At 38.6% G+C, this 144179-nt stretch overlaps 2 protein-coding genes and 1 long non-coding RNA gene across 4 annotated transcripts; 2 read left to right on the top strand and 1 right to left on the bottom strand.

The window, feature by feature from the left end:
• The first annotated feature begins 675 nt into the window (after positions 1-675).
• LOC124501644 (histone H4) lies at positions 676-3266 on the top strand. Its single transcript, XM_047066011.1, has 2 exons — positions 676-1846; positions 2402-3266. Exon 1 carries the CDS (start codon positions 755-757, stop codon positions 1064-1066), a length of 312 nt encoding a protein of 103 aa, XP_046921967.1. The 5' UTR covers positions 676-754; the 3' UTR covers positions 1067-1846; positions 2402-3266.
• Positions 3267-60761: 57495 nt separating this feature from the next.
• Positions 60762-143157, top strand: GUCY2C (guanylate cyclase 2C). Of its 2 annotated transcripts, none has more exons than XM_047065800.1 (27): positions 60762-60870; positions 80281-80393; positions 81755-81819; positions 84310-84525; positions 85614-85735; positions 87425-87521; positions 89573-89690; positions 92124-92259; positions 98937-99022; positions 101459-101570; positions 108169-108250; positions 111352-111457; positions 114301-114363; positions 114935-115006; positions 115473-115577; positions 120415-120501; positions 121578-121710; positions 123752-123889; positions 124663-124751; positions 126442-126533; positions 129314-129472; positions 133396-133588; positions 135807-135981; positions 138436-138534; positions 140180-140274; positions 141714-141790; positions 142890-143157. In XM_047065800.1, exons 1-27 carry the CDS (start codon positions 60837-60839, stop codon positions 143062-143064), a joined length of 3039 nt encoding a protein of 1012 aa, XP_046921756.1. In that variant the 5' UTR covers positions 60762-60836; the 3' UTR covers positions 143065-143157. The 2 variants fall into 2 exon arrangements, with proteins under 2 accessions (XP_046921756.1, XP_046921754.1); XM_047065798.1 differs by lacking the exon at positions 60762-60870 and adding an exon at positions 74186-74417.
• LOC124501539 (uncharacterized) lies at positions 120214-128156 on the bottom strand. Its single transcript, XR_006959783.1, has 4 exons — positions 128059-128156; positions 125663-125927; positions 121590-121971; positions 120214-120510 (listed from the first exon to the last, which is right to left on the bottom strand). It is a non-coding gene; the product is annotated as an uncharacterized LOC124501539 (long non-coding RNA).
• Positions 143158-144179: the final 1022 nt, after the last annotated feature.

Genomic DNA, 144179 nt, shown 5'->3' with positions numbered 1-144179 from the left:
GTACTTTATTTCAACTAAATAATCATAGAAATCGTTATTTGTTGAAAAGCAAAAGTGCGCGGGGTTGGGGAAGAGGGCAGAGGAGGCAGAATAATCTGTAAAGGGCGCACAAGCAGTGATAAGGCAAAGTCTGGGAGGAGTGAGGAGGGAATAAGATCTTTTTTGAAACAATTTTAATTCTTTCTTTGCGGGGGTCACAAAAGAGAAAAAAGTATTAAAAAATCTCCTCTGCCTCCCACTAGTGACTTGAAAAGATCCACAGATGAAAAGGTGTAAAGCTAATTGCTTTGAAATCTAACAAGATAGAATGCATTCCCGGCTACTATTTATTTTTCATATTAGTCTGGGAATGCTGTTAATAAAGTAAGCATTCCTAGAAAGCGCGCGAGAATGGGTATAGAGGGGACACGGGAGGGAGGAGGTGGGGAGAGGAAGCCAGCGCGCATAAATCTGGCCTATTTTTATTGAAGCGTTGAGAAAACGAAATACCAATGAGTCTTTCCTCAATTTTACAGTAAAAGTACCAAAAAGCTTTCCCAAGAAAGCAAACAACGAAAGTCAACTCCTTCTGCTCACAGCTCCCTCCCTCATTTTGGGAGGGTGGAAAAAAAAAAGTCCCTTCCCGCCTAGAGCTCCGCCCACTTGCTTGAGGTTTTCAAACAGGTCCGCCGCCAGGCAATATAAGGCTTGGTCTCCAGTCTCGTAACCCTTAGCTTCTTGCTCTTCGGCTTTCAGGTTTTTGCGTACTGGAAGGATGTCTGGTCGCGGGAAAGGCGGCAAAGGGCTGGGAAAAGGAGGCGCCAAGCGCCACCGGAAGGTCTTACGGGACAACATCCAGGGTATTACGAAGCCCGCCATCCGCCGGCTGGCCCGCCGAGGGGGTGTCAAGCGCATTTCGGGACTCATCTATGAGGAGACCCGGGGAGTGCTTAAAGTATTTCTGGAGAACGTGATCCGCGATGCAGTGACTTACACGGAGCACGCCAAGCGCAAGACCGTCACGGCAATGGACGTGGTGTACGCGTTGAAACGCCAGGGCCGCACGTTGTATGGCTTCGGTGGCTGAGCAGTCCCGGCGGCTTATCTCCACGTTTCTAAAGGCCCTTTTAAGGGCCCCCAGGACGTCAAGAAAAGAGCGAACACTTTGCATTTACTGTGTGAATGTGGAATCCAGACGCAGATCGGTGCGTTGGGTGAAATGCACCAGCCCGGTGTCCTGAAAGTACCTGTCCCGGAGGGTAGCTGCAGGTTGCAGGCGGCGGGCTTTGGGCTTCCGGGGGGAGGTGTGGGCGGTTAGTGCTTGCAGTAGGGGCCCAGCGCCGCTCGCATAGGATGTAGTCTGGGGAGTGCGGTACCGGGTGGAGACCTCGTTCTATGGTACACATACACACTGGGCTCCTGAGGTGACTTCGGGTTCCATTTGAGGGAAGGAGGCATCTCCACTGCAGAAAAACCACGTTTTAGATGTGGCGGTTGGCTTGTAAGCGGCCGAGGCCTCTGTCCCTGAGCCTATATACAGGATTCTATGCAAATTAGGACTAGTTGGTGCTGCCTCCGATTGGGTCTGGGGACCACGCGTCAGAGGGGACGGGTTCTCGTCAGTGCGGCACGGTTGCCTGGCCCCCGTGAACGCGGAAGTGCAGATAGCGCGGAAAGTGCTAAGTGCGGTTCTAGTGTGGCACGCAGTAGTGCCGCCTTCTGTGAGTATTTTCTTTGCTGACGTTTGAGTAGGAGGTGACCCAATGCCGACGCTGAATAAAGGCGGCCAAGCGCGGGCGAAGTCGAAGGCGGGGCCAAGGCTCGCGGCCTCGGCCAGTGGCCAGCTGCAGTTAGCGGCATGGAGCGGGTGAGCATCCCGGCCCGAATGCCTGGCGGTGGTGCTCTGACCCCTGGCCGTGGAGATTCAGGAGTTAGCCGGCAGTGCGGCCAGGGGTGCGGGGCGGCATCGTGCTGCTGTTCAGGAGGAGATAAGCCCTAGCTGTAGAGTAAAAGCCCTTTTCTGAGCCGTCGGCGGGGCTGTGGGTGGGAGATGGACGGAGGCCCGCGTTCTGATAAATTCGGTAGAAATGGTGGGGGCGAGGTAGCTGTGTAATCGCGAGTCCTGCCCACTGATTCCGCGGTGTGGCCTGGAAACCCGGAGCAAGGGGCGGCCTGTTTGAGGGCGCTTTCCCCAGGCGACTGTAGGATCAGGACCCTGGGGACCGGTCTTTGTGCTGGCCGGCAGGGGCCGCCAGTGGGGCGAGGCGGGAACGGAGCTCACTTGGAAACATTTCTAGTATTCTCCAAGCGGAATCTGGCATTATACCAATTATTGGGGATAAGGCGCTTTGGAACACTTTGTGTCCCATTACTGCGTTTGATTCCCCAGCAAACTTATGAAGTATTTATTGCTATTTTACAGATGAGGAAACTGATAATGGGGGAGTAAGAATTGGAGGCAAGAATTGAACCCAACCCTGTTAGATCCTGCACCCTTCGGCCTTACCTTTATATGACACTGCTTCTGCCATGGAGGCCTCTTGGCCCTATTTGCTGATATTTCACTTCTAAGTATTTTCCCCTACTCCATAAAGATTGAAGTGTGTTCGTGATTCTGGTATTAATTAAATTTCTAGGGTACTGAGACAGTCCCAGAAGCTCAACTTTCTGTAATGCAAATGAAAAAACCGAGTTACTTAAAAGAAACAGCAAAGTCTGGCACACTTTGGTGCCTCTGTATTTGTTGACCGTGGAAGGGTGAATGTAAGTAGGTGGTAGATAGATAATGTACCTATTAGATCTCCAATTTAACATGAATCAAATATTAGGGTGAAGATTAGGACCCCAGTGGGTCATGGATATAAGTATTTGTATGGCAGTTCAATATATCTATTCCTTAAGTATTTAGCTTACTAGGAATTGCTTAATTTTTTTTTTTTTGGCTTGTATTTTTGGTGATGGCCTTATTTCTTCCTAACTGCCTAATAGAATTCACGTTCTGCCTTGGAACATAGCTATTTTTGCTCATGTCTTATGCTCTTTATAAAATATAACCAAATTATTGGAGCACAGGAAATCTTTATATTTGTCTGTATGAGTCCTATGGTAGTACTAGCGGTCCTAAAGTAATCATGTTTTCCAAACCCAAACTGGGTCACATGATTTGAGAATACAACAAAGTATCTGAAATTGGAACTGAGATTTTTCTGAAGTTGACTAATAAAATGCCTTACTGCAGGGGCCTCTGGGTGGCTCGGTTAAGCCGCCAACTTCCGCTCAGGTCATGATCTCACAGTTCATGAGTTTGAGCCCCGCATCGGGCTCTGTGCTGACAGCTCAGAGCCTGGAGCCTGCTTCGGATTCTGTGTCTCCCTCTCTCTGTCTCTCTCTCCCTCTTCCCTGGCTCACACACTCTCTCTCCCTCTCAAAAGTAAATAAAACATTAAAAAATTAAAATGCCTACTACAAATGTTTGTTAAAGAACTTAAAACTTCTCTGTAATGCCTCCCTTAAATGTGAACGGGATGCTGTTGAAATTAGCAAAGTGATCTCTTCTGATCTTTGAACATTTAATGCCTCCTTTGTTCCAAGTACTGTTAAGTTTTGAAGATTCAGAGATAAATAAGCACGTGTCTGCTATCAAGAAGCTTCTATTTTCTTAGTAGACATCGGGAGGGTGGTACACGTGTGGTTTACTCTAATAGAGGGGCATGAATGAGGTGCTGTTGGTGCACAGAACAAATTTTGTCAGGTGTAGGGCTGTCTTCAAAGGTCAGATGGTATTAGAAGGGGAATGCCACACCAAGCTTAGGGAACAAATGTCATGAACAAAGGTCACAGTAGTTCCCAGGCCTGGTGTATTGGGGACCTCCTACTGTTGGATATTTCATTGGTCCTGTGTACTAATCTCTGTGTATTTGTTTAACTGTATTGATAATATTAATTAGAATGTACACTTAAATAGCACTTTATACATTTCAGAAAGCTTTCATATAGGGAGGCAACCTGATAAGTACGAAAAACCCTGGACAGGAAATTGGGTCTTAGATGGTAATTGTGATCTTGTTGCCAAATATCAGTGTGACATTTGATTATTTGGCTTCTCAAGGCTTTGTCTCCTCTTATGCAGGAGTAATACTCAGCCCAGACACACGAGTGTGGAGACAAGCTGACTGTTGTGCCTGGTTTCCCTTCTGATCAGCCAGTGACTATTACCCGTAACCATTTGTTAAATACTTTAAATATCACTCAATTTCTAAGCTCTCTTTTTTGTTCTGGAAACCTTTCATTTTTCATGCATCTAATGTTATCATAGCTATTATTGCTAGTATTCTACATTCAGAAACACTTATTTCCAAGTCTTTTATTTGTAAGCACAAATAAGTAAGCACAAATATGTGTATAAGTAAGAATTTAAAAGTGGGATATAAAACTACATAGAGCACAATATTGATATAGTAAAACACTACAATTAATCTTTTCCTTTACCAACATGTTAACAGTAGTTATTAATGAGTAGAGGTTTATGATTATTTTAATTTTCATCTTTAGATATTGCTGTAGTTTCTGAGTTTTCTACAAGTATAAATTAATAATGAAATCAATATTTTTAAGTATTTTACTTTGAAATGAATTTTCACAAGCATGATATGACCAGAGGATTAATGGGAAGGTTATATAGTGCATATGGAAAGGATACATATACACATGCACGTGTGTATGTGTATATTACAAGTGGGAAGAATGCATCATTGACACTACTCTACTATATATGATATTATCTATAGGTTATATATACCTTCCCAAAATAGCTTTGTCTGTATCTCTTACATTTCACATGTAAGGGGTAAGGGTGTAAAGGGATTTCATTTCCTCAATTAGACCTGCCAACTGTTTCTTTGAAAGAAGAGTCCCTGATTTATAGTGGGAGACCCAGAAGGGAGATAAGGATTCTATAGGTAACCATTAACATTTAAATTCTTCCAGGGAATAGTCTTGCTTAAATATTTGATGAAATACGATTTTTGCCGTGGTTTCTAAATTCAGTGATCAGAGAAAGAAAGTAATTTGGTTACATTCCAGGTTGTGGCCCAAAGGTAATAACTGCTGCCATCCCTTCTCTCAGCTTTACCATCTGTGTCCATTCTCTTTTCTCTTGCTTAGGTGGCTGCAGGCAAAACAGTCTAGTGCCTGTGGATATGTCTGTCCAGAATAGGAGATTAATTCTCTTCATTCAGTCTCCCCTAAGGAAGGAGGAGAAAAGAGCTGTCAAGTGCCTCTCTGGACTGATAACTCATAGCTGTGATTATCCTTATCTTCCCACGGAAGCAGCGGCTCATGGTGGTGGAACTGATTCTGCCTCCTTTTAGTAAGCCTGGAAAGGCAATGTCTGATTGCAATTCTGTCTTTAGAATTTGAGGTACATGATGCCTCTTTATCCGCAGCTTGGACCCTAGTTATGAATTCTGGGACAACGAAAGAAGATTCACCCAACATCTGACATCCTCATAAATACTATAATCCACAGATAATTTCCGTTCATAATATGTGTATCTTTAAATATTTTCCATTGTCTATTCTTATGTCTATATTGGCGGTATCTCTCCCATCCCAGTTTGTGTTTGGAATTGTTTGATGAACCCCGTATACATATTTATGTCTATGTGGAGGTTCTTGAAGGATCCTGGGTAACTGCTCCATTTCCCACCCTCAAATGTAACTGGTTTATTGAATATTCTCAACTCAGGAGACAAATGTGAAAACTTCATCCATTCTCTATCAGATCTCTCCTTTAACCTCATGATATCTTGAAAAGATTCCATTACGTTTTGGTCACTGTCTCAGTTATTAAAAGTCAAATCTACTTAAAGTTTCAATCTCTTATTCAGTATAAAAAACTTTTCCTTCCTCCATGGCTGACTAGCTCTAAGCTCAATAGATGTGGAGTGGGGAGACGATGGTTTGTACTTTCACTTCCCACTATAAAACCTGGAATCCAGAGGGGCCCCTTGTCATGAGCCTAGAGCAACGGGAAAATTTCAGGAAGCATCATGCCACATGTAGTAGCTTTGGGTAAGTCCCTTAACAAATCTGAGTTTCATTTTCCACATCTATAACATGGCAATAACAGCTCTCAGGATTTTATGATGGTTAAAAGGGATAATATAGGCAATATATGGCAGGTTGCCTGACACTTATTATACGTTTACTAAATGTTGGATGTTACCATTATGATGATAAACATCTACTCATTCCCCATCCCTTAACCAATGACTTGTGTCCTTTTAGGCCTGACCTTGTTTGGAAGTTCTGATTAGCTTATGAGGGACTGAAAGTAAAATTTGTTCCTCTCTGACACCTTTTTGATTCCTCTTTAATTTTCCCTAATCCACTGTAGAAGTATTTATTTCATTTTGGACCTCTTTATATTTTCAAAGCAAAATCTATTATTTCAACTATTCCTTAAAACACCTCTTTAAGGCTAGTGTGCAAGTGTCACTCTTGTTTTTTGTAGTTTGGCAGACTCATGTCCCTTGAATAATTATTCAAATTGCTATAGCCAGTTAGTGGTAACATTATGCCTAAAACCCAGGTTGCATGACCTCTGCTTCCCAAAAGATATAATTGCCACATATTTATACTGGTGTCCCATATACTTCTATGTTTGTAATTAGATGTTTCCACTCTGTAAATGTTGATGGGACATACTCAAATTAGGTCAGGAATGTAATTGTATACTGGTGTTTGATAAGAATTCTAGGAGTCAGTGATAATGTATAGATAGTATAATGACCTCATAATTGTTAATGTGGTTGAAGATTAGGCATTATAAAAGTTGAAGCCCTTCTGAGTTTTGAACAGCATGAGTTCATTGTTAATAAATTATGCCTAACCTTTACTGTAACAAATTTAAAGACAGTATTAAGAAAAACTAGCAATCTTGCTCCTGGCCGAACTATTTTCATTTTTCATCAGTACCTTTGTGATGATAATTTTAAGTGTCAACTTGATAGGGTCAAGAAATTTGACCAAATGTTATTTTGGATGTTTCTGTGAGGATGATTTTTTTGTGGATGAGATTAGCATTTAAATCAGTAGACTTTGCCCATAATGTGGGCAATCAGTTGAAGGTCTTAATGGAACAAAGACTGCCTGAATTCTGCCAGCAGACAGGTCTTTGAGCTTGAACTGCAACATCAGACCTTCTTGAGTCTCCAGTCTGCTGGCCGACCCTTAAGATTTTGAACTTGCCAGCCTGCATAATCATGTAAGTCAGTTTCTTTCTTTTTTTTTTTTTTTTATTTTATTTTTTTTATATATGAGGTTTATTGACAAATTGGTTTCCATACAACACCCAGTGCTCATCCCAAAAGGTGCCCTCCTCAATACCCATCACCCACCCGCCCCTCCCTCCCACCCCCCATCAACCCTCAGTTTGTTCTCAGTTTTTAACAGTCTCTTATGCTTTGGCTCTCTCCCACTCTAACGTCCTTTTTTTTTTTTTTTTTTTTCCTTCCCCTCCCCCATGGGTTCCTGTTAAGTTTCTCAGGATCCACATAAGAGTGAAACCATATGGTATCTGTCTTTCTCTGTATGGCTTATTTCACTTAGCATCACACTCTCCAGTTCCATCCACGTTGCTACAAAAGGCCATATTTCATTTTTTCTCATTGCCACGTAGTATTCCATTGTGTATATAAACCACAATTTCTTTATCCATTCATCAGTTGATGGACATTTAGGCTCTTTCCATAATTTGGCTATTGTTGAGAGTGCTGCTATGAACATTGGGGTACAAGTGCCCCTATGCATCAGTACTCCTGTATCCCTTGGGTAAATTCCTAGCAGTGCTATTGCTGGGTCATAGGGTAGGTCTATTTTTAATTTTCTGAGGAACCTCCACACTGCTTTCCAGAGCGGCTGCACGAATTTGCATTCCCACCAACAGTGCAAGAGGGTTCCCGTTTCTCCACATCCTCTCCAGCATCTATAGTCTCCTGATTTGTTCATTTTGGCCACTCTGACTGGCGTGAGGTGATACCTGAGTGTGGTTTTGATTTGTATTTCCCTGATAAGGAGCGACGCTGAACATCTTTTCATGTGCCTGTTGGCCATCTGGATGTCTTCTTTAGAGAAGTGTCTATTCATGTTTTCTGCCCATTTCTTCACTGGGTTATTTGTTTTTCGGGTGTGGAGTTTGGTGAGCTCTTTATAGATTTTGGATACTAGCCCTTTGTCCGATATGTCATTTGCAAATATCTTTTCCCATTCCGTTGGTTGCCTTTTAGTTTTGTTGGTTGTTTCCTTTGCTGTGCAGAAGCTTTTTATCTTCATAAGGTCCCAGTAATTCACTTTTGCTTCTAATTCCCTTGCCTTTGGGGATGTGTCGAGTAAGAGATTGCTACGGCTGAGGTCAGAGAGGTCTTTTCCTGCTTTCTCCTCTAAGGTTTTGATGGTTTCCTGTCTCACATTTAGGTCCTTTATCCATTTTGAGTTTATTTTTGTAAATGGTGTGAGAAAGTGGTCTAGTTTCAACCTTCTGCATGTTGCTGTCCAGTTCTCCCAGCACCATTTGTTAAAGAGGCTGTCTTTTTTCCATTGGATGTTCTTTCCTGCTTTGTCAAAGATGAGTTGGCCATACGTTTGTGGGTCTAGTTCTGGGGTTTCTATTCTATTCCATTGGTCTGTGTGTCTGTTTTTGTGCCAATACCATGCTGTCTTGATGATGACAGCTTTGTAGTAGAGGCTAAAGTCTGGGATTGTGATGCCTCCTGCTTTGGTCTTCTTCTTCAAAATTCCTTTGGCTATTCGGGGCCTTTTGTGGTTCCATATGAATTTTAGGATTGCTTGTTCTAGTTTCGAGAAGAATGCTGGTGCAATTTTGATTGGGATTGCATTGAATGTGTAGATAGCTTTGGGTAGTATTGACATTTTGACAATATTTATTTTTCCAATCCATGAGCAGGGAATGTCTTTCCATTTCTTTAAATCTTCTTCAATTACCTTCATAAGCTTTCTATAGTTTTCAGCATACAGATCCTTTACATCTTTGGTTAGATTTATTCCTAGGTATTTTATGCTTCTTGGTGCAATTGTGAATGGAATCAGTTTCTTTATTTGTCTTTCTGTTGCTTCATTGTTAGTGTATAAGAATGCAACTGATTTCTGTACATTGATTTTGTATCCTGCAACTTTGCTGAATTCATGTATCAGTTCTAGCAGACTTTTGGTGGAATCTATCGGATTTTCCATGTATAATATCATGTCATCTGCAAAAAGCGAAAGCTTGACTTCATCTTTGCCAATTTTGATGCCTTTGATTTCCTTTTGTTGTCGGATTGCTGATGCTAGAACTTCCAGCACTATGTTAAACAACAACGGTGAGAGTGGGCATCCCTGTCGTGTTCCTGATCTCAGGGAAAAAGCTCTCAGTTTTTCCCCGTTGAGGATGATGTTAGCTGTGGGCTTTTCATAAATGGCTTTTATGATCTTTAAGTATGTTCCTTCTATCCCGACTTTCTCAAGGGTTTTTATTAAGAAAGGGTGCTGGATTTTGTCAAAGGCCTTTTCTGCATCGATTGACAGGATCATATGGTTCTTCTCTTTTTTTTTGTTAATGTGATGTATCACGTTGATTGATTTGCGAATGTTGAACCAGCCCTGCATCCCAGGAATGAATCCCACTTGATCATGGTGAATAATTCTTTTTATATGCTGTTGAATTCGATTTGCTAGTATCTTATTGAGAATTTTTGCATCCATATTCATCAGGGATATTGGCCTGTAGTTCTCTTTTTTTACTGCGTCTCTGTCTGGTTTAGGAATCAAAGTAATACTGGCTTCATAGAATGAGTCTGGAAGTTTTCCTTCCCTTTCTATTTCTTGGAATAGCTTGAGAAGGATAGGTATTATCTCTGCTTTAAACGTCTGGTAGAACTCCCCTGGGAAGCCATCTGGTCCTGGACTCTTATTTGTTGGGAGATTTTTGATAACTGATTCAATTTCTTCGCTGGTTATGGGTCTGTTCAAGCTTTCTATTTCCTCCTGATTGAGTTTTGGAAGCGTGTGGGTGTTCAGGAATTTGTCCATTTCTTCCAGGTTGTCCAATTTGTTGGCATATAATTTTTCATAGTATTCCCTGATAATTGTTTGTATCTCTGAGGGATTGGTTTTAATAATTCCATTTTCATTCATGATTTTATCTATTTGGGTCATCTCCCTTTTCTTTTTGAGAAGCCTGGCTAGAGGTTTGTCAATTTTGTTTATTTTTTCAAAAAACCAACTCTTGGTTTCGTTGATCTGCTCTACAGTTTTTTTAGATTCTATATTGTTTATTTCTGCTCTGATCTTTATTATTTCTCTTCTTCTGCTGGGTTTAGGCTGCTTTTGCTGTTCTGCTTCTATTTCCTTTAGGTGTGCTGTTAGATTTTGTATTTGGGATTTTTCTTGTTTCTTGAGATGGGCCTGGATTGCAATGTATTTTCCTCTCAGGACTGCCTTCGCTGCGTCCCAAAGCGTTTGGATTGTTGTATTTTCATTTTCGTTTGTTTCCATATATTTTTTGATTTCTTCTCTAATTGCCTGGTTGACCCACTCATTCGTTAGTAGGGTGTTCTTTAACCTCCATGCTTTTGGAGGTTTTCCAGACTTTTTCCTGTGGTTGATTTCAAGCTTCATAGCATTGTGGTCTGAAAGTATGCATGGTATAATTTCAATTCTTGTAAACTTATGAAGGGCTGTTTTGTGACCCAGTATATGATCTATCTTGGAGAATGTTCCATGTGCACTCGAGAAGAAAGTATATTCTGTTGCTTTGGGATGCAGAGTTCTAAATATATCTGTCAAGTCCATCTGATCCAGTGTCTCATTCAGGGCCCTTGTTTCTTTATTGACCGTGTGTCTAGATGATCTATCCATTTCTGTAAGTGGGGTGTTAAAGTCCCCAGCAATTACCACATTCTTATCAATAAGGTTGCTTCTGTTTATGAGTAATTGTTTTATATATTTGGGGGCTCCGGTATTCGGCGCATAGACATTTATAATTGTTAGCTCTTCCTGATGGATAGACCCTGTAACTATTATATAATGTCCTTCTTCATCTCTTGTTACAGCCTTTAATTTAAAGTCTAGTTTGTCTGATATAAGTATGGCTACTCCAGCTTTCTTCTGGCTTCCAGTAGCATGATAAATAGTTCTCCATCCCCTCACTCTGAATCTAAAGGTGTCCTCAGGTCTAAAATGAGTCTCTTGTAGACAGCAAATAGATGGGTCTTGTTTTTTTATCCATTCTGATACCCTATGTCTTTTGGTTGGCGCATTTAATCCATTTACATTCAGTGTTATTATAGAAAGATACGGGTTTAGAGTCATTGTGATGTCTGTATGTTTTATGCTTGTAGTGATGTCTCTGGTACTTTGTCTCACAGGGTCCCCCTTAGGATCTCTTGTAGGGCTGGTTTAGTGGTGACAAATTCCTTCAGTTTTTGTTTGTTTGGGAAGACCTTTATCTCTCCTTCTATTCTAAATGACAGACTTGCTGGATAAAGGATTCTCGGCTGCATATTTTTGCTGTCTAGCACCCTGAAAATCTCGTGCCAATTCTTTCTGGCCTGCCAAGTTTCAAAAGAGAGATCAGTCACGAGTCTTATAGGTCTCCCTTTATATGTGAGGGCACGTTTACCCCTTGCTGCTTTCAGAATTTTCTCTTTATCCTTGTATTTTGCCAGTTTCACTATGATATGTCGTGCAGAAGATCGATTCAAGTTACGTCTGAAGGGAGTTCTCTGTGCCTCTTGGATTTCAATGCCTTTTTCCTTCCCCAGTTCAGGGAAGTTCTCAGCTATTATTTCTTCAAGTACCCCTTCAGCACCTTTCCCTCTCTCTTCCTCCTCTGGGATACCAATTATGCGTATATTATTTCTTTTTAGTGTATCACTTAGTTCTCTAATTTTCCCCTCATACTCCTGGATTTTTTTATCTCTCTTTTTCTCAGCTTCCTCTTTTTCCATAACTTTATCTTCTAGTTCACCTATTCTCTCCTCTGCCTCTTCCATCCGAGCCGTGGTGGTTTGCATTTTGTTTTCCATTTCCTTTAAAGCGTTCTTCAGCTCCTCGTGACTGTTCCTTAGTCCCTTGATCTCTCTGCTGTCCTGTATGCTGTTTTCCAGCCCAGCGATTAATTTTATGACTATTATTCTAAATTCACTTTCTGTTATGTTATTTAAATCCTTTTTGATCAGCTCATTAGCTGTTGTTATTTCCTGGAGATTCTTCTGAGGGGAATTCTTCCGCTTGGTCATTTTGGATAGTCCCTGGTGTGGTGAGGACTTGCAGGGCACTTCCCCTGTGCTGTGGTGTATAACTGGAGTTGGTGGGCGGGGCCGCAGTCAGTCCTGATGTCTGCCCCCAGCCCACCGCTGGGGCCACAGTCAGACTGGTGTGTGCCTTCTCTTCCCCTCTCCTAGGGGCGGGATTCACTGTGGGGTGGCGTGGCCCGTCTGGGCTACTTGCACACTGCCAGGCTTGTGATGCTGGGGATCTGGCGTATTAGCTGGGGTGGGAAGGCAAGGTGCACGGCGGCAGGGGGGGCAGACTTAGCTCGCTTCTCCTTAGGTGATCCACTTCAGGAGGGGCCCTGTGGCAGCCGGAGGGAGTCAGATCCGCTGCCGGAGGTTTGGCTCCGCAGAAGCACAGAGTTGGGTGTTCGCGCGGAGCGAGCAATTTCCCTGGCCGGAACCGGTTCCCTTTGGGATTTTGGCTGGGGGATGGGCGGGGGAGATGGCGCTGGCGAGCGCCTTTGTTCCCCGCCAAACTGAGCTCTGTCGTCCGGGGGCTCCGCTGCTCACCCTCCCTTTGTCCTCCAGCCTTCCCGCTTTCCGAGCAGAGCTGTTAACTTATGACCTCCCAGACGCTAAGTCGCGCTTGCTGTCGGAACACAGTCCGTCAGGCCCCTCCGCTTTTGCAAGCCGGACTCGGGGGCTCTGCTTGGCTGACGAGCCGCCCCTCCGCCCCGGCTCCCTCCCGCCAGTCCGTGGAGCGCGCACCGCCTCGCCGCCCTTCCTACCCTCTTCCGTGGGCCTCTCGTCTGCACTTGGGTCTGGTGACTCCGTTCTGCTAATCCTCTGGCGGTTTTCTGGGTTATTTAGGCAGGTGTAGGTGGAATCTAAGTGATCAGCAGGACGCGCGGTGAGCCCAGCGTCCTCCTACGCCGCCATCTTCCGTAAGTCAGTTTCTTAAAATAAATTTCTCTCTCTCTAATTTATAATATATAATATAATATAATATAATATAATATAATATAATATAAATTTATGATATATATTACATTATAAGTTATTATAATGTAATATATATTTATAATATATAAATTTCATAATATATGTAATTTTTACATATAACCTCTCTCTCTCTCTCTCTCTATATATATATATATATGGATAGACAAAACTTGTCTTTGTATATGCGTGTGTGTGTGTGTGTGTGTGTATACATATATATTCTATGGGTTCTGTTCCTCTGGAGAATCTTGACTAATACAACCTAATATGTTGTCATATTTACACATGTTTTACTATGAGTTAGCATACTATTTTGCATTTTTCTTCTAATCTTAACTTATACCTATATGTAAAGTTACATGGGTAAATAACGATATCTGTAAATTACCTTAATCTATGTACAAATGTTTTTCTCCACTGTCTTTTTCTCTTTACCCTAAATATGTATTATTATATATATGATATATATGATAAATATATATATTATATATAAATATATATTATATATAATATATATATATTATATATAAATATATATTATATATAATATATATATATTATATATATATTTCTCCATCTCCTTTGTCCTCAACCTGACTTCCCTCTAAACCTAACCTTGGATCTTTTCCTGCACTTAAATGCCAAGTGTTCTGAGGTACAGTCTATATTGATTGCCTCTACTTCTTCAAATCACTAGTTAACCAAATTTAAAAACCTTCACCCTCACACTATACTGAAACTACTCTTAGGTTATCAATCAGCTAATTATAAAAATCCAATTTTGCAACTTTTTTTCTTATTATAAAAGCAGTGCTTATTTAATAGGGAAACAATAGGATATAGAGAAAAAGCAAAGGAAACACATTTATTTTTTAAAGGAAACACATTTTTAAAAACTCTCCTGAGTCCTGCCTTCAGAGGTCATCACTGTCAACGTTTTAGTTTATATTATAGTATTATGTGCAAATATTATATTCACATGTTACTGTATTATATTTGGGGGTACATTTAAACATTTATAAACAATCAGAAAATCAGGATGATAGCATATATATTAGTTTAATATTTGCTTTTTAAACTTGTCAACATATCAAGAATATTTTCCATTAACTGTTTTTCCACATGACTTTTATTAGATGTTGTACAAACACACCATGATTTATTTAACCAATTTCTCACCATTTGACATTTTGTTTGTTTCCTTTGGGAGCTATTATAAATAATGCTGCAAAAAATATTGTTGCACATAAATCCTATGAACATATCTGATTATTTACTTAAATATATTCCTAGAGGTAGAATTTCTAGGTGAAGGAAAATGCACGACTTTTGAAATATGTGGCTCCCTGCCATGGAGAAATACTACACCCCTTTGAAACTCTCCCATATCTAAATGGGAGATTTAGAAGTGCCCATTTCTCCACACTCTTATCAACCCTGAATAGTATCATATTTTTAGAACTACCATTGTTTCATATGAAAAATGGTATTCTGCTTTTTCATCTGAAAAAGATGCAAAATATGTCTTGGTAAGTATTTGTTGGATTAATAAATGAAGTATTATGGAAAGATTGACTACTTGTTCAGATATCAATAGGTCATTTGGATTTTCTTTTTTGTGAATTTTCGGTGTTTGTTATCTACCCTTTCATTTCCAATATGAATGTTAGTGTTTTTGAAATCGCTTTAAAGAATCATTTTGCATATTAGAAATATGATCACTGGTATACCAATTTTTTCATCTATATTTTTCCAATTTCTCCTTTTCCTTTTTATTTTAATTTTTTAAATGTTTATTTATTTTGAGAGAGAGAGAGTGAGAGCACAAACAGGGGAGGGACAGAGACAGAGACAGAGAATCCCAAGCAGGCTCCAAAATGTCAGTGCAGAGCTCAATCTCATGAATTGTGAGGTCATGACCTGAGCTGAAATCAAGAGTCGGACACAACTGACTGAGCCACCTAAGCACCCCTTTATTTTAGTTTTGAAGAAAACCAAAATTTGAACATACTTATAGATTTTAAAAATTACACAGTTTTAACTAAAAAGCCATAAGACCTGAAACATGATATTGAGTTATGTGAATATAATAAAATAAATATTGGTTAGTGTTTTGACCTCAGAATTCAATAAAATATTTGCCCCTCCAAATAGCAAATTATGTGTTTGATTTGAGTAGGTGTGGGGGTCTTAGAACATTTAATCTTGCAAAAGGGATAAAGGGAAAGGTGGAACATTTCAGGGAGTCACATCAAAAATCTTATTTTTCCATGTGGCTATGTAATCGTGACGAAAGGAAGAGTAGGTGTGCCTGAGAAGCAGGGGAATGGAATGCTTTGGTTTGCTTTGCCTGTAGCATTTTGCACAGTTAACAATTTGTCTTTTTCTGGAAACATGAGTCTTTTGTCTTTCACAACCATGGTAGTATTCTCCACTTTTGTGCAATCTCTTTTATTATCTTTATTTCCTTGCTCATCTTTTCAAATGCTAGTGTTTTTCAACATTCCATCCATCTTGTCTTCTTTTATCTGGTTTAAATGGGTAATATTATTCACAAGTGCACTTTCCAAATTAGCACATTATTTTCTTCCTCCAAACTGCCCCTTATGATAAATTATAACTGTGAATAACATTTTCTATTACAAATGTTGATACTGACCAAATCCAAAACATTTAGAGGCTTATTAATGCAATACAAAATAATTCCTTACTATTACGATAGTCCAATGAGGACGGGTATCCTTGATCAGAAGAAAGCATTCTTTCCTGACTAGATTCAGGTGTGTATGTATGTATGCTTCATTTTTAGTCGAGTGAAGCTGTAGGAAAATCAAAAATGTTCTTTAACACTGATCTGTCTTCTCACCTAAGTAAAACAGAACTTAATGGGACGTGGCTAAATAATGAAGAATAATACTTGTGCATATTGACTCAAGAAATTTCTTCTAGGGGCACCTGAATGGTGCAGTTGGTTGAGAGACCAACTCTTGGTTTCATCTCAGGTCATGATCTCCTGGTTCCTGAGATCAAGCCCTGCCCCAGACTCTGTGCTGATGGCACCGAGCCTGCTCTCTCTCTCTCTCTGCCCTTCCCCTGCTCGTGTTCTCTCTCTCTCTCTTTGAGATAAATAAACTTTAAATAAATAAATATTTAAAAAATAAGAAATTTCCTCTAAAACAAAGAGGTGTTTGTTCATGGGCAGATTGTTTATGGGAAATCTTAAAAGAGGACTTGTGGCTTATCAGTGGAGTCAATGGAGGTACTACAGCCATACAATTTTGGGGGGTAATGCCATGAAATCTGCAGAGGTCTAGGATGAGGCTGTTCAATATAGTACGATTAAAGCTTTGTTTTTTATGAGAGGCTTACTGAAAAATCAAAAAGCAAACTTGAAGGCATGATGATACAGGTTATATGACCACTCTATAATTTACCAAATTTATATTCCACTAGGGAATTCATCCCTGCCGTTCCCAACACGGCTAAGTACTTAATCCTTTGGAATATTTAAAGACAGAACTGATAGAATATCAAAAAAGAAACCTTTAATGTATATCTATCTAAAAATAAATTATTTAGAAAACTGTGGGGAGACTTATGATTATTGTTGGGAAAATAGTTCCTGATAATGAAATAATGCCATTGTTATGATGTTTCATTGCCATATACCACTGCCGGAAACTGCACTGCAGTGTTCAGGTCTGGGAAAATCCCAGGTACTGACTCAGAGGAAGAGAAGAAGGGGTGGGGCTATCATTCTTGCAATGCATTATAATTTACACGCTGTGATTGTGCATTTCATGTGTGGCAAGCATGATCTTAGACTCCAGGGAAACAAAGTCACGGGTCTCAGTGTCTGTAACATTATATATTATAAAAATGAGTACTTACTAAACTGTTTTATAAATATGACTCCAGAAATATGAAAAAAGTACAGCTATTCAGAAGCACAAAGAATAATAAATTTTGCTGGGAAGAGTGAGGAAAAGTATTCTAGAGGATATGTACTCTGTCTCCAATCTAGTCTCCAATGGTGGGACCTGAGCGACTGGACTAGTACAGGAAAAGACTATATCATGACGGTTAAGAAATTTGGGTTTTCAGCTGAAATAATTTGCAAGTTATTTAGGAATAATCAGAGAGGGTCCTCTACTCAAATGTGTATTTTAAAAAGATCCTTTGGGAAGCAATCACAAGTGAATTTGAGAGTGTCAAGATGGAAGGTTACTGCAGTAAATATGATGTCATCACCCAAGAGAAAGGTAAGAACCAGGGAAGGAAGGGTGGAAAATGGATGCAAAAGGGTAAATTAATGCCACATTAACAAGCTAGATTTGACTGGACCTGGTGATAGTCAGGTAAAGGTGGTGAAGAGATGGTAGAGGGATTCTCACACTTGACAGGGCACCCCTGGTGGTACCATTCACAGGGTGAAGTGGGTGGGGCAAAGGCAGGAGAGCAGATTAGACAAGGGCTGAGGGCCTCGAGGATGAGTTCACTTGATAGCACGACAGTCCCCAGACTCCTGATGCACAGTCATCAACGAGGGGCTGAAAAGGGAAGACAGGGACTACGACATACGGATGTATTTGAGGACATTCATTTTCTGCCTTGTGATGCTTCTCTCATGAATAATTTTTTTTTATTTTTTAATATATGAAATTTATTGTCAAATTGGTTTCCATACAGCACCCAGTGCTCATCCCAAAAGATGCCCTCTTCAGTACCCATCACCTCCCCTCCCCTCCCCTCCCTCCCACCCCCCATCAACCCTCAGTTTGTTCTCAGTTTTTAAGAGTCTCTTATGCTTTGGCTCTCTCTCATGAATAATTTTAAACTGAAATGGCCTGATAACTATCCACATTTTATTTTATTTTTTTTAATTTTTTTTCAACGTTTATTTATTTTTGGGACAGAGAGAGAGCATGAACGGGGGAGGGGCAGAGAGAGAGGGAGACACAGAATCGGAAACAGGCTCCAGGCTCTGAGCTATCAGCCCAGAGCCTGACGCGGGGCTCGAACTCACGGACCGCGAGATCGTGACCTGGCTGAAGTTGGACGCTCAACCGACTGCGCCACCCAGGCGCCCCACTATCCACATTTTAAATATCATCTAAGGAGACTTATCAAAGAACAGTTGTAACTTTTGTATGTATTTGGACGTGTTTCAATGTATTTGCCAAACAATTTTACTGCTTCTAGTATATACCACATGAGCCAGGTTTTTGGTCAGTTGTCTGTAAGTTTTTAGTAAAATAAAATATATATTGATTGATTGTATGAAATCTTGGAAAAAAATATAAAATATGTCAATAACTTTAAGTGATCATGGTAATAACATACAGTTTTTCACATTTTACTAAAAATAAAAATTACTTTATTCAAAAGTTAAAACATCATCACTTAAATTGTATCTTTCATGTATTTTTTTTTGTTCCTTAGTACTTTGTTCATTGAATAGAATATGGCAAACTTCTTTTCTATTTTCTTTTCTTCCTCTGTTATTTTTAATATTTCAATGATAGTTTTTACACAGTCTATCATCTTTTTCCAGTTCTTTCAGAGATTTTGATCCAAGTTTTAAGTATTCTCTCTGTGTCAAGGCCTTTTGCTACTTAATAAACTCCTTTAATATGTATGAGCCATCAACACTTGACCTTTAAATAAATCCTCAAAAGTATCATTTATAGACAAGGCAGAAGTACAAAAGTTAGAGATCATTTCATGGTGTGAAATAATCACATTATATTGCATATCTTAGCTTATGGCTACCTTTATATATCTTGTAATATCTGGAAGAAAAGTCTCCAAGCCTGAGAAAGCTGTCAGTGGTCCTTTCTTGACTGACTATGACAAGGGCTTGACTGAACACAGCAGGAAGTGGATCTGTGGAGGATGGTGGACTTGCATGTGGCCTCCACTGTGGACTCTATGGCCATCACCAACCAACAGTTTGGTGCTCTGACTAGAAAGAAGGATAAGAAGGATCTATGGTTCTGGTTGGTGCCTCATCTGATGATGGTGGCAAGTGGAATCCCAGACAATGATAGCAGAATCTAATCTTTCAGAAAAAAAAATCCATTTTTATCTCTATTATATATGTGATCTCTACTATGTTATCTCTATTATAACAGATTTAGATAACTTGAACAGTCTTCAATAATTTAAGAAAAAGTATGTATTTAATCTCATTAGTATTCACCTGCCTTGTTATAGTGTTGATATTCTATGCAATTAATGTTACTATTATTACTCCATTAATTTCAGTCTGTTTGCTAGCTATTTTCTAGAAGTCCTCATGCAAGTTACAATTTAGTTGGAAAGACAGAAAAAAAACCACGTTACCAAACATAAATATATACAATTGTGATAAATGTTATGAAGGAGATAAGGGATGTGATAAAGACTATTTCCTGGTGGACTTAGGGAGCTAACTTAGAGTGGTTAGGGACTTCTCATGGATATAGCAGTTAAGCCTAGTGCTAAAGAACAGAAATGAGACATAAAGGGAAAGAATGTGGCACATCTAAGAAAGAGTGGAAGCTGGTGTGGCTAAGCCGCCACGAAGGAGGGAGAGAGTGGGACAGGATGAGGCTGGAGAGGGTGGCACACCAGCTCCAAAAAGATTGGGGGTTTTCTTGTAAGTGTAATTGAAAATCAATAAAAGATTTTAATCTAGAAAGCGCATGTTCCATTTTACCCTTTATAAAGATAGTTGTACCGTATAGAGAACAAAGCATAGCTGAAATGCATCCAAAGTACTACTTAGAGGAAAATTTATAGGCTGAAATATTTATACATAAGTTTCTTCATGAGAAAAAAGAGTGACAATTAATGAGCTAAGTATTCAACTTAAAATATTAGGAAAAATGGAGTTAATCCAAAGAAAGTATAATAAAAGATTTTTTAATTTTAACTTCAATGTAGTTAACATAAAGTGCAAAATTAGTTTCAGGTGTACAATATAGTGATTCAACACTTCCATACAACACATGATGCTCATCACAAGTGCCTTTCTTAACCCCCATTACCTATTTCACCTCCCCTCCCCATCTCCCTTCTAGTAACCATCAGTTCTCTATAGTTAACAGTTTGTTTTTTGGTTTGTCTCTTTTTTTTTCTTTGTTTCTATTGTTTCTTTTTTTAAAAAAATTTTAATGTTTATTTATTTTTTTAAATATAATTTGTTGTCAAATTGGCTAACATACAGTCTGTAAAGTGTGCTCTTGGTTTTGGGGGTGGATTCCTGTGGTTCATCACTTACATACAACACCCGGTGCTCATCCCAGCAAGTGCTCTCCTCAATGCCCATCACCCATTTTCCCCTCTCCACACCCCCCTCCCCATCAGCCCTCAGTTTGTTCTCTGTATTTAAGAGTCTCTTATGGTTTGCCTCCCTCCCTCTCTGTTTGTAACTATTTTACCCTTACCTTCCCCCATGGTCTTCTGGTAAGTTTCTTAAGATCCACATAGGAGTGAAAACATGTGATATCTGTCTTTCTCTGACTGACTTATTTAGTTAGCATAATACCTTCCAGTCCATCCACATTGCTGCAAATGGCATGATTTCATTCTTTCTCATTGCCAAGTAGTATTCCATTGTATATATAAACCACATCTTTATCCATTCATCAGTTGATGGACATTTAGCCTTTTTCCATAATTTGGCTATTGTTGAAAGCACTGCTATAAACATTGGGGTACATATGCTCCTATGAATCAGCACTCCTGTATCCTTTGGATAAATTCCTAGTAGTGCTATTACTGGGTCATAGGGTAGTTCTAGTTTTAATTTTTTGAGGAACCTCACACTGTTTTCCAGAACTGCTGCAAAAGTTTGAATTCCTACCAACAGTGCTAGAGGGTTCCGTTTCTCCACATCCTCATCAGCATCTGTTTTCCTGAGTTGTTAATTTTAGCCACTCTGACCTGTGTGAGGTGGTATCTCAGTGTGGTTTTGATTTGTATTTCCCTGATGATGAGTAATGTTGAGCATCTTTTCATGTGTCTGTTGGCCATCTGGATGTCTTCTTTGGAAAAGTTTCTATTCATGTCTTCTGCCCCTTTCTTCACTGGATTATTTGTTTTTCAGGTGTTGATTCTTTATAGATTTTGGATACTAACCCTTTATCCAATATGTCACTTGCAAATATCTTTTCCCATTCCATGTTGCTTTTTAGTTTTGTTGATTGTTTCCTTTGCAGTGCAGAAGCTTTTTATCTTGATGAGGTCCCAGTAGTTCACTTTTGCTTTTAATTCCCTTGCCTTGGGAGATGTGTCAAGCAAGAAATTGCTGCAGCTGAGGTCAAAGAGGTTGTTGCCTGCTTCCTGCTCTAGGGTTTTGATAGTTTCCTGTCTCACATTTAGGTCTTTCATCTATTTTGAGTTTATTTTTGTGAATGGTGTAAGAAAGTGGTCTAGTTTCATTCTTCTGCATGTTGCTGTCCAGTTCTCCCACCACTATTTGCTAAAGAGACTTTTTTTCCATTGGATACTCTTTCCTGCTTTGTCAAAGATTAGTTGGCCATACATTTATGGGTCCAATGCTGGGTTCTCTATTCTGTTCTATTGGTCTATGTGTCATTTTTGTGCCAATACCATACTGTCTTGATGATTACAGCTTTGTAGTAGAGACTACAGTCTGGGATTGTGATGCCTCCCACTTTGGTTTTCTTATGTTTATTTTATTTTTGAGAGAGACAGAGCATGAGCAGGGGAGGAGCAGAGAGAGAGGAAGACACGGAATCCAAAGCAGGCTCCAGGCTCTGAGCTGTCAGCACAGAACCTGACACAGGGCTTGAACCCATGAACCGTGAGATCATGTCCTAAGCCAACTTAACAGACTGAGCCACACAGGCGCCCCTGTTTGTATTGTTTCTTAAACTCCACATATGAGTGAAATCACATGGTATTTGTCTTTCTCTGACTGACTTTTTTCACATAGCATTATACCCTCTAGATTTATTCATATTATTACAAATGGCAAGATTTCATTCCTTTTTATGACTAAGTAATATTCCATTACACACACACACACACACACCATGTCTTCTTTATCCATTCATCTATTGATGGATACTTGGCTGCTCCATAATTTGGCTATAATGCTGCAATAAACATGGGGTGCACATATCTTTTCAAATTAGTGTTTTTGCAATCTTTGGGTAAATATCCAGTACTGGAATAACTGGATCATACGGTAATATTTTTTTAATAAAATTTATTTATTTATTTTTGAAAGAGAAGGAGAGAGAGAGGATCCTAAGCAGGCTCTGCACTGTCAACACAGAGCCTGATGTGGGGCTCGAACCCACAAACTGCGAGATCGTGGCTGGAGCCGAAATCAGGTGTTGGACACTCATCCATCTGAGCCACCCAGGCGACCCTGTATCATGTGGTAAGTCTACTTTTAGTTTTTTGAGGAACTTCTATACTGTTTTCCAGAGTGGCTGTATCAGTTTGCAGTCCTACCAGTAGCACACGAGTGTTCCTTTTTCCCCACATCCTCGCCAGCACTTCTTTCTTGTCTTTTTGATTTTAGCCATTCTAACATGTGTCTGGTGATATCACATTGTGGTTTAGACTTGTATTTCCCTGATGATGAGTGACATCGAGCATCTTTTCATGTGTCTGTTGGTCACCTATATGCCTTCTTTAGAGAAATGTCTGTTCACATCTTTGGCCCATTTAATTGGATTATTTGTTTTTTTCTGGTGTTGAGCTGATAAGTTCTTTATATATTTTGGATACTAAACTTTTACCAGATATGTCATTTGACTGCCTACTCTTTTCTAAGGATGGTTTACAAAAATCCTATGAAGTAGATGCTATTTTTATTTAGAAAACTAAGCAAACTGAGACTTGGGCAGGTAGCAAAACTGGCCCAAAGTCACATAGTCAGTAAAGGGTAGACTCAAGATTTGAATCATGGCAATGGAGCTGTGGAGCTTGCGTTATTTACCCCTAACAAAGTGTCTCAGTCAGTCCCTCATGGCCCAAAGCTACTTGATTCAGCATCTTCTTATCTCCCTGGCATTCTGGGTCAGTGATTCAATACACTGTTTAATTTTACCATATCTCTGATAATTTTAAGGTTATATACACATCACTGACTGGGCTTCTCAGTTCAGTCCCAGGTCCTGAATTGGTAGCCTATGTTTAATGCTCTGTAGAGATATTGCACATCTTACACATGGGCACCTAGCTGGCTTAGCTGATAAACCATATGACTCTTGATCTTGGGGTTGTGAGTTCAAACCCCACTCTGAGTGTGTAGAGCTTACTTGAAAAAAGAAAAGAAAAAAATTTTTGAGCCTCCTAGGTAGCTCAGTCAGTTAAGCGTCTGACTCTTGATCTCAGCTCAGTTCTTCATTTCAGGGTCATGAGTTCGAGCCCTGAGTCCGGCTCCCCATTGGAGTGAAGCCTACTAAAACAAACAAACAAAAATGGCCAATGTGCCCTGGTCCAGTATGGAGGCTGACACTTTCTCTCTTCCCTCTCTGAGCAAGACTTGACACAGGCCACTTTCCCCAGCAGATGCCATGATTCTTTTCAGGCATTCTTTCGAAAGTGAGAAGGTCCCCTCTTGGTGACCCTTTTCATGGTTCTAGTTTCTCACCAGATGCGAAGCACTAGGGACTTCGCATCTCCCCTTTCATGCCACCCCTAGCCTAGTATTTGAGTTTTTGGATCTTTTTTTTAAATTTTTTTTTTTCAACGTTTTTTATTTATTTTTGGGACAGAGAGAGACAGAGCATGAACGGGGGAGGGGCAGAGAGAGAGGGAGACACAGAATCGGAAACAGGCTCCAGGCTCCGAGCCATCAGCCCAGAGCCTGACGCGGGGCTCGAACTCACGGACCGCGAGATCGTGACCTGGCTGAAGTCGGACGCTTAACTGACTGCGCCACCCAGGCGCCCCTGAGTTTTTGGATCTTGAGTCTGTTTCTAGCAGAAAGGCTCATTTTCCTCTCATTCATTATTCAGCCTAAAATGAGTTTGTTCAACTTAGTGGATTAAATTACCACTTATATAAAGCTGACTCTCAAATTTATCTCTCTAGGTCCTAGAACCGTATTTGCAATTACCAGCTTTTTATGATTGTCATTTGTTCTTTAGCTCTTTTTAAAACTGTTGTTTAATTTTTCTTTTCTTTTTAAAAATTTTTAAAAATATTTATTTATTTTTGAGAGAGAGATCGAGTGTGAGCGGGGCAGGGGCAGAGAGAGAGGGAGACACAGAATCTGAAGCAGGCTCCAGACTCTGAACTGTCAGCACAGCACCTGATGCGGGGCTCGAAGGCTTGAACTGTGAGATCGTGGCCTGAGCTAAAGTTGGATGCTTAACTTACTGAGCCACCCAGGCGCCCCTAATTTTTATTTTCTATACTTTCTTGGAATCTGGAAGATTGCTGGGAATATGCAAACTTATTTCAGCAGAAATTCTCCATTTACTGTTAGTCAATGTTTCTTTTTGTAAGTTAATTTTAACTGTTTAATCAAAATAAAACATTTATATAGTTTTAAAATCTAATTGTTCCATAAAATGTATATTGAAAAGCAGAAATCCCCTGCTGTTCCTCTCTTCCCCCAATTTCTGCTTTCCAGAAATCAGCTTTTTCTTCTGGTGACATCTCTGTATTTCTAAATAACATGCTAATACTGCTGTATCTAAACTTTTAAGTTTAGGAAGTTACCTATTCACTTCCTACCATGGAGGAGGAGAATTCACATATCCCTCCCTCCTACCTACTCATAAACTTTTCTGACCCCCATCCATCAAGTATAATTATTTAAAATTCTTTGGTTGTTAGTATTTAAGTAGTTACATTATTATACATACATTAACATTATTCCTAACTGAGCCATATACTCTATGATTACATTTCTTGGACAAATTTTTTCTTTCCTTGTAGTTAAAAATTACCTGTCATGGTTGATCCCCACATTTCCCCACAGAAATCAAACTCTGTCTCGGGGCACCTGGGTGGCTCAGTTGGTTAAGCATCTGACTTCCACACAGGTCATGATCTCACAGTTCTTGTGTTCAAGCCCCGCATTGGGCTCTGCGCTGATAGCTCAGAACCTGGAGCCTGCTTCGGATTCTGTGTCTCCCTCTCTCTGCCCCTCCCCTGCTCACACTCTGTCTGTCTCTCTCTCTCTCAAAAGTAAATAAACATTAAAAACAAAAAAGAAATCAAAGTGTGTCCCAACGTATTTAAACATATCATAGGATCTAAAGGTGTAATTTTTTTCGAAAACACTTGTTAGAGGAAGTCACCAAGAGGACATGACTGCCCACTGACTTCAGGCAACTGAAGTCTCCCTACTCCTTCCCCTGTCCTTGGAATGTACATTCTACCTATTATCCCTATCCTAGCAGCCATTTCAAGGACACAGCCTTGAGAGAGTAATGTATTGTTGAGACCATGTGGACTGGTTATGTGACTGAACACATTAAGGCCTTTGTATAAACTTTCAAGATTCTGGTAGGCACACGTAAAGAGCTACTTGTCTTGCAGCCACCAGGACAAGTCTCATATGTAAGTTCTCTTGCTTGCTTTTTTTATTGGAGTATAATTGTCACATAATATTATATTACTTTCAGGTGTACAACATAATGATTCAGTATTTGTATATATTATGAAATGATTACCAGAATAAGTCTAGTTAACATAGTTATAAATTTTTTTTTCTTGTGATGAGAACTTTTAAGGTCTACTCTCTTAACAACTTTCAAATATTCACTACAGTGTTACTAGCTATGGCCACCATGCTGTACGTTATATCCCCACAATTATTTGTTTTATAGGTGGAAGTTTGTATCTTTTGACCTTCCCAATGTTGTTGATTTGTCTGGTCAGCTGTGTTCTCCTTATTGTTTTTCTGTGGAGGTTTGTACCCTTTTTTTTTTTTTCAAGAGTATGAAGAAGGAAGAGAGATAAGCATATCGACTTAACTCAATGCATTAACTAGTAGTTTATAGGTTTTTTATAAATGTTTATTCATTTTCGAGAGAGAGTGTGTGAATGGGGGAAGGGGCAGAGGGAGAAAAAGGGGGACAGAGGACCTGAAGCGGGCTCTGTGCTGACAACAGTAAACCCGATACAGGGCTGGAATTCACAAACCATTAGATCATGACCTGAGCTGAAGTTGGACATTCAACAGACTGAGCCACCAAGGCGCTCCTAATAGTTTATATTTAATTTTCAACCTACTTTAGTAAGATTTCTATTTAATACTTCATTGAATTTTTCCATTCTATGGTCATCAATGACCTCTTTGCTTTTCATTTCTTTTTTTCTTCTTATATCTATAATTTTCTCTTAAGGTTTCCTATCCTCTTTATTTAGCTTCCCTAGGCAGAGTTAGATTTTGTTTCTTATCCTTCCTTCCCCCTTCCATTGTGCTGTATATAAATCCCCTAGTATGGCCTTGATTATGTACTGATGTAGTACCAGTATTTAGGTAGATGGCTCTGTCCTGTTTCTCTGGGCAGAGAATTTAGCTATACCTAGAGTCTAACATAATGCCTGTCACTGATTAATGTTCCTTAATCATTGATGAGTGAGAAAACGTCTCAGGAAATACAATGTGGAGTACAATGCGAAGACCTGAATGCCTGCAGACTGGTAAAGCTTTGTTCAAAATCAGAATTGAGAAGTTTCAGAGATCATATATACCAATTTATGTTACAAATGAGGGAACTAAAGCCCAGAAGTTAAGCAATTTCTTCAAGGTCATATATAAATCACAGGGACTTCAATTCAGGTTTTCCAAATGTCCATACTATATTTCTTTATTTTAAGAAATGACATTATGATAACTGGAATTCAGCAAATTAGCAGCCATATTATAAATGATACATTTTGCTTTGATTATTTAATCTAATTACATTTTTGAAAAGTGATACAGGTAGCTGTGTACAAATGAAGCTGACGTTAGAGGACGTTAGCAAACCAATTCAAAAGCTGCTGTTTGTAACCACATGAGGTGATAAAGGTTTGAACTAAGATGGCATTTGGAGAAAAAATATTGATGGAACACATCAAAAAGCAAAAGACAGAGATGTGTTAAAGAATCAGAGGAATAGACTTCTGGGGAAGATGGCAGAGTAGGAGTGAATCAGCCAGAGAAAGACACATACCATATGATTTCACTCAAATGTGGAATTTGGGCAACAAATGAACAAAGAAAAGAAAAACAGAGACAAACCAAAACACAGACTCTTTTTTTTTTTTTTTTTTTTTTTTTTTAGTTTATTTGTTTATTTTGAAAGAACGAGAGGGTGAGAGTGAGCATGAGCAGGGAGGGGAGAGAGAGGGAAAGAGAGAGCTCCCAAGCAGACTCTATGCTGTCAGTGCAGAGCCTGACCCAGGGCTCGATCCCACCCACTGAGAAATCATGACCTGAGCTGAAACAAAGAGTCAAAACGCTTAACCAACTGAGCCACCCAGGTGCCCCATTAAACTAGTTTTGAGCTATTTATTTTATGGAATCTACATACAGAGCAAGTAAACGGAAAAGTTAGCATCCTGGCTGAGGTGGGCTGTAAATGTAAAATACACAAGAGATTTCAAGCACTAGGTGTTTGTGTTTGATGTGAATGTGAAACATCTTGGTAATTTTTGTACTGGATAAGTGTTGAAATGATAAAACGGTGACACGTTGGGTTAAATAAGATACGTTCTTATAATTACTGTCACCTGTTTCTTTTTCACTTCTTAACATGGCTAGGAGAAAGTTTGAAATCACATACGTGGTTCCCACGATAGCATTAATAGTTCTCCGGAGCAGCTCCGCTCTCCATTAGTTTATGGCTGGCTCCACACAACACATAAACTATATTGAAGACAATCAGTCAACTGAATCTAGCAACTGGTTACTTTGAAAGCCACTTTTTCTTCCTTTACAAAAAAGAGCTAATGGAAGTGAGAAATAACACTCATTTGGATTCAAATGGAGGTTCCTCAACCTACTAGCTTTATGTCCTTTGTCAAGTTTATTAACATCTTGTGAATAATACGTCTATTTTGTAGGGTTGTTGTGAGGGTCAAAGTAGACCAGATAATGTGCTCAACACATTTATTTAATTTAATTTAGCTACCCCTAAATTTAATCCAATGATTAAAATTGGAAATCATAAGAGGAGGCGATGTATTCTTAGAAAGTTCAACATGGATGCTAGACATCCCAGGTGGAGAAAAGAGGGAGGAATGAGGATGGGATAAGTCTCAAATTTCTGCCCTGCAGGAAACAAGGAGGAAGATTAAATCTGTGGTGAAAATTATGAGTTCAGTTTTAAACATTGAGGATTGGGTGACTGTGGAAATTTAAGAGGAGACGATGGTTAGGTAAGAAATTTAGTTTTGTTGCTACGATAGGTCTGAATCCTCAATAGAGACAGAATCCATGGTGAGGGGTGGTGGGCGGAGCCATGAAAAGGTATGAAATTGCCCAGGGAAATTGTTGAGTGGGAACACAATGAGAAGACAAGCTAGCTGTGCAAGGAAATTTGGAATCTTGACATCTAAAAGGAGGGCAGATGAAGAGGAGCCTGGAGAATAGACTGAATAGGAATAGAAGGACAAATAGAAAAAAGATACACAATAAAAACCGAGGAGGGATGAATTCCCCTGCATGCCCCCAAATTTGTGGAAGAAAAGAAAATATAAAATATACTCACCAAGTTGTCCCTGTCCAAATCCAGAGGGAGAGGGGTCAAGGAGTGTCTAACAATGCACCACCTGGTGACTAAATTCTACAGAGTTAAAAAATTCTGGGCCAGTGGGCATGGTGATGGTCACCTGTTTCTTTCATTCTTGACCTGGGAAGGTCTGTGTTCTTCTGGACTTTAGGGTAGAGACTGTAACACATCTGAAAGAAACAAATTATTCATTAGGAAAATAAATGAGGTGATCACAAAGAGTCCACATGAGGAATTAGGGTTTACACTTTTTTTTAAGGTTGTTTCTTCTAGAGAAACATTTTAACCAAGTGCTGAAGTTTCATTATTGTCCACTGTTTTATTTCTATAAGAAAATAAGCTAATAAGCAGTATATGTGGTTCTATGGGAAAACACATTCAGTTACTTTGCAATAATATTATTACAAATCCTCTCCTCATTGTTGAAAATGGTACAAATGCACTCCTTATCCCTCTTATTCTTTTTTCTTTAATTCCAGTATAGTTAACATAGTGTTCTGTTAGTTTCAGGTGTACAGTGTAATGATTCAACAATTCCATACATCACCCTGTGCTCATCATAACAAGTGTACTATTAACCCCATCACCTATTTCACCCACCACCCCATCCACCCCCCCTCTGGTAACCATCAATTTGTTCTCTGTAGTTAAGAGTCTGTGTTTTGGGGTGCCTGAGTGGCTCAGTTGGTTGGGCAACCAACTCTTGATTTTGGCTCAAATATAAATAAATCAATAAATCAATAAATCAATAAAATTAGAAATAAATAAATAAAAATAAGAAGGTTGAATTTAACAACCAAAGAAAAACATAGTTTCACATATCCAAGTTCCAAACTTAACAATTCTCCAATAACTGAATCCAGTGCCAAGAATTGTTCGTTTATCATGTGCTTTTATGTTGAAAAAACTTGTTCATCTTTTAAAAAAATTGATAACTTTTTTAATGCTTATTTATTTTAATTTTTTTAATGTTTATTTATTTTTGAGAGAGAGAGACAGAGACAGACAGAGCATGAGCAGGGGAAGGGCAGAGAGAGGGAGACACAGAATCCAAAACAGGCTCCAGGCTCTGAGCTGTCCTCACAGAGCCCTATGCAGGACTGAAACTCATGAACCATGAGATCATGACCTAAGCCGAAGTCAGAATCTTAACTGACTGAGCCACCTGGGTGCCCCCAAAATTGATATAACTTTAAAGAAAAACATACCGGTTTAAAAACTACTTGCATCCAAAAGAAGTAAATTCACTATCTCTTCTGTTAACCCACTATTACTAACATTGAATTGAAAGAAATACTGAATAAATTGAAAATCAACTCTTAATTTACAAATATCCACAAGGTATCCTTCAAATATTTCTTGTAATTTTTATAGTCAATTTTCATGGTGTTCTGAATCATAGTTTAAAGCTTCTTCATATTGATTTATGTTAGATAGTGTATAAAATCATTATTATTGATTTACATTATGCAAAGACTCAATTTCAACATACGTTCTTGTACTTGTCTAGCTAGTTCACAGACAAACTTTTTCTTTCTTATAACTTCAAATCTAACTCATTCATAGGCAATGTGATGTAGCAGTAAAAAAAAAACATAGATCAGACTTCCAAGTTTTGTGTTTGGATTTTGAATATTTGCCAAGTATTCCTTTTCTTTCAAGAAAAACATTGAATTGGAATTAACAGTGCAGTTAATCCTTGTACAACTCTTCCACAATTTAACCAACAAACACTGGTGAAGAACACAAGATGATTAAATTCATTGTCTTCTATTTCTTTCAGTAATTCCAAAACAATTTGATGGCTCATAGCATTTGCACATATTCCCTGAATGATGTTAAATGCATCTATGGCAATTTTCATAGTTTGCTTCAGAAAACTGGGGCATATATGTTTTCAGTATGCATCACAGGTAGAAACAAAGCAGGAAAGGAAACATGTTTCTTGTCTTAAAATTTCAATAAATCAAGACTTTTGGCTTAAGAGTTGGAGCATCCTCTGTTGTGATAGAAACTAATATTTCATATCAAAAATTCTTTGGCAGACATATTAAATTAAAAATATCTTGGGGCTGCCGGGTGGCTCAGTCAGTTAAGCATCCAAATCTTGGTTTTGGCTCAGGTCATGATCTTACGGTTCCTGAGATCAAGTCCCGCGTTGGGCTCCACTTTGACAGCATGGAACCTACTTGGGCTTTTCTCTCTCTCCCTGTCTCTCTGCCTCCCCCCCAGTTGCTCTCCCTCTCTCTCTCTCTCTCTCTCTCAAAATAAATCAATAAGCTTAAAAAAAAATCTCTGCTATGAGTTCCATTTAAGCCATAAATTGACCACCTTTCTTCATAAATATGGATGTCCTTTGAGAAATACACATCGAATGTTAATTTTGCATTGCTTTTTACATCACATGACTCACCTACAGATAAGAAGCTAAAGACAAGTTCCTGCAGCTTTTCAAAGTTTGAATCAGTCGATCTTTGGTGTTATAGAGGTCTTGCATTCCATGGGCAATTGTTTGGTTTAATTGAAATCTTCAGCTTTTTGTCAAATATATTTTTTAAAGTCTTTTTCTCATAATTTTCTAACAAAGTTTTCATAATTGAAATAACATATTTTCCAATTTCTTCATCTAAAAATTATTTTCTGTGTGCGTAAGAACCAAGCTATTTTAGGGACGCCTGGGTGGCTCAGTCCATTAAATGTCTGACTTTGGCTCAGGTCATGATTTCCTGATTCATAGGTTCGAGTTGCAGTGCGCTCTGCGCTGACAGCTTGGAGCCTGGAACCTGCTTCGGATTCTGTGTCTCCCTCTCTCTTTGCCCCTCCCTCGCTCACACTCTGTCTCTCTCAGAAATAAATAAATAAATAAACTTAAAAAAAAAGAGCTATTTTATAGTTGGCTAAAGTTAAAAGCTTGGATTCTTTGAAAATTATTTTTTAAAACCTTTTCACATATTTAATTCTAGTTCTAGCAGACAAATTTTTATCAATTCTTTTTAACTTTGGAGAGGAAGTAACTTGTCAGCTTCACTATGTATTTGCTGAAAATGTGTCTTAGTATTATAAACTTTATTTTTCTTAACACAAAAGATAGATTTTTGGTTTTGCTTTGTCACAGCAAAATATAACTTCCATTTATTTTTATTTGAAACTTGCAAAATTGTTTCAAGTATATTTTATTCTATTCTCTACTGTTCTAGTTGTTTAGGCTACTGCATCTCCATTCTATCCTGTATCAATATTATGCCTTCATTTCTTTTTTTTATTTAAAAAAATTTTTTTAATGTTTATTTATTTTTTGAGAGAGAGATAGAGTGTGAGCAGGGGAGGGGCAGAGAGAGACGGAGCAGGCTCCAGGCTCTGAGCTGTTGGCACAGAGTCTGACGAGGAGCTCGAACTCACGAACCGTGAGATCATGACCCGAGCTGAAGTCGGACACTTAACTGACTGAGCCACCCCTATGGCATCCCTATGCCTTCATTTTTAATGTAAAAATTTGTACATACTTATTGTTTGGCAGGAAAAATAATTTAATTATATCATTATTTAAAATAATAAATATTGTGGCACCTGGGTGGCTCAGTCGGTTAAGCATCCAACCTAAGCTCAGACTGAGGTCTCGTGGTTCCGGAGTTCAAGCCCCACGTTGGCCTTTGTGCTGACAGTTTAGAACCTGGAGCCTGTTTCAGATTATTCTGGTCTCCCACTCTCTCTCTGCCTCTCCCCTGCTTGCACTCTATCTCTTTCTCTCAAAAATAAATAAACATTAAAAGAGTTGTATACTCTTAAAAAATAAAAATAAAATAATAAAATAGTAAATATTTACTAAATAAGGTTTAAATAGCTATAGATATAACTCCTGCTCTCTGCATAAAATATTCATAGAAATACAAGGAACATAGAAGAATAATCACTAGAAATTATCAATCTCTTGACAATGACTAGATTAGCAATATGTTCATGTTTAATACTAGAATCAATGCACATTTTTTTTTTTTTTTTAACTAGGCTCCACACCCAACATGGGGCTTGAACTCAAAACCCTGAGATCAAAGTCATATGCTCTACTGGCTGAACCAGCCAGGCACCCCAATGCGTATACTTGATAAGAGAATTACACTGTAATGACGGTATGACTATAATTTATATTAGGGATTGACAAACTTTTGGGAAGGTCCAGATAGTACCTATTTCAGGATATGAAGGGTGAATAAGAATAAAAATCAAGGATATTGTGTAAATATTCATATAAAAAGAAAAAATAAATTTCCACAATTTTTTATTAATGAAACTCAAAAGATAATATAACAATGGATTAAAATATTTTGATAGCGTATGCTACTTAGGAGAAGAATGGAATTCTGGAGCAAGGGAGATAACCTTTTGCTTATTTGGGGTTCAAAGTCAATATTCTCATCAAAATTAATTGTGAATGTTCATCTGTTAAGGCTAGTGTGTTTTAAAATTTTATATATTTCAATTTTGAGAATTTACTTTTCACATAGATACACCAAATACTGGTATTAAGTCACAAGCATATGATTTTAGTTGAGCACACTCATCATTTGGATGGCATCTTTTGCCTTTCAGCATATCACTGCATTGCCCATTAATCACTTCCAGTTGAAGTAAAGGTGGACACTCCTCAATTGCATGATTAAATGGAGTTTGAAATATGGAAATTTCCTTCGCATTTACATCGAGATCAGGGAAAAAAAACGCTATTTAGAACCGTAATTTTAGTTCGAAAACATGTATCTGTTGCAATCTTCTTGTGTTTACCTTTGACAACATGTAAAGTTTATAGAGCAGCTTGACATTACTTGTGATTCAAATGTTAGCTGTTGTCAAAAAGACTTTACCACAGTATGTTTCACATAGAAGTGTTGTTTTCACTTGCAATTTTAGGAATTCGTTAAGGAACATTTTCAAGTCAGCGGCAAAATTCATTTCCAAAGGATGGAGTTTGAATCTTATCCTCTTGGATAGGGGGCTGGCAAAGAATCTTCTTCCTTATACCACTTCTATATTCTTTCTCCCTCTACCACTTGCTTTCTTCCTCTACTAATGGAATTATTACTCTTCATTTTCTTTTCTTTTTTCAAAAATGCCACTTTATACAAATATATTTGACATATTGTGTAAATTTAAGGCACATGTTAATGCAGTTAGCACCTCAATCATGTTGCATATTATCCTTTTTTTAGTGGTTGGAGTACTTAAGTACCAGTCTCTTAGCAAGTTTGATGATTATAATACAATATTGTTGTCCACATTCACTATACTGTGCCTTAGACCTCTAGGGCTTGTAAATACTCATTCCAAGTTTGTACCCTTACACAACATCTGTACTTCTCATTTTTAAAATGAATCATGTTTCATAAATATTTTAATTCCCTCCTCAATTTGTTGAATTCTTAAGGAATTTGTTTTTCCCTTTACCTTTTTTTAAACTTCTAGTCAGAAGTTTTGATTTCTGCTCCAAACAGATTGTAGGTTTGACCACGTTAGAGATGTCCACACTTCTGCTAATTTAAATAGAAACTAATGAAAATCGTTAAGTAGTTGTCTCACCAGTAGATTTCACATCAAGTTCTTACTCTTCTTTCAGAGGAAGGATCTGTAATGAGAATGAAGCACATTTCTAAAGCTTTTATTGGTCACTTAGCAATGGATGGTGACAGCTGTCACCATCTCATCAGCGAATCCTCTTATTTCACACTGATTTAACAGAAGCCAGATTGTTGCATTTTTATGATCAAAATTTATTACTCTTCTCATTTCCCATTTTTTTTGAATATGAAATCTTCCATAAATACCATTTAAGGTCCAAAGTACATGCAATCATGCATATAATTATTCATATAATCAGAGCCCAAGCTGGTTACTGCAGTTAAGAGAGCACAGTGCTCTTTTAGGAAATGCTTTGTTGATTATGAATGTCAGGGTAAAGATGATGCTGTTTATCCTCCTCGTTATCTTTATTATTATTGACTTCCTTATCAGTATCATAATCTATCCAAATATATTTAAATGAAGACATTGGGAGCCCAAATCATCCATTCCACTTTCTCTCTTCATATCCTGCCATGATTTAGTCTTCCTCTTTTAGGTTTCTTTGGATAATTAATAGAAATTTGTGGAAATATTAAATCTGATTCCTCTAAATAATTTAATAACAGATATTAAGTCTGATTAGACTTGTGAACATATCTCCTTCCAACCTGAGAAGCTGATTCCTTAAGTATAAAGAAGACAGAATTCACATGTCAAAGCAGAAATCACGTAATAAAAACTATTAGCTGTATTTTAAGGTTCTAATTATTAGTTAGATCACATGAAATATTAATCATATGACAGGAAATCTATTTAACTGAGTCACAACTAAAATTTGTAATGAACATCACAAGCCTTAAATACTCTAGTTTTGGGGATCGGCTGTAGGGAAAGGATCCAAAATACAGGTAGAAGCTTTTCTCCACATGTTATAATTTTTCTGCAGCAGTATTTTAAAAAGAAAAAAAAAAAAAAGACCATCTAAATACTACATTAAGGAAAATGATAAATAAATTATAGTGCTTCATAGAATAAACTGCAATAGTTTAATAGTTATGAAATTTTTATCATTATTATTAATAACCAGATAATTATAGTTTCAGATTAAAAAGGCCATATGGAAAATTGGGCACATAGTATGATTTCAAGTGAAATCATAAAAATAAGCATAGGAAAAAAGTTACATAAAAATCCACTGAATGTTAAAGTTTATTTTTTCTGAGGAGTAGCATTAGGTCGAAATTTTTACTTCTTCTTTATACTTTTCCTATATTTTTCAATTTTCTACAATAAGCATAAATAATGAGTCATAAACCACCTTTAAAAATTATAGTTAAAATATTTTAAAATGCGTTGCTATTGATTATGACATTAAGTATATTTTCTTCCAACAGTTTGTCTCTACTAGATAGATGCTAACTGCAGTTTTAAGAGGAAAGAATTTATTTTTGGCCCAGTGAATGGTAAAGTGTGGAGATTCTAATTAATTTGAGGAGTTTTAATAATTTCTGTGACTCAGTCTTTAAAAACCTAATCCATATAATTTTCTGTAAAGAAATAACATAATTGGGGCGCCTGGGTGGCGCAGTCGGTTAAGCGTCCGACTTCAGCCAGGTCACGATCTCGCGGTCCTTGAGTTCGAGCCCTGCGTCAGGCTCTGGGCTGATGGCTCGGAGCCTGGAGCCTGTTTCCGATTCTGTGTCTCCCTCTCTCTCTGCCCCTCCCCTGTTCATGCTCTGTCTCTCTCTGTCCCAAAAATAAATAAAAAAACGTTGAAAAAAATTAAAAAAAAAAAAAAGAAATAACATAATTATTTTGGGGACCATACAGATTGCTTGATAGAATTAACCCTTTGATTCAGGTAGAAACATCTATGCATCTTGCTCATCCAGTTGGTAGCTGCCTTTCACTCAGATCCCCTATTTAACTGTTCTTAATTAATAGAGTGAAATAAAGATAGTGTGAAATATGATCTAAATGAACCCAAAAATTGCTCTGACCCCATTTCCATTAAAAATTTCTGCTGACAAGTTTTCCATTAGTATCAAACAGGAAGTTTTATTTTTTAATTGTATTTTTTTTAAAGATTTATTTTTGAGAGAGAGAGCACAAGTGGGGACGAAGCAGAGAGAGACGCAGAAAATCTGAAGTAGGCTCTGTGCTGACAGCATCGAGCCCCATGCGAGGCTCAAATTCACAAGCCTTGAGATCATGACCTGAGCCAAAGTCAGATGCTCAACCAACTGAGCCACCCAGGCGCTCCTAATTGTATTTCAAAAAAAAAAAAAAAAAGCAAAACTATTTAATATGATATTTATTATGTGCAAGACACTGTTCTTAGTACTTTACAAATCTTAATTTATTTAATCCCCACTAAAGTCTTATGTAGTACAGCCAAGAATTGAACTAGGCAGTTGGATTTCAAGATTAAAAACCATAACCTTGTACATGGAATATGTAATTGTCTCAATATCTAACCAGTTCACAGGCCTACTGATGAGTTCTCAACTTTAGTCTTTACTGATTATAGGCTTATATTCTGTTAAATAGTGAAGAGGCAGATCTGTGTTCACACCAAAGGTTTACAATGAATCTGATATTGTTTGGTAGATACCAAGCTTTGAAAATATATCTCATCAAAGAATTCTCTAATTTTTTTTTTTTGTTAAATGATTTGAAGATTTATTAATCCACTTTTTTTTTTAAGTTTTTATTTTTATTTGAGAGAGAGATAGAGAGCAAACGGGTGAGGGGCAGAGAGAGAAGGAGACAGAATCCCAGGCAGACTCCACACTGTCAGCACAGGGCTCGATGCAGGGGCCTGAACTCACGAACCATGAGATCATGACCTGAGCCGAAGTCAAGAGTCGGTTGCTTAACCGACTGAGCCACCCAGGTGCCCTATTAATGCACTTTTAAATAGCAAGATAGTGTCTATGAATCTCAAGGTTTTCAAAACTTCATTTACGAAGGATTTTTTTGTATTTTAAAAAAATTACATATTAAAAAACATAGTCAATTCACATGAAAAATCAATCAACACAATGATTTCATAGTTATAATAAGACTGACCTTGCAAGAAACTGACACCAATTTAAAATTTAAAGATTGAAATAAAAAATAAAATTGAATTTGCAAGAATCTTCAAATTTTAAAGTTATATGGATACTTACAGTTTTTCTAGTTTAGCAGATTTTGTAATGTAGTGATATTTTCTCCCTATCTCCAAGAAATAGCCACTAGCTTCTATTTGAATATTTATAGATAAGGTAAATATGCAATGTTTTGAGGCATAACATGTCTTTATGGGCTAGAGCTCATGATTAAAAATATAAGTTTTTCTCTGTGGTGACCTAAAAATTTTCACATTTGTATGTTGAAAACATTTCTTCTAATTCTAATTCTGTCACACTGACTTTCAATGAAAGAAATACCCTAAACCTATTTGGATAGAGCTATCAGTTTATCTCTCAGTCTTTCCCCTGCAAACAAAAATATCTCTCACTCTTCAACTCTTGACACAGTTTCCAGAGTATCAAATTTGGTGTCATAACTGTATGTAGTGACCAGAGTCATTCATTGATTACATTTCGTGTATAGACATGAAGTCTGCATTTTAACTGAAATGTGTTTGCATCATCTTTTATATGCTTACGTCCAATTCCATCAAAGTCAAACCAGTTACCAGTCTAGGACTGAGAATCTCTTGGGGTCCCCTGAGAAGTCAATGGATAGGTCTCCAGAAAATTACTTTGACAAAGGTTCTTGTACTCAAATATGGTGAGAGATTGACACTGGGAGATGGGAGATCTGGGATCCACAAAGACAATGCAAATGATGGTGATTTTCAAATGAAGAAATTGCTCTCATGAGGAGATCAAGGGAAGCTGTGAATCTGATTGGAGAGCACCTACCAAAGGGAAGGAAAATCTTAGCAATAGATAAGATTTTATTCTTGAAATTCATCTTAAATTAAAACAGGGCACTTAAACATTTATGGGCTTTGCAAAAATAAAAACAAATACAAATTTTAGAGTATTCATAGAAATCAATTTCATCAAGTTACATTTAAAATCAGTTCCTATATGTTTTATTTTACTAATATAGGTACTTTCTCTAAAATGTTATTGAACTCTTCTATTTAAGAGACTGTCCTAGTAACAGAGGCTATAAAGCTGAATAAAGCATTCTTTTCTCTAGATTTCAGTTAATGACAAAAAGCTAATGTGTAAAAAATTAAAGAATATAAAAAACATGAGAACTGTCATAGTGGTATACAGCAGAAAGATTTGGCAACAACTGTGTCTGATAATATCAGTTACTGACTTTTGGAGAAGTTAAAAAATGTGTGCTTGGCTTGAAAGCAGATTAAACTTTCAAGGACTAAATGAGTAATGGTTATGCAGTCTGGAAACTCGTAAACAAGATTAAAAGTGCAGAAAGTTTCTAAGTAATTATTTGACTATGAATTGGTTCTTTTGCAGTGAAGTCTTTATAAATCTATAAATAAGGGAAAAAAAAGGATTAGGGATGAATAGAATTTTCTTCAAAATACTTGACAGCCCATGAACTTGCTGGAAAAATACAACCAATAACTATTTTAAAAGAGTGTTCTGGGGGCGCCTGGGTGGCTCAATTGGTTGAGTGACTGACTCCTTATTTCAACTCAGATCGTGATCCCAGGGTTGTGGGATTAAGTCCCTCGTCAGGATCCACACTGAGCATGGAACCTTGCTTGGGATTCCTCTCTTTCTCCTTCTGCCCCTAGCCCCCTCTCAAAATAAATAAACACTTTAAAAAAGAAAAAAATTAAAAATTTAAAAAAGAGTGTTCTGAATTGAACCATATTTTTGACAGATGGTCTGGGAATATTTCTGTGTGCCTAATGAGTAAATTGAAATAAAATAAAAAAATAATACTTGAAATGGCAGAGGAAACACAATTATTAATTAACATTGTCAAAGAGCATAAACAAATAATCCAGGCCAAAATAATCATTTAAGAATTATCCATGGTGACAATGCAGTTTTACGTTCAGGTGTCAACCATTTCTTTCTTTCCTGAGCCCTGGGGAAACAGAGGCTTTCAACTGTGGAGGAAAGAAAGGAGGATATGTGAATGTGATCATTAATGGGAGAACAGGGCTTCTGTTGTTTTGTGAAGTGCAAAACAACCAATGGGTCACAGGACGGCAGAATATGCTGGAAGCCCTTTGGAACTCAATTCTGAGAATGCCATTTCTTTCCTCTCAGGGAGCCCTGAAGAACAAGGAAATTACTTTGGTCAGTATGCCTCTGTGTGTGTCTGTAAATATTTTCGGCTTATTCCAGTCGCTGAAGCAATTGAGGTTTACCACAATGCTATTTAGGAGGTTTAATTTGAATTTGATATTGTAGGGAATTATTTTATGTAGGCTTCTATTTCGAGAGTATGCGTTTGACCTTCGCTCAGCTGTGCTTTTTTTGTTACACAAGAACATGGGGCATAAGTGTCCAGAACAGGAATATCCAGTTTTCCCAGCACCATTTATTGAAGAGACTAATCTTTCTCCATCAAGTATTCTTGATTCCCTTTTCAAATATTGGTTGATCATACATGCATCAAATCTGTGCTCTCAGTTCTGTTTGTTTGGCCAATGCATTGGTTTTTATTCCAGTACCATACTGTTTGGATTACTATAGCTTTGTAATATAGTTTGAAATCAGGAAGTGTGATACCTCCTGCTTTTGCTATTTGAGGTCTTTTGTTGTTCTATACAAATTTTGGGATATATATATATTTTTTTCTATTTCTGTGAAAAAGTGCCATTGGAATTTTGATTGCATTGAATCTATAGAAGATTTGGGGTAGAATGCATATTTTAACAATATTCTTTTGATCCAACAAAACGATATCTTTCCATTTGCATCATTTTTTAATTTCTTTCATCAGTGTTTTATAGTGTTAAGGGTATAGATCTTTTGCTTCCTTGATTAAATTTATTCCTAAGTATTTTATTGTTTTTGATGCCACTATAAATAGGATTATACTCTTTATATCCTTTTGTTCTTATTCTTTATATCCTTTGCAGATAGATTGTTGTTAGTGCACGGACACGCAACTGGTTTTTGTATGTTGATTTTGTGTCCTGCAACTTTCCTGAATTTGTTTATTAGTTCTAACAGTTTTTTGGTGGAGCCTTTAGGAGTTTCTTTATATAAGATCATATCATCTGCAAACTGAAAGAATATTACTTTGTTTCCTTTCCAGTTTGGATGGCTTTTATTCCTGTTTCTTACCTAATTGCTCTAGCTAGAAATTCCAGTACTATGTTGAATAAAATTGGTGAAAGTGGGCACCCTTGTCTTGTTCCTGATCTTAGAAGAAGAGCTTTCAGCTTTCACCATGGTATGATGTTAGCCTTAAGCTTGTCGTATATGGCCTTTATCATGTTGGGGTCTGTTTATACCAAATTTGTTGAGAGTTTTAACCATGAAAAGATGTTCAATTTTGTCAAATGCTTTTTCTGCATCTGTTGAGATGATCCTAAGGTGACTTTTTATTTTTCATTCTATTAATGTGGTATATTATATTTATTGATTTGCATGTATTGAACTATACTTGCATGCGAGGGATAAAAATCTCACTTGATCGTGGTGTATGATTCATTTAATGTACTGTTGGTTTGTTAGTATTTTGTTGAAAATTTTTGCCTCTGGATTCACCAGGAATATTAGCCTTCAGTTTTCTTTTCTTGTAGTGCCCTTATCTGGCTTTGGTGTCAGGGTAATGTTGGCTTTGTGAGTCTGGGAGTGTTCCCTCCTCTTCGATTTTCTGGAAGAGTGTGACGATTGGTATTAGTACTTCACGTGTTTCATAGAATTCACCACTGAAATCATCTGATCGGGGCTTTTCTTTCTTGGGAGGTTTATGGCTACTGATTTAATCTCCTTACTTGTTCTTGGTCTGTTCAGATTTTCTATTTCTTCCTGATTCAGTCTTGCTAGGTTGTATGTTTCCAGTAATTTATCCTTTTCTTCAAGGTTATCCAATCTGTTGGTGTATAATGTTCATAATGGTCTCTTACAATCTTTTGTATTTCTGCAGTATCAGTTGTAATACCTCCTCTCTCTAATTTTACTTCATTTTTTTCTTTTCTTATTTAGCTTAGCTAAAATTGTCAATTCTATTTTTCTTTTCAAAAACCAACTCTTACTTTCAATGATCTTTTCTATTTTTTAATTTTTTGTTATTCCCTTCCTTCTGCTAAATTTGGGTTTAGTTTCTTTTTCTTTTCCTAGTTTCTAGAGGTGCAAAGTTAGTTTGTTGATTTGGGATCTTTCTTTTTTAAAAATAGGCATTTATTGCTATAAACTTCACCCTTCGATCAGCTTTTGCTGTATCTATAAGTTTTGGTATTTCCACTTTCATTTGTGTTTCCACTTTCATTTGATTCAAGATATTTATGATTTTCCTTTTGATTTCTTCTTTGGCCCATAGGTTGCTGAGGAATGAGCAACTTACACATATTTATGAGTTTTCCAGTTTTCTTTCTGTTATTTATTTCTAGTTCCATACTATTGTGGTTGGAGAAGATACTTGGAATGACTTGAATCTTTAAATTTGCTAAGACCTGTTTTCTGACATAACATCATCTATCCTGGAGAATGCTGTTGGATGGAATCTTCTATATTTATCCGTTAGATTCATTTGGTCTAAAGTATAGTTCAAGTCCAATGTCTCCTTATTGATTTTCTTCCTGGATGATCTGTTCATTATTGAAGGTGGGGTATTGAAGTCCCCTACTATTACTGTATTGTTGGCTACTTCTCCCTTCAAATCTGCTGTTGGCATTTGCCAATCTGTTGGCATTTGCTTAATATATTTAGGCGTTCCAATGTTGTATGCATATGTGTTTACAGTTGTCAAGTCCCCTTGTGAATTGACCCCTTTATCATTATACAGTGACCTTTTTCTCTTGTTTGAGTTTTTGACCTAAAGTCTATTTTGTCTAATAGAAGTATAGCTATCTCTTTTCTCCTTTATTTGGAATATTTATATGGACTATTTTTTCCATCCCTTCACGTTGAGTCTGTGTGTTTTTAAAGCTGAAGTGAGTCTCTTATAGGCAGAATATAGTTGGCCTTTTTTTTTTGTCATTGTAATCTTTTTAGCCACTCTTTGGATTAGAGAAACCAATTCATTTACATTTAAAGTAATTATCAATTTGTAAGGACTTACTAGTGACATCTTATTAGTTTTCCAGTTCCTTTGTTTCGTTTTCTTCTCTTCTTGTCATTCTTTGTGAATTGATGATTTTCTGTAGCAATATGCTTTGATTACCTTCTCTTTATCTTTTGTACCTACTGTGGGTTTTTGCTTTGTGATTCATAGGGTTTACATACCATTTTAACATCATAACATAACATAGATATAATAGTCTATTTTAAGCAAATGATGTAACTTTGGTTACTTACAAAAATTATTCTCTTTTACTTCTCCCTTCATATTTTATGTTTTTGTTGTCACAATGTATATTTCTTTAATTTTTTTATATTTATTTATTTTTGAGACACAGAGAGAGACAGAGTGTGAGCAGGGGAGGGGTGGAGAGGGAGACACAGAATCAGAAGCAGGCTCCAGGCTCCCAGCTGTCACCACAGAGCCTGACACGGGGCTCGAACCCACAAACTGTGAGATCATGACCTGAGCCAAAGTCGGACACTTAACTGACTGAACCACCCAAGCGCCCACAACTTACATTATTTTATATTGTGTGTCCATTAACAGATTATTGTAGCTATAGTTATTTTTAATACTTTTGTTTTTTGATCTTCATACTAAAGTTAAGTGATTAACATCCTATCATATTACAGTATTAAAATATTCTAAATTTAATGTTATACTTACCTTTACCAATGTATTTTATATTTCAGCTTTAAGGACTGCTTTCAGTATTTCTTGTAAGGCTGGTCTAGTGATCATAAATTCTCCCATTTTGTGTGTATCTCAAGAGTCTTTATCTCACCTTCATTTTTGAAGGACAACTTTGCTATGTAAACTATTCTTGTTTGGCAGGTTTTTTCTTTCAGCACTTTGATTATATCATCCCACTCTTTCCTGGCCTGAAAGGTTTCTGCTGAGAAATCCACTGAAAAGCCCTATGGCATTTCCCTTGTATGTGAGAATTCTTTTCTCTACCTGCTTTAAAAATTTTCTTTGTCTGAAGTTTAAATACTGGGAAGAAAACTAAAACAAAATACATGTTACTTAAATCACCAATTGTTACTTAACAGTGTCTGAAATTACTAGTCTATGCAATTAGCCAGGTGATATGAATTAGAGACATAAAATTCTGTAAGGAAGAAGGCAAAGTAGCTTTTCAGATTATGTCATTGTAAATCTACAAAACCAAAGAAATCAAATTAAAAATGACTAGGAAAAATAAGATCATTCAATATGGTGACTTGTTAAAAATTAAAATACAATAAGTAATATGTTGTTGGATATAAATAATAATCAATTGGAACATATAATGAAAGCATAAATAAGAGAAAAAATCCCATTTTCAACAGCAACAAATAATTTTAATACTTGGGAGAAAATGAATACAAAATATATTGAACATGGATATTTTTAAATTAAATTTATGGAGGGACATCAATTCAAAACTATACCAACCTAGGACCTCTCAAATACTTGAATGATTTGAATACTTTAAATGATGTACCTTGATCTTTTTCAAAAATATCTGATACTATAAACAAACAAATTATTATAGATTATTCTATACATTTAATACAGTCCCCCCAAACTGCAGAAGGAAGTTTGTTAGGGGGTTTGGAATAAACTATATGTTTATTATTGAGTTTATTTTGTAAAAATTCATGCTACCAAATAACATCTGACATTTTGTAGAAATAATTTATGTACGTATAGAAAGATGTTGCGAAGTAATAAGTATCAGTGATTTTTTTCGTAGTAAAATAACTTACCAAAGAAGTGAAGACAATGGACATCATTTATAAAATGTAGCTGGAGAAAAGTGAAGCTATCAATGCCAGAAAACCAATGCTGACTGTAAAATTGCCATAATAGTCATAATAACTGTTATGAATTCAGTCATTGCTTTCCAACTACCAGATAAGGAAAGAACAGAACATCTGATTTCAAAGTATTTTATTGACACTTCATTGATTTCTAATTTAATTTATGTGATTTCTGTGATCATACTAACAAAATCAAGCCTGAAATTCACTTTTTTTCTCTTCAGATATGCCATCATTAACTCTGTAGAACCTGGAAAATTAGAATCTGTTAGATGTGGGAGAATGAGAGGAAGATATGTGATTGTCAACACTCCAGGTAAGAAACATATCCTCAACTTTGTGTGAGATGCAAGTCTTTGGTCCATGCCCAGTTTTGCCTATATCAAAAGCCACATGGGTCAGTGGGTGTTACATATATTTTCCTGATTAATAGGACATTTCATTTATTTTTTTAAGTTTATTTATTTTTGGGAGAGAGAGAGATAGTGAGCAAGGGAGGGGCACAGAGAGGGAGACAGAATCCCAAGCAGGCTCCATGCCTTCAGTGCAGAGCCTGATACGGGGGCTTGAACTCATGAACCATGAAATCATGACCTGAGCTGAAACCAAGAGTCAGACGCTTAACCTATTGAGCCACCCAGGCACCCCATGACATTTCCTTATTTTTATTCAGTTATTTTATTATATCATGAAGTACAGAAGGGAAGACAACATTCTTCATATTAAATAATATGGAAATTGAAATATCTAACGATGCTGCGACTCTAACTTCATAATCTTCCTCAGAGTATTGTTTCATTTCTCTTCACTGGCCATTTCCTCTGTTGTCTTATTTATTCAGTATTTTCTTTCTTGTTTTATATTTTCCACTTGTCAATTTATTTTTGTTAAAGATTATATGAACCTAGGACTTCTCATATTTGAGTGAAGGGAAAAATTTCTCATAGATTCCCTGTATTAGTTTATTTCCGTAGTTCATGCTACTTAAATAAATGCCAACAAACAATGAGATATTTACTTTTTATGCTTATATTTCTTATGTAAAAACTATAAAGCAAAACCTAATTGATAAATTAATTACCAAAAAACTATAAATCATATTGTTAACAAAGTTTAGAGGGACTGGGAAGATGTTTTGCTGCAAATAAATTGCAAAGAGCAAAAAAAAAGATATTTTACTTATGGTCAACTTGACTATTTGGCTTTACTTGGAACATTTTTTGAGTTGTTATCATCACCATTTTTATTTTCCTTTTTTAACTATACATATTTTGTTAAAGACTGACCCATTATTTTGGCAGATCAATTCACTTACTAGAACACTTCAAAATGATTTAAGATACCACTGACTAAAAATAATTTATTGTATAGAATTATCCTACTTTGTCTAAGTAACTTGAATATTGATACAAAGGTAGCATCCATCTAATACATCTGCTTGCTAAGTAAATATACTGCCAAGTTTTTGAATATGGTATTATTCCTTCAGGGAAAAAAAAAAATTCTTGGCATAATTAGAAAGGGAATTATGGGTAGAAAGTGGAAATAAGGGTAAATAGAAAAATACCTAAATATAAATATAAAAAATACCTGAAAGAATTTAACTCTTAGTCATTTCTACTTTGAGAAGAGGGGTGGTATTTAGGAAGGGGTAAAAGTTTATTTTTATTTTTTCATCCATAGATGCTGCACTGAATAGCCATGAATTCATATATTAACTTTTAATATAAAATTAGTAAAATCAGAAAAAAAATTAAGTTAACTCATTTTGTACTTCTCCATAGAAGACCACACTTCATTTTACAAACAAGATCTAAACCTCTCATTTAGTGATTGTCTCTCTTTATCTATTTAATTTCTTATCCCTAGAAGTCAAAATTATCTTAGGATTAAAAATACTCAGTGAACATACCTTTATAATGTAATAAATCTTTTCTTTGACTAAATTAAATAACCTTTAATGTTAAGTCCATTTCTGTAACAGTATCTGTGGTTAATGATCAGAAAAATAAATATGTAAGGAAGGCAATAGAAATAAAGATCACATAAAATATCACCTTTCTTTCCCTTGTTTATACTATAAATAGGAAAAATCAGAAGCAATGTAGAAAACCATTAAAATTGCCATTCGTCCCAAGCCATAGTCTGACAACAGAATTCATTTAAAACTTGGAATCTAAATATGAATCATGGGAATCAATCCTCTTTTGCATGAAGCCATTTGTAGAGAATCAGGAGATGACTGGTAGTTTGAATTCATAATAATAGTAACAATGGTACATTTTAGCCAGATCGATAGATATGAGGTATAGTTTATATACCAACTTTTCAAGAAATGGAAATATTTTTCCCCATTACTTCCCCTTAAAAAAAAGTCACTTCCCATTCTGCCATCAGTACATTGCACTTTTCTTTTGGTGTATAGCTCACTTTGGCTGTACTTTGGCATTTAAGGTCCAATACTATCTCGGGGGAAACATCTACCCAACAATCTCCGTGATCCTTTGATATATCCTGACAAGCTATTGATGGATCTTTCATGAGTGACTTTGATAAAATCCCTTGTATTCAGACCCGAAAAGAGACTGAACCCTGGTGGATCACGGATCTGGGTACCCCTTGGGCTGTGGCCATTGTGTCATCCACCAACTGAGAAGAATGGGTCATGAAGAGAGAAAAGGAGCTGTTGTTCGGCCTGGACACTCACCTGCTTACAGTGGCAAAACAAATTCCAGGTAAAGATCGAAACTTTAAGCTTCAAAAATAACAACTAAATAACTCAGTAAGTGTTTATATCGGTTTATGCCCATGCAGCAGTAGTTCTTTTCTCTCATTGTAGTTTGGAGAATCAACTGTAGACAAAGATATCTGTATCATCTAGGTATATGGAAACAGACACACTATTCTCAAATGAACATTTAATGTATTTAAGTTGATCTTTCAATTTGCTAAAAGAGAACCCTTCCTTGAGGTAAAAAGAATGAAGTTAACATGAGCATTTCATAAGATTTACCGGTAATTCGATTGAAATAATTAATTAATTCGGCCAAAATAATCCAAGCAGTTGATACCATATAATTAAATACTATAACTTTTTCTAGAATGAAAACATAAATATGTAGTACCAGCTGTAGATGTAAGCTAGGTATGTCAACTCTATTTAACCATAAAATTTACCTTTTCATGTATCTTAAGCTCGAGTAATGTGAGGAATGTAGATAATCCCATTTGTATCCATAAGGCAGGTGGTTTCCTGGAAAATTGATACTGGAACCTAGATTCTTATAGTAGTGATACAGTGAGTCTTTTTCTTTGTTTTTGCAGCATAGAAGAGACAGATTAGCAGTCTTGACAATATAACTTTTACACAGATGAAGTGAAAGATATTCAGGAAGCATAGAGGCAGTGAAAGAGGCAATAACAGTCTCAATTTGCAAAGCAGCGACATAAGATTTTTTTTTTCCTATTTGATTTGCTAGCATACACTCATTATTTTGTTAACTTTTTTAAAAAGATCCACTTGGAGGGGCGCCTGGGTGGCGCAGGCGGTTAAGCGTCCGACTTCAGCCAGGTCACGATCTTGCGGTCCGTGAGTTCGAGCCCCGCGTCAGGCTCTGGGCTGATGGCTCAGAGCCTGGAGCCTGTTTCCGATTCTGTGTCTCCCTCTCTCTCTGCCCCTCCCCCGTTCATGCTCTGTCTCTCTCTGTCCCAAAAATAAATAAACGTTGAAAAAAAAAAAAAAAAAAAGATCCACTTGGAGAAACATAACAATTCATGATTTAAATGAGAGTGATGTAGTAATTACCCAGAAGTATATAAAATGTCCCTTTTATTGTTATCTGTGAACTATTTACAATGAATTTTAATTTCCTCTGGTCATTAATTACCTGCATATTTAATATTTCAGAAGTATCTCCAGTACTGCCTCATAGGGTAGATACAACCCAATCCAATACCTTGAATCTGTGTAGATCTTTTCAAAAGGCCATCGTCTTTGGTAAAGTTATGTATATTCTGACCTATTAAGAGACTAATTTCCTGTTGAATGGTGGATTTGGCCTTTCCAGCAAAATTTGTTACTCAGCAAACAAAGAGATGGTTGCCAGGAAGAAATAAATGAAGCAATCTATGATTCTAGCTGGAGATTAATTTTTTTAATGTTTATTTATTTTTGAGAGAGAGACAGACAGAGCTTGAGCAGGAGAGGGGCAGAGAGAGACGGAGACACAGAATCTGAAGCAGGCTCCAGGCTCTGAGCTGTCAGCACAGAGCCTGATGCAGGGCTTGAACTCACGAACCGCAAGGTCGTGACCTGAGCCAGAGTCAGATGCTTGACCGACTGAGCCACCCAGGTGCCCCAAGTCGGAGATTAATGTGAATATTGTGCCACATTAAATCCCAGGTATGAATCCAAGTTTTGAATTCTAGAAGGACCATATGCTTATCTTTTTTTGTTTTCACTGATTTGGAGATACGATGTATATTCAAGAATTAGAATGTAATGAAATTAGAAGAGCTGCATCAACGTGATTCTGTCCCAGGGTCAGATAACTTCACAGCTTAGCACCTTCAGTGACTCCAGATCCTCTGAAAGAGCCATAGATGAATCTACGAAGGCTCTTGCATTCAAACAGAATTGGATGATGACCCATGTCAGATGGTAGATTTGGGCTCACTACATGTTGTCAACTATATTTCAGTCATTGACAGCGCAGACTTTTGCCATGAAAATCTGTAAGAGGCTATAATTCTGGTTGGAGAGTCCATCTGAGAAAGATGGCACATTGAACCCCAGATATTAAATCCAGATTTTAATTTAACATTAACTTGGTAACATAAATAATTTCACATTAAATATCAATGTAATTGAGGGAAGAAATGGAAATTATGAAGGGAATTTCCACAATTATTTTCATTGTATTAATTGACACTTCATGTGAAATTGTTTATATTACCTGTAAAAACCAGTGTAGGACTTTCTTCTCTCTTCAACATCAAAGTGTAGGACTACTTTTAATCAACAAATAAAAGACGTTATTCAAAAATTTATAGTGTAGGACTTTCTTCTCTCTCCAACATCAAAGTGCTGACTACTTTTAATCAACAAATAAAGGACGTTATTCAAAAATTTATACCTAATTTAGTTGCAGCTGAGTGACACGTAAACTGATACTGTACCAACATCAACAAAAATGTCACTTATATTTTCCCCATAATTCGTGGATTATCAAAAAGGTAAGTTTACTACCGAGGTAGATCAGAATTAATTAACTGTGGCAAAACACATGAAAAGAAAAACGATATTCATCGGCAATTGCAGCAAGGGTGATGATAATAATTAGTGTCTGTTGGTGTTAGTCAAGGCAACCTTAGTCTTATACAGTGATTTGAGGGTTGAGCTAAGTGGGGTAATAGACTATATAAGCAGCTACATTTCAGATGTCATGTGATATGGCATGGAAGAAAAGTCATATTTATGTGCTATTAGTAAATATGGAGAGCTCTTGGGATGAACAAAAGAACAATGCTGTTTCTACCCTCCCAGAGATAACTTTTTATTGAGGAAAGAGAGTATTTAAGAAATTGATGAAAGTACAATGCATTCGGCACACAGAGGGCAAGGTGAAGAGTGTACATGTGAGGTCAGAAAAATAAATAGGATCTGAAGCATACATAATAGCGAAAAATTGGAAGCAATTTAAATTTCCAATAACAAGGAATCAGTTAAATAAGTAATTTTCAACCCCTGAAAATGATAGAGGTATATGAATATATATTTATATACATATAAATGTACAAATTTATATATATTTACAAAATTATATATATATATACACATATATAGCTAAATATATATACATATATATGTATTTAGGTACATATATAGAGATATATTTATAGATATATAAATTTTTAAATGTTTGCAATTTACCAAGTGAAAACAGGTTCAAAATCGTGTGTGTATTTAGATAAGTAGTCTATTTATAGAAAAATATATATTTATATGTGTTTCTGTATGGAAAAATCTTATGATGTACACTGAAATCTTAATGGTGTTTACTTTTTTATGGCAAGATTTTAGAGAATTTTTATTTTCTTCTTTTAACCAACGTAAATTTTTTACACACAACTATCTTTTCTATAAATATGTATCCTGTTAGTTTAAAGTAGTGTTTCTTTTTAAGCTATATGAAATGTGACTGAGATTCATCAGAATAACACAGTTCAATCAGAGGATTGAATCAGCAATCAGAACAGGCAAATCCTCTAAATGCTAAAAACTTGCAAGAACACTTTATTAGTGTTTGATTATTAGTTTGATACTCCATTAAAACAAAAGGAAGTTTTTCTGAGAGAGAGAGAGTACAAGCAAGGGAGGGGCAGAGGGACAGGGAGAGAGAGAATCTTAGGCAGGCTCTATGCCCAGCACAGAGCCTGTTTGGGGGGGGGGGGCTTGATCTCCCCACCATGAGATCATGACCTGATCCAAAATCAAGAGTCAGACACTTAACCAACTAAGTCACCCCAGTGCCCAGATTCTTGTTTAAGATGGAAAATATATCCTCTTTTGATTTGGAGAAAAATGTGGGGAGATCATTTTAGAAAATGCGGTTTATGTGTCCATGGCTCTTTGTTTCCTGGCCCTGGAAAATAAGAAGAGTTCAAACATTCTGAAAATTATTTAAAATGTTGGAATGGCCACCAGGATCTTCCTTGGTGTTGATACATATTGAATGAATAATGGATGAGAGTGAGTGAGTGAACGAATGAATTCATGAATGGATAGATGAATAAATGAAGAGGGGATTCTAGAAGATTAAAAACTTAAGTTAAAAAGGAAAAAAGCAACATAATATTCCGCCACCAAGAAAGTGTTCCCAGTGTTACTGCTCTCTAGCAATAACATAGTGTTCTCTTAACTCACCTACTGGCTCCTCTGCCTACAGCTGATTTACTTGTTGCATATACCACAGCCTCGTGTATTGAAGCAAAGTAGGTTTGGAAACTGAGTCAATTGGTAAGAACACCCAAGTCAAAGTATCTTAAACAATAAGGAAGTAAGCACCTGACATAACATGACATACGAAGGTACAGTGGCACTGGGGTCGGCGGCGCAGTGGCATCATCAGTGCTGGCTTCATCTCAGGCAGTGGTGAGATGGCTGTGGCAGGTCCAGGTATGTCACCTGGACGGGCTGATGTCTGGAGTCAGAGAGAGACCATCGTTTCCCTCCTACTCTTCTTTAAGAGCAAAGAAAACTTTGGCGAGGTCCCTGAAAGACCTCCCCACATATCTCATTGGCCAAAATTGTATCACATGGCCGGGCCTCAAGTAATGATAACAAAGGCAGTGGAGCTACCACAGCTCAATCAGCCACTCAGGGGTCACCCCTGGAACCGGGCAGGAGCCATGCCTCCCCAGAAGCTCATGTTCAGAATCAGCAGATCCCGGAACAAATTATGCTTCTGGGCGGAAAAAGGAAGGGACTTAAGGTCATTATAGATATCTTTAGCAACTGAGAGATGAAATTTAAATGGGTGCTTTTAAACTTCTGTCATTTTCTTCCTTCTCCCAGTAGTTGGGAGTCTTCCCAGCAACCTTTCTCTTATATTTTTTTATGGTATTTACTGTTCCCACATCCTTTTCAGCTTTCTTCTGCTGCCAACAGAAAGAGAAAGAAAATGTGCCACGTTACAGTGAAAAATGAGACACTTTTGTGGCAGTTGACTATGTATTAAATATTTCCATGAGCTAACCTCTAATTGGTATCTCATTTCAGTATAGTAAACTGTGTTTATTATGAGTCCATCATTTTTTACGTACACTAAGCTGGGTTTATTCTTGCCTTGACTGGGTTGTTTTGACAGTTAATAAGTAATTCTAGGTATAAATTATTTAAGTAACTTTCCACAAAGCATTGTGCTATGAAATCAAAGCTTTCATCACCTACCTTAATTTGATTCTGGAAAAAATGTACAGAAAGTTAGATACCTACGTATGAAGTTGTCTTCTTTTTCCTTTCGTCTTCTAGTGGTTGCATTATTGTTACGCCGTTGACACGAAATTGGTTTTCTGTTTCATATATAAATTAGACTAAATAATAGAACTTCTTGACAGAATAAGAGACTTGCATTATTCACAATTCAAGTGTTCCTTCTGTACTGTAGAGAAGGTATACAGATAAATATGTATTGTACACTTTCCTCATTATTCCCTTTCTTTTCTTTAACTCTCATACACACAGAACAGCTTTGCACTGGGCCGATACCAACACTTAAGGCTAACCACCTTCCTTTTTCCCTCACGAAATTGGACAGCAGTTCCTGCCATATCAGGTCATTAACTGTTTATTGCTCAGTTAATTGAGTGCCATATAAAAATGAGCTGGCCCGGGGTGGGGGGGGGAATTATCTGGCCTTCCCACCTGGGCAAGCTATGAACTGAGGATCTGGGAACCAATATAGTCATGAGGTAACGGAAGAAAATTAAAGACAAAATTCAATGGTAGACTTTCAGTTCCAGGAAGGTAGGATAGAATGTACTTGTTCCCTGGTAAGTACACCAAAAACCTTGGACATTATATATAAAACAAACAAAAGAAGGCTCTGAAAGGTGAAGAGAAGAAAACAGATTAAACTTTAAATTACAATACTGCTCATAATCACTCAAAAAATAAATACTTTGGTGTAAATCTAACAAAGCACACATATTCCTTGTGGACTGAAAACTACAAAACTCTAATGAAAGAAATCAAGTAAGATCTAAGTAAATGGAGAGACATGTATTCATGGATTGGAAGATGCAACATCTTAAAAGTGTCAGTCCTCCCCAATATTTCTATCAAAATATTAGCAAGATTTTCTGAAGGCATAAACAATATTACCTTAAATTTTATGTGGAGAGATAAAAGACTACAATAGCTAAAACAATTTTTAAAAAAAGAAAAAAGGAAGGAAGAATCAGTCTATGCAGTTTCAAAATTTATTATATAAGTGCAGTCATCAAGACTGTTTGTCACAGGTAGAAACAAATCCATCCATCACTATAACCAAACAGAGAATCCAGAAATAAACCTACACAAATATGATTTTTGGCAAGAATGCAAAGCAATACAATGGAGGAAACACAACCTTTTCAACAAATGGTATGGGAGCAATTGGACAATCATAGGCAAATGAATGATGAATGAATGATTGAATGAATGAATGAACATCATGACGCTCTATCTCAGTGGCACTTATAAAAAAATTAACTCAAAATGGATCATCAACTTAAGCATAAATTTAAAACTATAAAACTATTAGAAAAAAAACATAAAGGAAAATCTTTGGGATCTACAGCTAGGCAAAGAGATCTTAGACACAACACAAAGTGTTATCCATAAAAGGAAAGTTCCATAAACTGGACTTAATCAAATTTAAAACTTTTTTCTGTGATAGATACTTTTAAAGAGGATGAAAAGAAAAAGCTACAGAATGGGGAAAATATTTGCAAACCACGTATTTGACAAGAGAGTAATATATGAAAATATATAAAGAACTCTCAAAATTCAACTGTAAAATTATAGATAATACAATTAGGTCATGGGCAAAAGACATGAACAGACATTTCACTAAAGATATGCAAACAGAAAATGTACATAGGAAAAGATGTTCAACATCAATAGCTATTAGGGAAATGAGAATTAAAGCAACAGTGAGCTATTATTACATACCAGTTAGAATGGCTAAAACTAAAAATAGTGGGAACAGTGAATGCTGGTGAGGATGCAGAGAAATTGGATCACTGGTACGTTGTTGATGGGACTATAAAATGGTATAGCGATTCTAGAAACAGCTTGGCAGTTTCTTACAAAATGAAATATACAAATATCATGCTACCCAGCAGTTGTACTCATTGACATTTATCCCAGAGAAATGAAAATTGGTATGCACAAAAGACCTGTACATGATTGTTCATAGCAGCTTTTCTTATGATAGTCTAAAACTGGGACGATGCAGGGGCGCCTGGGTGGCTCAGTCGTTAAGCGTCTGACTTCGGCTCAGGTCATGATCTCGCGGTCCGTGAGTTCGAGCCCGCGTCGGGCTCTGTGCTGACAGCTCAGAGCCTGGAGCCTGTTTCAGATTCTGTGTCTCCCTCTCTCTCTGGCCCTCCCCCGTTCATGCTCTGTCTCTGTCTCAAAAATAATTAAACGTTAAAAAAAAAAATTAAAACTGGAAGGATGCAGATATCTTTAAATAGACAAATGGTTAAACAAATTATGGTACATTTATACCATGCTCAGCAATAAGAAGAAGAAACTAATGTATACAAAAACCTGCGGGAATCTCTAGAGAATTAAGCTGATAGAAACAAAAACAATCCCAAAAGCTTATATATATACTGTATATCTCCACTTACATAACATTCTAGCTTTCCCTTTATAATTTTTACATTTTTGTATCTGTTTTACAAAACACCCTCTATGAACAATTAAAAACAGATCATTCCAGCTTTATACAACTCTTTCAAAGAATAGAAAAAGAAATAGTAAGTCTTCAACGCATGTTATGGGATTAGTACAACCTTGGCATCCAAACCAGACAAAGGAATGAAGGTAAATTACAGGCCAATATTACTCAAGACATACTGCAAAAATCCAAAATCCAAAAATCCAAATAAATATTAGCAAACCGAATCTAGCGACATATAAATAAAAAAATAAATATATCATGACCAAGTGGAGTATATTACAGGAATGCATGATAAAATATGCTAATATAATTTTCTCATTAAAAAATAAAAGTAGGGGCATCTGGGTGGCTCAGTCAGTTGAGTGTTGGACTCTTGATTTCAGCTCAGGTCACGATCCCAGAGTCATGGAATCAAGCCACATGTCAGGCTCCACGCTCAGCATGGAGCTTGGGATTCTCTCTCTCTCTCTCTCTCTCTCTCTCTGCCCCTTCCCCCCTTAAAAAACACAAATAAGTAAATAAAATAAAATAAAAAAAATAAAAGTCGAAAGGCATTTGATCATCTCAGTAGATGTAGAAAAACAATACAATTAAAGCATTCTTTTATGATCAAAAACGTGGAAAACTTGAAATAGAAGGAAATGTCACTAACATAAAAGAATCTGAATAAAATAACATCAAAACCAAATCCTTAGAGTGAATATCACACTTACTGATAAAATGTTAAAAAGCATTATCTTCAAAATAAGAAACATAACAAGATATATACTGTTAGTTGAAAACAGGAAATAAGAAAGGAGGGGGAATAATATAAAAACAGTCTTACCTTTCCACCTAAGCAAACTAAAATGCACAGTCTCCCTACTCCTGTTTAAAACAACACAATAAAGGGGCAACCTGGGTTGCTCAATTGGTTAAGCCATAAAGCATTTGACTCTTGGTTTCAGCTCAGGTCATGACTTCATGGTTTGCATTGGGCTCTGTGCTGACAGTGTGGAGCCTGCTTGGGATTCTTTGTCTCCCTCTCTTTCCGCCTCTCCCTGCTCTCTCTCTATCTCTCTTTCAAAATAAATAAACACTTAAAAAAATAAAAAGAAAAATATCATTTAGTAAATAATGTTTTCCTATACTGAAAATTTATTTTATCTACTACATTATTAGTATGTAATAAAAGAGTTTAGCAGGTTGTCAGATACAAGATCAATACAAAAACCTTTTCATTTCTATCCATAAACAATTACAGATTTAAAAAATACAACTTAGGGGCACCTGGGTGGCTCAGTTGGTTGGGCATCCAACTTTGGCTCAGGTCATGATCTCGAGGTCCGTGAGTTCGAGCCCACGTTGGGCTCTGTGCTGACAGCTCGGAACCTGGAGCCTGCTTTGGATTCTGTGAGTTCCTCTCTCTCTGCCCCTCCCCTGCTTGCACTTTGTGTGTGTGTGCGTCTCTCTCTCTCAAAAATAAATAAACATTAAAAAAGTACAACTTATAATTTACTTATAATAACAAACATGTATAAAAATATAGGAGTTATGAATAATTCTTATAAATAATGTACACTATTCTTATGTATGTAATCGTAAAACTTCGTTTAGATACATCAATAAAGATGTCAAGTAAAGGGACAGACTTACCATGTTCCTGAATAAGAAGTCTCATTATTGTAAGGATTTCAAAAATCCCCATGTTGATCATGTTCGTAGTTTTTAAACTTTACACTATCCCCTAAAGACACTATGGAAGAAATTAACTTTTTTTTTTTTTTTTAACAAGTAAGGATTATATTGTCTTTCTAGCTGCTTCATCTAAATCCTAAAATAGTTTGCACTTCACTCAAGTGTAATAATGAGAAGGGGAAAGTAGAAGAATACAAGTTCTATATTGGTTTAGAGGCAATATTAAAGTCTGATTATAATAATATTTAAAAATCGGAGATAACTTTCAGAAGATTATGGTCATCAGGAAATTAATACTGAAAACTATAATAAACCACCAGATAAGGCTTTGCACTTTTCACATTACTGCCAAATCCACCTTTTCTTTTAATTCATCAAGATCCTCTTAAAAATCTATTTATTTAATAAATATTTATTGAATTTTGACTATATTGTTTTAGGAGATGGAGATACAGAAATGAGTAAGGCAGTGTATTCCTTGAATTCATAGAAATTAAATTCTAATGGGGGGACTTAATTAACTAACAAGATAGTATTAAATGATAACTTTTGTAAAGAAAAGAAAGCAAGGTAATGTAATAGAGAATGAATAGGGGAAAGAGATGTTTTTTAAACTAAGCAATCAAAAGAAATGCCTCTAGGAGGTGCCATTTGAGTGGAAATCTGATAACAGTAAGGACACCATCCTACGGAGAGTTGGAGAGTTGTAGGCAAGGGAACAGCTAATGCAAATACCCTTCAGTGGGTGGAACTTTCTCACCAAGGCAGAGAGTGATAAGAGGTGAGACCTGCAATGTGGCAAGATGATTATCCCGTAGAGTAGTGGTTCTCAAAGTCTGGTGCATTTGGATAAGGGCCCACCAGACACTTTAAGGGGTCAGCAAAGGCAAAACCGTTTTCATAATAATACCAAGATGTCATTTCCCTTTCCTCTTTTCTCTTTTGTTGACATTAGTGTTAATAGCTCAAAAGCAAGGGTAGGTAAGACTACTGTAACCTCAGCACAGATCAAGGCACCAAACTATACTAATAGTTATTATAGATATGCTGTTTGTTTGTTGTCTGCCTAACATATGGAAATTTATTTATTATTTTTTTTAATGTTTATTTTTTTTTGAGAGAGAGAGACAGAGTGCGAGCAGGGGACGGGCAGAGAGAGACAGAGACACAGAATTCAAAGCAGGTTCCAGGCTCTGAGCTGACAGCAGGGCTTGAACTCAGGAACTGTGAAATCATGACCTGAGCCAAAGTTGGGTGTTTAATCGACTGAGCCACCAGTGCCCCTCACATAAGGAAATTTATTAAGTGAACACTTACCAGCAAAGGAGGCAAAACTGGTGGATGAAGTCCAACTCTGTCCTCCACTCAGACCTCCATATTTTCATCCTTTTTTTTTTTTTTTTTTTTTCTTTTGGTCTTTCCTGAGCTTCTATCCTAAGCCCTCAACCCTCTCCATCCTTCACCATGCTTTTCAAATGTTCCAATTTGGGAATTTCTTTCTCTTCATCTGAGTACACCATTTCAGAAACCTTTCAACTTGGACCAGGGGAATTTGAAATGTGTATCTCAAATTAGTTTAAAATTACACTCAAGTTTCCATCAGCCGCACCACACACATCCTGAGTGACAGTTATATAGCAATAAGTAACACCAAGAAAATTGACACCAGAAACTTGATCTGACTTCCTCCATTTTCTCATGATAAAATCCCAACCTCTTGTGTCATTGTTGTCACTCCTGCTAATTTCATGCTTATGTTTCAATCTACCCTTAAAGCTTTCTAAATTTTTGCCAAGGATTCTTACTAACTTTCACATTCACATCTTCAGAATGATTGTGTTTTCTTTCCAGACATATCTGCAGTTTTTTGTACTTTGTTTCGTTGTCTCAACTTCTGTTTCTCTGGCGAACACCCTAAACACTCTTGCTTTTTATTTCACAGGAATGTTGTGGGTGCCAGCTGTAAATGGGCTTGGCTTCTTTCTTACTGTTTATTTTACACCCTTAGTTATCAGGGTCATTTAATCACTATCTAGATCTCTGAGAGTTTAAAAGTCTAATAAGGATGTTTGTTTGAGACCTGAGCGAAAAGAATCTTGGCTCTGAAATTAAAAAAACAAACAAACAAAACTTTGAAGTCAAAACTGATCTTTTATTCCGGTAGCAAAACTATAAAAGTTCTCTGAAGTTTTTTTGTTTTTGGTTTTGTTTTTTTGGGGGAGGGTTGTTTTTTGTTTTTGTTTTTGGTTTTGGTTTTTAGAGAGAGGGCACTCAAGCAGGGGAGAGGGGCCGAGAGAGAAGAGAGAATCATAAGTAGCATCCAAGCTCAGCATGGGTCCCAACATGGGGCTTGATTCCACGACCCTGCGATCGTGACCTGAGCCGAAATCAAGAGTCGGACACTCAACTGACTGAGCCACCCAGACGCCCCACTTCTTTCCAGTTTTAAAAGAAAAATGATATGTGGGGTGCCTGGGTGGCTCAGTCGGTTAAGCGTCTGACTTCGGCTCAGGTCATGATCTCACGGTCTGTGGGTTCAAGCCCCGCGTTGGGCTCTGTGCTGACAGCTTGGAGCCTGGAGCCTGCTTCAGATTCTGTGTCTCCCTCTCTTTGCCCCTCCCCTGCTCACGTTCTGCCTCTCTCTCTCTCTCAAAAATAAATAAACATTAACAAAAAAAAAAAAAAAAGAAAAATGATATGTGTGCAACATGGTTCCATTTAATAAATTTGATATGCTGTGTCACTGGGCAACTAATTTTTATATTCTTGAAGGATTAAGAAGACACTTTTCCCCCTCGATCTTCTGTTATCACTTTAAATCCAATCCTATTTCCTCAGACATTTGGTCATCCTTCAAATAATTTTGCCAAATCTTAAACATTTGACAAATTAATTTTTCCTCATATATAACATGAAAAGAAATATCTACCACTCTACATTTCATAACTTCTGTTTCGTTCTTTCACACATATCCTTTGGGTCCACTTTAAATATACTGCAGACAATAAGGAAGTATATCTAAATAAATGTAGTTTAAACTTTTGTTCCTCCGGTAGATTTCCATAAATTTGTTTTAGGGATAATTTCTAAATCATGTTCAGCTCTACCATAGTGTCTTGGATACAACTGGAATTTCTTCCCACTGCCATTCTTTTCTAATGTAGTAAAGTTGGCATATGCTTAACATTTTCAATTAATTTCATTTAAGTACAATTAAAAAAATTTTTTTTTTATTTTTAGAGAGAGAGAAGGTGCATGAGCAGGGGAGAGGGACAGAGGGGGAGAGAGGGAGACAGAGAGGGAGATGGAGTGGGGAGAGAGAGAGGGACACAGAGAAAATCTTAACAGACTCTATGCTCACTGCAGAGCCTGACATCGGGCTCAATCCCACAATCCTGGGATCATGACCCGAGCAGAAATCGAGAGTCAGACGCTCAACTGACTGAGCCCCCTAGGCAGCCCAGTTAAATACAGTTTTAACTGAAGTTAGAGGAGAAATACCTACTGCGCACAAAAGCGGCACAAAGGTAGGAGCAATCAATTCTGCCACTTGGAGAAGGCATAGAGGAACAACAATAACAGCTATTGAGTACTGAGTGTGTGACAAGAACTTCATAATACCATTTTAATTAACCCACACGTCTCCACACTGGAATCTGCAAAGTTCACAGCAACAGTAGCTGAATTTTTACTTATTATTGCTCCTGTGAGTGTTTCTAAAAGTTGCTGGTCATGTCTTGCATATTGTCCAATAAGCCTTCTTGTGCTGGGTGCTGCTACAGGCCCACGGTGCATGAGGGTTCTGCCCTCTAGCAGGTGCAATTTGCTAGTACACAGAAGTCCCTCTCTGGGTGCTTCCACAGCTCCAGCAGGCCCTGACACAACCATGCAGGATCCTTAAGGTGCCAGAGCAGGGTGCCAATCTTTGACCAAGTGGGGAACAGCATCCCTCTCCTTTCGGTGATGGAGTCTATTAGAGGGCCACTAGGCAATGATATCTGTGACTTAATATTCTACTAAGCACTTTGCCACACTGTTTCACTTTTTCATTCCAGGCCTTTTTCTCCCCTGAAATAAAACATGCATTCTGGGCCAGACCAGAAACGGATTTGAGTAATATGGCAACTAAGCTCTACATTTCAAAGCTTGGCAGTGTCCCTGGGAATGAATTCCCTTCAATATGGCTCTTCAACACCAGGTAAGTGGATATTGTTTGGGCAAACCCCATCAATCATCTGGCCTATCTATCCACGTCCAAACTCCAACAAGGGTCACAGCTTGGGCTTATTCGCTAGAAGAGAAATTAAATTTATTTTAGGAATGAGAAAAACAAAGATCAGCAAATGTGGGTAATCTGCCCAAGTTCAGATGCATAGCACATAACCAAAACAAGATTCAAAATCCAGCTGCAAGTTTTGTGGGTTTTTTTGTTTGACAATATCAAGCTACTTCCTGGAAGTCAGAGAAGCTCTTCTTTACCTCAGATATACCATTCTGTTCTTTCAATGCTTTTCCTGCCTTTCCAACTACCTGCTAAGGAGGCACCAATAAATGAAACTGGCAGTCTCTGTTCATGAGGAGTTTACACTTCAGGGATTTGAGCACTCTCTTCTTTCCTTCTTTCCCAAGCTATTATTTAAACCTATATAACAATGAGGAAGTAATCCCTCAGCCACCCGAGGAGAGAAAAAACGAGTAATATTTGACTTCTCTATAGAAAAATACAGTTCCTTTTTCAGGATTAAAACATCAGCCCCATTAACCCCTCTTTGGAAGCCTAGCTAATCGACCGTGCTTTTTTTTCTTCGGTTGTGTTTGAGGTATGAGAAGACAAATCGAGCTGTTTGCAGACACAGAAGACTTTATTATAGCTGAGATACACTACTGCTGTCTCCAACACTTACCTCCTTTAGTATACAAACACAGCCCCCAGGACAGAGATGCAAATCCAGGGGTCATGAGGAAATTTAACAGATTTCTAACTACCCCTGGCAGGAATATAACAACCTATTCCAGTCCTTCCTGAGCACAGAGGAATACGGTACAAAATGGGCTTGGGGAGGCGGAAGAGGAAGACATTACTCAAGGATTAAACAGAGTTTCTCTTAGAATGGGGAAGGGGGAAGACTCCATGGAAGGAGAGACAAACTGGTCAGCCTGAAGCATCCCAGGCACTGGTGCTAGATTTGGATATGCAGCCCTAGTCTACAATAGTGATTCAGGTTATCAGTAGGGTCACTCTACCATGTGATCTAGATGAGATTGTTTTGAATCTCATACTTGTAGAAAGTCCAAAATTCCTCCCGAATATTTCATGAAATCCTGAAGTCTTGAGCTGTGATCATCTTTGACTTCAGACTCCTGCACCTGCAGATCATCTAACCATCCTGTTTCTGTTCTTACCCCATCACTCTGGCCGCAGCCCCAAGCACCTTTCCGTAATTCCCACAAACTGGGCAAGCTGTCTATGGCACAGACTTGACTGAAGGTTTGGGAAGAGTTTAACCAGTTGCATCGGTTGTATTCTAGTAGAAAACAGTTATCACAAAAGCAGACATTTGTTCAGTCATGCAATAGCTCCAGTGCTGAAAACAGCTGAGAGAACCCTCAGTGAATATTGGTTGTATGGATAGAATGAGGCGTCTTTTCCTCAAAGAAAATACAAGCAACCTCTATTTTATACACCTTTGTTATTCTTTTTAAATGCTTATTTGAGAGAGGGAGAGAGGGGGGGGGGGGAGAGAGAATGAGTGGGGGAGGGGCAAAGAGAGAGGAAGACAGAGGATCCAAAGCAGGCTCCACGCTGTCAGTGGAGAGCCCAAAGCAGGGCTCAAACTCACCAACCGTGAGATCATGACCTCAGCTTAACTGACTTGAGCCACCCAGGCTCCCCTATACATCTTTGTTCTGAAAAGTCTTCAGCCCCATCGCACTAGGCTTTCTCACTAGCCATTTCTTTCTATGTTGCCTCCAGCCTCTTGCCATCTTCTGGTTCCTCTTTTCCTCTTTCCCTTTTTTCTTTCCATGGTTCCTCCTCACTCTCCACCTCCTGGATTGGCCCTGGGAACTTCAAATTTCCCTCATTATATTATGCAAAGCAATTTATATTTCTCTATGCTTAACTCAGAAGGTTTGTATATCCAAAACTATCCGAGTACTCAGCAAAACCTCCTAGCCTTTTAGTTACTGGAATCCTCCGGCATTCCGTTATCCCTTGTGAATAGGACCAGGAAGTATTTGCTGTGCAGGAAAAAAAAAAATTGGAGAAGGCAGGAATCATTAAAAATTATATACTTACACCTTAAATTTTTAATTTTATGTCAAAGCATATTCATTTTCATTTATTCAACACTTGGGTAATGTTAGGCCAAGGAATTTTCTTTGAGCAGAGTCCCCTGCATGGAGCTCTGAATCAGCTTTCTTAAGTAAACCAAACCCCTAGAGTATTTTCTACTATTTTTGGTGTTTGCCGTCTGAAGACAATTGGCAAAGTGTCTAAGGGAAGACTATTTTTATATTTTTTATGTTATTCCTCAGTGTTTTATAGCAGTCTTGCCACAGCAGTTTTTTTTAGTTTCAGTTTATCTGAGGAGTCCATTTAGTCATCAGTTAAAAGAAAGACTTCACTGTAGCCATTTTTCCTCAATAAATCCAGATCAGAATTTCTAACTTTGTGCTTAGTAAAAAAAAAACAAAAAGAAAAAAAATTCACGTTTTAGTTCCCTTAGTTGGTAAAATTCTTTTTGAAAAACTCAATTTTTCCATCTCCTTGAGAGAGAAAACAGGGCAGAGAAAGCCTCACGCTGCTGTGGGGCACAGAGATGCAGGGCTCCTCCAGGCTCGAAAGGGAGAAGGGGAGCTTATTAGGAAGTGTGCAAGGAGACCCAAAGTATTGCTAGAAATGAAAGAGTGGCCCATGCAAGCAGCTTGTTCACTCACCCCTTCACATGTGCAGTAATTTGCCTTCCTCCTCTGAGAGGTTTTGTTGAGGAGTGTGTCTTTAAATCGGCCATCTCAGGTGTTCTATTATTTGCTTTTGACCCTTGAAACTCTCCCAGCAAACCTGCCTCCCTTTAGTTATGATCTACATGCTATTATTAGTTTTAGGATCCAGGAAGGGCAATTATCTTGGGTCTTCACATTTGGAAGTCCTTTCCTGGTTACATGCCATAATCAGAGGATTCCCAGAACTGCATGTACCTTCTGGCTTCGTATCTGAATTAAAAGCACCAGGCAGTTATCTACCTCATCCACACCCCTGGCCTGGCTTAATTTCACGTTTACCATTTCCAGACCAAATTAAATGAAAGCAGAAAGTCTACGCTTTCTGCTACCGCAGGAAGTAGCAGTCGCAACAAATTAACAGTTAGAAAACCACTGTTGAGTCCAAGCTTGGCTACCAAATGAGCAACATATAAAATCGTTACCTGTAGCAAGGGTTAATCACCCTTGTGGTGGCCATGTGCCTCTCTGCAGCCTGGTGTTCCATTCTTCCTGACATCCACTAGGCCTCCAGGGAATACCCACTCCTGACCTCTTTGAGTCATGCACCATCACCTACCCCACCCCACAAAATAATCAAAGCTGAGTTCTGTGAAGTCAGAGTATCACCCCTCCAGGAGACACCAAGATTGAACTTGTCCTGTTCCACATCAACCATCCCACCAACATGAGCCTTTGGTGTCTTATCTTCTCCAGCATTTTTTTCATCCCCATACTGATATGCCATGATCAACAAATGCCTCAATATCTTCGATCTTTTCATGGGCTCTTCTCTACCATCTCCTGGCTATCCTGGGATTAGGTGGGGTGATATCTTAGGGATGGGGTACACACAGGTGCAAAGTCCTTAGTAATATCTTGTATTTTACGCTATAACGTAGATTAAAACAAATATTCATTTTATTCTTTTTTATTTTTTTAAGTTTATTTATTTATTTAGATAGAGCAAGTGGGGGAGGGGCAGAGAGAAAGGGAGAGAGAGAATTCCAAGCAGGCTCCACACTGTGAGCGCGTAGCCCGATGCAGGGCTTGATCTCACGAACTACGAGATCATGGCCTGAGCCCAAACTAGGAGTAAGACGCTCAACCAACTGAGCCATCCAGGTGCCCCAATTTTATCATTCTTTTAATTTGTATATATTCATTACAGATATGCCTTTACATGCACTGTCTACTTCATAATTTAACTTTAAAAAAAAAAAAGACCCCTGTTTCTTTGAGGCAGACACCATCCAGCCATGGTACCCTTCATCCCTCTTTGTCAGCCACTGTCAAGTGCTGAAGTCCTGGTTGTTCTCCCTCATTTATTGTTCCATGAATAGATCCTCCCATAACCCTACCCTCTTTTGGTTACCACTCGTATTTCTTCCTTCTGCCTCTGGTAAGGGAAGCATAACTATTGGTTGTTTTCAGTAACTGAGTAGATTTCTAGAACCAGCCTAACCTTTGGGTTCCAGTCTCCTATAAAATGATGAAAATCATGACTACTGAACCATTCAGTTTTTTCTAATCCCTTCTATTGAGGTTTGGTTCATTGAGTACCCAAAATGCATTTCTTATTTAACCCGGGATGAACAGTGGAACTAGCTAGGCTAACTCAAGGGAATCAGAGTGTTACCCCAGGCAATCCCTGTCCTGTCCAAGGAGGTCTGAAGACATTCTTCTCATAATCACTCACAGGATCTCTCTCAAGCCATGTCCGGAGGAAGTCCATGCTCCCTATAGGCCTGTGCAATGGGGGATTAACTCCCAGTGCTAAGGTATCATCAGCTCGACTAGAGGACCACTCCATTTACCTAAAGTTACCTACACTTCAGATTTTATAAAAAAAAAAATTTGGGGGGGGGGGAAGCTCACCACTACTTTGAATTTGTCAGCAATTCACATATTATATTGGTGACTTTTAAACTGTAAATAGTGTTACTTCTGGTGAAAAGTTACAATAGTGCTAGTTAACACTTACTTTTCCAAACTTGAAGTTTTTTTTTTCCCCAGCTTTATTGAGGTATAGTTAACAAATAAGAAGTATATGTATTTAAAGTTTACAACGTGGTGTTTTGATATATCATTGTGAAGTCATCACCACAATCAAGCTCGTTAACATACCCATCACCACACGTAATAATCATTTTCTTTCTTTGTGTGTGGGCATGTGTGTGTGTGTGTGTGTGTGTATGTGTGTATGTATGGTGAGAACACTTAAAAGATTTATCTTCTTAGCACACTTCAGGTATACAATACTATATTGTTAACTGTAGTTACATTGCTGTACATTAGATCTTCAAGACTTGTTCATATTGGATAAATGGGACTTTGTGTTTCCCGACCAAGAGCTCCTCATTTCCCCCTCCCCTTGGTCCCTGGAAAACACCATCCTACTCTCTGCTTCTATGAGTTTGACTATTTTAGATTACACATATAAGTGAGTTCATGTATTTGTCTTTCCGTGTCTGGCTTATTTCACTCAGCATGACATCCTCTAAGTTCATCTGTACTATTGCAAATGGCAGGATTTCCTTCTTTCCTATGTCTGGATAATATTCCATTGTGTGTGTATATATACATACACATTTATACATTTATTTATATATAAATGTATAATGTAATAATATATGTATATGTGTGTATACATATATGTGTGTATATATATGTATATATATATGTGTGTGTGTATATATATATGTGTATACATATATATATACACATATATATACACACGTGTGTGTGTGTGTGTGTGTTATCACATTTTCTTTATCCATTCATGCATCGATGGACATTTAGGTCATTTCCATATCTTAGCTATTGTGACTAATGCTGCAATGAACATGGTAGTGCAACTATCTCTTTGAGATGCTGATTTCATTTCCTTTGGATGTATACCCAGAGCTGGGATTGCTGGATCATCAAGTATTTCTACTTTTAATTTTTTGAGGAAGCTCTATACCAATTCTCATGACTGTACCAATTTCCATTCCCATCAACAGTTTACAAGCATTCCCTTTTTCTCCACATTCTTCCCAACACTTGTTGCCTTTTGACTTTTTGGTGATAGCCATTTATAAAGATGTGAAGTGGAATCTCAATGTGATTTTGATTTGCATCTCCCTGATTAGTAATGTTGGGAACCTTATAACTGTCAGCCATTTTTTTAAATAAATTTATTTATTTTGAGAGAGAGAAAGCATGAGTGGGGGAGGGGCAGAGAGAGAGGGAGAGAGTGAATTCCCATCAGGTTCTACACTGTCAGTGCAAAGCCCAATGTGGGGCTCAAACCCTCAAACCGTGAGATCATGACCTGAGTCAAAGTCAGACGCTTAACCGACTGAGCCACCCAGGTGCCCCGCCATTTTTATGCCTTTTTTAAAGAACTCTATATTCAGATTGTTTGCCCGCACTTTTTAGATGTGATTTAATGTTTTTAATCCATTTATCCTGTCATAGAGAAAAACTGCCAACTGTAGACAAGGAGATACGGAGTCAGGGCTGAATAATGAATACAGTAAATTCCCTTCATTGGGCTAGCACTTCTGGGGGAGATTGAGGACCAATCCTTTGGCCCCCTCTGCTTTGCAGAGTCCACTGAGAGCATCTTGTTTCAGTTTACTCAAAGGCAGCCTTCTGTGGATGAATGGCAGCCTGATCTCTTTCTAATCTGGCTTTTTTATTTTATTTTATTTTATTTTATTTTATTTTATTTTATTATTTTATATTTATTACTATTGAGTTTTAGGAGTTCTTTATGTATTTTGGATAGCAACCTCTTAGCAGACAATATGGTTTGCAAGCATTTTCTCCCATTCTATAAGTTGCCTCTTCCCTCTGTTGTTTCCTTACCTATGCAAAAGCATTTTAGTTTGATACAATCCCACTTATGTATTTTTGCTTTTGTTGCCTGTGCTTCTGGTGTCACATCCAAACAATCATTATCTAGACCAATTCAAAGATTTTTTTCCCCTATGTTTTCTTCTAGTAGGTTTACAATTTCAGGTCTTACATTTAAGTCTTTAATCCACTTTGAGTTTATTTTTGGAGATAACGTGAGGTAAGGTTCCAATTTCATTCTTTATGGGTAGGAATCCAGTTTCCCAACACCACTTACTGAAGACACATCCTTTCCCCATTGTATGTTCTTGGCACCCTCGTCAATGATCAATTGATGGCAGTTGCATGAATTTATTTCTCGGTTGTCTATTGGGTTCCGTTGGTCTATAAAGATAGTTTTATGCCAGTACCACACTGTTTTGATTACTATAGCTTTGTAATATATTTTTAATTCAGGAAGTATGATGTCTCCAACTCTGTTCTTTCTCAAGAGTGCTTTAGCTATTTACTCTTATGTTGTTTCATATGAATTTTAGGATTGCTTTTCTATTTCTTTGAAGAATGCCATTGAGATTTTGATAGGGATTACATTGAATCTGTAGATAATTTGGGTAGTATGGACATTTTAACAATATTAATTCTTTCAATTCATGAACATGGGATGTCTTTCCATTTATGTGTGTCTCTGTAATTTCCTTCATCAATGTTTTATAATTTCAGTGTACAAATTGTTCACCTCTTTGTTTATGTTTATTCCTAAGTATTTCATTATTTTAGTTGCTATTATGAATGGGGTTGTTTCTTAATTTTCTTCTCAGATAATTTCTTATTTGTGTATAAAAATGCAACTTATTTTTGTATGTTGATTTTGTATTCTGCAACTTTACTGAGTTAATTTCTTGGTTCTGATGTTTGGTTTGTTTATTTTCTTTAGTCTTTAGGGTTTTCTAGAAATATGATCAGGTCTTCTACAAACAAAGATCATTTTACTTCCTCCTTTCTAATTTGGATGTTGTGCATTAATAGTGTATATATATTGATCTTTATCCCCTGGTTCCTGACACAGAGCTCCAAAATACTTTGAATTTCCTGGGTGATAAGAGTGGCTTTTGTTCTAATGAAACAATTCTTTGTGGGCTCCTGAACAGCTTCAGGATGGGGGCTGATACCAAACAGACCAAGCAAAACCATGATTAGAAGCTTGGAACTTTTTTTCCCAATCCCCATCTTCTGGGAAGGGGAGAGGGACTGGAAATTGAGTTAATGAACTTGCGATGAAACCTCCATAAAAATCCCCAAAGTATAGGGTTAGGAGAGTGTCTGTGTTGGTAAACACATCTACATGTGAATTAGGTGGTGCAACCCAACTCCATGGGGACAGAAGCTCTTGCACTGAGGACACTTTCAGACCTCTCCTATGTAACCCTTCATCTGGCTGTTCATCTGTATCCTTTGTCATATTCTTTATTATATAATAAATCAGTAAATGTAAGTGTTTCCCTGGGTACTGTGAGTCATTCTAGCAAATTATCAAACCGAAGGAAAGGGTTATGAGAACCCCAATTTATAGCTAGTTGGTCAGGATTACAGGTGACAACATGGGACTTATGATTGGTATATGAAGTTGGGGCAGCAGTCTTGTGGGGTTGAGCTTTTAACCTGTGGAATCTGATGCTCTCTCCAGATAGACAGTGCCAGAATTGAGTTAAATTATAGGGCACCTATCTGATATCAGAGAATTGCTTGATGTATGGAAAACTCACAGATCTGGTGTCAGATGAAGTGAAGTATGGGAGTACTGTGCAAGTAAAGGAGAAATACAAGGGAGTTTTTCTTTACAGATGACTTTTCTTTCCTTTTCTTGCCTAATTGCTTTTTGTAGGACTTCCATTGCTATTCTGAAAAAAAGTGGCAAGAGTGGGCATTCTTGCCCTGTATCTTCAAGGGAAAGCTTTCAGGTTTTCCCTATTGAATATGTTAGCTGTGGGATTTTCATAGATGGCCTTTATTGTGTTGAGGTAGGCTTCCTTTTCCCTGTTTTATTGAGAATTTTAGTCATGAATCAGTGTACTTTGTCAAATGCTTTTCCTACATCTATTGAGATGATCATATTTTTTTCCTTTCATTTGGTAATGTGGTATATCACATTGATTTGAATATATTGAACTATCCTTGCATCTCAGAGATAAATTCCATTTGATCATGGGGTATGATCCTTTTATGATATTGAACTCAGTTTGCTTATTTTATTGAGGATTTTTCACCTATGTTCATCAGGAATATTGGCCAATAATTTTCTTTTTTGATCTCTTTATCTGGTTTTGGTATTAGGATGATGCTAAACTCATAAAATGAGTTTGGAAGTGTTCCCTCATTTTCTGTTTTTTGAAGGAGTTTAAAAAGGATTGGTATTAATTCTTCTTTGAATACTTGGTGGAATTTACCCATGAAGATACCTGGTCCTGGACTTCTTTGTTGGGGTTTTCAATTGTTGATTCAATCTCTTTATTTGTTATTTCTTTCAGGCTTTTAATTTTTTTCTTCATTCAGTTTTGGAAAGTTGTATGTTTCTATAAATGTATGCAATTCTTCTAGGTTACCCAACTTGTTCATGTGTAATTGTGTATAATTGTCCTTATGATCTTTGTTATTTCTGAGATATCCTTTGTAATGCCCACTCTTTCACTTCTTATTTTATTTATATGGGTCTTTTCTCTTGTTTCCTTAGCTAAGAGGGTTTGTCAATTTTATCTTTTCAAAAAACCAATTATTAGTTTTATTGATTTTTTTAACTTCCTATTTGACTTATTTCTCCTCTAATCTTTAATACTTTGTTCTGTCTGCAAAATTTGGTTCAGTTGTTCTTCTCTTCTAGTTTCTTGATGTATAGAATGAGACTGTTGATTTGAGATCTTTTTTAATGTAGATATTCATTGCTATAAATTTCCCCTTAAACAACGCTTCTGCCCCATCCCTAAAGTTTTGGTATGGGTTTCATTTTTGTTTGTTTGTTTCAAAATACTTTTTAAGTTCTTTTATCATTTCCACTTTTACCCAAGAGTTATTTAAAAATGTGTTGTTTCATTTCCACATATTCATTAATTTTCTGTTATTTATTTATTTATTTATTTATTTATGAATGCATGTATGTATGCATTTATTTTGCTGTTATTAATGTCTAGTTTTATTCCGCTGTGGTCAGAAAAAATTCTTGGAATAGTTTTAATCTTCTTAAAATTGTTAAGACTTATTTTGTGATGTAACATGTGATATATCCTGAATGGATTATATGGATTTTTCTGCTATTGGATGCAAAGTTCTGTATATGTCTGTTAAATCCACTTGTTCTGTAGTATTGTTCAAATCAGCTGCTTTTTAAATTGATTTTTTTTGTCTGGACATTTTATCCATTATTGTAAGTGGAGTGTTGAAGTCCCCAACTGTTTCTGTATTGTTGTCAATTTGGCAGTTGTTGTCAATTTCTTCCTTCAGATGTATTGGTATTTGCTTTATATATGTAAGTGCTCTCATGTTGGTGCATATATATTTATAATTGTTATATTTTCCTGTTGAATTGATCCTTGTATGTTATATGATGTCCTTCTGTGTATATTTTGTTTGATGTAAGCATAGCCCCCTTCTTTCTCTTGGTTACCATTGGCATGGGATATCTTTTCCCATTTCTTCACGTTCAGCCTGTGTCTTTAAATCTAAAGCACATCTCTTGTACATAGTGTGTTAATAGGTGTTTTGGGTTTTGTTTTGTTTTTTTATCTGTTTAGCCAGCCACTGTATGCTTTTGATTGGTGACTTTAGTGCATTTACACTTAAAGTAATTACTGATATGAGAGGATTTGCTATTGCCATTTTGTTCTTTGTTTTTTGTTGTTTTGCTCCTGTTTTGTACCTCTCTTCCTCTCTTTTTTTCTTCTTTGCTAGTTGATGCTTTTTTTGGTAGTGGTTTACTTTTATTTTTCCCTCTCTTTCTTGATTTATTTTAATTTTATTTGGACACAAAAACTTTATACTTTTATTCTCCTCTCCCTACATTTTGTGTTCTTATAGTCAGAGTGCTTCTTTTTATGTCATGTACTCATTAAAAACAGGTAATTCTGGGGGCGCCTGGGCGGCTCAGTTGGTTAAGCATCTAACTTCGGCTCAGGTCATGATCTTGCGATTTGTGGGTTTGTCACCCGCGTAGGACTCTGTGCTGACAGCTCAGAGCCTGGAGCCTGCTTGAGATTATGCGTCTCCCTCTTTTTCTGTCCCTCCCCTCCCATGCTCTGTCTCTCTCTCTCTCAAAAATAAGTAAACATTTAAAAAAAATTTTTTAAAGCAGGTAATTCTGTCAGCTGAGGCCAGTGTTGGTGAAGACTGTAACCACCCTTGGCACCAAAACTGCAGGTGTATGTGGCAGCGGCAGGATCTGCCGCAGTCCTTGATGGCAAGGGCTGCTAGCCTCCTCCTGCTAACCTTCTACCCAACAGGGGAAGTCCTGGCCGACAAGATCCTTCTTGGTCTGGGCTCCAGGCACTGAGGCACTGGAGCAGGGTGGTGCAGTGTCTCCAGTCCAAGAAGGGTGCACCAGCGTCTCCTTCTCAAAGAAAGCACATCAGCACGTACCAGAGGCAACTCTGTCAGCTGGAGTCAGTGTTGGCAAAGACTATAGAGATCCTCAGTGGCAAAAACTGCAGGGGTAAGGGTCCTCTTGCCCTCCTTGCCCCACAGTGGGAGGTCATGGTCAATGGGGATCCCTGTTGGTGTGGCGCAGTGCCAGACCGAGGGATGGAATGACACACATAAAATGCTTATGTTTTCCTGTGGGGCCATCTTGGTTTTTGTGCTCCACTGGGTCACTGCATCTTCTTCATTGTACTCCAAAACTCTCCCAGAGCTATTTTCATCAGTGGGCAGTTGTTAATTTGTTGTTTTCCAGGAAGGATGAAAGCTGGGGCCCCTAGCCCTCCATCTTGTTGATGTCACTCACTTTAAGTTTAAAACAGAAATTTTGCCTGAAGTGGTCATCAAGCCAATGATGTAAATAATGACATTATTTGGTTAATCATACTATATCTCTATTTCCAAATCTCCATTTAGATCCAGGTCCTCTTCCCCCAAATCCTGGCTATTCCCACACCTACACAGGCTCCTAAAATCAACATGTCCAAAAACAGAAGTCATGATCTTCTTCATTAACCCTGCTGCTCTTCCAGAATTCTGGAGTTTAGTAAACAGCTTTCCCATCTACCCAACTGAGCATCTCAGGGGTCACCCTTGACTTCTCCCACTCTCTAATGCCCCAAATCCAATAAAATGTCAAGTCTCATCTATTTTACCTCTTAGATACCTCTTGAACCCACATATCCACTGGCACTGCCCTCATCTGGGTCTCCTTTACCTCTCATTCGGACCACAGAAATACCCTCCTAATTTGCTACGTGTCCCCACTCTCTCTAAGTCATTCGTTCCACGGCAGCTTAAGTAGTCTTTACAAAATTCGTCTGATCATGTTCCTTTCTTGACCATTAGTGTGAAGTTCCAAATCCTAATGGCATATAGGAAACCCCATGGCCTACCCCTGTCTACTCCATTGTCAACCTTTATTGCCACTAGATGCCTAGCTCTCTCCACTCCAACCATGCTGTGTCTCTTTCAGTTCCACAAACACATTCATGTCACTTCCCACCCCTGGGCCTTTACAAAAGCTGTTCCCCTGCCTCCCACACTCCTTCTCTCCTCTTTCCATTCAGCTAACTTCAGTTCATCCTTCTGGGTAGCTCAAAGACACTTTCTCAGGGAAGCTTCCTCAACTTTCTAGAATAGGTTATATTAATCTGCCATGTGCCACACAGCACTCTGTACTTTTTTCCATGGTTGAGTTTATTCATAATTTTTTTTTATTTTTCAATTTTTTTTTATTTTAGAGAGAGAGCCCATGAGCCTGGCAGAGGGACAGAGGGAGAGAGAGAATCCTAAGTGGGCTCCACACTCAATGCAAAGCCCCATGTGAGGCTCAATCCCATGACCCTGGGATCATGACCTGAGCTGAAATCAAGAGTCAGACATCACAATTATTTATTTAATGTGTGTCTTCGTCACCAGAATGCATGTTCTATGAGGACACTAATATATTCACACCACTTATAGCTGTATACCTGGTGCTTTGCTAATGCCTAGCACCCCGTCAAGTCTCAACAAATAGTTGCTGACTGGGTGATTGAAACAGTTCTTCTAGTTGAGAATTCAGTTCCAGTGTGCAGCTATAACCTAAACACCACATAGTCCACTATATCTGTGCTTTCCTTAAGCCCTTTGACCTTTATTTTTCATTTTACAAATCTTTTTATGTATATACTATACTTCCCTCTTCCCCTTTTTCCTCTTCCCAGTGATGTGTCACAAATTGATGTATTTTTATTGGGTGAGGCCCAGGTAATCTCCCTGTTTATAACTCTGGCCTTTCTGTGAGCAAACACACAAAGTGACCTTTGGTTTATCTCCTACCATAATGTAGCTGCTAATTGCTGGCAGGCAGGTTGTGTCCCATGGGCCACGTGACCAGTGGGGCATGATCAGAAAGGAGCGTGGGGAAGAGTGGACTGAGGGACCCAGCTAGAGGCTGTCTAGGCGGAGTTCCTGCCTCCCTCAAAGTGCAGAGTAAAACAAGCAAGCACAAGGAGTATGGTTCTGAGGTAAGCAAGGTCATGAAGATGACACTGCTGGCCTTAGTTTTGTGGTCACTGCTCCTCCATCCAGGGCTGATGTTCTGGACCTCCCAGATCAGTCAGAACTGCAACAATGGCAGCTATGAGATCAGCGTCCTGATGATGAACAACTCGGCCTTCCCAGAGACCTTGGATACCTTGAAAGAAGCGGTGAATGAGGGAGTGCAAATAGTGAGACGGCGTCTGCTCAATGCTGGTAAGAATATGGTCACAGGATCCACCTCCTCCCTGTTACCCCTCTGGGGTCAAAGGGTCGTTTGCATTCTTTGCTTAATCACCCACTCTCCTCTACGGGCTTGTCAGACAACCCCTTTCTATTTCAAGGCAGTAGGTCCTCAGAGAGAAGGATTTAAGTCTTACTGCGTTATGCTCCGTCATAATTCACCCTGCTCTTGGAATGACCCCAGTCCAGAGAATGCCAGATGTTCACAGCAGTGAAATGCCCCAGATGCAACTGGATTGATGGCTCCATTTCAGGGAGGCATCATGTTCCTTTCTGTAACTCTTCAGAGGCAATATTTGATCTGGACCTGAGAGTTCACAGGGTTACCGGTCAAGAACATGAATTAAGAGAGTTAAATTCAGACAGATGCTGCATCTATTTCTGGGATTTTTAATCCATCTGTTCACTCTTGACATCTCGGCTGGCTATTACATAAGACATAGTCCAGGAAATTTGCAACCAAATTCAGTGTTACGGTTCTTCATTGTATCTATTAATTATTAAAATAAACTTTATAACATTAGATAAAATATGTAGAATAAAGAGAAAAAAATCACCCCTGATCATTTTCAGCCACCCGGATATCTCCAGTGTCTTTCATATGCTCAGTTTCTTGTTTTTAAGAACATGATTAGGATCACTATGGCGTAGAAACAATTTTCTAGGGGTGCTTGGATGGCTCAGGTGGTTAAGCTTCCAACTCCTGGTTTCAGCTCAGATCATGATCTCACAGTTCATGCCCATATCAGGCTCCATGCTGGGAGCCTGCTTGAGATTCTCTCTCTCCCTCTCTCTTGGCCCCTCCCCCACTCATGCTCTCTAAATAAATAAATAAACTTAAAAAAAAAAGATAAACCAAAACTAAAAAAATTATTAAAAAAGAAAAGAAACAATTTTCTATCCCGATTTTACTTCACATTATTCTGCAAATGACTTTCCTATAACTGCATAATCTTTATGTGATGTGAGTGGATATGTAATATTCTTTGGAGTAGATATCTTCCCAAATCATCCAGTTATTCCCTACTGTTTGATTTCCCATTGTTTTTAATTTCTCATGGTTACTTAAAAATACTACAATAAGCATTTTCAAATATATAGTTTTTTCCATTCTTTGAGACTAGATTGCCGAAAGTATGATTACTGAGTCAAGGACTATTTCATATGTCTTAATGTTTACTTATGGTTCTAAAGAGGGTATGTCTTGATTTTCTCCATGTAAAATTCTGTGCTAATCAGCTCTTTTCTAGTGCCCAAGCTGCGCCGGTTCATTAGGCTCATGCTCTCCTCCCCATGTGGCCAACACAAGGTATATATATGTTTGGTACCTCTGCCAAAGGCTGCACAACTGTGTATGGACGTTATTTAAGCCTCATGCTGTACCTTTCTGTTCCTAGACTGGATGTGTGTGTTCCAAGAAGTTGTCACAAATAAAATTCATATGACCATGAAAATACAGTAAAATTCTTTGGTCATATAGCAAGAGGTATCATGTATCACATATCTGTGATACCTTTTTGCTGTGCAGTATACATTTCTTCAATCTTGTCTGAGACCAGTTCAGATGTAACTAGCTAGATCTGATCTAGAGCTGTAATGGAACTAGAAGGATTTAATAAAATCCCCTTATTTACCAAGACTGTGGCATCATGGAAAGAAAATTTGATTTGAATTCTGGGGACCTGTATTGGAGTCCCGGCCCCAGACCTTTCTCTTTTTGTGACCCTGGGTGAGCTTTTTCCCTTAGTCTCTCTGAGCCTTGGCTTCCTTGTTTATTGAGTACCCATCATGTCCTAGGTAAGATATATAGCGTCCTTCGTCACCACAGCTCTGTAAGATTGGCATTATTGGCACGGTTTCACAGTGGAAGCTTCATAACTTTGCTGAAGTCATACAGGCTGTCTATTTGATACGAAATTCCAACCCCTATCTGTCTGGTTCCAGCTGTCTGGACGCTGTATAATCTTTACCCACCATGAACTAACTTTCTCATTAAAATGAGCCAGTGAAACACGATGGTGAGAAGCAGAGATTTGGAACCAGACAGCTCTTTGTTCATATTCCAGCTTTGTGTCCAACCATTTATCATCAGTGACCTGGAGCAAATTACTTAAGTTTTCTGAGCCTCAATCCCCTTAGCTATAAAATCACAATAGATAGTAGTTACCTCGTGTGGATATGGTATGAATTAAATGAGGAAATTCATATAAAGTACCAATACACAGACTGAAACATAATTAGGAGTTCAGTAAGTAGCGGTGGTTTTATTGTCATCCCTGTTGTTGTTTTTGTTGAGGATGTTAAAGTTGTGTTATTACTGTGCTGTTGCCACTGTTACCTGAACAAGTTACCAGGATATAAAATAAAGAGTGTAGTATAGTGGTAAGATTTTGATCTCTGGACTCATATAACCTGAATTTGAATTCCTGATCCACCTATCACTAGTTTAATTATAAACACTTTATCAAGTGAGTTATTTATTCTAAGTTCTACTCATCTCATTTATAAAATAGATTCATGGAGCGCCTGGGTGGTTCAGTTGGTTGAGCGTCCAGTTCTTGATTTCGGTTCCCCCAGGGTTGTGGGATCGAGCCCTGCATCTGGCTCTTGGCTGAGTGTGGAGCCTGCTTAAGACTCTCTCTCTCTCTCTCTCTCTCTCTCTCTCTGTGCCCTTCTCCCTTGCTTGTGTGCACTCACTCTCTCTAAAATAAAAACTATATATATTATATGTATAATATATATACTCATATATAATAGAGTCATGAATGGATGAGTGGTGAGGTGGCTGAATAGATTAAATGAGTGGACAATTTTGAGGGGGATGAAAGAATAAACAGTGATGCCCAGAGTTTTGTATTTAATGATGCATTTTGTTAGATGGATGTTCATGCATGAGAAACTCAAGAAGTACAGGTTGTGATGGAAAGATACGTTCATGTTCTAAACATACTGAGCATTATTATTTGGGGGAAATTCTAAGACATATACTTAAGGACTAAACTGAAGAAAATTAAGAGTTCAAATGTTGTGGGTGATGTCCAAATGTAAGAAAACAATATTTTTTCCTAGTACTTAGGAAACGTCTGTGAGTTTTGAAGAATACATGGGATTTGATAGACAACATGCAAAAAGAGACTCCTTCTGCCTTAGGACATCACCTTCTCAAGGATGTATGTTTCCTGGCTAGGCACACCCAGTTCATACCCTCCAAATGATCTCATGTGCTAAGGGGGCCGCTTTCCTAGGCTCCAGCACCTAGATTCAGATTCCCTTTGGTCCAACTCCTTCCTCAAAGCCCTAGGTAGAAGACAAAGGGTTCTGAGATTACTCTGTATGCCTTGGCATTCCATCCATCTTCCCAGCCCTGAGATATCATGCTGGGGTGGAGGTGCAGGCAGGAGAAAGATGAGAAACCACACTTGGGTTTGGGAATTGTTAAGTTTAAAAGTTAAGCTTCGATATGAAGTCACTATGTTGTCTGAAAATTTTTCAGTATTTTCTTGAGAAATCACTTGGGATTTGGGGAGATAAAGGGGAAGAGATCCTCCTCTTCCTCTACCAAATTACACTACACTTTGCAAACTGCTATTCTATAGCATATCAGATTGTGGAATCAGACTGTCCTAGGTTCAAAACCCCAGCTGTGTCCCCCTAAGCAAGTTAATCTACCTCTCCAGACCTCCATTTTCTGATTTTTAAACTAGGAAGACAAAATATCAATTAACCTCATAGGATTCAGGGGAGGATTAAGGATTGAAATAATGCATGCCGAAAAACACAGCCTAATGCTGGGCATCTAGTGACAGAGATCATCCAGTTCTGTTCTGCCAACCAATGGATGAGGAACCGGGGCCCCATAGATGAAGTCACTTGTCTGAGATCACACTCAATGGATGTGAATTTCCCTTCTCCTAGGTCCTGTGCAGGATTTATACTTGGGTTTTGCCGTGCCCATCCAGCATGGGCTGCCTGGACAGTAGGATTTTTAAGTGAGTCATCTTCAGTGCTCCTCATGGTGGCAAGAGGGAGCAGAGCCCTCACAGAGGTTGAGGAGGAGGAGCTAATGTATACATTAACAGCTGCAGATGTGGTCGTCTTCCGAAAGCCCTGTTTTCATCATGTGACTGTGTACTTTAATCCCTGAGTCCTCTTGCTGCTTTCTAAGACAGGCTCAAGCCCTATTTTCTCCTGGTGCCCACATGCCCTCTCCTTTTCTTCTGGGTCCCCAGCAGCCTCACTCATACTATTTTCCTGGTTTCATTGACCCCATATGCTCCCTACCGCTGTAAGAATTAAGTAACAAAAAAGGGTGTAAAGTGTGCAGTATTACGACTGGCATATGGCTATACGCAAGTGTTAGTTGCTATTAAATCCCTCACTGGTCCCACCTCTTCTATTAATTTTCTTTGGTCTTATTACATTGACCTCTCCTACTTGGCAACTCTTATTTAGATCCCTTACTGAACAGTCTCAGGAAAGTGTTCTTGAGTTAACCCTCCCCCCACCCAAAAAAAAAGACAAGAAGTAAAATGCTCCCTAGTCTTAGACACACCTCTGAGGTGGCTATAGACATGCAAAGATACTTTTCATTCTTTGAAAGAACAGGTCTCTGTCTTTAAAAATATTCTTATTTGGGGAGTGCTTGGGTGGCTCAGCCAGTTAAGCATCAGACTCTTAATTTCGGTTCAGGTCATGATCTCCAATTGAGCCCCGCATTGGGCTCCATGCTGAGTGTGGAGCCTGCTTGAGATTCCCTCTCTCCCTCTCTCTCTGCCCCTCCCCCACTTATTCCCTCTCTCTCTCTCTCTCAAAATAAATAAACATTTTTTTAAAATAAACATTCTTATTCGGATGTTCAGAAGAACAATAACTTCTGTTGTTGACATGCTTTACTCTTTTAAAAGTATCAACATTATTACGTTTGATAATTCTGGTTTTAATCCCATTTTACATTTGAGGGAACCAAGTTAGAGAAATTCGAATGGCTGGTGCAAGAACACTCAGAACATCACTCCCTGCAACCAGCAGTATAACTAGCAGCTGAGGTTTCCAGACTTCCTGTATAAGGGCTTGGCACTATTAGGATGCCTCTCTTAGGAATCAAACATTTCTGCGGAATATTTTTTATCGGAAGGAGACAAAATGTAAGGGATAGAGCTTGGTCACATGGTTCCGCTGTCTTTTTATTCTCGTCCAAAATATGGTATCTAGCAATACCAAGGGATATTACCAAGGCTCTTGCCTTGATCTGAAGGCGATCTGTTATCCCAAGATCCTAGACCATGATGGACACAGTTCACTTTGGCTTTGGGGACAGAGCACAGCGGTTCCAGTGTGCACGTTGGCAGGAAACAGAACCAGCACCTTGGAACATGGAAGAACAGATATTGTAGTGGCTACATTTTTGTTTTCCTAACACTCTCCAGAACTGTACAGGAAACTTGCTGAGTCTGCAGTTGTGAAAAGAGGAGAGCCTTGAACATAATGAAAATGTTGTCAAGCTGGGTTGTGGGATGGTTGCACAAATACACATTTACTAAAAATCATTCAATTGTACACTTAAAATGGGTGGCATTTATGGAGGGCAAATTATACCTCAATAAAGCTGTTGAGAGAGAGACAGAGAGACAGAGACAGAGAGGCAGAAATAAAAGACAGAGACAGAGAGAGGAAAGAAGTGACAGGTAGTGATATAAGAACTCAGAACTCAAATATTCCTGGGCCTGAAGATGCATATCCATTTTTTCCCAGGATCAGCTGACAAAAGGTAAATCTCATGGCTATAAACTACCAAAAAATAACATGTTTTCTCTTTTCCCTCATTTCTGGATAACAGGCATAAATGTGACTGTGAATGCTACCTTTCTCTATTCGAATAGTTTGATTTACAAGTCAAGTGACTGCCGGAGTAGCACCTGTGAAGGTCTTGACCTACTCAGGGAAATTTCAGTAAGTAAATGCTTTTGTAGGTGTAGCTCACACCTCTTAGTACAGGGAGATCACGGTGTGAGACTTGAGCACCCGTCTGTGAGCATTTCTTATGTCATCTCTAGCCACATAGCTGAGTGTTTTGGAGACAGGGTAATCTGACTTTATCCCCGTATGTTTCCCAAGAGATGAAGGCCCTCTGGGAATACAGGAAAGTCGGGAGAATCTTCTGCGTTCTAGCTCTACACTTTCAGTGTTATGGAGGGGACTTATTTTGTTTTAAATTGTTTCCAAAACCTTTTAAAAATGTGAATGTTGGCATTAATTGGTTTTCTTCTGTGTCCCTCGGGAAGCACCTGAGGGATTCTAAAGCCCTGTACCAGAGGTCTCAGTTTCAGGTCATAACCGTAGATGCAGTCACGGGTTAATTGCTTAAGAGCTGAATCTGAAACCTAATTTTAAAGTAGTAACTGTAACGTTAAAGGGTGGAAATGGGAGGGGAAAGATTCTTGCCTACTCCCTCCTCCCAACTCCCCACCTCAGCCCGGGCTTTATGGAGCAAAAGAATGTTCTAAGCTCTCCAGAGGCCACAAGGTGTGTGAGAAGCCTTTTTACTACAGAAACCCAGAGAAAGGTTCTCCTAGAAGCAGAGCACTGGACATAGAACCATGGCTCTAAATCTTTAATCGATAGCATTACACCAACCAGACAGGTAGACTCACATGGGGAAGAGTGGTTGATGACATCAGTCATTCTCAATCTTGGGAGGGCCAGGGATGAGCGAGGGGAGTTTAACAAACTCCACTTTATGATGCTAGGAGTGTGCATTTCTTCCTTCCACCTCTTGAGAGGGAGGCATACTCTGGTTTTCTAAGACTAGGGATGGGATGTTCCTAATCACGTTCCTCTTCATAAATAGTACAAGACACGATCTGTAGTCACCCAACTGGTCACACTGCATTTTGTTCTCTTTAGCCCCATTTCATAGCCCTCCCTAAAAGTAAAACTTGCCCTCATCCCACAAAGCGCCTCCAAATCTAGTCTCTCCTCAGTCTGGCCCACAGGTATGTCTCATGGTACAGTCTATCAGTCCTTCCTATCCCGCCCTGCATCCTCCTCTTGACAAAGAACCCGGGTTCACCTTCATCCTTCTTACCTTCAGCAGAATACCCTTCCTTCCACCTGCAGCATCTTCTTTTTCTCAGATTTCTTTATCCCTTAGTGTCCCGTCCCCAACCCAAGGCACCATGAGTTGCTCCTTTCTTCAGAGGCCTACTTTCTAACCTTCTAGAGGCCTTTTTCATTGCCACTTCTTTCCTGTCCATTTACTCATTGCTTTTATTTCAGAGACTGATTTTTCTTTTTCTTTTTTTCCCCTACAGAATAAAAAACAGATGGGCTGTGTCCTTGTGGGGCCCTCGTGTACATATTCCACCTTCCAGATGTAGTAAGTAGTTTGGTTTGTTGTTTTAATGCTACCGTAAGTTGAAGTCAGGACATGGTATCACTATTTAAATGATTTATCAAACAGAAGTCTAGTCAAGGCAACACAACCAGAGGTGTTGGAACCCTCACATTTTGCTACTTCTCTGTAAGTGTCATTCCCTTGTCCAGGTAGCTCTACCTTTGCTTACCATGAGGTGAAGGACAGTAGCTATTCACGTCCAGTTACTAACATCTGAGCCCGAGAGGCAACATGGTATAGGTAAAAAGAGTCCTGACAGGGAACAGAGAAGACAATGAACTTGGATAATTTGAGGAGTTAATGAAGGAAATCTTTACTAAAGTATGAGCAGAGGAAACACACAGGAAGGTACAACACCCTGGGCATTAGCAGGGCTCGGTTCTATCCTTAGGTCCTCAGAATAAGGGAAGTAGAAAGGTACTCAATTCACAGCACTGAGGATTATATAATTAACATATTAAAGTACCTTGCACGGTGCCCTTTTCAGCTTAGGAAAAAAAAAAACAACGCTTCCAATATATTCTACAATAAAAACATTTTTCTGCCTTGGCGAAAATCACCCTCATTCTTCCATTCATTTTACTCAGTGTAATTCTCGCCACCATGAAACATTTTGTTCTGCCAGATCACACCTTCCCTAAATCTAAAGCCCTCTTCTTTGCCTGTGTTTCATCTGTTCAGTCTTCCCCTGAATCAAGGATCACCTTTGTCTACACAGAGAAAACTATGCTAAAGGACCCCCATGCAATAGATTTTGGAAGGTCACATTGAATTTCTGAAATTTCTGTTGCAAAGTCTGCCTCTGACACTTCCTACCAGCTGTACAAATACTCTGAGATGCTCACACCCACTGCATGCCACGGAAGCACTTTCTCAGCTCATCTTCCTTACTAAAATGCAGGCAAATACAGATTCTTCTCCTTCCATTCATTCCCAGTCGTCGTCTAATCTGACCACTTGTTGCTTTGCAATAGAATGTGCTCAGAAGGAAAGGAGGAGTAGGAAAATTGATTGACTATTTATGAAACCTTTTGTGTGCAAAGAAGCACTTTGGTTTTGTCAGAGTAGAGAAATTAAGTAAAACACAGCCCCCTGCCCAGTAAAATAGAGAAGACAACAAGAGCATTGGTAACCAGTACAAGGCAGAGTATAATAAGCTCAACTGAAGAAACACAAACAAGAAGCTGTGGGGTTCAGAGAAGAAAGGAGCTCCCTCTGGTTGGAAGAGTTTAGCTCAAAAGGGGAAGGATTTCTTGAAGGAGATGGTATACGAGTTGAGTGTTGAAGCATAGGTGAGATTTTAATGAGTAGAGATGAGGAGTTAAGAAGTGTAGACATTTTGTGAAAGTCAGTATCAACCAGTGTGCAAGAGATGAGTAGGGGGATAACAGATAAAACTAGAAAAATTAAGTAGGGCTGTATTGGGGAGGTCACGAGTTCCAGGTGAGGGAAGCAGATTTAATTAGATTTGCATCAGAAACAACTTAGATGGTGCAGGGAAGAAGCAGCTCAACTTTGGGAAGAATAAGAATAGAGCACACAGGAGACACTGATGGGGAAAGTCATCAGGGGAGGAGGAGAGCTGAATTAGCATGCAAGCAGTTGACCTGGAAAGGAAGGAGAGCTTTTAAAGATATTTAAGGGTAGAATAACTGATAACTGATTTGATACCTGATTGGATGTCAGAGTGAGGGATGAAAAGTGTTCAAAAAACACTAAAAGAAATGAATAATGGTTTTGAAAAATGAAAAGAAAAGTAAGTTTGACTGTGAACATAGGGAGTTTAAGTGCAAGCAGGACACCTAGCGCTCAAGATGAAAAGGAGGTTTTGTTTTCCTTCCTTTATCAAGTGCACATTGACGGTGCACATATGACCCAGGCAGACTGGAGATACGGAGGTGAATAAGCCAGACGTGATCTGTGCCTTCATGGAGCTTGCAGTCTAGTGGAGGAGGCAGATAGTAAACACATACTGACCCAAAAATTACCTGGTCACAGGTATCAGTGAAAGGTTTTTCTGATGGCTGAAGGGATCTTTAATCCAGGACCCGATGCATGAATAAGAGTCAGCCAGGCAAAGAGCCAAGGGGAACAGCATTTCTGGCATATGTCAAGGCCCTGATGATGGCCCATCCTCTGTCTTCTTAGCCCTACTCCCCAAAGGCCATATGTCCCAGCCCCGATGTTATGACCACCCCCTCCTTTTAGAATAAATTGGAACCAAGCCACATTATACATGAAAATATGCAGAGTATCTTAAAACATAACATATGCTCAATAAACGTTTTAAAATTTACCTGTGTGGGAGGGACACCTATTTAAGTTAGAAACCTGCTTGAGTGACCCTATTTCATTCTTACTTACCATTTATAACCAACCACAGGAAACAGTTTGAAACAGTTTAAAGAGGGATTGTATTTGTGCTACTGAAGTTAATCCTGATGTTTGTTTCTTTCTTGCCTCTTGGCATAGCCTTGACACAGATTTGAACTATCCCATGATTTCAGCTGGGAGTTTTGGATTATCTTGTGACTACAAAGAGACTTTAACCAGGCTGCTGTCTCCAGCTAGGAAGCTGATATACTTCTTGGTTAACTTTTGGAAGGCCAATAATTTGCCATTCAAAAATTTTTCTTGGAACACTGCGTATGTTTTCAAAAATGGCACCGAGACTGAGGACTGTTTCTGGTGAGCAGGACCATTAATATGCTTCTGGCACTTGCCATAGAGAGAGGCCACAGAATCCTGGCAGGCCATCCAGTTATTATCAGATGCACCTTCCATCTGAAACAGCACTGGGAGTGGACACCAGCCCACTTTCTAACACACAAATGCAAAAGGGCCAAAGGAAACATGGTATAAATACAATCAACATGTGTCACATTTGCAGCACTCTAGCTTTCAAAGTACTTTCACATTACTTTTATTGATCCCCTATAGTAAATCCTCTAAAGAAAGGAGAACAAGTACAAGTTCCATTTTACAGATAAGGAAAGTGAAAAACAATGGTTACTGCTTTCACATTACTGTGAAAGATGTGATACCAGAGAATATGCATTCTGCCAATACCTACAGCTAGTTAGAAATAATTTGTCTCCCGATCGCTCAGAGGAATAAGTGGAGCGGGAGGAGAACAGGATATCAGGCACCATTGCTAAAATAAAATTACAAGGTTCACACAACTCCAGCACAGGTGGCAGAAGGAATCTTTTGGTTGTGTTACTGTCTACACCACCACGATGCTGCTTGCTTCTGCAGTCTCTCTCCACCTAAGTATGCGGAATAGTAAGGGTACCACTGGGAATGCACATCTAGGGACCTAAAGAGTCAACCTTAAGGCCTCATCCTGGAAATTTCGAGGTGAGCTTAGAGCCCACAAAGGTCCATTTCATTGGGAAGATAAATGATTCCTATCAACTCTGAATTTTTGCACTGTAGACTCAAAGGTTTCAACTTATCTGTGATAATGGGGTTTATAGAGCAAAGTAGCCTTCCTTCTGCAGATAGCAGGAAGCTATTATAAACAACCCACCAAATGTCTCCTATTTGTATATATACATGAAGATTCCCTAAAACTTATCCTTATATCTTTACCAAACTAGATCCCACCATCCAAACTATTGATATCATGATGTGTATCATCGGTTGGGTTGATTGTGGAAATGAAGTTTAGACGAACAAGTCCCACAACAGATCTGTAAACAATGAGCAAACAACATGGAAGGTCATGCAGAAACCAAACTTGTTTCTTAGAGTTTCTCTTTTCTCTGTTCTAGGTACCTCAATGCTCTGGAGGCTGGAGTTTCCTATTTTTCTCAGGAACTTAGCTTCAAGGATATGTTGAGGGGAAATGACCAGTTTCAGGATATCTTAATGAACCAGAACAGGAAAAGCAATGGTAAGGGGACATGGAGATAATTTTTTGCCAACTTCTTCCTCACAACTACTACATCTTTAAGAGTCATTTTGACAAATCTACCAGCACAGAGTTATCATAATTACCTCTATATATTTTGTTTATCTGGGGAGATCGGCAGTTGCATGCAACTCCATTATATTAGTCCTTCTGCCGATTAAAACCTTTTCCTATGAGAGAAAGGAGAAAAGTAGTGTTGAATAAATACATTAGCGTCATGAAAGTAATAATGATGCCAAAGTCTAGCTTGTATAAACCAAAATGATATCATGACCCACCATCGATAAACTGCTTTTTATTTATTTTTTTAATGTTTTTTTAAATTTATTTTTGAGACAGAGAGAGACAGAGAATGAGCAGGGGAGGGGCAGAGAGAGAGGGAGACACAGAATCGGAAACAGGCTCCAGGCTCTGAGCCATCAGCACAGAGCCCGATGAGGGGCTCAAACTCACGGGCTGTGAGATCATGACCTGAGCTGAAATCGGACGCTTAACCAACTGAGCCACCCAGGTGCCCCAATAAACTGCTTTTTAAATTCACCTCAATCTAATCTATTATTGGATTTATGACTAATCCTCACACATTCTGAACCCTGGTCCCCTGATGACCAAGAGGATATGTTTACTGATTATCTGGCCTAAAGCAAAACTACAAGGTTAGCATATCGTCTCATTTTCCTCTAATGTATATCCCACATGCCTAGTCATCTCCCAGTGACAGGTCAAATGTGGGATAAAATCATGCTCACTAAGCTGTGAGGTGATTTGTTTCACTTTCCAAGAATTCTCTTTACAAATAAGAATAAATCAGAAGCAAAGGGATCAACTGTGGACATTTCTTATGAGGGAACGTGCTTGTTTGGTAAGAATTCCTAGCATCACTCAAATCATCATCTACTGTCATTATTTAAGTATTTGCCATAATCAGAACCCTCCATGTACAAATCATTGGCAAGATGTGGGGCGAAAAAGAAGTATAGATGTCCCTAAAAAGAAGTATTCATGTCTCTAAGGAGTTTATTGGACAACATAGTATATAAAAAGATCCAATGTACCCCAACTCCTCTTTCTCATAGAGTCATGCATTTGGGAAATCTGATTCCAATGAGTACGAGAGCTCACAGAACCGGATTGAACCCTGCCACTGAAATCACTAAGACTGAGTTCTGAGTTGAGAAGCTTCAAGCAAAGCCGAAGGAACATGGGCTTGTTCAGAAACATGGCATAAATTCACCCATTAATTTTACTATAACTTTTTGAACCACTTAACAATTGGTGAGGTGCGCTTATCAATGAAAATAGTTTATGTAACTCCTCTAACCTTTAGGTATAATGGAATAAACACTGAGCTGGATTCATAAACTTGCATATTAGAGCTCTGCCATCTCCTAGTTCTTTAACCCTTTGACATCTTGTCTTCCAGTCTCTTTAGATCAATAAAGTTAAGGGAATGGACTAGAGGATTCTTTTTAAGATTCCATGCAGCTCTACTCAGACTCTATGACTGTAAACGGAAAAAAGCAAGGGAGAGAGTAATTGAGGAATTGGTGTTAACCTTGAAACATAAATGTAGCACAGACATACTGGGTTCAGATTCGGGCGCCTGGTTCCCACGTGTTTGAATGTAGACCATTGTGTATTTCTCTCCTTGTTTTGCTGTCTCTTCTCTAGTGATTGTTGTGTGTGGTACACCAGACACGATCAAGTCCCTCAAGGGTGACCGGGCAGTGGCTGAAGATATTGTGATTATTCTAGTGGATCTATTCAAGTAGGTGTAATATTGGAAAGAATTCTCTTTTCAGAAAGGAAATACTCCCAGGATTTCCAGAAGAGACATTCTCTTTTCTCTTGTTTTGCACTGACTTACATGGGATTCGGTACAATCAAGTTTCATTCTTGCATCACAGCCTCATTTTTGTTTAATTGATTGTAGCCTTAGCAGATATGCATATCTTTGATATCACTATCATGTCTAAATACAGAAGTTTCATGACCCATTAAATCTACATGTCCATTCATCTACAAGGATCTTGGCCCCCAGCCTGATTTTAAGGTCTTTCCAGGCAGTGATAAATCAACTAATAACCCAATCCAATAGCATTATTTTCAGGAATGTGGGACATATCTCTGCTTTCTTTTGCTAATGGCCTTTGATCCTAGATGACTTATCCTTTGCCACCTTTGTAAGAGGAAAGTTCCAATTAAATGACTGCTTCTCTGCCCTGTGTGGTTTAGTCATGGGTGGCAATTTTATTCTCTGTAATTCTCTAGAGCAAAGGAGAGAAAATTCTGGAGGATAGACACTTTCTTTCTTTTTTCTTTAAAACATAAATATAGTACAGACATACTTTTCTTTCTTTCTTTCTTTCTTTCTTTCTTTCTTTCTTTCTTTCTCTTTCTTTCTCAATTTTTATTTTTTAAATTCAAATATAAATAATATGCAGTGTTATATTTTACCACTCATCTTCTAATATGGTTGGAGACCCTACAAACCTTGCCAAGGTAGTATCTGAGTCAGATTAAACTTACAGAAGTTGTCACCGGTACACCTGTGCTTCTTGCCCCATCAGCTAGATCGTATGACATCACTTATCTGCCTGCACCATTAATCATTACCTGTCTGTCCTTAACCTAGACACTGTTACTGCACTACATATTTCCCATATTTGCCTAGTCATTTCACCCACACTAAATGTACGTGTCACAGTGTTAAGAGGAAGGAAACATAGGGACTGCAGGTCTGTTTGACTACTATTTGTTCATGAAGATAGTCTTATCAATCAACTTAGCCTTTTAGTTGCAAAATACAGGAAAGAGGACAAAGTTATCAACATTTCACTCCTACAACCACATTGACAGCTGCTCTGACAGTTGCTTTGCTCTGTGGTAGGAGTCCTCAATGTAGCCAAGTTGGTGTGATTTTACTATTAGCGAATCTTCAACCCGGGGCAAAAGTGTAGGCATTCCTTTGTCACTGGTCTTTAAGGACACCTGGCTATGTTTTTGGTAGATCATGAGCTTCATTTGAGAATAGACATAACTTCGTTTCAAATTCTAATTCTGACACTTGTGGTTCATTTGACTCTTGGGTATTACTTAATCTTGAGATTAAATCTTCTCATTTGTAAAATGAGAATAAAGATACTCACTTCATAGGAGTGCTTTTAGGATTAGATGTGATAATATGAGGAAAATATTCAACCTAGTCCTCAGTGCATAGATGTGTTCACCTACTGTTTGAATAGTAAATGATGGTCATCTTAGTTATAGCAGTTCCAACATGTTAGATTCTTTGCATATTAAAACATTCAAATGATTTGGAAGCTTAGAAACCATATGACTTGCAGCACAATCTCAGACAGTATTGAGGGTCCACAATGTGCCAAATATCACCTAGGAGCTGAGGATACGAGGATCAATACACTAATATCAAGTTGCTGGCAGTGCTAGAGAAAATGTTTAGTCTTTCTTAAAGAAAAGAAAGATTCCACACATAAACCAAAGGTCAGTAAGCCTTGAAAGCGAGCTGTAGCTCGCATGTCCAGAGCCTAAAAAACTCCCTCAAAGAGGTATCTGTGTTCTGATCTTCCTTTCCACTTGTGTATGTGAATGACAGCTGCCTAAGCCCTCTTACTCAACTTAGCATGTTAGGAGAAAATAAACCTATCTGGGGGAAAGCAGAAAGTTTTTCAGGCTACTGGAAAAAAATGTTCTAAACTATTTCTAGGCTGATGCTATAGTTTGTGGGAATTGTGGAAGCTCCATATCTGGTTTTGGAGGAACCTAATTTTCATGAGGAACTTGTGCTTCTTAATACAGTAACGTATACTTCGCGGATAATGTCACCGCCCCAGACTATATGAAAAATGTCCTTGTCCTGACATTGCATCCTGAGAATTCCACTTCAAATAGCTCTTTCTCCAAAAGTTTATCATGGGTAAGTTTCATGGGTATATATTATTCTTTTCTTTGTCAAGGGTAATATATTATTCTCCTATGTAGGACCCAAATTCTAAAGAAAGCAATTTTTTTTTTTTACTCTCATTCACTCAACAGATATTAACTGAGACCAACTACATGCAATAGCAGGATTACTGATATTAAAACTCTTACTATAGGGGCGCCTGGGTGGCTCAGTCGGTTAAGCATCCGGCTTCGGCTCAGGTCATGATCTCATAGTCCGTGAGTTCAAGCCCCACGTCGGGCTCTGTGCTGACAGCGCAGAGCCTGAAGCCTGCTTCGGATTCTGTGTCTCCCTCTCTCTCTGCCCCTCCCCTGCTCATGCTCTGCCTCTCTCTGTCTCAAAAATAAATAAAAACATTAAAAAAAATTTTTTAATTAAAACAAACAAACAAACAAACAAAAAAACCCTCTTACTATAGGTCACTGTGCTGGGCTTTGGGCCAGCACGACAATGCACACTCTGTAATATTGGAATGGAAGTGACGATGTGGGAAGACAGGAAGAAGCCCCACTAACTTAGGGAAGGTAGAAACTAAACAGTGTACCTAAAGCAACTTTCTGCTGGGGCTGATATCAAAATTCTACCTTTAAAGATATATATTCCTAGGTTAAGACATTGTCCTCTATTATAATTAAGTTGGCCATTGTTTAAACTTGTCCAGGAGAGTCATGTTTATTCCTCTTATCCAGCATTTCATCTGGTTTAGCACTGATTCCAGAAAAAGGAAGAAAGAAAGAAAGAAAGAAAGAAAGAAAGAAAGAAAGAAAGAAAGAAAAAGAAAGAAAGAAAGAAAGAAAGAAAGAAAGAAAGAAAGAAAGAAAGAAAAGAAAACCTCCAATTGGACATTAAATCATGGCCACCTTATTATAATACAGGGGCCCCTGACCCTAATACTCCATTAGGCCTTGTCAGTCACTATACCTTAGCTTGATTAAATTCATCAAATGTATTCTGCCCTCAGAGTCAGTTGAGAGCAGGTTAGGACTGGGAAGAAGAGGGAAGAAGCAGTCCCGAGGACCCTGAACAACCTTGGGATGGCAAGCCATGGGCCAGACCTGAAGAGCTATAAGGGAAGTTGGGTACCTTGGGGAGTACAACAGTTTTTTCCTAGACTAGAAATTCTAAACCCTCTTTTTCACAATGCTGCAAAAATTTGGAGCTGCAACCACTTTGGGAGTTGGGTTTTTTTTTAATTTTTTTTAATCTTTATTTTAATTTTTGAGAGAGACAGAGACAGAGCATAAGCAGAGTGGGGAGAAGAGAGAGAGGGAGACACAGAATCTGAAGCAGGCTCCAGGCTCTGAGCTGTCAACACAGAGCCTGATGCAGGGCTTGAACTCACAGACCACGAGATCATAACCTGAGCCAAAGTTGGATGCTTAACCTACTGAGCCACTCAGACCCCCCGGGGATTGGGTCTTAACTGGATTCCTTTTATCTCATTAAATGATGATTTCAGCAAAAGACACTGAAACCAATGAGAGGCGTTTTATTTTTTCTTTTTATATTTTCCAGTGAATACACTTCTGTGTGTAATATTCAGATATCACTCACGCAGCTTCTAGGCTCTGTTGAAAGTGTGATTCTTAACAGGTGGACAGTCCAAAATGGCCAAGCTGACAGAATTCACTTAGTCTCAGGGGGCACAAGACTTTTAATCCATAACCCAACTCTGTGAAGATAGCAACTGTTGAGAATTGTTTCTAAAGCAGGTTCAATGGTATCCAATCAAAACTCTTCCTGTTCTATTCAGGGTACTGAAGGGCAGGGAATTGTTTTTCTTTTTTTTTTTTTTTCCAACGTTTATTTATTTTTGGGACAGAGAGAGACAGAGCATGAACGGGGGAGGGGCAGAGAGAGAGGGAGACACAGAATCGGAAACAGGCTCCAGGCTCTGAGCCGTCAGCCCAGAGCCTGACGCGGGGCTCGAACCCATGGACGGCGAGATCGTGACCTGGCTGAAGTCGGACGCTTAACCGACTGCGCCACCCAGGCGCCCCAGGGAATTGTTTTTACTGTTGTTCTCTTTTACTCTCTGTGAAAACATTAAAGTACAAGCAAGCCTTTTTTTCTGTACAAAATCCCATAAGAATTATGAAAATGTTGCCTGTTGTTCTTCCTGGTTGAAATAATAGATTTCACCATCATGGGAAGGAAGTACCTCCCTAAAGGCAGTGTTTCAGGTTTATTGATCCCAAGGAAATGCAAAATTTTGACACAAGGATAATAAAAGAACCCTGGTTCAAGGACATATTTTCCAAAAGATTACTTTTACTACCACCCCTATAATTCTCCTAATATCCCTTTACCTTTCTGGTTACTCTGCTGACCCCAAGAATGTTTTGTTCCAGGTTCAAGACCAGAATCTCTTTTTTGGGACTCAAAAGATTTTTCTTTCTCATTCAGGCAAAAAATGACTTTGCTCTTGCCTACTTGAATGGAGTCTTGCTCTTTGGACACATGCTGAAGATATTTCTTGAAAATGGAGAAGCTATTACCACCCCCAAATTTGCTCATGCCTTCAAGAACCTCACTTTTGAAGGTACTGGTCTCCTAAGAGCAAACAACAGCAGCAACAAAACTTACACTTTACAGAAAGCTGAAGAAATATGGGCTTTGTGGATGGACTTAGGGAAACAAAGAGGGGGGTTGGCAATAGATGGATCAACAGCTAAATAACTTTGAACTTGGAGGCAAACATCACTGCATAAATTTTGGGGTTGCTGTTCTCAATATCTTGGACCCCAGGTGATGCTTTAGGATTTCAGAATTTTTCAAACCCAAAGAAAGGGCAAATGGCTTGGACTTTGTATTTATAACAGGCTCATCACAGGGCATTTTGGGCAGTGATGTCCCGAAAATGCTTAGAGACTAGGAAGAAGAGAAATCTCTGCCATTTGATTTTGGTCCTTCCATATCTCCTTTCTATCATTTAGGGATCTGGGACCCTGTGTCACCACTCAAACTACCATAACCTCTCATAACAACACCATCCCAAAGCTCCCAACACATGTTCCTGAGTGTGAAGTAGCATCTTATTGTAATTTTGATTTACATTTCCCTAATGATTAGCAATATCAAGCACCTTTTCATGTGCTTATTGGCCTTATCGGCCATTTGTATATGTTCTTTAGAAAATGTGTCTTCAGTCCTTTGCCCCTTTTTGAATTGAATTGTTTGGGTTTTTTGTCTGGATATTAATAGCTAATCAGATGTATGATTTGCAAATATTTTCTCCTATTTTGTGAGTTGCCCTTTTACTCTGTTGATAATGTATATGTTTGCATATGTTCTTTAGAAATTGTCTCTTCAGTCTTTTGCTCCTTTTTGAATTGTTTTTTTTTTGTCTAGCTGTTAATAGTGAATCAGATATATGATTTGCAAATATTTTCTCCTATACTGTGATTTGCCTTTTTACTCTGTTGATAATGTCTTCATGCACAAAGTTTTTAAATCTACATGAAGTCCAGTGTGCCTAATTTTTCATTGGTTGCCTTTGCCTTTAGTATCATATCTAAGAAATCACTGCCAAATCTAATGTCATGAAACTTTTGCTCTGTGTTTTCTTCTAAGTTTTATAGTTGTAGGCCTTACATTTAAGTCAGGATGGATTTTGAGCTATGTGGCTATCTAATTTTCCCAGCACCATTTGCTGAAAAGACTCTTCCCCCCCATTGAATGGTCTTGTCACCCTTAGTGAAAATTATTTGACCATATATGTAAGGGTTTATTTCTGAACATCCTATTCCATTCCATTTGTGTATACATCCGAGTTTATGCCAATACCATACTATTTTGATTACTGTAGCTTTGTAGTAAGTTTTGACATTAAGAAGTGAGTCCTTCAGCTTTGTTCTTCTTTTTCAATTGTTTTGGCTATTTAGCATCTCTTGAAATTCCATATGAATTTTAAGATGGCTTTTCGTATTTCTGCAAAAAAAAATTATTGACATTTTGACAGGGATTGCATTAAATTTATAGGCTGCTTTGGGTAATACCGATTTCTTAATGATATTAATTCTTATATTACATAAACATGGGAAGTTTCCATTTATTTATATCTAATTTCTTGCAGAAAATTTTGGAGGTTTTTTTTGTACAAGTCTTTCACCTTGGTTAAGTAAATTCTTAAGTATTTTATTCTTTTTGATACTATCATAAATGGAATTATATTCTTTTTTATTGAAATATAGTTGACACACAATGTTACCTTAGTTTCAGCCATATAACATGGTGATTCCACAAGTCTATACTTTATGCTATGCTTGTCACAAGTATGCCTACCATCTGTTACCATACAACGCTATTACAGTACCAATGACCATATTCTCTATACCTTTGACTATACATTGACTATATTTCCTGTATCATTTTTCGGTATGACCTGTTCATTCCATAAATGGGAGCCTGTAACTGCCACTGGAATTGTATTCTTAATATCCTTTTCTGAATGTTCATTGTTACTGTATAAAAATGCAACTGAGTTTTGACTGTTGACTTTTTATCCTGCTACTTTGCTCTTTTATTAGTTTTAACAGTTTTTTGTGGAACATTGAAAATTTTCAACATATGAGGTCTTATCATCTGTGATTAGAGATAACTTCACTTCTTCCTTTCCAATTTGGATACTTATATTTCTTTCTTTCTTGCCTAAGTGCTCTGGCTAGGTATTCTAGTACTACGTTTAATAAAAGTGGCAAGAATGGGAATCCTTGCTTTGTTCCTGATCTTACAGGAAAAGCTTTCAGTCTGTCACCATCAAGTATGATGTGGTTATGGGTTTTTCATAGATGGATTTTATTATGTTGAGATAGTTTCCTTCTATTCCTAGTTTGTTATGTTTTATCATGAAAAAGTATTTAATTTTGTAAAATGCTTTCTTTTCATCAGATTGATAAGGTCATGCATTTTTTCCTTCATTCTGTTATTTGTGGTATATTATCAATATAATATATCAACTTTCTCAACTTTTATATGTTGAGCTATCCTTGCATTCAAGGAATAAATCTTACTTGGTCCTGGTGTATATTTCTTTTAATATGCTGCTGAATTCTGTTTGCCAGTATTTTGTTGAGGACTTTTATATCAGTGTTTATTAGGAATATTGATATAGTTTTCTTTTCTTAGTGTCATTTTCTGGCTTTGATATCAGATATCTGGCCATATAGAATGAGTTAGGGAATGTTTCCTCCTCTTCAGGTTTTTTTTTTAAGTTTGAATTTGAGAAGTATTGGTGTTAATTATTCTTTAAATGTTTGTAGAATTGATCAATAAAGCAATTAGATCCAGATTTTTTTTTTCTGTTTGGTCAGGAGATTTTTGATTACTCATTCAATCTCCTTACTACGTATAGATCTATTCAAATTTTCTATTTCTTCATGGTTTAGTCATGGTAAGTTTTATGTTTCTAGAAATTTGTCCATTTAATCTAAGACATCCAATTTGTTGCTATAGAATTGCTTATAATATTTTTTTTGTAGAATTGATAAGGTCCCCAACTTTCATGTTTTATTTTTGTAATTTGAGTCATTTTCTTATCTACTTAGCTAAAAGTTTGTCAATTTTGTTGCTATTTTTGAAGAACCAACTTTTAGTTTCATTGACTTTTTTCTGTTGTTTTTCTCTTCTGTATTTCATTTACCTCTGCTTTAATCTTTATAATTTCCTTCCTTCTGCTAGCTTTGGGTTAAGTTTGTTCTTCTTTTTCTGGTTTCTTAAGTTGTAAAGTTAGATTTCTGACTTGCATGTGTTTTTGTTTTTTAGTGTAAACATTTACATCTTTAAATTCCCCCCCCTTAACACTGCTCTTGCTGTGTCCCATAGCTTTGGTATTTTATGTTTTCATTTGTATTTGTCTTTAGGTTTTCAAATTTTTCCTTTGTGATTTCTTCTTTGATCCATTAATTGTTTAAGAGAGTGATTTTTTTGTGTCCACAAATTGGTGAATTTTCCAGCTTTCCTTCTATTATTGAATTCCGACTTTATGGTCAGAGAAGATATTTTGTAAAATATCTGTCGCTTTAAATCTATTCAGACTTAATCGTGGCCTAACATATGGTCTATCCTGGAAAATGCCCTATGTGCATTTAAGAATAATGTGTATTCTATTGTCGGGTAGACAATGTGTATTATATTGTTCTGTGTTTGTCTGTTGGATCTAGTTGATGTATTTGTTCAAGTCTTCTATTTCCTAACTTCTTTTGTCTTGTTATTCTATCCAGCATTGAAAGTGGAATATTGAGGGGCACCTGGGTGGCTCAGTCAGTTAAGCGTCTGACTTTTGATTTCACTCCAGGTCATGATCTCACAGTTTGTGTGTCCAAGCCCTACACTGGGCTCTGTGATGACAGTGCAGAGCCGGCTTGGGATTCTCTTTCTCCCTCTATCTCTGCCTCTCCCTCCCTCTCTCTCAAAATAAACAAATTTAAAAAAAAGTGGAGTATTGAAATTTTCAACTATTATTGTAGAACTGTCCATTTCTTTGTTCAATTCTGCCAATTTTTGCTTCATGTATTTTGGTAGTCTGTTTTTAAGTGCATAGATGTTTATAATTATTATATCTTCTTGCTGTATTGAAACCTTTATTAATATACACTATCCTTTTTCTCTTATAAACTTTTTTAATTTAAAGTCTATTTTGTCTGATATTAGTATATCCACCGCCACTCTCTTTCAGTTACTATTTGCATAGAATATCCTTTTCCATTGTTTCTCTTTCAACCTATTTATGTTTTTGGATCTAAAATGAATCTCTTATAGATATCATATAGAATCATTTTTTTAAAAATACAGTCTTCAAATCTCTATCTTTGATTCTCCAATCAAAATAAAATCTATTTTATATTTAAAGTAATTACTGAGAAGAAGAGATTTGTTTTTTTGTTTCTCATTTGTTTTTTTTTTGTTTGTTTCTCATTTTCTGCATTATTTTCTTCTTCTGTGTTTAGTTGATTTATTCTGTAGTGAAATGTTTGAATTCCTGTCTTTTTTTTTATTTATATTCTTTAACTATTTCCTTTGTGGTTGCCATAGGTATTATGGTTAACACTCTAAGATTATTACATTCTAATTTGACTTTATACCAGTTTAACTTCAATCACATTTAAAAAAAACTCTACAGTTTTAGGAGTACCTGGGTGGCTCAGTCAGTTAAGCATCTAACTCTTGATTTCAGCTTGGGTCATGATCTGACAGTTTGTAGGGTCGAGCCCCACATCGGGCTCTGTGCTGACAGCACAGAGCCTGCTTGGAATTCTCTCTCTCCCTCTCCCTCTGCCCCTCTCCAGCTTGAGTGCTCTCTCTCTCTCTCAAAATAAATACATAAAGTTTGAAAAAAACTCTATAGCTTTAATACTTCCATCCCCATCTTTTTCAGACATTGATGTTGCAAAATTACATCTTTATACATGTGTGTCCAAAAATGTAAACTGTGGATATTTTAAGCATTAGTGTCCTAAATTATGTCAAAACCAAAATGTAGCGTTACAAACCAGTTATAATAAAGCTAGTTTTGGGACTAATTTTTAAAAACACATTCATCCCTTAAATCATGTAGAAAATAAAAAATGGAATTACACACCATTGTTATAATAATGCTACATGTTATAATTGCCCATGCATTTGTGTTTATTGAGATCTTTATTTCTTCATATGGCTTTGAGTTATTGTACAGTGTCCTTTCATTTCAACCTATGGGACTCCCTTTAGCATTTCTTGCAGATCAAGTTCTAGTGGTTACAAACTCTTTTGTTTATCTCGGGATGTCTTACTTTCCCCCTCACTTTTGACAGACAGATTCATTGGATAAAGGATTCTTGGATGAAAGGTTTTCTTTTGGCATTTTGATCAGCCCACTACCTTCTGGCCTTCAAAGCATCTAATGAGAAGTCTGCTAAAAACCTTATTGAGTATCTCTTGGATGTGATAAATCACTTCTCTCTTGCTGCTTTCAAAATTCTCTGTCTTTGGCTTTTGTCAGTTTGATTAGAATGTGTCTCAGTGTGGATCTCTTTGAATTCATCCTATTGGAGTTTATTGAGCTTCTTGGATATTTATATTCATGTATTGCATCAAATTTGGGAAGTTTTTGGCTATTATTTCTTCAGATATTCTCTCTACCCCTTCCTCTCTCTTCTTCTTCTGGCACTTCCACAATGCATATGGTGGTCTGTTTGATGGTGTTGCACAGGTCCCTTAGGCTCTGTTCATTTCAATTTTTTTTTTCTGTTCTGTAGACTTAATAATTTTCATTGTCCTATCTTCAAGTTCACTGATTTTTTCTTCTACCTGCTCAGATCTGCATTTGAATTTCCTTAGTGAATTTTTCATTTCAGTGATTGTACTTTTCAGTTTTGGGATTCGCTTTTGGTTTCCTTTTTAGGTTTTCCTTCTCTTTATTGCTATTTCCGTTTTGTTGATACATTATTCTCCTGGCTTTATGTATCTCTTCCTTAAATTCTTTGAACATCTTTAAGACAGGTGTTTTAAAGCATTTGTCTATTAAATCCACCATCAGGTCTTTTTCAGAGATAGTTTCTGCTGGCTTATTTATTTTTTCTTTTGATTTGGGCCACACTTTTCAGTTTCCTACTATGCCTTGTGATATTTTTGTTGAAAACTGGACATGTGAAGTTAATAATGTGATAATCCAGGAAATCACATGGTATATGAGAAATTTTCACTACTTTAGTAAATATTCTTAGCAAAAACTTTTCACTAATAATTAGAAGGATTTATTGGCTGATTATATTTTATTTCATCCTAAATGCAATGAAAAAAATTCCCTTCTAACTAAATACTAATTAGCATCTCTCTCAAAAATATCCATCAGAGAGGGGTGCCTGGGTGGCTCAGTCGGTTAAGCATCCAACTCTTGATTTCAGCTCAGGTCATGATCTCATGGTTTTTGAGTTCATGCACCACATTGGGCTCTGTGCTGACAGCATGGAGCCTGCCTGGGATTCTCTCTCTCTGCCCCTCCTCTGCTCATGCTTTCTTTCTCTCTCTCTCTCCACCCCCCCCCCCGCCTCTCTCTCTCTCAAATCAATAAACATTAAAATAAATATCCATCAGAGATCTCAGGGCTAGGAGCCAATGGAGATTCCTTCTGATTAGCTCATTAAGACAATCTTTCAGTAAAATAGGGCAATTTGAACCTATTTCATACCTTCTGTCAAAAAGTCAAAAATAACCTCTTAACTTTTTCTGATTTTACCCTAGGGCATGCGGGTCCTGTGACTTTGGACAACTGTGGGGATATTGACAACACTATGATGCTTCTGTATACCTCCGTGGATACCAACAAAGTATGTCTGACTTCTTATCAGGAATTTGGGGTGAAGTGACTAGGTGAGGAAGGATAACTACAAGGCAAGTGATAGAAAAGGAATTAGAGAAGTTGTGTTTAAAAATCTGCAAGTTATTTTTTTCAAATTCACAATTATGCCCTACTTGAGACTGTATTCTTTAAGCATTTTGGCCCATAGACCTTATTTAGAATATCCATACTCTATTGACTCTATATAAGATACTTAGCCAGAATATATTGATATAAATACCAGACTGTTGATGGGATACCAATTATAGGATGACACTTCTGTCCTAAGAATTGTTTATTCATTTCCACAGCTAAAAATTTCAATGAAACATTCCCTGTTCTCTTCATCTGAACTCATAAAAATCATTAATTGTGCAATATTTCTGGCACAAGCCATCCTATAATGTCATGTTTTTATTCACATTATATGTATCTTTTCTCCTCACCTACATATAGGTTCTTTATTTTTTAAAGTTTATTTGTTTTGAGAGAGAGCAGAGCAGAGCAGAGAGAGAGCAGAGAGATTCATAGAAAGAATCTCAAACAGGCTCCACCCTGTCAGCACAGCATAGGGCTCAGTCTCACAAACCATGAGATCATGACCTGAGCCAAAATGAAGAGTCAGAAGCTTAACCAACTGAGCCACCCAGGCACCCCCATGAAGGTTCTTTAAAGAAAGGGAATGGGTCTTACTTTTCCATGTTTCCAGTGCTTGCTTAGCTTCTTATCTGGAATATAATTAATGGCTGATCAGCATTTAATTTAAAATCAAAACACCTATCTGTATGTCACCCAAAATTGTGCCCATCGCAAACTATGAAAGCCACTGTTCTAGCCAACCAAATGGTCAGTAGAAAGTATTTTTCTTTAAGACATTGTGTCCTCACATAACTAGGAATCTAAGACAAAGAGTTATTCATTTTTTCATGTAATTTTACAATGTGATCATTATGACATCTTTAAGTCATACATTTGGCATATACGTTGACCCCCCCCCCTTGTAAAAGATATCTGTAATGGGAAATATGGAAAGCTAGAGAAAAGATGTCCAGATTGAGAAAGTTAAACCAGAAATTTGAGGGCAGCATTTCAGAAAACTACTCCATAGTTTACAGTTACTATATAAACCTTTAATATAATGCTATATTTCATGTACATTTCATGGGAGTACCTTTAGAAAAGTGTCACCAATGCTCCAGTTATTATAGTAACTACAAAGATAACTATACTCCCCTCTAAGTTATTTGCACCTAATGATTCCTTTGGAGAGAAGTAAATACATGATGATCCTACATCATCCTCATAACTGCTCTTCAATATAAAAAATGTTCTGTACACTTACTCTCTCTGAAGGAAAATCTAGCTGAATTTTTCAATAAAGGTAAATCTAGTTGAGTTTTCCAATAATCTAGTGCCAGCAGTTGTGCTGTATAATATGTATATACAGGCAACCAGGGATTAATTCTCAAAACACAGGGATATAGATAAGCTATTCTGTATCCAGAGAAAGCCTCAATAGAAAGTCAATGTACTGTACCCGAATGTTAGGATATTTACTGTCCTCAATATATGCAATTATAGATCATACTTTCAAGTTAAAAGTATATTTCTACTGCTCTGCTCTGTCTCTCTCTCTCTGTCAAAAATAAATAAACATTAAAAAAATTAAAAGTATATTTCTAAAGATGTAAAACTTTTGTCCAGAAAGTTTTGAGGGAATGGTGTTGAATTTAGAAAGATGGTCATTTTTCAGACGTCTTTTACAAAACCGACTCCATATATGCAGCAATATTGTAAGGATATATTAATATATCCCATTGGTGGATTGCTTGAAAAAGAAACCTTTTCGTTTAGAAGCCTAATTAGTATCATGTACAAGACAGCATATTAGAGCAAAAGGATAGAAGATATTTGAAAAGTATGTAATTGATAGAATTTAAATGCAGCATTATTTCAGAGCCCCTTGACCTATATCAAAATAGATAATGGATTTTACCTGTGGTGCATTTTCTCCATATATTGTTTTCAAAGCAACCTAATATTGTGGAAAACATTGGTGCTTCACTTGTCATGTGACTTAGAGTTAACCATTAATTTCTTTTGGTCTCTCTTTTAACATTCATAAAATGAGAGGCTTGAACTAGTTCTCTAAAGACGCCAAGATTCTATATTGGGTAGGAGTTACTCATACAATGTATGATCATAAAGAAACAAAATAATTGACCCACATGGAGCTTAAAGCTACTTTCATGCTGTGAACCAATAAGTGGATGCTACCTAGCTAGCTCCTGGCTGCAAAACATTACCTTGTTTCATTGAGAAGTGTTACTATGAAATTCAAATGTCAATGGGTAGGACAGTCTCATCAGAAGTCCTAAAATGTCTTTTTCTGTTCATCCTTCTTCTTTTTCATGCCCTGGCACAGTACAACGTTCTATTGACCTATGACACCCATGTAAATAGGACTACTCCAAAGGAAGAAACCCCCACATTCATCTGGAAGAACCACAAACTTCCTAATGATATCCCAGGCGAGGGTAAGATATCCTTTGGTGAATTTTCTTTCCCTGAAATGGCTTTTCTGGTAAGGTAAGCACATTCTATGGTTTATACAATTAGCCTGTTTTTATTTTTTCGTTTATTTTGTTTGTTGTCTGAATTAGATTTACTAGGTTTGTAAAATGTGGACTCCCCTTCCCAATGAATGATATTACAGTTCTAATTAAATGCTGAAGCTATCCCTATTCTAATTTAGCTATACCTCTCTTTAATATGTGTCCTACCTAATCACTGACAAAAATTAACCTATAGAAAATTAGTTGCAACAATTGGCAAATGGAACACAAAGACATATATTCTTAATGCCACTTACTCCGTTTTACTGCAATAAACTCAAAGTATACATATTTCAGCAAGAAACACATGATGCCAGCAGCCATCAGTCATCAGTGAGCATGGCTTCAAAAGTCTCCCCCCCATTTCCTCACAGGATATATACTTGGGTTATAATGATGATTACCCATCTAGTTAAGATGAGATCCTATAATATCATGGAAAGCCCTAACATGACTATAACTTCACCCATGCAACTTCCGATGTGACCATATAACATTGGCCATCACTGTATAGGGCCAGCTAAGTATCTCCTGGGCAACAAAGTCTCAGGACAGTCTGGCTTAGCCAAGGATTACTACAATAAATAGTAAGTAATTTCACATTACTAATCTATTTTTAGGGAAAAAAAGTTTAAATTTGGACAAATATTTATGCCCAAGATGCAAAAAAAAAAAAAAAAAAGTGGAAACAACATTAATAAAATAATTTAGAAAACAGTGATACATTCATAAATGGTACATCATAAACCAATTAAAATATTTACAAAGAATTTTAAATGACATGGGAAAACTCACAAGGTAAATTAACAGGAAAGTGAACAAATTTTTATTTAATAAGATTCTATTCTTTGTAAAACTATGTTAGAAATAGACTGTAAAGAAATATGCTAAAATGTTAACAGTGATAGCTTCTGAATAATAGGATCCTAGGAGAATTTTTTTTTTTTGGCCATTTTATGTTTTTCTTAATTTTCCAATTTTTTCCATGACTTTGTATTAATTTACCATTTTTAAATACTAAAAAATAAACTATAAATATTTGTCTCCCAGCCCTGTTCTAATAACCAGAAACTGAGGTCAATAGGACTTAAAGAGAAAAGTTGTGTTTTGATGTACTTGCTTGTGTTAAAGTTCTTGCTATATTTTTAGTCCTCTTGTGTTCAATGAGTCATATATGGTTAAAAATGATCCCTGTGTTTTTATTCAGTAGCCATATGCAGTTGACTAAAGCAAAGAAGGATGTGGGAAGTGGGGATCCCATTCTTCTAAACAATAAACAACCCCGAACTGACTTCAGATTTACTGCTATCGTTGCTCTTTTTGAAAGTTTTTATTTTGATTCCAGTTAATATACGGTGTTATATTAGTTTCACGTGTGCAGTATAGTAATTCCACACTTCCAACATCACCCTGTGCTCATCATGACAAGTGCTGTCCTTAATCCCCATCACCTATTTCACCCATCCCCCAGTCTCTCCCCTCTGGTAACCATCAGATTGTTCTCTATAAGTAAGAGTCTCTTTCTTTCTTTCTTTCTTTTTTTCTTTCTTTCTTTCTCTCTCTCTCTCTCTCTTTTTCCCTTTGCTTTTTCATTTTGTTTCTTAAATTCTACGTATGTGTGAAAGCATATGACATTTGTCTTTCTCTAACTTATTTCATTTAGCATGATACTCTCCAGCCTCATTCATGTTATTGAAATGGCAAGATTTCATTCTTTTTGATGGCTAAATATTCCTTTGTAAAATACCACTTCTTTATCCATTCATCAATTGATGGACACTTAGGCTGCTTTCATATCTTGGCTCTTATAAATAATGCTGCAATAAACATAGGGCTGCATGTATCCCTTTGAATTAGTATTCTTATATTTTGGGGGGTAAACACCCAGTAAAGTGATTGCTGGATCATAAAGTAGTTCTATTTTTAACTTCTTGAGGAACCTCCATACTGTTTTCATACTGTTTGCATTCCCACCAACAGTGCATCAGTGTTCCTTTTTCTCCACATCCTCACCAACATTTGTTGCTTCTTGTGTTCTTGACTTGAATCATTCTGACAGGTGTGAAGTGATATCTTATTATAGTTTTGATTTGCATTTCCCTGATGATAAGTAACGATGAGCATCTTTTCATGTGTCTGTTGGCCGTCTGGATGTCTTCTTTGGAGAAATATCTGTTTGTGTCTTCTGTCCAGTTTTAATTGGATTAATTGTTTTTTGGGTGTTTTATAAGTTCTTTATATATTTTGGATACTAACCCCCCATTCTGTAGGGTTGCGTTTTAGTTTTGTCGATTGTTTTCTTCACTGTGCAGAAGCTTTTTATTTTCATATAGTCCCAATAGATTATTTTTGCTTTTGTTTCCCTTGCCTCAGGAGATATATCTAGAAAGAAGTTGCTATGACTGATGTCAAAGAAGTTACTGGTTGAGTTCTCTTCTAGGATTCTTGTGGTTTCAGGTCTCACATTTAGGTCTTTAATCCTACCCAAAATAATAAGATAAGATACCTAGGAATAAACTTAACCAAAGAGGTGAAAGATCTGTACTCTGAAAATTCTAAAATACTGATGAAAAAATTCAAGATGACACAAAGAAATGGAAAGACATTTCATGCTCATGGATTAGAAGAACAAATACTGTTAAAATGTCTTTACTACCCAAAGCAGTCTATATATTTAATGCAGTCGCTGTCAAAATACCAACAGCCTTTTTTACAGAGGTAGGCCAAACAATGTTAAAATTTGTGTGGAAGCAGAAAAGACCCCCATACCCAAAGCAATCTTGAAAAAGAAAAACAATACTATCATTGCTTTTTAAAGTTGATTTCTTTTCATGAGCAAGCTTTTTAAAATTATCTGTAGAACCATCTGCAAGCTTCCTAGGTTTAACCACACTTAACTTTTAAAATGTATCTCTTGGGGCGCCTGGGTGGCCAGTCGGTTAAGCGTCCGACTTCAGCCAGGTCACGATCTCGCGGTCCGTGAGTTCGAGCCCCGCGTCAGGCTCTGGGCTGATGGCTCAGAGCCTGGAGCCTGTTTCTGATTCTGTGTGTCTCCCTCTCTTTCTGCCCCTCCCCCGTTCATGCTCTGTCTCTCTCTGTCCCAAAAATAAATAAACGTTGAAAAATAAAAATAAAAAATAAAATGTATCTCTTTTCTCATGGATTTCTGCAACTCTTTACTTGCTTCCTTTGTAACTTTTTGAGTTACAACTATTTTTTTCTTTTCCCTTAATTATAGCCTGTGGTAACAATGTCAGCTTGTATTTTTAATATACTTCCTTAAGAGTTTTGGGGTATTTGGGTTATTCAATAGAAGGATCTGTGCTTTATAAAATGCTCAACTTCTCAAAAAGTAATTTTTGGGAGAACTCTCATTATTTACCTAAGAGACATCACATTAAATATTCATATTACAGGGACATTGTATCATCCTGGGCAACTTCACTTCATCTTCATTTAGCCAGAAAATTCAGTTAGCCAGAACTTTTCATTACTCAACTGTTACTACATTTAACTTCAAACTTTATAAATAAAGTAATTCAATCTTTCAAATAGTAAACAAGATTTCATCTGGTCTTTTATCTGGGTACACAACTGCCAACTAAGTGTCAGAATGTTTCAACTGAGATAACACTATCACTATGCTTTCATTCATTCTACAAAGATTTACTTAATGCCAGGAAATGTTCTAAACCATCATCATCTGCCTCCTGGGTTACAATAACATCCACCTGACTCCCTGCTTCAGTCCTGCTTCCTGCCCACCTCTAGTCTAACCAACAGTGCCACCAGAATGAAAGCATGGATCCAGTCATATTGTTGCATTATTGCTAACACTCAATTGGCAGCTCTACCTTACCCATAGAATAAAGTCTAAATGACTTATTACAGCACAAAATGTCCATTTATCTTCTTACTTCTCCAGACTTATCTTTCTTTCATCTTGCCTGAAATCCCTTCCCTACTCCCTCAACCTCCTCCTATTTCCTTAAAAAAATGGTGGGAGGTGGTCTTGCAACCTCGTGCCCCTGTGTCTTCAGTGATGCTACTCGCTCTGATTAAAATGTATCACTCCGCCATACAACTGGTAAACAGCCACTCATCTTCAATATTTAATTTGAATTTCATCTTTTCTAAGCTTTTCGTAGCTTCCCATTGATCTTTCCCAAATCCCACCAGACTTCTAGCATAGAATTTATATCACACTTATTGGTTTACACATCTTTTTAAACCATATACTGTGTGAGTGTAGGGTCTATTCTTTATTCATATCTGCTTGCCCAACTTAGTGCCTTAGAAGAGGTGGAGGGAGGAAGGAAGGAGAGGGAGGGAAGGAAGGAAGGAAGGAAGGAAGGAAGGAAGGAAGGAAGGAACAATATGAGATAACTATAAATTCATTTCTACTCAGCACTAATCCACCCTGTGTTAATTTCAGTCAATTTACTTCTCCAAGTGTTAGTTTCTTCCTCCTTCAAATCAGGACATCTGTTAACTAACTCTAAGATTCTAACTATCATATGACTGTGGGCTTATAAAATCATTCTACCTTCACTGTAAATGGAATTAAATAGAATGTGATAACCACAGCAGCAGAAGCTTGACCTTTGAACTAATGTAATACTGTGACTTGACTAACTTAAGCAAAACTGAAAAGTATGTCGAATTAACAACTGCTATAGTTAAATAGTATATAGTATATTTAAATATGGTGCAGTGAGATGTTCATACTGTAGGGGGCATATAGGAATTGAGATGGGCAATGACCCAGCGGAAGCTCCCCCTAGTCCCTCCAATTCATGTTCTAGTCTAGGGGGATGTGTAATCTTAGTAGACTGATGAGTAGAATCATTGATGAGTAGAATTGTATTTCTTGTATTGACTTCGTTTTTTGTGTGGAATTGGAGAATGATGGCAATGGCAGTGGTGGCTAGGTGAGGGAAGTGATGATTACAGTAATAAACAGAATTCACACAAACGTGCCCATACTGCAACTCCAAATCCAGAGTACTAATCAGTTTCTTCCCTGATGAGAACAGAAATCCAACGCTCAAATTTTCACTGTTGTAGGTTTTCCCTTAGCAGAAAACAAGATAACAAGCAGAAGCAACATCCTACATTAGCAGCAAAGCATAAATTCTTCAACACCACCCCTTATAAAAAGCATGGAGAAAATTTTAGTGACGAAAAATTCATGCATGTGATTTTTAAACCCAATAGTAGAAATATTCATAGTGGAAAGTGAGTGTGCCTGGTCCCGTCTCTGTCAACTTTGGTCTCTCAATCACTTCTGGCTTTAGTTTGTTGCATATTTCTAAGTAATATGCATATCTTTCTTGATTTACAAATATTTGCGGTTATCTGTTTATTTCTTGTACTGATGAAAGATTTAGTTCATCTTCACCAGCCCTACTTTTTTCTAACCTTTTCTCAATATAGCTATATATTTTTTGTCAATTCATTTATTGGATGCCTTTGTAGTTTTAATTAATACACATAAGTTTCTAGTATTATTCTATCAACTATATAAAAAACTTCTTGCTTCCCAACTTTTTAAGACAAAGATTTTAGTGACCCTATCCTTCCTTCTACCTCCTTCCTATCTCCCAGAGTCTCCTGTATTTCTCTTTAATTTGTCATAGTTGATAATATCTGTTTTGTACCTCTATGGAGCCCTCTGCCATTTACCTACAATTTGATTCTAAAAGTTGAAAATTGGTAAACATTTTCATCATTATTTATATAAAGCTAAATAGCACTCTGTCTATTGGTTAGAATCCATTCCATTTCCCCTTCTCGAACTGAATCCATTGTGGCATATATGAACCATGACTTTCTTGCACAGTTTTACTATTGCTGCTGTCCTTCTCAATAAAGCCTTGTTCCTTTGTAGATTCGGATTCTGCTTCAATGCTTCCTTGGGTTAGATCCACATTTTCCTGGGTTTCACTTACCCTTCTGTGAGTCTCTTAAATCCCTCCATCCTTACAGCTCCACCTACAACTAGTGTTCTAATAAATAAAGTCACTTACATTCTTCAGTGACTTCCCTCAATGACCTGGTAGTGCTTGGGAAGGACCAGCAGGCAACACTGTCACTTGGTATTCTACAGTGACTGACTTTTCTTCTGATTTGTGCTTGTTCTCTTTCTCTATGAGTCCTCCTTAGGTATATGAGTTCCAAGGATATTAGGTGGGCTTCCCACCAAAATTATCTCTGCACTGAAAACTATTTTATGTTCTTGTAACATTTGGTGATTCCCATAAGAAGTACAGTGAGCAGATTATAAGGATAGCTGGAATTAAACCACTTCCCCTGGCACATTCCAGATAATTTTCTTCAGAGACCACAGATACAGGACCTGAACTACCAATGAAGACATTAATAAAGATCAATATTTTTTTAAAAGTTTCTCCTTTCCCTTTCCTCAAATCAGATTATACAACTAGAGTCTTTGAAATGTTTTTATTCGCTCTTCAAAGATCCTTACTAATGCATTTTTTCACTGTCTTTTCTACCACAGGCCCTCAAGCCCTGTTGATTGCGGTCTTCACCCTCACAGGAGCTGTGGTTCTGCTCCTCCTCATCGCTCTTCTGGTGCTGAGGTACCTGTCACCCTCTTTGTTTCACTGTGCTCATCATCCAGAGAGGGAGGGAGCAGGAGAGGGAGAAGTCTGATGTCATCAATGGTAATATACATTCACAAGAAGGTTTCTAGACAGATCGAAGATCATGAAGGCATTCTGCATCAAAGACCACATCACGGGCAGAATGGTACTGAATAGATCACTTACAGCTTGGTGTCAGAAGGACCTGAACTCCTATCTAGCTCAGTTCTGTGACTTACTAGTTGTGTGATTTTGAGTGCATTATGATGTGTTACTTAGCTTCGGTATCCTCATCTGACCTGTTGTGAGAACTTGAAATAAGGTGTGTATAGTGACAACCATATAATGGGCACTCTATAGGTAGAGACAGCTATTCTGCTGTTTATTGGCATTTTGTGGGAGATTTCAAAGTCTCTATATGTTCAGTCTGGAAGAGTCCTTTGAAATCATCTACCTCCTCCTGTTTCTGCATGGGGAAAGGGACCCAGAAAACCTAATGGCTCGTCTTTAATCATACCACCAGGTAATGTGTAGGGCCAAGACTAGCAGCCAGGCCTTCTGACCATCAGTTCCCTGGTTTTTCTACTCAATTTGGACATATGGATTGCCCCGCACAGTGACAGAGGCATAATGTATACTCAGAAATATTTGTTGAACATATAAATGAGTGAGTGAATATCACACTACCTCTTAATCTGTGTATGTTAAACACACAAAACTTTCCATCATATTATATTGTCAGAATCACCCCCATTTCCCAACTGAACCAGATAACAATTTTTCTCTGTGTATCACACGTGTTGATCTGTGTGTCACTATACTTTCTCATGAGAGCATCCAAACTGTTCCATATCAGTTAAAGTTTTCTCCAGGAAAGGAAGTAGATTTCTCTGTTCAGTCTGAAGGCAGAATTTGACTCCTGTAACTGCATTACCCCAAATTTGAGATATATATACACATATACAGTGTATTGCGGTCATTTAGTTGAAGGTAACCAGAAACCACAATTTGAGGATAATAAATCCAGTCAATAGCAAGGTCACAATGTGGCAGTTGTCCTTCAGAAACCAAGTCCAAATGATTGTCAGCTTAAGATAGGGGTAAATCACAAGGTAAGAGACAATAACGTGCAGAAACAGGCATTTTCCATTTTCTTTAAACACAGGAGGCAGAGATAGGGTTTCCCAATGGCCAGAGCAGTGATGCGTCCAAATGAGATCTGGTAGACAGATGTTATTCACATAGTTCTCCATTACAGCTGCCTATACAAGAAAAGTAGTGAATGATTTATGGCATCCTCTGATTCAATATGGATGACAGTTGGCTCTCTTGGGTCCCAAGAGTCTTTGGGAATGCAGAGATGAGAGCCTTCAAGGCTATAAGACTACTTTGCCTCCAGGTCTTAGGATCATAATCATCGGTCAGTAATATACTATTTTATATGTACTTAATAGAGGAATACTCAGAAAAGCATAGGAAGAAAATAATCATTTCTGCTTAGGGGACATTAATAAGGGCACACGGATGAGGTTAAGAAGGTGAGTAGAAGTTTGTCAAATGACCACAAGCAAAGACAAACTCAAGGACAAATAGCTCAATGGAAAAAATTCAGATTCTAGAATCAGACACAGCAAGCATTGGAACTTGGAATACGATAGAGGTGATATTACAAGTCAATTGGGAAATGATATTGGCACAGTAGGCTTGCAACATGGAAAAAATGAAATTAAAATCCCCCAAAAAATGAAATTAAAATCCTACCTGAAACTATACACAAATATAAAGTTCATTCCATATGGATTATAAATGGAATAAAGACCTAAATGTGAAACTCAAACTTCAAAACTTAGAAGAAATTAATAGAAAATGACTTTGTGATCTCAACTAGGAAAATATTTCTCAGCTAAGGTAAGTTACAGAAGAAAAAAAATGAATGTGGCCATAATGAAAACTAAACTTTCTATACAATAAAGTTAAAATAAGCAATAAACTAGTGTTTGAAAAGACATTGAATCTCTCTAGTAGTAAAAAAAAAAATGGGGATTCCTGGGTGGCTCAGTCAGTTAAGCATCCGACTCTTGATTTCAGCTCACATCATGATCTCATGGTTTGTGAGTTTGAGCCCCACATCAGGCTCTATGCTGACAGCACAGAGCCTGCTTGGGATTCTCTCTCTCCCTGTCTCTCTGTGCCTCCCCTGATTACATGTGTGCATGTGCTCTCTCTCTCTCAAATTAAATAAACACCTTTTTTTCTAAAAAGAAAAGCTTATATTTTGAAAAAATGAAGCACAAAGCAACAATTAAATACCATTTCACATACATCATAATGGTAAAAAAAAAAAAACAGTTTAATAATACCAAATGTTAAGAATATGGAGGAAACAGGAATTCTAATGATGGGTGGGTCAGCTGGTGTAACCACTTTGGGAAATAATTTGTCAATATCTACAAAAAGTTGTGTTTCCTATAACCCAAGAATTCTGCTTTATCTATACTGTCTGGGAGAAACACTTTAAAAAGGTGATACTTTGAATGTTGAAATGCGTGTTACATTTTCTCTATGCTTTTCTATTTTCTTTATACATTTATTTTTTAAAGGCACAAATGCATAAGAGGAACTGGCTTGTTTAGGAATCTGGTATATTCTCTGGTGGCTTAAAAATTACCATTTTTGCTTTTCAAGCTTAATTTTTTTTTTTTTGTTTTTTCCTTACTGTTTCCATATCATCAGTTCAGATTCTTCATTATAGTGAAGAGCTGCCTTAGTGAAGGACCTGAGGAAAGGGGAGAGGAGGGGAAGGAAGGGGAGAGAAGAGAATGGGAGATGGGGAAGGGAAGATGGGGAAGGGGCAATGGGGAAGGGAAGGCAAGGGAAGGGAAGGGAAGGGAAGGGAGAAACACATCAGAAATCCTTATAGCTCCACTAATAGCCAGAATTCACCACTCTAAAGAATATGGAGTCACACCATGGGGCTAACCTGTCTCACTGCATATCTACCTGAGAATATCAGTGTTCTAAATTTCTCTTAGTGTTCAGAAGCTAAATGGCATGAATGTTAATAAAAAACCTATTGACTGGTTCTATTCTTTTCACAGAAAATATAAGAAAGAATATGAACTTCGTCAGAAAAAATGGTCCCACATTCCTCCTGAAAATATCTTTCCTCTGGAGACCAATGAGACCAACCATGTTAGCCTGAAGGTATGAAAGCTAGAGCTAGTGCAACTTGCCAGATATTTGACAAGACTGGTAGTGTGCTAAGAAATGGGCCAAGCAGGGATCATTTGTTGGAGAGTCTAGAACTTAGACATTTTCTAATTCTCAGCTTCCCATGTTTTCATTGATCCTCCATTGCCCTAACATAGACGTCAGGATAGAGAATTTGAGTTCCACTTAACCTTGGCTACTACTCTGCCCATCCTAAGGATGTATGGCTTATCTTGCTCATTGCTGAAGAATGAGGCCTCTGCTGATATTTGCCTGCCTTCTCCCTCAGCCAGGAAATATCACAGCAGCCAGTAATAATGCCTCCCCTTGAGTGCTGTCAATGCTGGATCCATATTATCTCATCCGCAGTGTTTCTGACAAGAAACTCAAGAGTTAAACTTTATCATAACTTTGCTGATGAGGGAACTGAACGATGTGGGGTTAGGAAACAGGTGCAGGAACACACACAGCTAATGAGCAGGATTACTGCCAATAAGAGCTGACGCTGAGCCCTTCTCCTGTGCCAGATGCATTGACCCGTTTCACCTTCGCCCGAGTCCTGTGAGGTTAACAGGTTAACTTCAGGAACATGGCCACAGTTTGAACCTAGTCTATCTCACTGTGAAGGCTGAGATCCTAAAACCTATCTTTGACCGTATTTTTATCAGAGTTTTTATACCAAAGCATACTAAGAGAAGAGGGAGACCCAGAACCTCCACGTGAAGAGATGAGTGGGGTCCCTCAGCCTTGGGCCAGGTCAGGTTTGTCCTTGGAGCCACCCTACCAGCTCTTGTCACTCCACCCAGCTCCTGCATGTTGTCTCCGAGAGCTAGGACCCCCTCACACTATACGAGGACTAGGTCTCCCTTGCCTCCAGTAATGCTCCTTCTCTGAACATCCTTCCTGTTGCATTCAGAAGCTCACACATAAAACTTCTATTCGCAAAGACCACTCTGTCACAGGCAAGTGTCAGGATAAAATCCACCTTGCAGTAATTCACAGAAAGGTACAGACAATCATAAGACTGTTGGGCTTCCCAAGAGAGAATTTTTGGATCTAAATGACTAATTGGAAGGACCCCCGGAGGGGAGAGGAGACCTCTAGAAGGAGCGAGTACTCCTCTGCTTCTTATGACACCAGCACAGGCTGCCACGTGCCCCACCTCTGCACACATCCAGCCATGCCTCCACTCCTCACAAGCCTCCCCCACTGTCTCAAACCTCACGCTTCATGTTTGTTCTTTTTGACGAAGCCTAAAATATTGTGTCTCTGTCTTCTTGAGGTGTAAGTATTCCTAGAAATATAACCCATCCATCCCTCATCAGACATTACAGAATTTTTTATGTGTTAATTCAATCAGATTAGCCCACTCATCTGGCTAAGGAGTATGTCTTTGGGACAATAAGTCTTTGGGACAGAATAGAGGTGATTCAGGGCATGCGGAGTCAGAGTCACTCTGAATTTCAGGAAGGCTGGGGAGCAGGCAGCCAGGAACTGGCTGTAAGGAGAGGTCTTCCAGTGAGTCATGTGGAGCAGGGAGAAAGCCCCAGGTGGTCAGCCAAAGTCAGCAAGAGGGGAAAATGCCACACCACCACACAAGCAGTGGTTCAAATCCTGTATATGCGCTGAAGACAGAGATAAGGAAACAAGACCAAGGGACGGGATGAGAAAGAGCACATTCCTGTACTAAAACAGAAAGGAAGAGAAAACCAAAGTAGCCAGACAAAAAGAGAAATCAGGAAAGTCAAAGGGATGAGTAACAGACGAAAAAAAAAAAATGAAGATGATGATAATTCATTTGAGGATAAAACACTTAAGCTTGTAAAACAATTTCACAAACTTTATTGCAGTATCTCTGTCAGTTAGGATTTCCCAGAAAAGTTACTAAGGTTCAAATAGTTTAAGTGACCTAATCAAGGGCTCAGTAAAAAGAATATGACACAAGACAGCAAGCTCACATACTGCTGTCTGTCCGTATGTGACACTTAGTGCCATTTAACCCTTATGTAGCTCATTTGTAAAATGAGAAGAGGAAGAGAAGACAACTGACATTTATTAATCTGCATTGTGCCAGGCATCATGCTTGGAATTTGATGTACTTTATTTCACTCACATTTCAAAAGGTCCTATGAGATAGGTTGTAACCAATATTATAATACATCACACGTTTTTATGCAAACCAAACTGAAAGAGGCAATAGTTTTCAATCTTTTTTCTGCCCTTGGACCAGAAGTCTGGCAGATCAAGAGCCATATCTAGCCTGTAGGTGTGTGTGTGTGTGTGTGTGTGTGTGTGTGTTTCATTTAATATTTAACATCTTTTCAAATTAATTGCCAAATATAAAAATTTTGGAATGGGACAGGAGAATCCACATTACCAGCTTCTTTTGACAAATCACATGATCTGGCAACTCTAGGCTGAACCCAGAGCTGCCCTCGTTAGACCCCCGGCCCAGTGTCCTCACTTGCATCGCTAACTGGGCCTGAGGCACGAGTTTGCAACTCAAGTGCACAACACACTTCCCTAAGAGCACCTGTCTATAGCTACAGGCCAAGATTCCCAGTAGAATGGGCCAGAAGAGAAGGAAGCAAAGGAAATCCCTGGCTGCAGTAGGCCACAAGCAGGGAGGTAAAGGGTGGAGGACCCAGAGTTAAGCTTGAGAAGCAGATCCCTGGAAAGAAGACCCTGTTGGAGAGTGAATGTGAGTAGTGACAGGGAGCCTGCCCAGCATGCTGTGAACCAATAGATAGGGCCCACCTGGTAGAGTCACTCTGCCTTTGGCAGTAGATGGGACAAGATACGAAGTTTCTATAATAATTAGCCTTTTCTTGTGCCAGATCGATGATGACAAGAGACGAGACACAATTCAGAGACTCCGACAGTGCAAATACGACAAGAAGGTGACTAGTCTCCTCTGCTTCTCTGAACTCTCAATAGGCTATGTTCCAGGCCTGCTGCCCAGCATTCCCCTGGTTCCTGATGGTAGCAGTGCAATGGTGGGGGCTGGCCCGAGGGGCTCTTCTTGGAGCTTATCACAGGGATGGGCAGGGCTCTGCTTCAAAGGTACCAAACTCACAATGGTGGGAAAATTGAAAGACAGATAGAATTTTTAAGAGGTGGTAGAGTGTAAGAAGGAAAAGAAAAAAATAGAAGAGTTCAGAGTAGTCCAAACTACCCTAGTGTTCTACTTTGGCGCATTGCAGTGGGAATACAACAGTCCCGTGTGGGACTTCTGTATCTTCTTTCCTCCCTTTCTCCCTCCCTCCCTTTTCATTTAGTTATTCTTAAAGAAACATTCAAACCTGAGCCTAGGCAGGCACTGGGCACCTAAGATATAAATATCAATAAAATAGTCACTACTCCCAAGAGCTTACAGTATGCTGGGAAGATAGACCCACAGCAAATTATTATAATATGCATATCGGTGGTCATGCTACAACATTATCTCCTTAATTCAATTGATCTTTGTAGCGAGTGATTCTAAAGGATCTGAAGCACAATGATGGCAATTTCACTGAGAAACAGAAGATAGAATTGAACAAGGTATGTGTCTCCTACTTGAAATCCTTAAGTGAGAAATAGCTCACTCCGTCTTGCCCAAGCACCAAAGTCTCCAGTGGCGCAAGATGTTATTGGGGATGGTGACAAATAAGCCCTCAGACCAAGAAATGGGTGACTATACTCCTCTTGGTTGAAAATTCTACCAGCAGAAGTGGAAGAATGGTGTTTGATGGTGTAAAACATATTAGAAATCTATTAGCATGTCCTGGAAAATGGCCCTGATAGGATTTGAGCATAGTCAAAGGTTCATATTCCAGTCTTCTCGCTGAAAAAAGCAAAACTGTTGAGTACGATGTAGCGTCAGTAAGAAATGTACTGACATTCAAATGTATCAAGAACAATACATCTTCCCAAAGACCTAAAACATGACATGTTTTATTAGCATATTAATTGTACTGTGGTGCTCCGTCCTGCCTGACTTGCTTTGTAAGTAAACATGTTATCTTAGTTGCTTCAGATGGACTATTACAACCTAACCAAGTTCTACGGCACCGTGAAGCTTGATACCATGATCTTTGGGGTGATCGAATACTGCGAGAGAGGATCCCTCCGGGTAAGGAGCCACGATCATTTCCAATTTCCTAACTGGTCACCGTATGGGAAAAAAAAGATTTCATAGAAATTTTAAATGTTTACCCATGAAACAACATCAGAGAATTATTATGTCCATATGCTTACTAACTAGATCACTTAGATTTTGTCAACCAAACTTAACTACAATTTTACAAAAAAAAAAAAAAACACAAAAATAGTCAAGAGCGTAGACTTGAAAAAACAGAGAACAGATGTGGAAAAGTGAGTGATAACTTCTAAATTCACTTTATTTTACTTGCACACTTCTTTTTGTGTTAAGAGAAAAATGGAGGGGCACCCGGTGGCTCAGTCAGTTGAGCGTCCAACTCTTGATTTCGGCTCAGGTCATGATCTCACAGTTCGTGAGCTCGAGCCCCATGTCAGGCTCTGCGCTGACAGCATGGAGTCTTCTTAGGATTCTCTCTCTCTCTCTCTCTCTCTCTCTGTCTCTCTCTCCCTCACTCTTCCTCTCTCTCCTTTGCTCTGCCCTTCTGCCCCTCACACACACTCTCCCTCTCTTTCTCAAAATAAATAAACATTAAAAGAAAAATGGATAGTCATGATAGCACCAAATAAGCATTAGAGACTTGTCCCTAGTCCTGGTTCTGCTACATTCTAAATTCCTGCCCTTCTCTCCCTTGGGAGAGACTGAGACTGGCCCAGGTGTTGCCAGATGTGGCCAGGCATTCTGGCTGAGCAAATCCAGCAGGAAGAGAAAGTAAGATAGGGATGAGTTCTTAGGGAGAACCAAGCATCACCTAGGAATATCAAATCACTGGGTCATCCAGAAGGGCAGGCATACACAGAACCATTAAGTACAAGAAACAAAGTGAGGTTTCAAGCAGAAACAGGACTAGAAATGGGAAATGGGCAGGAGCAGAAAGGAGTCCAGGGCAACTGCTTCAAAGAGCATTGAAATATTTGCACTTCACCTTGTGCACTGTCTGGGCATATGTTATGAGAGCTTTTGGTCCTTGAAATGCCTTGAAATGAGCATATAATTTATCACGATACTTTGGGAAAGAAAGGGGTACTGTAACAATTAGGTCAGAATAGCAGATCTAGAAAGCAATTGGATCCAATCAAGAAGGATGTGTGGTCACTCTGCCTTTGGGCTACTTTCAGACCCAGTATTTCTTAATCACCTCCATATCCTCCCTATAATAAAGCCAAACTACCAAGTTTGGGTGCAGTAGCAACTTCAAAAATCTAAATATTCATAATACAATAAAATTTTAAAATAATAAAAATTTTAAATTAATCACTTAGATTTTTTTTCAATAGCCTTCAATTAAAAGAATAGTAGCTTTCAAAATGTACAGCATAAACTCAAATGTATCCTCCAGGGGGAAAAAAATAATAGCTCTAAGTGCTATTTTCTCTTAAAAAAACAAATAATTTAAGTATTCAATGCCAAAATTTAAAAGAATAACGATGGCCTAAAGGAAAGGAAATTTATAAAATTAATTAATATTAAAAAATGTAGGGACGCCTGGGTGGCTCAGTCGGTTAAGCGTCCTACTTCAGCTCAGGTCGTGAGAGCGTCCTACTTCGGCTCAGGTCGTGACCTCGCCGTCCGTGAGTTCAAGCCCCGCGTCGGGCTTTGTGCTGACAGCTCAGAGGCTGGAGCCTGTTTCAGATTCTGTGTCTCCCTCTCTCTCTGCCTCTCCCCTGCTCATGCTCTGTCTCTCTCCGCCTCAAAAATAAATAAAAACATGAAAAAAATTTTTTTTAAAAAATGTAGAATTTTAAGGTGCATTCATTAAGTTTTTAAAATATAAAATAAAAGCCTCTCATACTTCTAATTAAAACTTTTAAAACAAAAATACAAAAAAGTGAGAATAAAAAATAAAGCTGTGAAAAAGATATTTTCAGTTGTAAAAGAATACTTCATTTGACTTAAATTATAAAATCTTAAAAAAGGAATATTTTCAGAGGCAATATAATCATGAAAATTTGACTCAAAAACCAAAAACTTAAATAGGACAATAATGATACAAGAAATTATAATTTCCATTACAGATAATACCAGATCAGCTTAATTATTTTAAGCCTCAAAAAATAATCCTTACTGTCTACGTAAATACTATTGCAATGTTAAATAAAAAATGAACATCTTCTAAATTCATTTAGCATTCAGCAAGGTAGCATAAAGTATATGATTAAAGACTAACTACATTTATGAAATTACATGGAAAAAATATAAATAAAATACTAGTAACTCTAAGCCAGTTGTATATAAAAACCATAATATAATCAGATAGGATTAATTCTATGAAAGGAAAAAATATTACTATAATGCATCATATCAAAAAGCCATAGAAAACTCATAATCATCGTAATTGATGCTGAAAATGATCATTCAAATTGGTGCTGATATAAAATAAACACACATTCCTAATAATAAAAATCTCAAGTCTTTCAAAATTACAGATCTTCCTCAATTTACAGTGGGCTTATGTCCCCATAAAGCCGTAAGTTAAAAAAATCTTTAAGTCAAAAATGCATTTAATCCCCCTAACCTACCAAACAGCAGAGTTTAGCCTGGCCTACCTGAAACACACTCAGAACACCTACATTAGCTTACAGTTGGGCAAAATCTTTTAACACGAAGCCTGTTTACAACAGTGTTGAATATCTCATGTAACTTACTGAACACTTTACTGAAAGTAAAAAACAGGGTGGTTGTTTGGACACAGAATGGTTGTAAGTATATTGGTTGTTTACCCTCCTGATCCAGTGGCTCACTGGGAGCTGAGCCTCACTGCCCACCCAGCATCATAATTGCCAGCCCTGGGAAAAGATACCAATTCAAAATTTGAAGTATTATCTCTACTGAATGCATATCATTTTCACACCATTGTAAAGTTAAAAAAAAAAAAATGCAAGTCAAGCCATCATAAGTCAGGAGCCATCTATAGAAATGTTTTTCCGGGCAGGGCATCTGGGTGGCTCAGCTGGTTGAGCGTCCAACTCTTGATTTCAGCACAGGTCATGATCTTGCAGACTGAGGCCTGCCTTGGGCTCCACATTGACCGTGCAGAGCCTGCTTGGGATTCTCTCTCCCTCTCTTTCTGCCCCTCCCCTGCTTATATGTGCACACGAGTGTGTGCTCTCTCTCTCTCTCTCTCTCTCTCTCAAAATCAATAAACTTTAAAACAACCAACAACAAAAAGAAATGTTTTTTCATATGAAGACTAGACCAAATATGATCATTCGATTTCAGTGAAAGGAAATTTTAGAATACCAATTAATAGGGCCTGGTCAAAGGGTTTCACATGGCCTTTTATTTTTTTATTTTTTATTTTTTTCCAACGTTTATTTATTTTTTTTGGGGGACAGAGAGAGACAGAGCATGAACGGGGGAGGGGCAGAGAGAGAGGGAGACACAGAATCGGAAACAGGCTCCAGGCTCTGAGCCATCAGCCCAGAGCCTGACCCGGGGCTCGAACTCACGGATCGCGAGATCGTGACCTGGCTGAAGTCGGACGCTTAACCGACTGCGCCACCCAGGCGCCCCTCACATGGCCTTTTAATCCCTAACATGCCCAGTCAATGTTTAGATAGTGTTTTGGGCTCTCTGCTGTAAGATAGGAAACTTCATTTATTTGAGTGCTCTGGGGCCCCCTTCTAGCATCATGTTGGACAGAAGCTTCTACAGGAAACTGCTCCTTTGTGTCTTGAATCTCAAAGCAAAGGCTGTGCCAGTGCAAACTTTACAGTCCCATCTCCCTCCTGCCCCCAGGCTTCAGTCCCTGGCAAATCCCATCAGAACCTACTTTTGTAAGGAAGCAAATGGGCAAGTGTTTCCCTAGATAAAAGACAATATGCTTCCCATCTTATAAATATATAACAACCTTGGCTAACCTTGTTTAGGAACAATTGATTCATTTATGCAACAAATACTCATGAAACATCTAGATATGCCAGATACTGTACTAGATATTGAAGATACAGAACAAAAAGTATCACAGAATTTACATTTCCATAGGGAGAAGAGATAATAAATAAAAATATAAAATATATCATGTGCTAAGGGAAAGAATTACTTCAGAGACTGTCTGCCCATAATTTCCCTCCTTTAACCGGGCCTGATAGCCGCAGCTAAACCAGCCTTATCTGAAATGATTAATGACTACACTCCCTTCACTGGAAATCATTGGTACAGTTCCTGAGTTAAAACTAAAGGTCAAATTGGGCTTTTTCCCCAAACAGGAACCTATTATTAGGTTATTAGAGTTTTACTGTGAAGAATACTTATTGCTTATCTACAACCCTGCATCTTCACAGAACCATCATCGTGTTAAAATAGTAAGTTCAAATTTCTAGGTGGTACAATTCACACAAAATCCAAGAACTCGCTCTTATTGACAGAGTACTTGGTAAATGTAAAGAAAACTCAGAGCTGTCAGCCAATGGACGCAATTGATCCCGTGAGGAAAAAAAAGAGGACGGGATTCCCTAATAGCAATTCCTGCTAATCACCAGTGTGATTTCGGAGAAACAGAACCTGCAGCCCACAACCTGTGATAGCCCATTCTCCAGGCAGGTGTCTGCTCATTCCTTGCCCCCTGTCTGGCGGAAGAACCAGGATTTGGAATACGATGAGTATCTCCTCCTCATTTTATTATGGCGACAGCCACCTGATGTTTCATAGGAAAGGAAAGAAATACATGTTCAGGGAAAACAGGACAATGGCATTTCAGTTTGTTTCTGAGCCCCAGGCCTCATGATTACAAGATCATTATTAGCCTATAACAATCTCCACAGGATCCTTCCTTCCAACAGTTTCTTCCTTTTATTTTTCTGCTGTTCAGGAAGTTTTAAATGACACCATCTCCTACCCTGATGGTACATTCATGGATTGGGAGTTTAAGATCTCGGTCTTGTATGACATTGCTAAGGTAAGAGACCTACAAACAAAAGAGACATTTATGAAAATTAAACATAGGAAAACAGGTCTAGCAAGTTTTCAACCTCTCTGAGCATTGGTTTCTTTATCCATAAAATGATAATAAAAATAGTACCTATGTCAGAGGGTTGTTGTGAGGATTTCATAAATAATGCACGTACTTCATGTGATATTTGGTATAAATAAATGTTCGATATCCAAGCTACTACTTTTTATTATTATGTTTTTCCTGCTCTGAACTTGGGGTACACATTTTCATAGATTTGCTGGAAATCAAAATCATATTACGCTTCAGGCAAGACAACAGTCTTTTTAAGAGAAAATGTTCAGGACAGGCAACCCTCTTGCTCAAGGCACTAATGAATTTGGACATGTGTATTCCCAGATAGTATACGAAAAAAGGAAGTGGCTGCCAGCGGCCTCATTCAAGAACGAAGACAAGTCAATCCCAAGATTGAGCTGTTTGATACAGCCTTAAATAGCCTGAAAGTCATCTAGGACCAGAATCGGTTTTAAAAAGATTGTACGATACCCACCCTCTTTGCCACTTTTCACTCCTGTGATCCAGGCTGAAGACCAATTTCTGCAGTGACACCTCTGGCCACCAGAGGGAAGCACAGCAGCACCACACCCCACCTCCCCACACCAAAAAAAAAGGGTCGGGGTTGGGGAGGCTTGCCCTTTCGTAATTGAATTGCCCCTCCCTTCAGAAGGGCAAGTCTGTATTTTTATTGAGGTAGAAAACCAGAAATACACCCCAAGATCACAGACTAAGTGGTAAGCAGAAACACTTAAAAAAAAATTAGAATCAACCCTTTGTTTCATATACTGCATAACTGTTTAACCAGAGTATTTAGACAATTGCCTTTTAAGATGCAGTGCTTAGGCAAGTATTAGGGCATTAACAATATTTTTAAAGGAGAATTCATGGAACTAAATTTAAATTCTAGTGGTGTGATTCTGTCTGCATGCTGAAATGCTTTCAAAACGTTATTACTTTCTTTAAGATAACCAAGCAGCTGAAGAGTGTCATATCTCTTTGTTTCCCTGCCATCTGAAAAATTACAGGGCATGTCATACCTGCACTCCAGTAAGACCGAAGTCCATGGTCGCCTGAAATCCACCAACTGTGTGGTAGACAGTAGAATGGTGGTAAAGATCACTGATTTTGGCTGCAGTTCCATTTTGCCTCCAACAAAAGGTCTGTAAGGAATGACATTTTTACTAGTTCCCCACTTAAAAAAAAAATTCTCGCAAGTGGTCAGGGAGTGGTGATACTGATCAGAAAATAAACACTTGGAGCCACAAGAGGAAACAGCTGGCTCATTCTCCAGCACTTCACCCTTGTCAGTTTTTGCCAGTTTTCAACAAGTGCTTCTTGAGTTGAACAAATCTCTTCTGTGGGTTTCCTTCATCCATGTGTTTCTGGATATCAGTGAGGAAATCATGAAGAACTTACTGGCTGTGGAAGCAGAACAGGGTGAAAAAATAGAGAAGGTGAGGGTAGTGAGAGACCTTAGGAATCATCTAGTCTAACTCTTCCTTTGTATGAGTCAGAATTGAGGCTCAGAGGCTGAGATTTGCCCAAGAAGATAGAATACAAGGCAGAAGACCTATTTCCAAATTGTCATTCATTTATCTGTGATTATGATAATGGGGAAAAAAAACACTCTTATTAGTAAAATATATTCTTACCTATCCCTTTCTGGATTGTTATAAGGGCCAAAAGAGAAACACAAAGAAAAGTGATTTATCTTGTATAAAGAGCTTTTCATGTTGAACATTTACCCATTCTTTACTATAACTCGGGGTTAAACAGCCTCAGAAATATAGCACTCCCACAAAGCCTCAAAATACCACCCAAATCCAAAAACCTAAATTCGATTTCTAATTCTACTTTGCAATCCTTTCATTTTCTCTCAATAAAAGTAAAATTACAATTCCGCCCCTACTTCTTCAGTCTCATCAAGCATAGGATGACACTGGACTCAATCCAATCAGTGCTTGAAGAAGACCTACCATGTGTCAAGCATGGTTCATCTGTGGTGGAACAAGTCTCCTTTAATAGATGACTCACCACGACACAAAATCAGATGAATTGCCGATCAAATGCTATCCTCTTAAACATCACTCAGTTATACCTGCAAATCTGTGCTGTCAGTTACCTGAAGTTTTAACGTAAGCTCATCCACTTACCTGTCCTCTACCCCAAACCATTAGGATCAATTGTATATGAATCACAAATCACACAAATTAACAAGACATAAATTCAAAAAGGCAATGAACATTTGGATGGAAAACCAAACAAGGGAAATGTGCCTCAGCATAAGTGTATCATACCTCACATGAATTTAAAGATTTTTTTCATTGAAAAAGAAAATCTCAGAAAGTTTAGAAGGAGTTAGGTGATCCTAGAAAACTTGCAAGGGATGGAGAGAAATTGAATGTATGCCCTTGGTGTTACTATTTAAGTTAGGTGATAGGGTCCAAATCCCAAGTGTCTATAGGAACCAAGCACAGAACACAGGAACACTTCACTTGTGTGAAGCATTAATGAGTAGCAGGCACAGAGTAAAATGTGAGAAAACTGTATGCATTATTTTTTCAAGAATACTGTGGGAACACAAGAAAACACATCTGTGGCCAGTAGCTGATTTGGAGGCTGTGAGTATGTCCAACCTGCAAAATATCACTGATAGGCTCTTTGTTTAAATGTGTTTCAATGGGTATGCATATATGTTATACATAATATGTTCCATATTACATAATATACATATAGTATACGTATTTTATATTTTATAATAAAAACATAAATTTATGTATTTTTTATTTATGAAGGCTTTCATAGGTTTATGCCATATGTGCCACAAGCTATTAAATCCTCAGCCTTTCATATTCTACTGTAGTCGTTCTACAAATATTTGCTGAGCACTCCTATACACCAAGTGCTAGTCTAGGTAGGCTCGAGGGTTTTCAGGACTATGATTCTAGAAGTTTTAGGGACCACATTGCCATGTGACCTCACCCAAATCCTGGCATTATATAGTCAGCTCAAGAGGCAAGTGTGCATTCTCTCCCTATCACCAGCATTAGCATAAACCCCTCAAAAGTTTGGGACGTTTAAGTTCAGGGCCACTCATATTCAGGGTGCATGGGATAGGGACTTAAAGAACAAAAGCAGGTTGGAGACCTACGAGCCGCTCAGCTCCCTCAACTTTGCAATCTCAATGCTGAATTCACAGACCTGTGGACAGCCCCGGAGCACCTCCGCCAGGCCAGCATCTCCCAGAAAGGAGATGTGTACAGCTATGGGATCATTGCCCAGGAGATCATCCTGCGGAGAGAAACCTTCTACACGTTGAGCTGCCGGGATGAGAATGGTAAGAGTTGGACTCAGCCATCTGCCTTCTCTGGGAGCCTGCATTCTAGGCTGACCAAGACCCTCCTCTCTTTGTGACCACAGCTCAGTCCCCTCATCCGCAGAAGTAATGGCATATCTCCACTGCACGTCACACAGGGGTATTGGAGGGGTTGACAGGAAGAATGGTAGAATGCTCTGAAAAGCATATAACATACCAGGTGTCGTTACTCTCAGTATTATTGTCGGTTGAAGACTCTTGCCTTGCAGTCCCCCCCCCCTTCCTTTCTGATTCTAAGAAAAGATGTGTGTCTGTTTAACACCTGAGCTATATCACTCTCGTGGCACAACATATGTATTTTAGTTCTTACTGAGAGAAGATCTATAGTTTTTGTCACAGGTCTTCTCAAGGGGGAAATGCTTCCTTCCATTCATCCATCCGTTGCTTACTGTGTAATTATTATGTCCCAGGTCTTAACTCTCTGGAGGGTGGGGGTCTAAGGGATGTAGAGAGGGCAGGCTAGACTCTTGGAGGAAATATACTAAAGGTAGTGGTATTCAAGTTAAGTTTCAGAGACTTAGTAACCTTAACTTAAGCTAATAACCCCCTGGGTATAAGTGGGTATAAGACCCCTCGCCTGGTGGTCATTCATTCTTTGAGTGCTTGCCTGGGCTCTGCCATATTTTCACTGGGTACCCATCCAGGGTGGGTGAACCAATTCAGGGTCTGGCTGCTGCTAAAATTTTTTCATGCTGTATTCTTTCTTGTAATTTGCATAATTCTCATCCCATCAGAGAAGATTTTCAGAGTAGAGAATTCCAATGGAGTAAAACCCTTCCGCCCAGATCTGTTCCTGGAAACGGCAGAGGAGAAAGAACTGGAAGTGAGTGCATTTCCCTACATGAGTTTTGTGTGTTGCTATAACAAATTGCCAGCAACTTCGTGGATTGAAACAGCAGAAATTTATGCCTTATAGTTCTGGAGGCCAGAAGTCTGAAATAAGTTGTCAACAAGGTCATGCTTCCTTCAGAGGTTCTAGGGGAGAATCCATTTCTTGCTTCTTCCAGAAGCTTCTGATGGCTACTGACGTCCCTTGATTTGTGGCCACAACACTCCAATCTCTGCCTCCATGGTTCTATTTTCATCTTTTCTGTCTATTCTCCCTCTACCTCCCTCCTGTATAAGGATTCATGAGACTACACTGAGCCTACCAAGGTGGTCCACAATAATGTTCCCATTGCAAGGTCCTTTACTGAATCACATCTGCACAAACCTCTTTTCCAAATAAGGTGACATGCACTGGATTCAGGGGCCAGGACTCAGACATTCTCTTTGGGCACCGTCATCAGCCCCATGTCCTTTTCCACCTCTCCCAACTCAAGACCTGGCTTCTGAAGCACATATCGCCCTCTCAATTTTTAGGAGCTAAAAGATCAAGATGTCCATGTCATATACTTCTTAGGCTTATAAATACCACCTACTGATTAAAAAATGAATATGCCCACATCTAAAAATAATAGAAAAGTATATAGTCGTCCCTCCTTATCTACAGGGGATACATTCCAAGACCCCCGGTGGATACCTGAACTGCAGATAGTACTGAGCCCTCTATATACTAGGCTTTTTCCTCGACATACATACCTTTGATAGAGTTTAATTTCTAAATTAGGCACAGTCAGAGACTGACAAGAATAATAATAAAATAGAACAACTGTAACAATATAACAATATACTGTAATAGAAGTTATGTGAACGTGGTCTCATTCTCAAAATATCCTTTTGTACTGTGCTCACCCTTCTTGTGATGACGTGAGATGATCAAGTGCTCACGTGACGAGATGAAGTGAGGTGAATGACGCAAGCACAGGCCTTGTGAGGTTTCACTAGGTTACTATGGACCTTCTGACGATTTGTCAGCAGTAGGATTGTTTGATTCCAGACCATGGTTGACTCAGACAAGGCGGGACTGCTGGGAATTGGAATCTTCTGGGGTGGAGCGTGAGCACAGGAAACTGGAAACCTCTCGGGGTGATTCCGCTGGTCGCTGTGGTTGGAAGCCCTTGCGGAAGAGATTCGCATTAGAGTCACTGCCTCATACCCACTGCACATAAACCCTGCAAACTTCTGTAAAGCATTTTCTGCCGACAATCCAGCCCCATCCAAACCCATATCACATTTTTCATTAATTTAGGGCCCAAGGGACGGGTGAGGCAAGGTGGTGCGGAGACAGACTGAGGGGAACTAAGCAATCTCAGCCTCATTGTCAGAGTTGCGATGTTTTAAAAATACTCCCTACCTCAGGGCGCCTGGGTGGCTCTGCGGGTTAAGTGGCCTACTCTTGGTTTCGGACCTGCGTGGGGCTCCACACGGACAGTGTGGAACCTGCTTCACGTTCTCTTCTCCCATCTCTCTCTCTCTCTCTGCCACTCACCCTGGATTCAGGTTCTCACTCTCTCAAAGTAAATAAACTTAAAAAAAAAAAAAAATACTCCCTGCCTCAATTACTCCCATCAAGGGAAGAGAATAGGAGAAGATACCACCCCCTGAGCAAATCCACCCCTTCTTTCTTTCAGGTCTATCTACTTGTAAAAAACTGCTGGGAGGAAGATCCAGAGAAGAGACCAGATTTCAAGAAAATTGAGTCTACGTTGGCCAAGATATTTGGGTATTGCTGAAATTTTTGCTTTTCCTCACTTATTTCAGATTTTTCTAATAATAGTTGACATCCAGTGGCACCTCAGAATAGAATGCCTGTTCTAATGAAAAACCCCAGACTGCAACCCCTGTCTCAAAAAAATTAAAATGAGATGGAGACCAACAGACCATTTTCTCAGGGAATAATCACTTGAAAAGTTAAATAGCCAAGGGCAAAACTTGCCTGGTTAATATATAAACTCTGGCTGATCATAAATATGTCTGTTAAAAATCTAGTTCCCTGACCCTTCTGGAGGTAATTAGAAGTCTAGCACGAGTCCTGAGTATTTGCAAAGCCACTAGATCATTCTTAAGATCAAGAAGTTCTTAAAATCTTAAAATCAGAAACTGTGGCCCTAGGTGCTTAAGCCTTGTGCCATGAATCAGATTTTAATTCAGGGTCCAAAATTTTAAAAAAACAAAAAAAGCACACAATTATCCAGTAAGGTTGAATTCTAGATTTTCCGTGTTTTCAGCTAGAGTGAAAAAAATAACAGCGAAGAGATTAGGAGATCCAGCTTCTAGACTAGGGTCTGGTAATAGCTTGCTATAGGACATTGGGCAAAGTGCTTACCCTAACTGGATGTCAATTTTCTTTTTATTAAAACTGGACTTGAATAGGATGATTTCTGCAATTCCTTCCAGCTCTTATTTTCCATACTTCTCATTAAGTCAAAGATTCAGATACTTATTGAACCTAAAAGCCCAGGGCTGAGATGAGGTCAAGTGAAATCATGAAAGTGGTCATTGAAGGGTACATCTAATCTGTCATTTGTGTGGAAGGAGCAGAAAATAACAAATGATGTAATTCTTGCTCATTTTTTAATTTTTTCACAGACATTTTACTAAGATCCGATGAGACTGTATATGTGATAAGTGAAATGTAAACTCATGAAGATAAACTGGGCCCCTGATACATAGCCTTTAATAGGGTGGTTCTCAAACTTGGCTGCCCATTGAGATCACCAGGCAGGAGGGGGGGCAGGAATGTTAAAAAAAAACAACAGTGCCTGAGCCCTGCCCCAGAGAGTCTGACGTAATTGGTCTGGGGTGCAGGCTGGCATAGGGGTTTATAATAGCTCCTTGGGTGATTAGAATATGCAGTCAGGGTTGAGAAAACTGTTTTAATTGAATCAATTCATCACAAAGGGAGACCATCTATCTTTATTCCTTACACCTGCTCCCTCACCCAACTAGACTCTATACTAGTGGCTTCAAGGAAAACCTCCCTGGGGAACTTGTTAAAAAATACTGTTTCATAATCCCAGACCTAGCGGTTTCCAGTTATGTAGGTCTGAGGTAGACTCAGAAATGTATTGAAATTTTAACAAACATCCCTCCCCACCTCAGGGGATTATGATGGAGGCCATCTTCTCCTTGAGGGCAGAAGTGGTAACTTAAATCGTTGTTGTAATAATGAAATAGTAGTATTTATTCAACCCCTTCTATGGTGCTGTAGATGGTATAAACATTATCTCGATACTGAACAAACTTACAGACAATGTACCTCCTGACTGAGCTCTGCACCAAGGCTTGCAATGTGTCCCAGCGTCGAAGAAAGCTGGCATCTTCTCGAAGTGTCCTTGGCCTAACAAGATCATCCAGAGTTAGGTTTTGTGCTTTAGGACCCAGTCTTTCTTTTTTTTTTTTTTTCATTTCTTTTTTCTTTTTTTTAATGTTTGTTTATTTTTGAGAGAAAGAGAGAATGTGAGAGGGGGATTGGCAGAGGGAGACACAGAATCCAAAGCAGAGGACCCAAGCTTTCTGTTCCAAGGAGAAAACAGAAGGCTCAGCTTTGCTTTTCTCGGTCCTTCTCTTATACTTGTATTTATCACTTCTAGTGCCTTTAAAAAAAAAAAAAAGATTCTCCCTTTATTGTAAATCGTTATTAAAATTTTTTAATTTTAGAAAATAGGAATAAGCAAACAAAGGAAAAACATCACCTATTTATCAATAGATGGCTACTGGTTTTCAAAAATTAAAATTATAATTTTTGCTGTTTTATCAACTTTTCTACTTAATATAGAGGTAGCGTCTTTCTGTATCTTTAACTGTTCTAATTTGTATTTTATACAATGCACGAATATTCCATTGTGTCGTAATATTCCATTGTGTCGTAATATTTTTGTTACGTTTTGTTACTCGTTTGGGTTATTTTCAAACGCTTGCTGTTATAAAGACTGCTGTGACTTTTCTGTAGTTACCTTTCAGCACATTCTTGTGGTTTCCTGTGGCTAGTTCCTAGAAGAAGTGCTGGTGAACTGATCAGTGTGTGTACTTTTAAAGCTTCTGACACATTTTGCCACACTGCCCTCCAGGAAGATCATAGTGGATGTTTTTCCTCCTTACCTCCATTATTACCACTACTCTAACATTTGGTTTAATTTTTAAAAAATCTTGTGTCTATTTCTAGGGGCGCCTTGGTGGCTCAGTCAGTTAAGCGACCGACTTGGTTTCAGCTCAGGTAGTGATTTCACAGTTTATGAGATTGAGCCCCGCATCTGGCTCCTCATTGACAGCACAGAGCCTTCTTGGGATTCTCTCTCTCTCAAAATAAATAAATAAACTTTAAAAATATATCTTATGTCTCTTTCTATTTCTTTAATTTCTCCTGAGGCTAATTTTTTTTAACGTGTGTTGACCCTTTTTATTTTATTTTTTGCTTTATAACTTTTTAATCACATTTGTCCACTATTTTACTGGATGTTTATGCTTTAATAATTTGTAGCAACTCTTTATTACTACCTACAGCCTATTTCACGACAAAAAAAATGAAAGTTATATGGACACCTTGATCCGACGTCTACAGCTGTATTCTCGAAACCTGGAACATCTGGTGGAGGAAAGGACGCAGCTGTACAAGGCAGAGAGGGACAGAGCTGACAGACTCAATTTTATGTTGCTTCCAAGGTAAGGCAGGTTCTCTTGCCAGTGTAGTTTCTCATGATTCCACAGCCATGCCTTCTTTCTTATAGCTGAAAGCGTCAGCATTTTCTTCTAGTATTGTTTTGTTTCCCTTGTATCTACATAAGATTGTTCCCTTTTGCCCATTCTTCAACAGATTATTCAGTTAAAAAAAATACACATACCTTGCTAAGACTTGTTCTGGTCTGTACTGTAAATATCTAGAAGAAAAAGATTATTTTCTTTTAAATTTAAATTTTTTTTAACGTTTATTCATTTTTGAGAGAGAGGGCGTGAGCAGGAGAGGGGCAGAGGGAGAGGGAGATACAGAATCTGAAGCAGGCTCCAGGCTCTTGAGCTGTCAGCACAGAGCCTGACGCAGGGCTCGAACCCACGAACCCATGACGTGACCTGAGCCAAAGTTGGACACTCAACCGACTGAGCCACACAGGTGCCCCCCAAAAAGTTATTTGCAAGCGGCTGTGTGTTGCCCCAGAAAGAGCATGGGCAGTGGAGTTAGCACGGCCAGGGTTCTAACACTTTGCCACTTTTACTAAGTCTGGGACCTGTGGTAGGTCACTGTCTGTCTCTCCCTAATCTCAAAATGGAAATTAAAATTTTCCTCTGGATTCTGTGAGCCATAAGGCACTTGTAGGCACTAACTACCCATTTCTTTTCTTCTTTTCACCTCAAAGTAGAAGCCAAATTACAAGGAGTAGGAACAGTCATTAGTGGAGGAGGTGGGGGGGCCACATATCAGATGCCTCATCACAGAGGCATCTATGGGCTGGCGTCTGTTTTGTGAAACAGTATCACAGCCAGGACATAAAGAGAAAGGAAGTAAGGTTGAAATCCCTATACAGCTTAAAGTTTCGTGAGTGTTAGTACTCAGATAATAACAAAGAAATGTTAAGAGAAGCAAGAAGTTAAAATGTGGAGCTAGAAAACAGACTTTGGCCGAGGGGCCCTTAAGTGTCACAAGTGAGCGGTAATGGTCTCTTCTCGTTCAAGTAGAATAAACTGTTTTGTTAGAGGAAGCCTAAGCTAGACAGTCCAGCATTGGGTGAAATCGTGGAAGCTGAGGTCAGCTAGGCCTGAATTCAAACTGTGTTCCCACCACTGACTACCCATGTACAGTCTTGGACAATTACCTACATGATCTAAGCCTCAGTTTCTTTTGTACCTCACAGGCTAGCCCTAAGAATTTCCCGAAATAGTGCTCAGGATATAAGGTACTTAGCCCAGAGTCTGGAATGTCCATGGCTGTTATTATCGTACATAGTAGCCATGACTTTTATATATAACTTGTGTTCATTATTGTTTTATTTTGAGCCCATGCTTCATTTAGAGTATCAGCTCTATGTTAGCAAAAGGATGATTTTGAGATTGTATGAGCTGTTTTCTCAATAGAACAGTTTCTCTTTGACAAACCCGAGTGACGAGGGTAGGAGTTACCAACATGCTGTGTTCAGTCATCTGTGCCTGAAGGAGGCCTACTGCAGGACCTGTGTGCCCTCAGAATGCCAAGGAACAGCCTGGAAATGGTGCCCTGGTAATAGGCTGGAGCCCTTAATATTCCCATCAGAGATTGCAATTTCTATCAGAGCTTCATAAATGCTAGGTTTAAGATGCATACTTCCTTGCCTGGCCTTTAGTGCTGAGTTGTAACAAAAACAACATCCAGACAATCTGGCTGCCTTTCCCAGGGTGTCATCATCCGTGGTTTTAACCAATACTGTTACTCAAATGATTTGAAACAGCTGGCTCACTGCCTCAGATTTTTATCTTACCTTTGCTGTAATGTGCCACTTTGATCACTAGATGGTAGTTTTAACTTTTGAGTATAGTTGACATGCAATGTTATACTAGTGTCAGGTGTAGGACAGAGTGATTTGAGATTCTGCGTATTACTCCGTGCTCACCACAGTAAGCGAAGTTACCACCTGTCACCATACAGCGTTATTGTCACGATAGGTCTCCCACCCAAGTACTAACCAGGCCCGACCCTGCTTAGCTTCCAAGATCAGACGAGTTCGGGCGCGTTCAGGGTGGTATGGCCGTAGACATATTGTTACGATAGGATTGACTATATTCCCTATGCTCTACTTTTCATCTCCAGGGGTAGATGTTTTATTGGATTGCCACAGGTTATATAACACAGATCTCTTCAATAGCTGCAATACACCATGATTCCAGTGCAACTGTCTGATAATTTATGTAAAAATATATTTGTAAAAGAAAATTAAAATGTACATGAACAATAACTTAGAAGAATCAAAAAGAAGTATTTACAGCAAGATTGTCAATAAACTAAGACTGCATGTAGGAACCAGATTCTACTTAACTGCTTACTTAAACAGTGCCTCTTGGCTTTTGAGATGTTAAAATAAAGTTTTTTCTTCTTGTGGGAGGCCTTTCTAAGACATTTACTGTGTTCGCTAATCTGTGTCAGCAACAGCTTGTTACCAAAGCTCACTGTGTTAAGTCACAGCCCTTCATTTATCTACCAACATTCGTTCCTCTCTTTGTGTACTATTTCCCAAGCTTATATGACTTTTCAGATATAAGCAGTAATATGAAGGGCAAAAATGGTGAAATATCCAATTTTATGATTATATTTATGTATCCTTCAAAAAATTTGCACCCTTATATTGGGCATGTCAAGAAAAACCACCCCAGAAGTGACCCCTGAGAATCCAATCAGCCACACCAAAGGGGTGTTTCTTAAAGGTCCCAGGCTTTGTCATCGCACCAATGGAAAAAAATTCCCTTGATGCTTTGGAGGTTCTCAAAAGGAATGTTGCCTGTCCTTGTGGTTAATGAGCTGTCTTCTGGGAGAATGGAAGACATTGCTATTTGGACACAATTGGCATGCCTCCAGATCATCCCCATCTCCATGAATATCCAAGGTCTGGGTCGTGGAGGAGATGCCGTGCAATAAAAAGACTGAAAGGCGGGAGGATGTTGTGAGTTCTAATACTGCTTCAGTTCTAATACTGGCTGTGGGACCTTGTGAAAGTCATACTTTTTAAGCCTCAGGGTTATCAATGACCTCTATGGCACCTCCCAGTGGCCATGTTCTGATTCTAATGGTTCCATACTTGAGTCCTTTACAGAGCCATCCCAAGGGCAGACAGGGAGCATCCAGCCTCATGTCGGTTCTACTCCATTTAGGCAATTGGCACATCAAGGAAGTGCAGTTCCTTCTTACGGTTCTGTCTTAATTCTGAGTCTGATATACTATTTCTTCTATCTCTGCAACAGAGATATTCTTAGTTGCTTTTATTTGACTTCTGCAGTTTTGCCATAATTTTAACGTGTGTTTACATGGTGACTGACTTTGCTTTTTAAAGGACCCAAAAACATATCAAATGAATTCTCGTTCAGAATATATCAAAGTTAATTTTTAAGTGCATTGTTCCTTTATAGTGATATTAAACAATACCATGTTAAATATGCTTGGGATACAAAACCCTTGGCTCTGATGAAAAAGCCAGATCTGATAGCTGTAGTGATTTAACCTCTTACATTAACGACACACTCTCCTCAGCTTCTGGATGTAGAGCAACATCTAGAAGAGGCTGACAATCAACAAAGTGGTAAAAAGTGGACAAGTATGTATACATATGAGGGTTACGTAGGTACTAGAGTTATATGTACATGCATATAAGGGTTAATAGCCAAGTACTAAGTTAATGCTAAACCTGCATATATACATCTGAGTTCAAATACATGTATCATATGTGTATGTATATATTCTATTCCTATATTCAGTATGTGCAGCCTATCTTTGCTTCCTAGTCACTCCTTTCAGTGGAAATCCCAAATCCTAGGATGCTTTGTGGACAATTACTACTGTCTCACAGATTTATGCGAGATAAGAAAAAAAATTACTGAAGTTGAAGGCATTTTTTCCCTTTCTCATCTAGGCTGGTGGTCAAGTCTCTGAAGGAGAAAGGCATTGTGGAGCCTGAATTGTATGAGGAAGTTACAATCTACTTCAGTGACATTGTAGGTTTTACCACCATCTGCAAATACAGCACCCCCATGGAAGTGGTGGACATGCTCAATGACATCTATAAGAGTTTTGACCACATTCTTGATCACCACGATGTGTACAAGGTAACCACATCACCTCCCAGGCTGAAATGATTGTACCACCCCATGTCAGCAGAGCCCGAGTTGATTGGTTCCTATTATTACTCAGCTCTTATCCTCTCTAAGGTTTAATGAATTTGTGGTTGAACACGAGCTAAAAGTGAAGGGAAGTGAAAGAATAAGAAGGGTCAGAAGTCAAAATGCCCACATGACTTTAAGAAGCACTGTGAAGGAAACAACATAAAGGTCATCAGGAAAGAATTTTAGCTAATAAATTTAGTATTCTCAAATCACCTTTTAAAGAAATGGACAGTGTTTAGACTGATTGCAAATGAAGCAGAAAAGACACTGGAGTTACAACAAGTAGAATAGGAATCTGTTTTTGTTGTTGTTGTTGTTGCTGTTGTTGAAAGAACAAGCATCATTCAAAGAAGATTAAAGGAAAACAGGGAAAACACCCTGTAAGTTCAGAACTGGATCTGTTACCTGACTGGTGGGCTGACCAGTTTCGGGTTAATACTGCCTGAGTCAGAAGAGTAAAGGACAATTGAATTCCCCCATTTTCATGTTGGAAAAGTAGCAGAGCATATGGAGCAAATAACTTTAGAAATAGAGCTCTTCATTCAAATCCCACTTGGCCCTACCTAACTACAACCTCATAAAATACATTTAACTTTACCTATCTGTAAAACGGGATGATAACACCTAACTCAGTGGGTTATTGTGAAGACTATTGAAATAAACCATATGCCTGAAATACTGTATCCTTACAAGTAAAATTTAAAGGTCACTCATGTGACAGTCTGTCATAATGGTTATTACCCACATAGAGGTGTCCCTTTTAGGGTCTGTCCTAGCCCCATCTTCACCCTATGTAGGCCAGAAAGCCACATTAACAACAGTTCTTGTTGGACAGAAAATGGTTATGCCTTGCAGAGACGGTTGGCAAAGAGAAGTTAACTAGTCAACAAATGTGAACTATATAACCATGACAATAACATTAAAAGAGAGGTCATTTGGGGCGCCTGGGTGGCGCAGTCGGTTAAGCGTCTGACTTCAGCCAGGTCACGATCTCGCGGTCCATGAGTTCGAGCCCCGCGTCGGGCTCTGGGCTGATGGCTCAGAGCCTGGAGCCTGTTTCCGATTCTGTGTCTCCCTCTCTCTCTGCCCCTCCCCCGTTCATGCTCTGTCTCTCTCTGTCCCAAAAATAAATAAACGTTGAAAAAATAAATAGGGGCGCCTGGGTGGCGCAGTCGGTTAAGCGTCCGACTTCAGCCAGGTCACGATCTCGCGCTCCGTGAGTTCGAGCCCCGCGTCGGGCTCTGGGCTGATGGCTCAGAGCCTGGAGCCTGTTTCCGATTCTGTGTCTCCCTCTCTCTCTGTCCCTCCCCCGTTCATGCTCTGTCTCTCTCTGTCCCAAAAATAAATAAACGTTGAAAAAAAAAAATTTTTAGAAAAAATAAATAAAAAATAAAAAAAATAAAAAATAAAAACATAAAAAAAAAGAGAGGTCATTTACAAAGAATAATGTTGGTAGGATACTGCTGATACAAATTTGTTTATTACAAGAAAAGTGTTTAGAATCACCATGCTATAAGAATGTGCATTACATCCTGGAGGAAACTACAATTAATTTTTTTTTGTCAAAAAGGATATCAAAAATAAAATGTTAAGTGCTAAAGGTGACTTTTCTGGTAATTAAATGTTATACGCCATCATTCAGATTATAATGTAAACTGTATAGAATTGTTACCACAGGGGCGCCTGGGTGGCGCAGTCGGTTAAGCGTCTGACTTCAGCCAGGTCACGATCTCGCGGTCCGTGAGTTCGAGCCCCGCGTCGGGCTCTGGGCTGATGGCTCGGAGCCTGGAGCCTGTTTCCGATTCTGTGTCTCCCTCTCTCTCTCTGCCCCTCCCCCGTTCATGCTCTGTCTCTCTCTGTCCCAAAAATAAATAAACGTTGAAAAAAAAAAAAAAAAAGAATTGTTACCACATCTAGATTACTTATGTTATTATAAAGTACTCTCATATGGTCAAAATTACTTATCATTCATTTAACTAGACTATAAAACTGTGAAGAAATTTGCATATCTGGTCTTGAACTAGTCCCAGAAAAAGTGTACAGGGCTATGCTCCGACTGGGTTCTCAAAAGCTTTTGTTTTGATACGTAGTCAACTACTTGTTTTTAATTTCTTGTGCCTTTTGAAGGGATAGAATCACTAATGAGAAACTATTTCCACAGGTGGAAACCATTGGTGATGCCTACATGGTGGCCAGTGGTTTGCCTAAGAGGAATGGCAATAGGCATGCAATAGACATTGCCAAGATGGCCTTGGATATCCTCAGCTTCATGGGGACCTTCGAGCTAGAGCATCTTCCCGGTCTCCCAATATGGATTCGTATTGGCGTTCATTCTGGTATGGAGTTAAGCATTGTAGCAAATGGGAACATATAAACCTCTGTGCACCAACTAAATAAGAAAGGATAAAGGGTCTTAAGATGTGATTGATTTTCACATGAAGTTCATCCCGTTACATATCCCGATATAATGAGACAATCCTTTGAGAGTTCTAGGGAACACCACCTTTTACAGCACCTCTGACTCCTAGAATGCTAAACACCAACCACAGACTGAAGTAACAGCCTCCAGATTTCTTCCTAAGTCCTCATATATATTATTTGTTTCCTCCCCATCCCTTCCGTCTCCTGCCCCCAACTTCTGCACATTTTTTTCCCACTAAACTTTTATAGTATCTTTCATGGATTAGATTATCTACAGGGAAAAAAATAGCTGGTAAAATTCCTATAATGAAAGGCATTTATGTCCGCCTCACCCCCTCAGTAGTACTGAAAGTACATGGATCACTTCAAAGACCATGAAAGATACTCAGCCAGGAATGTAAAGATTTGAGAACATCAGCTATAAATGTTATAGAAAAATATAGTTGGAGAGGACTCAGAAGTCATCTGGATTAATCCTTTATCAGGCACAAATTATCTTTATACGTTCCAAGGCAAGTAATAATACAGCTACTTTTAGAATAATCCCAGGAGTCCCTCAAAACTCAGTTTCCAAAGCCAACTCACTCCATCATTAAATAGTTAAAATGATTAACAGTCTTTCCTTGTGTTAAATCGCACCTCCCTATACTTTCTTGCCATTGCTTTTTTCTGCCCTCCAAGGCTCACAGAAGACTCAAAATACAGAAAACCCAAGATCACTCCAGACTCTGTGGCAAGAACCAGATCACTGCATTTGCGAATGTCATCCTGTATCCACAGTGCCTAGCACAGAGCCTGGCAGTAAATATTTCTTGATTTAGTAATGAACCAGTGATATTCTCAAAGTAACAGTAAATGGAAGTTAAAAATTTCTGCCATGTTCACTCTTCCCCAATCATGTCCACAACCATGTGTTAGGGATGTTTCTGTGTACACAGGAGGGGACTTCTCCGGCATTTCCTTAGCCAGCAACAGCACGGGGTCCCTTTTCTGACCCATCACAAATGCCAGGCCTGAGGGACAGCAGCAGGGCTGACTGAACCAAGTCAAGGAGGCTGACTGAACCAAGTCAACCAAGTCTGGTTCCTGGCCCAATCTCTTTTCCCCTGTGACCAACTCAATGTCTGAGCTCAGCACCTGGGCCCACATGCCACCACATTGGGCTGGAATGATAATAGATATTAGGCACACATACCTGGAGAGGTTTAGGCCTAAGAAATTAGGAGGTTGTGGTTAAATACTGATAGTTGAAAACAAGACTTAATATCTGCAGGAATTTCCTGCTACCAGGCCCTTCCCCAGCTTTATCTACTCCATTTCTGAAGTGAAGAGTCACCTGTAATTAGACCTAGCACACCGAAGGCACAGATCAGAGATCTCCTGACCAAGTCGCAGCCTCTGTTGCTCCTTGCCTTCTGTAGGTTGTTCTGTTTTTGTGTGTTTTTGTTTGTTTTTCGGTTGGCTATTTTGTGCTGTTTTGCATTGAACCTAACAAAGAAGGGCTCGGCACTCAAAGGAAGATCCAGTATTTTTATTCTTTTTCAATGTGTGTGGTCAGAGAATTTGTAGGATAAATCTACAAAGGAACTCATACAGATCAAAACCCAATAAGCCGACTAGAAAATCAATAGCTACCGTTATCCAAAAATCCAGTTTTGCAGTTTCTAGATTCATCTTGAACTTCTAAAATGTGTAACTCCTTGCATTCAGTCATTTCACACAAATGCTTCATGAACAACCCTTCTTCCCTGCCTAACATCCTGCTGTGCCCAGTCTTGCTTTGGTTTCTGTTCTTGTCAGGATGCCCTTGTGCCACAGCCCTCCCCACCCCCATCCCATTGCATTTCACCTAACATGTGAAGTGCTCAGAGATGATTATGCCAAGTCCTTGTCTTCTGGGTTCTCCATCATTGGCTCACCAGGCCAAGAAATGCTACTCTGAGTAAATAAAAATAAACTAAAACAAAATTTGGCCATTGAGCCTTCCAGTGTACCAAGCCCTCCAGCATTTCAGAGCTCAGGGAAGTGTGGTGTGGGAGAGTCTCCATTCTCCCTGAGAGCCTTCTATTAAAATACTAAAAACGACTTCCCACGTTTGCAACCTGGATCTCTGGATATCTTCTTGTTTTGTGCAAATGTACTTTTCTGTGCTAGGGCAGAACACCTTCTAGAAGCTTGCCTTGTTCCAACCATATTTTCCTCATTGAATACATCCATTTAAAACAAAAGCCACAGCTCCTTTTTCATACTGCCATCCACTTCTACGTAAAATGAAGGATTCGGCACTGTGCCTGAGAAAGAGGCTTACCCACCTTAACTCCACACTGTGATTTCTGCCGCTTCCACTTCCTGCTTTCTGTGCATTTCAGGTCCCTGTGCTGCTGGAGTTGTGGGAATCAAGATGCCTCGTTATTGCCTATTTGGAGATACCGTCAACACAGCCTCTAGGATGGAATCCACTGGCCTCCGTAAGAAAGGAGATTGCTTTTCTTAGAGGAAGCTTGTGGCTTCCAGCAGAGGGGAATTACAAAATAAAATGCACAATAGGGACATGCAAAGTACAAGGGAAATGAAGGAATGACCTTTCACATTGACTGGACGTGAGCCTGTGTCAATACAGTCCTTGCTGCATTTGCTTTTGTTGTTACCATTTACTGAGAATCATTGTATTCTTACTTTTTAGCTAAGTGGTAAGCTATTTCATTAGTTTTGGTTCATTTGAAATGCATTCAGGTATGCTCTACTTGGAATAGTTATGAAAGTTAGCATAGATCCATGCAAGTTAAAAAAAAAGATTCAATGGGCTAGATATGGAGCATACACTGGTTCACTTTCCTATTCCAATTTAGTTTGCCCAAGAATTGGTTTTCATAAAGAAAAATGTAAGTATTTATTATATGCAAAAGCCTATATTGCATTTGCCTGGCAGGGCAGAGACACCATGAGCTACATGTAGTAGATGCTCCATAAATATTGGTGACAGCGATAGTAATAGAAATATATACAAGAGAGAAAGAGGGGTGCCCGGATGGCTCAGTCAGTTATGCATCCGACTTTGGTTCAGGTCATGATCTCACGGTTCATGAGTTCGAGCCCCACGTCGGGCTCTGGGCTGACAGCTTGGAGCCTGGAGCCCGCTTCGGATTCTGTCTCCTTCTCTCTCTGCCCCTCCCCCACTCATGCTCTCTCTCAAAAATAAATAAGTATTCAAAAATACAATTTAAAAAAAGAGAAAGAAAGCTTTGATAGGCGTGGGCGGAGCTTACAAAAACACAGGTGGTAGAGTGGTATTTTGGTAGTCTACCGACAGCCTGCTACTGATTTGTACTAGAAAATCATGGTGTAAAGGAAGGAATAAGGTTGGGGCCAGACGGATTTGGTTATAATTATAATGACAGAAGTCACTATCTAAGCTGGGGAGGAATCTACCTCATCTTTCTAGGCTTCGGAAGGCTGAAGAAATAAATTGAGGATGGGATACCAAGCTTGCTGGAAGGGTTTCTGGAAGGAGTTGATGTGATGTATGCTAAGCCTCTGATACATGGCAGACAACATAGGATTGCGATTATTCCTACTATTGTCATTGTCTGTGGCACCCATTGAGGGAAAGTGCTGCACCAATGGTGGACCACAACGGGGAATGTCGTCACCAACTATTTATGAGAAGGATAATAGTATCCTCAAAGGGTACAACTTAAGAAGATCATGACCCTGTAACTCCCTCCTGAGTCTCTACCTTGCTGCCCACACTTAAGCTGCTTATTAGAACTTATACACAGGGACCCAAAACCAAATTCCAGCTGTCAAGTTCCATACCACAAACTAAACCCAAGACAAGGTGCAGGGGCTACCGCTCTGTGCTAGAGTGAGAACCTGTAGAGCACAACCTGAGGAACCCTGTCACTCAGCACCCCAAAAAGCAGTGCCAGACCCTCTTTCATCCCATGTGTGATATTTATCTCACTGATTGTATTTTTAAGTGTTCTTTCACTAAACCATCTCAGCTGTCAAGAACATCTGTAACAAATGTCCTGAATCAAGTGGAAACAAATGTGTTTGTATAATATTCTTTAAAATGGTTCAGATTTTCATTGATCTGTTTTGCATTTCCAGCCTTGAGAATTCATGTGAGCGGCTCCACAATAGCCATCCTGAAGAGAACTGAATGCCAGTTCCTATATGAAGTGAGAGGGGAAACATATTTAAAGGTAAGGGATCCGCAGGCAGAAGACCCAGAAAAAGCACTCACTTTGGCCCTCCTCCTTGGACAATGGACATCCAGTGGTCAATAATGTCATCTTCAATGAAGATGAAGAATCCTTTTCTGCCCTCCCCAGAGTGATCACCCATGATCCCCTGTAGGAGAAGCCACCACCAAAGAATGTGAACTCAGAACCCTTTAAATATTTTGAACTAGGGCCAATATGTTATAAAATGTCACCATCATTTCTTCCACATGCATCCAAGTTTTGTCCCCAAGTCCTCCTGCAAAGCTGAGAGCTAAGGTGTGGGACGGGACTTATTTAACTTAAGTCAAAGCCCCCATCTCCTCACTCACTTCCAGGCTTTCACTGCAAGATGCTGCTTCTCTCTAAAACCACCTCTCCAGGGATTGCTTTACCAGTCTGAAGCTGTGGACCAGCTGTGGTCCCCAGACTTCTGATCCAGTGTCATCTGGGTGCTTTCTAAAATATAGATGCCCAGACTCTCCACCAGGCTTGCTGCGGAAGGCCCTCTGTGGATGTAGATCAGGAATCTGTATTTTTAGTGAGTGTGCTCAGTGATCGGGACGTACACCAAAGTTTGAGAACCACCGGTCTCTCCTCTCCACCATGTTCCTCACATTCAGAACAACTACCCTCCAGAGCCACCAGATGTCTCCACTTGGCTCTCAGGCCACTTTTCAAAGGTCCTTAGAATCTTTTCACGATTGGTCTGAAGCCAACTACCAACTCTAAAATGATCTGTCTCCAGGAGCCACAGTGCTTCTGGCCTTTACACTGTGACTGCAACTTGGAAAAGCCTCCTTTCATGTAGACGTGTCCTAATATCACACTTACTTTTTGAGTCCTCCATAAATACACTTTCTATACAGAACATTGCCACCCGAGTAGAAGCGGTGTCTAGATTACTGTGGTCCAAACACAGCCAGCAAACTACTGGCTTGAAAGATGAGTGATTTTTCATTTTTTTTAAGCTTAAGGTGGGGAAACTAGCAAAGGGCTAGTTTTTGTGACAAAATCTTGTGGTGAAAAGGGCTAGAAGAAAATGTAGGTGATGAAAACCAGTTGAATTTCTTGGCGAAGCAGGATTGTACCTCAATTTCCTTCTTTTTTAATTTAGACTTCTTACGATGTTCCTGTAGTGACATTTTGAAATGTCTTTGGGAAAAAAAGAGAACTCTTCTTTGGAAAAAACAAACATGTCTGGGGGGTGAGAGGCTTATTTTCAAAAAGGCACTTGGAAATGAAGATCTGTCTAGAGAGGATGAGAATCACATCGGGAACAGGTGCTGTGCTGAAATGTAGGCAGTGATAAGAAACATGGAAGGGAAAGGTCTCTTGGAAATGACTATTTGTCAGAATGGCAGGCTGGAACTGACCTGTCTCCCTGGCCTCTGTGGCACTCACCTTGCTTGCCTCCCTAGGGAAGAGGAACCGAGACTACCTACTGGCTGACGGGGGTGAAGGACCGGGAGTACAACCTGCCAACACCTCCTACTGTGTAAGCTGCTGGGGGGTGGGTGTGGTGGGGAGGGGACAGGCGAGTGGAAGTCTTGGCTTTGACAGCTGTGCCACATACAAGGAATTTCACTGTGGGCAAAAAGCTTGGCTAGTGGCAATGATCTATTGAATAAGAGGCCAGGGACTACATACACGAGAAGTTTAGAAACCTCCCCCTCTGGCTGCCAGACATGGGGTGTTTCAGGCATGCTCAGAACAGAGGGTAGTTGACCGCTCACCTCCTGCATGACAGGTTCGGGCATGAGTGGAGCATGCTGGGGCAAAGAGGCACCCTAATCTCTACGGCTGCCAACGGCTCTCTGCTGGGCTGCTGGAAACGGGCCCTCTTCCAGTCCCAGGACTGCAGTTCTGCGTTTTCATGTGGAGCTTGGGTTCTCCCAGAGAGGAGGAAGATGAGGTTTCAGGTCTAACGAACAGGTTTCAGTTCCCTTGAAGATGACTCAAATGACCATCCAGTTGCACATTTCGTTGCTGCAATAAGTCATACAGCTGTTACTGTGGCTTTTGCTATGGCACAGAGACCCTGTCTTGCAGACCCCTAGATGCTGGACCCACATAGACGGCAAGCCTGAAGAGAAGCCAAAACAACCCAGATCTTTTCTGGGCCCCAGGTCCATTTCAAACTCTTGAAACCCACCATCCCTTCTAAGCCTTCCTCAGACAAGAGCCATGCTCCAGGATGTGTGGAACCAAGTCCTCAGGCTTATGTTGCAGGGGCCTTTCGTTGTCGTGGCTTCTTTTCTCCTCCCTGCGGTGGCTTGCATAAACCTCACTGCACTTCCAAATCAAGCAGCGTGTTGTTTCAGTTTGAAATTGAAATATAATTTTCCGCTCAAAATATATTCTGCTCTTTCTCCAATTACACAGAGCAGGGATGGCAGCTCTTTTAAACTTGTCAAAAGCAAGGCTCATTCTGTATTCTCCGGACTCCCGGTGTTTGGTGCAGAATAAGCATTCCGAATAAGAATTCGATAAAATAAGCATTCTTTTGGGTAAACTGAACTGATTGTTCTGGAGCTAAGGAATATTCTGTGTGAATTGCTGAGAAGTGCCATTTTTTCTCCCCACTCTCTTTCCAGGGAGAATCAGCAGCGCTTGCAAGCCGAATTTTCCGACATGATTGCCAACTCTTTGCAGAAAAGACAGGCGGCGGGGATAAGAAGCCGAAAACCAACACGGGTGGCCAGCTACAAAAAAGGCACTCTGGAATACTTGCAGCTGAACACAACAGACGAGGAGAACACCCATTTTTAAACCAAAATGAAGTCCAAGGACTCAGCAAATTAAGTACAGCCTCACTTAGCGGCCTCAAGTGTCCCAGAGACCTAATGCAATAGAAGACTTGGATACTACACTCTGCTTCGCCTTGGCTGCCCTGTCTGGAACACAGACTTGCCTCTATGAATCAGATGTGCGCTCTCAGCACAAAAATTACCCTTTACTCTGGAGTCTGACCTCAACAGTGACTCCAGGGAGCTTCCACCTGGGAAAGAAGAGGAATGGATGTACTATCTCTAGGTTGAAGAGATTGTGTTCTTACTTCATTTGTTTTGTTTTCGTTTTTGTTTTGTTTACTGACTCATTTTCCTTCTGCATTCATGAGAGGAGTTTTTTAAATTGTCACAATTATATCTTAAATAACTTTTCTCCATTAAACTATATTTAACTCATAATTTTTGCAGGAAGCATGCTACATGTTAGGCAGGAATAAAAGTTAAAAATTTACTGAGTCTGTGAATGTGTTTCCACCTGCTCCAGCCATTTCCCTGAAATGCTGCAGCCATCGTCTTGTGCTTGCTGAAAAACTGTGCTTGCTAAATTCCCCAGCACTGAAGTCAGGCAAAGCCAGCACTGTGGCTCAGGGCCAAAAACCTTGATGTTTAGTATCACCTGCTCCACATGAGGTGATTTCACATGTAGCCTTCTACCACGGGAGGCGGGACGGACCTACAGTTGTCTCCGGTCTGAGACAAAGATCAAATGTTACTTCCCGGTAAATACAAAGTCCAGTAAAACCTTGGATTGTGACTAACTTGTTCTGCATGTGTTCTACCAGATGAGCAAGCATTTCTAATAAGTTTTAACTTGATAAACAAGAGATGTCTTGCAATACAAGTAGTACATGACACCCAACGTCACCTGATCATAACTGAGCCAATGGTTCTTTTCTCTCTCTCTCTCATTGCAGGATTGTGGGTGACCATCCCCCATGCTTGATGCTCAGTTTCAGGCCACAGTGTTTGGCAGAAATCAGTGATTTTTTCAGAACATTGGAAGGTGCCCACAACTGGCACTAATATATTTTTTTGTCACTTCAAAGCACCTTTGGACAGTCCTTTGCTTCTCCATACAAGAGTAAACTTAGGAAT

This window comes from Lynx rufus, unplaced genomic scaffold, assembly GCF_022079265.1.
Source record: "Lynx rufus isolate CCGP_SWC_20201006 ecotype Redwood Valley unplaced genomic scaffold, mLynRuf1.p SCAF_7, whole genome shotgun sequence".
Taxonomy (NCBI): Eukaryota; Metazoa; Chordata; class Mammalia; order Carnivora; family Felidae; genus Lynx; species Lynx rufus.
The sequence above is the reverse complement of the archived record's forward strand: the minus strand, read 5'-3'. Positions and strand labels throughout refer to the sequence as shown.

What these genes read in the sequence shown, in the direction of transcription:
- GUCY2C (XM_047065798.1), top strand. Translation starts at nt 74,201, where the DNA reads ATGAAGATGACACTGCTGGCCTTAGTTTTGTGGTCACTGCTCCTCCAT. An exon ending in CATTTTGCCTCCAACAAAAG is followed by an intron (nt 121,711 to 123,751) that starts GTCTGTAAGGAA and finishes CTGAATTCACAG; the next exon opens with ACCTGTGGACAGCCCCGGAG. An exon ending in ATCACCACGATGTGTACAAG is followed by an intron (nt 133,589 to 135,806) that starts GTAACCACATCA and finishes CTATTTCCACAG; the next exon opens with GTGGAAACCATTGGTGATGC.
- LOC124501644 (XM_047066011.1), top strand. Translation starts at nt 755, where the DNA reads ATGTCTGGTCGCGGGAAAGGCGGCAAAGGGCTGGGAAAAGGAGGCGCC.